The sequence below is a fragment of the Schistocerca americana genome, chromosome 2 (assembly GCF_021461395.2).
Source record: "Schistocerca americana isolate TAMUIC-IGC-003095 chromosome 2, iqSchAmer2.1, whole genome shotgun sequence".
Classification (NCBI taxonomy): Eukaryota; Metazoa; Arthropoda; class Insecta; order Orthoptera; family Acrididae; genus Schistocerca; species Schistocerca americana.
This window is the reverse complement of record NC_060120.1, coordinates 265,984,096-266,123,654: the sequence shown is the minus strand read 5'-3', so window position 1 is coordinate 266,123,654 and position 139,559 is coordinate 265,984,096. Positions and strand designations below refer to the sequence as shown.

The 139,559-nt window shown below is 42.1% G+C and overlaps 1 protein-coding gene across 1 annotated transcript; it reads right to left on the bottom strand.

The window, feature by feature from the left end:
• Positions 1–56,739: 56,739 nt before the first annotated feature.
• Positions 56,740–118,175, bottom strand: LOC124593950. Its single transcript, XM_047132298.1, has 8 exons — positions 118,070–118,175; positions 81,065–81,190; positions 80,234–80,372; positions 75,601–75,725; positions 71,707–71,829; positions 68,202–68,333; positions 63,601–63,654; positions 56,740–57,088 (listed from the first exon to the last, which is right to left on the bottom strand). The coding sequence occupies exons 1-8, from the start codon at positions 118,173–118,175 to the stop codon at positions 56,934–56,936; spliced, it is 960 nt and encodes a 319-aa protein (XP_046988254.1). The 3' UTR covers positions 56,740–56,933.
• Between the last annotated feature and the right edge of the window lie 21,384 nt (positions 118,176–139,559).

Sequence of the window (139,559 nt, the reverse complement as noted above, 5' to 3'; positions counted from 1 at the left end):
AGTGGCCACAAAGTAATATAAGTCGTATTTCTATCATTATCTCATCGAGGCAGTAGTAGATACCGGTGATATTCGCAAACCATCGATGTCGATTTCGTTTTATCGTCGACATCTAACGATCATTGGCTCATAATAATCTGTTCCAAAACATCCTCCTTTATAACATCAGTCTTATACGATGAATGTTTAGAACGGCATACATAGCAATATACAAATACATCTAATATATTATTTATTAATCAGTAAATACAGCAATATTAACTTACCATAACACACAACTATTAACCGGCCGACTGTAAAAATAACATTTTTGAGATAAGTTTCCTCTTCTATGCAGTGTTTCAATGATGTAGATCATGCACTGCTTATTCGAAATGAAAGCTGGGGATGCGGCTATACAGCCATATTCTTCAGTGTAATTTTTGTAGCTTTGCATAGTTTGTACAGATGATGTTATTCCATACTCCCAATAGATATTGCTTAAGATCTACAAAGCGATATTTCTTACGGTAATAACTGATTTGTGGTGGTAAGTCCACTATAGTTCAAGTTTGCAGTTTACTCTTCTGTTGTGATATTCTCCGTCAAATTTCATCTCTCTGTTTTACAGTAATGTTTTGGTATAAACGTGTCCACCCTCTGTGACAGTTGTTTCAACAGCAGCTAGCAAATCCTTCATAGTTTTGATTGTCTTCAAATATGCTTAAAGAATCTAGCAAATTCTTGAATCTAGGATGAAACAAATTTGATGTGGTCGATGCGTTTATAGATTCCGTGTTAGTGAGCATCTTTTTTAATTTCTGTTGCGATGTCACCATACAGGTTCTCTCTAATAGTCTCTATTCCTTACATCCAATTTATTTACATATTGCCGCGCGGAGCGGCCGCGCGGCTTGAGTTGCCATCTAACGGGATGCGCGGCCCCTCCCACCGGAGGCCCGAGTCCTCCCTCGGGCATGGGTGTGTGTGTGTGTGTGTGTGTTGTTCTTAGCATAAGTTAGCTTAAGTAGTGTGTAAATCTAGGGACCGATGGCCTCAGAAGTTTGGTCCCTTAGGAATTCACACACGTTTAACATTTTTTCTTTACATATTCAACAAACTAGTAAATGTACTTACTTTGTTTCTTGCATAGTACATTTTCACACGACTTTCACGAGTTGCATCTTCTATAGGTCACAGAATGTCACAACGAACTGCAAGATCGAGAATACAGGGGTTTGAAAAAACAGTACGGAAACACCGAGAGAAATGTATATTTGAAAACAGATGCCGACGACAGCCAAGACTGGAGTGTTGTTGATAATTCTTCCGGGCTATATGGCCGTGGTCCATGGAATACTTCCATTCCTAACGTTTCGTCCAATACTACGTTGGACATCTTCAGAGGTATGGCTGGTCCTGCTGAGTCCTCAGGAGAGTCGGCAGGACTCAGCAGGACCAGCCATACCTCTGAAGATGTCCAACGCAGTATTGGACGAAACGTTAGGAATAGGAGAATTCTATGGACCACGGCCATATAACCCGGAAGAATTATCAACAACAGTACCATCCGGTCGTGAAAGCCTTCATTGTATGATTCCAAGACTGGAGGTTGCGCTGTTGTATTTGACTGAGACCGGCACCTCTGAAGTGCACTTTGAAAGGGTCAGTCGCGGTCAGAAAAGTGTTCTGTGCAGTTGTGAGTCCATATTGTCCGCGTTAAGTGAATTAGAACATAGGAAATTGTTGTTGATCATATGGTGGGTGCGTACGTAACAAAGGGAGCCCAAGTGTATGGTGTTACAAGAGGCATTGTACCAAAAATTCATATCACTGGTACGTAAAGTGGAAAAGTATGGTCCACTAAGTCACAATGCTGACGAAAATATAGATTTAGTGACCGGACAGGGGTGTGACGGAAAACAAGGGAACGACAGGTCCAAAAGTCCCTGCAGAACTGAATGTCGCACTCGGGAACTATGTCAGCACCGAAGCAACGAAACAGGTGCTCTATAAGCAAGGAACTGCACGGCGAGCTGGAATTCCAAACAATTCATCAGTGATGTATGCGGCTATAACATAAAAAGATGGTGCAGAATCCATGAAACATGGATTATGGAGCAATGGACGAAACGCATTTGGTGGAATGAGTTTTGATTCACACTGTTTCCAACAACTGGCCAACTGTAAGTCCCAAGAGTGAAACATGGCGCAAATTGGGTGATGATTTGGACAGTGGTATCGTACTATTACGCGGGCGTCGTGGTTACGCTGCAAGGTCCCAGTACTTACAAGGATTATATACCATTTTGGCTGATCCGGTCCATACTATGGTACAATGTGTGTCCCCCGAAGGTGACGTTGTGTGCCAAGACGACAGGGCACCTGTTCACACAGCTCGCATTGTCGAGGACTGGTTTTGTGATCACAAAGATGAACTGTCGCATCTCCCCTGGTCACCACAGTCACCAGATAGTATTATGGAGCCTTTGTGATGTGCTTTGTAGAAAAGGAAGCGTGATCGCTATCCACCTCCATCGTCGATATCTGAACTTGGCACTATTTTGCAGGAAAAATGGCATAAGATTCCCTTGAAAACCGTATAGGACCTGTATTTATCCATTCCGAGGCGACTGAGAGCTGTTTCGATAGGTCATTAATGTGTTCTGTTTTTCTTGTCCCCATATTTTTGTCCAACCCCTTTGTCAGCGGGCAGTTAACTACACTACTGGCCATTAAAATTACTACACCACGAAGATGACGTGCTACAGACGCGAAATTTAACCGACAGAAAGAAAATGCTGTGATATGCAAATGATTAGCTTTTCAGAGCATTCACAGAAGGTTGGCGCCGGTGGCGACACCTACAACGGGTCACTAGCAGTCGAGATGACAGGCATCTTATCCGCATGGTTGTAACGGATCGTGCAGCCGCGTCTCGAACCCTGAGTCACCAGACGGGGACGTTTGAAAGACAACAACCATGTGCACGAACAGTTCTACGACGTTTGCAGCAGCAAGAACTATCAGCTCGGAGACCATCGCTGCGGTTACCCTTGACGCTGCATCACAGACAGGAGCGCCGCGATGGTGTACTCAACGACGAATGGCAAAACGTCATTTTTTCGGATGAATCCAGGTTCGGTTTGCAGCATCATTATGGATCTCATCCGAGTTTGGCGACATTGCGGTGAACGCACATTGGAATCGTGTATTCAGCTTCGCCATACTGGCGTATCACCCGTCGTCATGGTATGGGGTGCCATTGGTTACACTTCTCGGTCACCTCTTGTTCGCATTGACGGTACTTTGAACAGCGGACGTTACATTTCAGATGTGTTACGACCTGTGGCTCTACCCTCCATTCGATCCCTGCGAAACCCTACATTTCAGCAGGATAATGCACGACCGCATGTTGCATGTCCTATATGGGCGTTTATGGATACAGAAAATGTTCGACTGCTGCCCTGGCCAGCACATTCTTCAGATCTCTCACCAATTGAAAAAGTACTGTCAATGGTGGCCGAGCAACTGGCTTGTCACAATACGCCAGTCACTACTGTTGAACTGTGGCATCGTGTTGAAGCTGCATGCACAGCTGTACCTGTACACGCCATCCAAGCTCTGTTTTGACTCAATGCCCAGGCGTATTGAGGCCGTTATTACGGCCAGAGGTGGTTGTTCTGGGTACTGATTTCTGAGGATCTATGCACACAAATTGCGTGAAAATGTAATCACATGTCAGTTCTAGCATAATATATTTGTCCAGTGAATACCCGTTTATCATCTGCATTTCTTCTTGGTGTAGCAATTTTAATGGCCAGTAGTGTATATGAAGCATCACTGAATGGCCTGATAAAATCTTTCATTAACCTAGAACGTTAAATTTCGTCTGAGGGATAATACTTGAATTAGTCTAAGATCTTTTATCTTAGCTCATCACTTGCTATTACACTTTATTCAAGTCACAATTCATTCGTTTGCAGAAGTGTAATCAACCCAAGACAGTTTGTTAGTCTTTTCGGTAGAGTTTTCTGCTACCAAATTGAGCATGTAGGCAAAACACAATATATGACTTCTTCCAATACTGTTTGTACTCCTTTAACCACTCAATGGAAGCCGATATGATGCATGACCTGAAAAAGACTCATTTAAATGACAACAGCATTGTTGGTTCAAAATGGTTCAAATGGCTCTGAGCACTATGGGACTCAACTGCTGAGGTCATTAGTCCCCTAGAACTTAGAACTAGTTAAACCTAACTAACCTAAGGACATCACAAAATCCATGCCCGAGGCAGCATTCGAACCTGCGACCGTAGCGGTCACGCCGTTCCAGACTAAAGCGCCTAGAACCGCACGGCCACACCGGCCGGCAAGCATTGTTGGTTGCGGTTACAAGGAATCTGGTGTTTTTGGTAACACTCATGGTCTGTATCCTACCTTTAACATCGATGTTACTATCTTTCAAGGACTTGAGAATCGATATTGATACATCGATACAAATGTGGATCATCACCGCACATCCCTAGTCGGCAGTAGTACTGAACCAGCAAGAATCGAATGAAGTGTGCGAAGTAGAGCATTCAAGAAATATGATCCAGTTCTTTTGTGATCTCCCATGATTTCCAAGTATTCTCGTGATTTATTGAAAAGGTGCTACGTGGTGGATTTTTTAATAGTCATCAAGAATCTAGATTCGTGTAGAAAGTATAGTTTCCCTTAAGGAAGAAAATCTGAGCCAAGGTTCATACATTATCATCGTCATCCATTAGCAGGATTGCCTGTTATGTGACCTGCACTCCAGTGATTTCACAAACACTTCAACGTATAGACTAGAAAGCTTCCTAAATACAACATTCCTTGGGGTTTTCGTTAGTCGAAATTTCTGTTGAACCCTATTTTCACTTTATCTGCTTTCCTGGTAAGTTTATGGTGTGATGGTGTGATCTGACAATCCACGCTCCGATCCGTAGAAGGCCGCTTTTGTTTCTTCTGATAACGACGTCCTCCTGAGTAGTCACCGACCGGAGATCCGAATGGGTGACTATTTTACCTGCGGAACATTTTACCCAAGAGGGTAAAATACAGTAAAGCTGCATACCCTCAGGACAAATTACGGCTGAAGTTTCTCCTCGCTTTCAGCTGTTCGCAGTACCAGCACAACAAGGCCGTTTTGGTAAATGTTACAAGGCCAGCTCAGTTAATCATCCAGATTGCTGCCCCTGTAGTTACTGAAAAGGCTGCTGCCGCTCTTCAGGAACCACACGTTTGTCTGACCTCTCAACAGACTGAAAGTCGCTTGCCCGGTTTCGGCGGATAAGTACAATACTACAGTGCCTGTGTTGTTCACAAGTACGATGCAGTGTTCCTTCGGACTTGTATCCGTGTCCGAAAGAACATGTCATCGTTCTTCTTAACAACACAGGCACTGTAGTAACGTACAGAGATAATAATTAAAACTCTAACCATACCGATACCGGTCAAGCGAATTTAAATTAAAATGTCCCACCTGGACGGGAATAAAGATAACGAAGGTACTAGTACAGCTTTTAGACACATGGTTCACGACGTATGGAAGTTTGGGTCAGGCCGTGAGTCGTGCTTGGATAGCCAGATGGTAAGGCGACCGCTCGCTGTAAGCGGGAAATCCGGGTTCGAGTCCCGCTCCAGCACAAATTTTCATTGGTGTCATTCCATTATACAGCTGATGGTTGTCCGAACCACATTTAATGTATTTTATAACGGCTGTGTTCGCCGCAGTGCCTTTTTTTTGCACATATATCCATATCCAAACGAACAGTTCATGGTAATTCGTGTAAATAATACAGGCACTGCAATATCGTATCAAATTTGTGTCATATTTAGTGCTATTTGTTCTCTCATTGCTAGCTTTCAAAAAAATTATTTCGAGAAACATACCGAGGCTTCACTGTACAAAGCCTAAATACTTCCTGTGTGGACTTTGAGTGTTACTACGCAATGGAGCAAGTGGAACCTGTAAGCAACCTCGGATCATCACAGTTTGTAGTAGCTTTTGATCAAATTCGTGACAATGAAGATCCGATGTTGGGCGCTGCAGTTTCGTTGAAAGACAAAACGCTCTCGATGGTGTTTTACAAGCCTTTCGTTAAGTAAATGTTTGAATCAATACATCCGAATCTAGTGGTCTTGCCAAATTATATTCGGTTGCCAAGGACGCCTGATCTGAGAGTCGTTCTTGACTCGTAGTTGAGGTGGGGCAGTTTCTAACTCGACTCAGAGTGCTCAATGACCTTTTTGATTCAGGCAGAGTCAAGCATGAGATGCGCATATCTACATATACGTTAGTAATGACTTATCTTGTATAAATGTTTTGAATTTAAATTTACCGCTTCGTACCTGCTTGCATCACGAAAAGAGTTCCTCTTCTTAGTGCACGCCTCTGGAAATTCATAATCGGCGTTAATCGCACTGGCGACAACTTCAGAAGCAGGGAGAATGGTGTCCCAATTTTCGTGACGGCATTTTAAAATGGTTCAAGTGACCCTGAGCACTATAGGACTTGACACCTGAGGTCATCAGTCCCCTAGAACTTAGAACTACTTAAACCTAACTAACCTAAGGACATCAGACATATCCATGCCCGAGGCAGGATTCGAACCTGCGACCGTAGCGGTCGTGCGGTTCCAGACTGTAGCGCCTAGAACCGCTCGGCCACTCCGGCCGGCGCGGTATTTCAAGTTATATAATAAATTATCAGGGTGTCTTACCTGAATGTCAGTGGTAGTATTTCGAGCTTGTAGTAAGTTGATTCTGTAGCCAACTGATACCAACAACTTTAGACAGATTGATTTCATGATTAAGCACTTGAAATATCTCCCATAATCCAAAACAAACCCGTACCACGTGTTTCAGATAACAAATTTAGTTTCCTGTGGGTTTCTACAGCAATGGCAGTCTGCAATTCTGCAATTCTTCATACAGCGTAAACACGAGCACTCCGGCTGGTATCAAACATGGAATATAGAGAACTTCCAACACACCGTTTCAGAATATCCCATCTAGTGAACTGCAAGTGAACAGGTTGTAAAAATGAAACTTCCTAGCAGATTAAAACTGTGTGGTGGACCGAGACTCGAACTCGGGATTTTTGCCTTTCGAGGGCAGCTGCTGTAGCGATTGCGCTTGCAAGGTTCAGAGGAGAACTTCTGTGAAGTTAGAAAGGTAGGAAACTAGGTACTGGCGGAAGTAAAGCTATGAGGAGGGGTCGTGAGGCGTGCTTGGATAGACCAAACTGGAAAAAAAACAAAAAAAAACGATAGAGCGCTTGCTCGCGAAAGGCAAAGGCTTCGAGTTCGAATATCGGTCCAGCACAAATTTTTAATCTGCCGAGAAGTTTGATATCAGCCGACTCCGCTGCAGAGCGAAAATTTCATTCCGATTGTAAAAATTTTGGATTACTCCGGAAAACGTATCTGCGTCATGATAACTCTCAACTGCCTGTACACCACATAAGGCTGTGACAAGTATAAGGAGAAAATTTTGTACGACGATTCAGCCGAAGAAAATGTGCCTGAACTCCTCTGTAACACACTCTCTTACTCGTGGAATTAAATGTGAAATAGCAATTCCTGTTTAACTGTTAAACTACGAATTCCAATGCCGTTCATTTATTTCTTTTTTAACAAGTTTTAAGTAGGCTGTTTATGTTTTCTTATTGGTAACGCCACGTAGCGCTCTATATGAAAAATCACTGGCTGTGCTGTGTGCAGTCTGTGGCTAGTTTGCATTGTTGTCTGCCATTGTAGTGTTGGGCAGCGGCAGCTGGATGTGAACAGCGCGTAGCGTTGCGCAGTTGGAGGTGAGCCGCCAGCAGTGGTGGATGTGGGGAGAGAGATGGCGGAGTTTTGTAATTTGTCATGAACCGCTATATATATTATGACTATCAAGGTAAATACATTGTTTGTTCTCTATTAATATCTTTCATTTGCTAACTATCCCTATCAGTAGTTAGTGCCTTCCGTAGTTTGAATCTTTTATTTAGCTGGCAGTAGTGGTGCTCGCTGTATTGCAGTAGTTCGAGTAACCAAGATTTTTGTGAGGTAAGTGATTTGTGAAACGTATAGGTTAATGTTAGTCAGGGCCATTCTTTTGTAGGGATTTTTGAAAGTCAGATTGCGTTGCGCTAAAAATATTGTGTGTCAGGTTAAGCACAGTCCTGTACAATTTTTCAAAGGGGAAGTTTCATATGTCGACCCTTAGCCGAGAATACCTCACTGGAATCTTCTGATTTTTTTCTTGTAGTTTGTGTAATTAGTGTAGCTATTGTTTATTGCTAGCGCGGAATTGTAGAGAGAATCTCCTTTATAGTTGCAGCCTTTCACTGTTGTACAGTAAAACAGTTGTGGCATGCATGTAGATTTGCACCAAGTATTTCGTAGCTGCGCTTGCAATTAACTACATATTATTTTCAGTGCTATGTTAATGTGTTCTCTTATTTTTGCTCTTCAAATTGTGCTTTTCTGTGTTATCGTGTGAAATATTGTGACAATAATGGCGTGTGAAAAACGTAACACTAGGCTCCAAAGTAAACTGAGAAATAATAGTGACGACGAGCGTAGCTTGCCAGCACCACTGTGTAATGAATTAACAGACGTTCAAAGTAGTAATTTGGTAACTGTGCGTAGGGAAATGGAGCGGGCTGCAAACAATGGCGTAGACAGTGAAACAGGTAGTGAACAGGGAAGCATTACCGATCGATCGCTCGGCAACAGCTCGTCTCAGGAATCCGAAATGACAGGACACAATTTTGCAAATACTGTAGATTCAGGTTTTGCGTCCTCACCGTTTTTTCAAATGAGTCAAGACACATTTTCCGCTTGTCAAAATGTGAATGTTGCCGGTGCAAATTCACTGCCGAAAAGCACTGAGGAACATGTTTCAGACACCAGTGCATTGTTATTACAATTAATGCAACAAATGGGACAAAAGCTTGAAAAGTTAGACACAATGGAACAACACCAGAGACAAACACAGCAACAGTTAGACACAATGGAAGAACACCAGAGACAAACACAGCAACAGTTAGACACAGTGGAACAAAATCTCAAAAAGTTAGACACAGTGGAACAAAATCTCAAAAAGTTAGATACAGTGGAACAAAATCTTAAAAAGTTAGACACAATGGAACAAAATCTTCAAAAGTTAGACACCACACTTGAACAAACACGTGAAGATTTAACTACTGAGTTACATAACATTGAATCGAAATGTCAAAAAGTCTGCAATGACGTAAAAACACAAATTTGTGAGCATTTCCCACCTATTTTTTCGCGGCATGAAAATGCATTACAGAATCACGAAGCAGCCATAAAAGAACTGCAAACCATTGTTCATGAAAATCATGAGTGTTTGTGGGCTAAAATTGACTCAGTTGCATCTACCGATTCGGTTACGCAACTTGCAAAAACTCAGGAAAACTTGAAGGACACAGTAGATTCGATTTCAACACAAATGGACACTCTGAAACTTGGTTCAGAAAAACACACTGAGGAAATGAGTTCACTATCGGAGAAAGTAGCCGAACTTTCGGATCAGGTCACTAACTTATCTACAAAGGTAGATGATGATCTGAATGACACAAGACCTGTAGCCTTCACTGACACAGAAGAGTATGAACAAATTAGAAAATTCAAACAAAATCAAAATCAAATCAATACACAGTACAAAAGAGAAATCCGGGAAGTACAAGATCAGTTGACGCAGGTAATACAAGAATTACGTATTTCAGAGGACACTCGCGCTCCAACACAGGAAGAGGGATTTAGAAATACGGAAAATCCGCAAAATAATAACACAGGGCATTTCGGAAGTTATGAAAGAAATTGGCAATGTGCACCGAATTTTGAGATGGAACGGCCGACACGACCTAACAATGACCGATATGCGACTCGCCGACATGATGATTTTGACTATAAGCTGTTCATTACTACACGTAAATTCAAAACATTTAACAATTCTGGCAACGACATTCATCCACAAGGATGGCTCCATCAATTCTCTCATTGTTTTCCTCCCAACTGGTCGTTAGAACACACATTAGAATTTATGTGTGGCTAATTAGAGAATGAACCAGCTGTAAGAATGCGATCGGTCATTCACGATTGCCACAGTGAAGAAGAATTTTACCATGCCTTCCTCTCAGCATATTGGTCTCAAGCCACACAAGACCGAGTAAAACATGGCATCATAATGATGAAACATTTCGAACAATCTGAATTCTCCAGTCTTGTGAAATATTTTGAAGACATGTTGCACAAGAATCAGTACCTGTCAAACCCATACAGCCCCTCAGAACTCATCCGCATTTGCTTAATCAAATTACCTGAACATTTACGACATATTATTTTAGCAGGACGTTGCAAAGAAGACATTGAGGCTTTTCAGGGACTGTTACAAGAACTGGAAATTGACACTGACAATCGGGGAACACGGAAACAGGAGCACAACAATTACAGGTCACATCTGTCACAATTCCGTGATGAAAGAAATAATAACTGGACATGACAAGGCTATTCTCACAACACATATCGTGACCAAAACAGACACCACCCATATGACAACCGTTGGCAGAGTAGTAATAATTACAGGGAAAGATCACCTCTCCGCGGTAGTGACTATCACAGAGACAATCAGAGAAACAGACAATTTGGGAACCAAAATAATTATTATCAAGAGAGACAGAATAACGGTCCAGCGCGCAGTTACGATTCAGGGAGAAATTCTCCACCACGTGACCGACAAGAAAGAAACTATGGCATCTACCGACATGACGACAGACGATATGATCGTAATGACAGACCTGAATTGCATCAGAACTGGTGGGACTCAAAGAGGGCAGGGCCTTCTCTTCAGAGTGAATTTGTAGAAGTTAGGTCTCCTAATCCCAATAACGACACGCGCCAACAAAGAGACAGACAATGACTCGCACCGCAGGCAGCCGCGCGCGCCGGCTGGCTCAGAGAAAAATAACATAGACGCTAACCTTGAGAAAAAAAAATTCCAGTATTCTTTACCGATGTATACCATATGACAATTGCATTCAAGTTCAAACTCTGAGTACTATGAAGAGTAAAGGATTTCACCACACTTCACATATAAAACCGCTTATTGAGAGATAATCTGCTTTTTAACTTTGTCTTTGCCATATAACTTTTCACTTTACATTGCTAGTATGCTTTGTCAGACTTAGAATCTGTTAATATACAACAATGTTTGAAGTTAAATATCCAGTCAAGAACCAAGAGAACTTATTAAAACAGAAATTATGAATGCATTGTTGTTGAGAACAGACGACACAGTGTTATTGTGTGTGTACATTCTTGCTTGTTAGTTGCATGATTACGTAAGGCTCACATACTTAGAACATTTACCAGTACTGCTAATGAGATTTTAATGCAACATTTTGGTTTACTTGAAAATACATTCTGAATTAAAGTACTTTCTGTGAGATACCAGATGACACAGTGGTTAGTTTATGTGACAGCTACACGATTTTATCACGACGCTACTAATGAGTGACAATTTACAATGTTGCTTTTGCGGTGTTTCTGTTTTATATCTGCACAGTTTTTCTGAATTATTCTGGAAAGTAAAACATGTTTTAGTAATAACTTTTGTGCTATAGCTACAAGGAGACAGCCTTTTCCGTAGGACAACAATACGTTATAGCACAGTTCTTTCCTCATCACGGCAATAAGCGTAATAACTAAGATATCTATACGCAAAGCATTTCACTTTTGTTTGTCATGAGGTAAGTCCATTGACTTCTGCAGAACTTAGCTTTTGGAGGACAATAACTATGACACTTCCACAGAGATTATCTCACAACAAGACGCACAATTTAGCGCTACAGTACATGTATTTGTGTGATTAATTTTATACTTAAAACATTTATTTTTAGAGATATTTGAAGTATAATGATACAAAGGTTTTCCATAATAGTTTCATTCCATTGTTGTAATCTGTAACACCTGAGGGTATAATTACATTAATTCTCAGGGGGGTACATGCTTACTTTGTGTACCATGTGTGTGGCAAGCACAAGGAGCCCTAGCTAATATGGTATTTGCTTATACAACTTTACACATCGGTACCATATTTCTCTAACACATAAATTACACAGCTATCTGATTATTTAATAGAGAAACAAACATTTTTTTACTACATCAGTGACACATGTTTACGCAAATTCACAGTTGGGTAACTTCACATTTATGAAATTGTAGTTTGTCTGTACTTTGTGAACTCTTCATATTTTTTCAGAACCATTGTGATACTATGAGAGCTTTGAATGATATATTTGGTATGGGATCATGATTTTGAAGTGCGTTTGAGGCAGATGACACTTTTGACATGGGCAGTGAATTTTTTTAGGTTTTGAAATTATTGGAGGAAGCTATGACGATTTTCAGAGTTGACTGAGGTGTTATGATGTTATTATTACGATGACTATGTGTATTATGCTGTTGCGGTATGTTTATGATCAGTAAGCTGATGCTATATGAGTTATTCGATTATGCTACATATCTGTAATGACGAAATATTGAAGAAGTGTCGACGAATAAGGTAAAGAATAATGAGTAGTGGTTAGGGACTCTGGTTTGTGAAAAAGGTTGTTGGATACCAAGAATCGTACTTTAAGAGTTATGAAATGTGTGTATATGCATGAATGTATCACAATGCTGGCGAAAATTTTTTGGACGCTGTTATATTTATAGGATTTTGTTTCTACAGATTTGTAACCCAAATTCTTGACCTGTGAAATATTTTTATATGAGACTGTCATTGTAGCGGAAACTGGTGTCGTAAATATTTCGGTAAGAAAGTGACCACCTGCACCTAATGCATCATGGGCACCCAGCTGGGCGACAGTCACCTTGAAAAAAGCCATTAGCATGTGCCTTCCAGAGGCACAGGTGGAAAAAAAAAGGGAGGCCATTATCCTCGCTATTGACGTTCCTTTGTAGAAAGCATCGGAAAAACGACACGGTCGAACTTGATAACATATGATTACACTGTGGAGCTCTTAATTTATGATTTACTGAAATGCCTAATGAAATGACGAGAAATATTTTTATGTCTATACACCTGATTATGACTACTGTCTCTCTAGTTGAGAGATTTTTCTACTAACTTATGAAATGCCTAGTGACTACTGAATGATGTTCTTATGCTTTACTTTGTACATAGTTGCTTATTTCATTTGATATCTAGTTTCTAGCTGCACTGCAGCATTAGTTAAAATAAAATTTTATAGATGTACTAATATAAATATCTGTCTACAGATCGAGTAAATAATAATTTTTTTCAAAAAAATGAGGAAGCACAAAACGACATTTACCTTCACAGGAACTGCATTCATAATTTTCTTTTCAAGTACTTGGTAATTTCTTTTGTAGAATAAATTGTGATGCATCACTCTAGTATTAAGATGTGACATAGGTATTAGACATGGCCATTTTAGTCTACTATTTTTTCTGCTTGAGCTTTGTCATGTTTAGGTATAAGTTATTTCATTTTCTGTTGTTGGTTGCCAGGCATAGTACTACTGAATTTCAATTTGTGTTACTCTGCTAAGCCAGATTTATTTTTCAAAGGGGAAGTTTCAAGTTCATTATTCAAATAACGTATTCTACTTGTTCAGCATGATTTGAATGACGAGTTGCATAAACAGTAATTGTGCAATACTTCTCGTTTTCACTCTGTCCCGATAATGCACTGCTGACGTGATGTACACAAGTAGAGATAAAGTCATTCTGAGTATTACTTCACATGTGATGCACTTGTAAACGTTCTCCAGCTTCTTGTTAGCCTCTGATATAGATAATGTGTTTTTCAAGAACTGCATCATAGTGACTCAAGAACTCCAATATTTTGCGGATATTGTAATCTTATGTATGCCTCACGGTTTTTTTAACTAATTTGTGCCTGATTTTATTCTGAGAAGCTCAGTAATGTATGTACATACCGTAAATGTAAATGTGATTCAAAATGTACTTGAAGTGAAGTGCAACTGGTCAGCAAGAAACGCTTTAGCGCGCAATCCCCGCAACGATGGTAGTTGTGAATCTTCGAGTATGGATTCTAAAAAAAACGACAATTTACTTATTTAAAAAAAAAAGAGGACTGTTAATCTGTATCTTGCGGAAAGAGGACGTGTTGCTAGACCGTCGCTCAGAACGTACTGTTATATTTAATGAAGATTGGTGTTTTAGTGATAAAACTGAGTAACATATGTGTAAGAGTTGCCAAACATTTAGGTATACAAATTTTCTGGAAGTGAAGAATAGAAATATCTTGTTTTTGGAAAAGGAGGTAAACTTCCTTGTCGTCGCCGTCTATCAGTCGACAGAATTGTAACTGTACAAAGTTCACTAAAATACATGAAAAGAAATGCATTTTCTATAGTTTTCATTCAATAAGTTACAATCTCTCATAAGTTCTCGGTTACAGTAACTGGATTATGTTCTTGTACAATAGTATGGTGCTGAACTCCACTGACCAATTTTGATGTAGCAGGACGTATAGTTTGAAGGAAGTTTGTGTGCCAAGCAATCTCGTTTTCTCACGAAAAGCAGATTGCTGTTTGATCTTATTTACTTACAACAGCGGTCCCGTAGGTATGAAAAGCTACGAAACCTTGGGCTCAAAGCTATCCGCAATACGCCCAAGTAACTAACAGAGTCGTATTTTAAACCTTAAAGAACAATAACTTCCTCCAAATTATAATTCGTCACCAACTGGTGCAGAAGCTGATCAGACAAGGAGGCAGCAACCAAAATTCAGGTACCAGTTACGACTTAAAGTAAAAATCTCAATCAAAAATCAATCTCTCTCTCTCCAAACACATATATAAATATTCGTATTATTAAGATAAAAGTCATTTTATAAAATTTTCATTACTTGCATCTTCAGTTTCCTACGATAAACCTCCGAAGGCCAAGTTTCTTTGACGAAACAATAATGTCTTACAAATAACATGAGCGTGAGGAACTGAAATGGAAATCAAAATCTAAATTTGACTATGCTGTTGCTGCGGTAATGCTCTCTTATTTACTGCATGATACAAAATTTAATTTACAGTAGCAGTATGACATTTGCCGCCTGAGCCACATGGGGTATCCGAATCCTTGAGACTCTTGAGCCTCCTTCGAGGCTTGGGCCCCGGGAAATTTCGTACTCTTCCCCCACCATGCCCCTCCCTCCCCTCGCCACTCGTCGGGCCTGCATATAATTTGGCCTTAAGTTGAAAGGAGTATTGTGAAAACGAGGCGTAGGCAATGAAAATATCTGCTTAGTATTTAAAGGTTCAAAAATGGTTCAAATGGCTCTGAGCACTATGGGACTTCACATCTTTAGGTCATCAGTCCCCTAGAACGTAGAACTACTTAAACCTAACTAACCTAAGGACTGCACACACATCCATGCCCGAGGCAGGATTCGAACCTGCGACCGTAGCAGTCCCGCGGTTCCCGACTGCAGCGCCTAGAACCGCACCGCCAAGTATTTAAGGTACATTGTTGTCTGTTCAGCATAATGTTGCAAAAAAAAACTAAGGGTGAATTATCGAAGGCTGTTATCATTTTCTTCCTACACTTTGTGGTCATATTACACGGCGTGAGTATAGCTCACGTCGTGCCAAAATGTCCTAGATGCTCATCGGCTGGTAAGAACCGCTTTGCAGCGTCCGACGTTCACTTCAAATAGCTGACATCGTACTATGCCTTTAGACACTGATTGCTGGAAATGACAGCTAACTGTTGGAGTTCATTTTCCTCACCTTCACTTCTGAGTTGCTGATAAATGTACGATTGTTTCTAATGGTTCAGATACAGTCACTTTACAGAATAACGTAGCGGCATCGCAAAGCAGAAACTGTTTGCATAAAATTGCAAGTAGGTGTTAAAGGTTTTCGAAGTCAGTTGTCATCAACGAAATGACGATTTCACAATGAAGAAAGTAATTAAAAATGCACTTGTGTTCCGTGAAGGTACTCGGCCGCTGGCAAAATATTTCCACCCGGTCAAATCAGAAGTTTGTTATGGGATCAAAACAGGTTCTATGTGTCAAAGAGGACCTTATTTTGCATATCAGTTTCTTTGCGCACATTTGAGTTAACTGTGATATCTCATGGCAGGGAGCTGAAAATTGTTCTGGAAAAATTTGGATATCCTCTACCTGGGGTGTCAGTCTTTCGTTCTTGGATAAACCTCAGTTTCAGTTGTCATCAGGTATTTTGAACGGTTTTCTAGTTTGATTATCTAATTAAAATGCCTTCTACAAGTGATGCACTTGTATATGTAGTTTCATGAGTGAAAACGACAGAGGCCACCTGTTAGGTGAAGTTCCTTTAAACCTGTAATGAATACAAAATAAGAACGAGCGTTATATAGCTCTCGTTTACCCGTTAAAACTTTTCTCAGAGCCGCATAGAAAACTGAAAGCTCATTTACAACATTTATCTTGACAGAAAAATGCAAGAATAGACTATAGATTGCGCTCGTTTTGCATGTCTGGATTACACTGATGTATGATTTTTTTCTTCTTTTAATCAGCAGTGTCTTTTTAAAACGTGGTTAAGTTACACTATGTAGAGGAAACATACTAATTACATGCAGTTCCCGAGGCTGACCGTGTTCCTTAGTGACGTCACAGAACGCTTAAGGCCCAACCTTAATTTCCTAAGGACGTTGGTCTGCTGACAGATGCGCTTCTTTGTCTTGTCTATGTCTACGTACTTCTCCCGCTCCTCTTCCTTCCTTCGTGGAAAAATTGTCCTTTCACGTGCGTCATTCAAGTCGTCAACGAGTTCTGTGTTGCCCCAGAGTGTTCCTGCAACATATGACCTTTAGAATGAATTTAAAACTAATAGTTATTTTCAGAGATACAAGGTTAAGAGCATGACGCAGGGGCGAGGCATTGTCTGTCGGGACAGTCAGTGATGTTGCTTGTTACAGACATTAAGAGATGGACATACATACTCACGACTAATTGACATCTTCAGCTGAGAGACATTCGTAAAAACACATTTAAAATAGCTGCAGTCCATGAGTTCAGACTAATGTTTACTGGATGTTACTTCTGCCCTTAGGAAACAAGCTGGAACTGGCAATTTCTTCCCGAATGTTCTCAACTGAGAAACCCTTTGACCTGCTCCTAGCTCGTCAGTATTTGAACGAAACGAACACAGTTCCACAAAACGCCGCCCTCCTTTTTCCTGCATTCAATGAAATATCCCCGTCTGTACAAAGACAAGTTCTTTCCAGTAGATGATATCCAAGCTATCGACGTTGACACACAAATATGTAAATGCGCTTAGTCTTGACTTCCAGTGAGACAGTTCTGTTCTAGTGAAAAAAGAAGAAAGAAAGGAATTATCTGAATTGGTGCAAATCAGTAGTGTGAGATACATGTACAGAGAAATAAATGATTACAACTTTGGAAAGACTGGATGATTTATTCAAGAGGAACGGCTTCACGACAATTGAGCAAATGAATAACGCGTTGGACCACCTCTGCCCCTTGGCGTCGACTGATACAGTTATCGGGTATCCTCCTGAGAGATATCATGCCAAATTATGTGCAACTGGAACGTTAGATTGTCAAAATCCCGAGCTGGTTGGAAGCACCTGCCAATAATGCTCCAAAGGTTCTCATTCTATGAGAGATTTGGCAAACTTTCTTGCCAAGGTATGGTTCGGCAAGCTCGAAGACAAGCAATAGAAACTCTCACCATGTGTGGACAGGGATTTTCTTGCTGAAATGTAAGCCCAGGATGGCTTTCCATGAAGGGTAACAAAACAGGACATAGAATATCGTCGACGTATCTTCGTGCTATAAGGGTGCCTCGGACGAGGGGTCCTGCAATGAAAAGGAATGAGAACCCTGACCATCGGGGCTCATTTAGAAGCGGGATTCTTCAGTGAATACAATTGTACTCCGTCAATAAAGTTCCAGTTGGACAGAATTGGACACGATTCCCTCAGGAGAACATCCAACAACTCCATCAGTCGGTAAAAAGCCGAGTAACTGCTTGCGTAGGGGGCAGAGGTGAACCAACCAATTATTGTCTTACTCAATTTGTGAACCTCTTTCTCTTGAATAAATCATCCGGTTCTTCTGAAATTGCATCTTTTTTTTTTTTTTTTTGTCTGTGCATGTACGTCAGATCCAGCGATCTCTGTCCCATCCGGATACTTCCTACGTAATGCATCTTTCCTTTTTCTTTTTTTTTTGTTAGGTCTGCTGTCACCAATGTCAATTCTCTGGGATCTGGCTCAAAAGACATGGGGCTTTCGAAGGACTAATATTTCCTAGAACTCGCTCTCACCATTTTGTTAGGGAGTTAAAAAAAGAACATGTGTCTCATACAGAGCAATCCAGAAATGCACCAGTTCATGAATTATCCCTACAAACAATAATTCTATTATTATTCATTTAATACAGCAGATAAAGTGACATCAGATAGGGGAGCTTAAAGCTCATCTTCATCACCATCGGTACAATTCACTTCAACTTACAATGTGTGGAGGAGTGTGTGACCACTGTCACTTCTATCTTCCTCTCCAGGTGAGAATGTTAGCTAACTGTTCTTGGACCGCACGCTTTCGGAATTTTAAACATAAATCATCCTATGATGCACAGCGCTTCTCTTGTAGAACATGCCACTGCAGTACATTGACCATATCTGTAGCACTCTCGAGGTTAAAGAAACCCTCATGAAACACGATGCTCTGCTTTGTAACCACTGGATTCCTCTATGTTACCTACGTGATAAGAATCCCAAATTGACAAGCAATCATGAGATATCTGTCTGACGAGGGTTCCGTTAGCTGCCTCTTTCGCGAACGGACAACACTTCCTGAAGATTGATCCAGTGGATTTGAATTTGTCATCTATCTCTTATTCACGATTAGTTTTATCTTCTCGTTCCTCTTTAAGTCACTCCGTACTCATATTCGCTGGTATTTGACGTGCATGTTGTCCACAAATTAATGTGTCGTCAGGTACATGTCAAATGTAGGGAAATATGACCCAGACATAAATTTTTCAGCGTTGTGTGGGGCCTTGACAATTTTTACCAGAAATAAATGTAAGTGCTCATAATCAGGTAGCCTGAAGAAGATTCTCAGGAGCTTTTCCTTGGTCGTCCGGCGAATGACGGGGTTGGAAGGAGCCTCCAAGCATTTTCCATTGGGTTTCCTTGTTCTTCATTCGCAGCCTGATGGAATATTTGGCCGAAGACAGGAAATTTCACAGCGGCCAGTACTGCAAACACGCGTTGGGATTGGAAGATGAAAAAAAACGAAATTTGAGAAGCTTAAATAAAAAAAAATAAGTTGCAGAGACCGTCCTGCAAACATGAGTTGGGCTGGAAGACGATAAAAGGCGATATTTGAGAAAAGGAAATAAAAAGATTAAGTTGAAGAGACAATAACATCTGTTCTGAACGCTGTAGCATCGATCCATCTTATAAAGAGAATCACATTTTGTCAGTCAATCAGAGATATCTGGTCCATAGTTTCACAATTAAGTGTCTTCCTATATACTGACCATGCTTATGTCCAGTGAGTTAACACTCTCCAAAAGGACGGAAACTAACTTATTTTGTTAATTTTTACAATAATGGCGGCAGAATCAGTTTCGTCAGATAATATTTCGAGGTACACACACATAGCAATCAGAGACAAGTTGGTATGTCATTTCAGATTTCGAAATATCAACTACAGTGACAGTTATGGTCTGCCTGATGTCGGTTCAGGGACATTTGGCTTTCAGCAGCTCCAAAGAACATGGAATATACCAAACACAGCGATGCGCCGCCTTAGAAGGACAAACACAGTAAGCCCATCTGACACCATTGGGGGGGGGGGGGGGGGATTGGTGGTACCTACAGGGTGTAAATTTTAATGTGACAACCCAGAATAACTCGAAAAATAAGCTTCACACGATAAAACGTGTGGAATCCAAAACTGATTATTTTCGAGGAGGACATGTGCTGGTGACAAAATAGCCCGTGGGGGTGGGGCCGGAGGCAACTTTAAAATTTCAAATAGGAACCCCCATTTTTTATTGCAGAATCGGATTCTACGTAAAAAAACTACGTACATTTTGCTTTCAACATTTGTTTTGATTCTTGGTAGTTGGCGCTGTAATTCAAGAAAATCCATGTTCTCAAATTCAAATGGCTCCAAGCACTATGGGACTTAACATCTAAGGTCATCAGTCTCCTAGGCTTAGAACTACACTCCTGGAAATTGAAATAAGAACACCGTGAATTCATTGTCCCAGGAAGGGGACACTTTATTGACACATTCCTGGGGTCAGTTACATCACATGATCACACTGACAGAACCACAGGCACATAGACACAGGCAAGAGAGCATGCACAATGTCGGCACTAGTACAGTGTATATCCACCTTTCGCAGCAATGCAGGCTGCTATTCTCCCATGGAGACGATCGTAGAGATTCTGGATGTAGTCCTGTGGAACGGCTTGCCATGACATTTCCACCCGGCGCCTCAGTTGGACCAGCGTTCGTGCTGGACGTGCAGACCGCGTGAGACGACGCTTCATCCAGTCCCAAACATGCTCAATGGGGGACAGATCCGGAGATCTTGCTGGCCAGGGTAGTTGACTTACACCTTCTAGAGCACGTTGGGTGGCACGGGACACATGCGGACGTGCATTGTCCTGTTGGTACAGCAAGTTCCCTTGCCGGTCTAGGAATGGTAGAACGATGGGTTCGATGACGGTTTGGATGTATCGTGCACTATTCAGTGTCCCCTCGACGATCACCAGTGGTGTACGGCCAGTGTAGGAGATCGCTCCCCACACCATGATGCCGGGTGTTGGCTCTGTGTGCCTCGGTCGTATGCAGTCCTGATTGTGGCGCTCACCTGCACGGCGCCAAACACGCATACGACCATCATTGGCACCAAGGCAGAAGCGACTCTCATCGCTGAAGACGACACGTCTCCATTCGTCCCTCCATTCACGCCTGTCGCGACACCACTGGAGGCGGGCTGCACGACGTTGGGGCGTGAGCGGAGGACGGCCTAACGGTGTGCGGGACCGTAGCCCAGCTTCATGGAGACGGTTGCGAATGGTCCTCGCCGATACCCCAGGAGCAACAGTGTCCCTAATTTGCTGGGAAGTGGCGGTGCGGTCCCCTACGGCACTGCGTAGGATCCTACGGTCTTGGCGTGCATCCGTGCGTCGCTGCGGTCTGGTCCCAGGTCGACGGGCACGTGCACCTTCCGCCGACCACTGGCGATGGAGCTCCGTATGCCACGGCAAACTGGCTGACACTGACGGCGGCGGTGCACAAATGCTGCGCAGCTAGCGCCATTCGATGGCCAACACCGCGGTTCCTGGTGTGTCCGCTGTGCCGTGCGTGTGACCATTGCTTGTACAGCCCTCTCGCAGTGTCCGGAGCAAGTATGGTGGGTCTGACACACCGGTGTCAATGTGTTCTTTTTTCCATTTCCAGGAGTGTACTTAAACATAACTAACCTAAGGACATCACACACATCCATGCCCGAGGCAGGTTTCGAACCTGCGACGGTAGCAACAGTGAGGTTCCGGACTGAAGTGCCTAGAACCGCTCGGCCACAGCGGCTGGCTCCATGTTCTCATTTTATTGTAGAAAATGATTACGGATAAATAAAAAATATTAATTTTTTCCGCAGATTCGGATTGGCTCAACATTTGTAAAACTCTAATTCCTCTCTCTCAAATCCCACCCTGTGGGGAGAGAGGGAGAGTTTTAGTTTTAGCGAATCAATATTTAGGAAGTAAATAAGTATTTTTTACTTATCTGTAGCCATTTTCCATGCAAAAATGAGAATATGGATTTTCTTGAATTACAGCGCCAACTACCAAGAATCAAAACAAATGTTTGAGACAAAATGTACGTAGTTTTTCTATATAGAATCTGATTCTGCAATAAAAAATGGGGTATACTATTTGAAATTTTAAAGTTGCCTCCCACCCCACCCGCCAGGGGGCTGGGATGGCGGGCTAATAAATGCACCAGCAGATGTTCCCCTCTAAAATTATCAACTCTGGATCCTACACATTTTTTCGTGTGAAGCTTATTTCTCGAGTTATTCTGGTTTGTCAACTTATAATTTACAGTCTTCGATAAGTAAGTCAGAATGAGTTTTTTTCTTCGCTTTTTTATATCTTTCTCCTCAGTTTTGAACAGTAGAGACAACTGTTTGCGATCCAGCCCATTGTATAGGCCCATTCTTGTCATCCAAATCATAGCTTGCTGGGAGAGGAAAAGGGAGTGCTCGAAATGGGAATGTGTGGCTCGTAAATCTCCTGAAAACGTTAAAGTAGATTCGGGTAATGGATTTGTTTTCATTTCCAGAATGACATGAAGGCCTAGTGCATATTCGTGTATCTAATTAAATGCACGACTGTTCGAAGACCTATGTGGCGAGGTACTCTTAGTTGACCGCTGCTTTAGAGCCCTTTCTAAGAGTAGCTGAAAGTTAAGTGAATCGAGACTGATGCTCATGCCCCACCGGTGCCCACGCAAAATAACAAGTAAAGAGTTTACTCATAGATTTGCAACGTAACTAACTGAGCATGAAGAAATTTATTGTCATTTGGTAACTGGCTATGAGTGCACAACCTGAATATTTCCGCAATTTATCAGTGTTATCTGGAACTAGTTGAGCTTTGTCTCCACCGTTAGAATTTCATGAACATCACATTTTTCTGCATAATTCATAGTTTAACATGACACGAAGCATTTCGACAGAATAATGCCGTTGTAAGGTGCCTATCTACTGGTTATGCACAAAAGCAAGACAACAAGACTCAGGATAAATACAGTTATAAATACTTAAATTAAATAAGACATACACACTCTAAATTACGGCATAATATATTTTACTGCGAGAGATTTTGAAGAAAATAAACGAACTGCAAAACATTTATGCTTCAGCAATGAGCGTAATTAGGAGGGGAAACCCAAAATCAACCAAAATCAATTTTTATAGTTTATCGCAATTTTATGTAAACATAAGACAACGAGAACTTGAGACTAAACAGATTGAACAAGGGGAAACTGCGAAATGCGTGGGTGATATTTTTAAAATTTGATGCAAGGTATATACTACTCCATAAGAAACTAAATAACAATGTTAAGACGTGCACTGTTACCTTTCATTATAAATGATAGAATGCAGGATAATTAACTTAAGTGCAAAATACATATTGAACGAGTGGTAACAAGAGGACTCCAGAGAGCCAGTAGGGTAACAGAATGTAGAAAGATAGTGTGGGAGGGCGATTTCCTTTCAAGAAGCTTACATATCCCTAAGCCTAAGCCTTCAAGATAGTGGTGATCACGGCATACAGTCGGAGAAATTGCCGTGTAGAACAGAAACAAAAGTCGAGATTCTAGGATAACAATACCAAAGCTACATAACAAGAACATGCAACGTACCTGTTCTTGTTTTCCAAATAGTGCATCTGTTTAGGCCTATCAGAAAATATTTTTTTTAGATGTGAATAAAAATAAAGCAGGAGGAACTTGTTGCTTGGTATACAACGTGGAAAAACAAGAACACGTTCACAATACGGTAAAATGCTTTCAAAAATGGTTCAAATGGCTCTGAGCACTATGGGACTTAACATCTATGGTCATCAGTCCCCTAGAACTTAGAACTACTTAAACCTAAGTAACCTAAGGACATCACACAACACCCAGCCATAAAATGCTTTCAACTGCTCCAAAGTACATAGACTTTGACGAAACGCCAAAATTCCGATTCGCAAACAGCTGCGCACCTACACACCCATGTAAAACAGTTTTTTCGTATTGTGAGCATTCTCCTTACATTCCTGCCGACCTAGGTATTTTTCATACCAGATTCTTTTTGCTAATCTGAATGTTGTTTCCACTGTAATCTGTGTCGGATCTTCCAAGAAATGCTACTTGAGTGACGCCGGCAGTGACACTGACATTCAGCAGAGAGAAGAAGCTGGACGGAAGGCCGGTGTACCGCCTGGTGAGAAAGATCGCGGCCTTGCGCCGGCCAGGTGGCAGTAGCAGCTGCTGTTACGTCACAACAGGGCAGAGCGCTGCCGCCAGGCGAGTTAAGGCCGGTTCCCACTAGGGCTGCCGCGCGTCAAAACGGCGCGTCAGCGGCGTGGTTGCCATGGAAATGGCGTCAGCGGCAAGGCGCGGCGGGCTCTGCGTCGCGGTTTGACCATGTCGAACCGCTTCCGCTGCCGCGTGCCGCGCTCCAGGTGCGCGCCGCCAATCACAGAACGCGCTGAGCGTGACGTCAGGTACGGACTCCCGGGCCACACGAACTTTCGCCGAACCGCTGGCGCGGACGCGGCGGCACCTATGAAATACTTATCATCCGATTCCAAGGAAACTATTCGGTAGAAAAATTTGATTCTTGGGCATGTTACAGCCTGATATCTTCTCTCGATAAAGGACCGAATTTCTTTTCGTTATTCGTCGTGGTTACTTGCTGTATCGCATTTACGTAAACCTTTACACGAAATTTTAATGAGTGTGCAGAGGTAAAAACGCATTGCGTGGACTTTGCGTACAGTTCATTTTAGGTAATACATTATTGCGTATGAAATTTAGTCAACATATCGAAATTGTTTTTAAAGCTGAGAGCAGATCGATAGCTATCACCGTTCTCGAGATATTGTCTGATATGTCGGCGGACGGGCTATGCCGTGACCGCGCGCGGGTTGCTCGGCGACGCGACCGGTACTTCGTCCTGCTCGTTGTAAACCATGCGGTTGTATCAACCGCAAATTTCGTAAACGGTTCAAGAAATCGAAATGTTTTTTTTTTTTTTTTTTTTTTTTTTTTTTTTTTTTTTTTTTTGCAAACGATAACTTGTGAAAAGTCATGTATTTCGTCGCATGATAAATATCCTAAATCTGTTTATCTACCAAGATATGAAAGTAACTACAGTTTTTCAGAAGGGATAGATGAATTTTTTTAAATGGCATTAATAGCATGTCGAATGAGAAGTTAAACCGAAACTAATTTGCTGGTATGTCATAAGATGTAATTTACTAAATATGTAGAGCTATTGATTATTTCCTTTCTTTTTTCTTTATCCAGTGTACTTTACTGATTCAAGACGCGTTTCGCCTTTTACTTTAAGGCATCTTCGGTGGAATCTAGAATGACTCAGTTTTGTTTTGATCTGTGATACTTGGAGATTATAAAACAGTTCACATCTTTTTTTTACGTGAATGACTGATTACTTACAGTGAATTGAGTTTTTGGCGGACATATACGTTTCCCCTCACCTGCTCACATGCTGGAGGTTGAACTAAAACTTAGATTATGGAACATAAGCACATTTTCATGTTCGCTCTTTTTTCTTCTGTCACTAGCAGTAGACGTTTTACCGAAAACTCTGATTTAAAGTCGTAACTACAGTGTGTTCAGCTCATGTCCCTTCCTGTCTGGTTTGTTTATGTACATGTTGCCAACCTGCAGAATTATATGCTGAAAACTAATGTTTGTTTATTTTTGTTCTCCTTATATCTGTATGTGTGCGTGGCTAGCCAGTGATAGTTATAGAAAGTTGAAAGTGAATCCAGTAGTTGTCAGACAGTGGTTGAAAGATTTGGTGTTCAGCTGATTTCAGTTTTGGTTTAAATGTTTTAAGGAGTGCATGGAAGAGTAAATTCACTGCTTACATTAATAGATAAAATAGTAGAATAGTATTTCAACAGATGATTATTATCAGAATACTATCACCCAACCCCTTTGTCCTCACTCTTTGACGCCCCACAATACGCCCTGTCAACTAACCCTATTGTCGTCAAAGTTGTACCGTAATTTCCTCTTCCTCCTCTATTTCATTCCGTACCTCTTCTTTAGTCACACGATCCTCGTATCTAAAGTTCAGCATTCTTATGAATCACCAAGTTTTGAAAGCGTCCATTGTCTTTTTGACAGAAGTGTTCATCGTCCACGTTTCACTTACATACGAGGCTGCACTCCACACAAATACCTTTGTAAAATAGTATCCAACCATTAGCATTTATATTCGGTGTGAACAAATTTTCTTTTTCAGAACGCTTTTCTTGTTATTGACAGTCTTCAGTCAGGTTTGCGTCTGCACCAGGAAATGCCTTACAATTTAAAATCTGGTTTCGAAAACTGTTCCAAATATATATTATTCTTTCGTGATTCTTAAGCAAGGTGCTGGCGATGATTACATTATGCTCTGTGGGAAATTCTATCAGGTGGCTTCCACTTTCATCCCTTCCACCTAGTCTTTGTGTTCTTACTGTTTTCCTGTACCTGCTACCGTATTACATTTTAAATTTTTGTCTCGCTTAACTATCTGAATAATCTCTTTTGTCGCACATTGTTTCAATGTGTTAGGAGATAGTGAACAATCGTGAACGGTAGTCATGAAATCTGTTTATGGTGAAATGAGAAAACATGAATAATGAAATATGTGAAAGAGTACATTGTACAGAAAATGAAAAATTGGTATGTCTTCACCCAACGTCGTCTTTCCTTCATGTAGGTGTAAGATATAGCTAATCAGACGCACCGCGCGTTTCAGTGGGTCCTGCCCCGTACCTCAGTGGCTGTCCGTCATTGGCTACCGCTAGCGGCTGCCGCTTCCAGGTGGGAACGCCAATTCCGCGAGCCGCCGCGTCAAAGCGGAAAACGCTTGCCGCTGCCGCTGCCGCACGACGCGCTGCCGCGCTCTAGTGGGAACCGGCCTTTAACCCCAGTGCTGTGACGCACGGCTCACGTTGGTCAGTCAGTCGCAGCACTGCACGCACAGCTCTGCCATTTATATCTCGTCTCTGACGGCCAACGGCCTTCGGATGACGCAGACATAACGTTGGCAGAGGTCGCCATTTCTCCGAAACTGCACCTGCAGGCAGCCGAAGCACGCACTGACCTTATCAGACTACTGGACGTTGACCCAGAGGTCTGACTATAAGAAATGCCTCTTCATTGCCGCTTTGTTTTCTACGAGGGCAGTTCAATAAGTAATGCAACACATTTTTTTTTCTGAAACAGGGGTTGTTTTATTCAGCATTGAAATACACCAGGTTATTCCCCAATCTTTTAGCTACACAACACTATTTTTCAACGTAATCTCCATTCAATGCTACGGCCTTACGCCACCTTGAAATGAGGGCCTGCATGCCTGCACGGTACCATTCCACTGGTCGATGTCGCAGCCAACGTCGTACTGCATCAATAACTTCTTCATTAGCCGCGTAGTGCCTCCCACGGATTGCGTCCTTCATTGGGCCAAACATATGGAAATCCGACGGTGCGAGATCGGGGCTGTAGGGTGCATGAGGAAGAACAGTCCACTGAAGTTTTGTGAGCTCCTCTCGGGTGCGAAGACTTGTGTGAGGTCTTGCGTTGTCATGAAGAAGGAGAAGTTCGTTCAGATTTTTGTGCCTACGAACACGCTGAAGTCGTTTCTTCAATTTCTGAAGAGTAGCACAATACACTTCAGAGTTGATCGTTTGACCATGGGGAAGGACATCGAACAGAATAACCCCTTCAGCGTCCCAGAAGACTGTAACCATGACTTTACTGGCTGAGGGTATGGCTTTAAACTTTTTCTTGGTAGGGGAGTGGGTGTGGCGCCACTCCATTGATTGCCGTTTTGTTTCAGGTTCGAAGTGATGAACCCATGTTTCATCGCCTGTAACAATCTTTGACAAGAAATTGTCATTCTCAGCCACATGACGAGCAAGCAATTCCGCACAGATGGTTCTCCTTTGCTCTTTATGGTGTTCGGTTAGACAACGAGGGACCCAGCGGGAACAAACCTTTGAATATCCCAACTGGTGAACAATTGTGACAGCACTACCAACAGAGATGTCAAGTTGAGCACTGAGTTGTTTGATGGTGATCCGTCGATCATCTCGAACGAGTGTGTTCGCACGCTCCGCCATTGCAGGAGTCACAGCTGTGCACGGCCGGCCCGCACGCGGGAGATCAGACAGTCTTGCTTGACCTTGCGGCGATGATGACACACGCTTTGCCCAACGACTCACCATGCTTTTGTCCACTGCCAGATCACCGTAGACATTCTGCAAGCGCCTATGAATATCTGAGATGCCCTGGTTTTCCGCCAAAAGAAACTCGATCACTGCCCGTTGTTTGCAACGCACATCCGTTACAGACGACATTTTAACAGCTCCGTACAGCGCTGCCACCTGTCGGAAGTCAATGAAACTATACGAGACGAAGCGGGAATGTTTGAAAATATTCCACAAGAAATTTCCGGTTTTTTCAACCAAAATTGGCCGAGAAAAAAAATGTGTTGCATTACTTATTGAACTGCCCTCTTATATCTAACATTACTTCAACAAGAGACATTAATCATGTCCGCCTCCTCACTCAGCGTGTGAGACTGTCATGCAGTAGACACAGGTTCGATCGCACGCGGGTTCGGAGAAATTCTCGGATCGGAGACTGGATGTTGTGTTGTCCTCATCATCATTTCATTATCATCGACAAACAGGTCGTCCAAAAAAGCGTCACCTGAAAAGATTTATAACTCGATGGACACACTACCCCAGGTGGTGTCTTCCAGCCATCAATACTGTACGTTCGTTTCATTGCACTGCTGTGTGGGTTTGTGGTGAAGGAGGTCTTAGTGTTCAGGAATTTGACTGCAATCAGAGGCATCTTCGGTTCGTGTGACGGCCATGAGACGGAATTGGAAATTGGTAAATTCCTGGTAAGTTTCCCAGGGACCAAACTACTGAGGTCAACAGTCCCTAGGCTTATAGACTGCTTAATCTAACTTAAAGTAACTTGCGCTAGCGACAACACACACACCCATTCCGCAGGGATGACTCAAACCCCAGACGGGGGGAGTCACACGAACTGTGTAAGGCGCCTAAGACCGCATGGCTACCCCGCGTGGCTGAGGTTGAATGTAGCAGCGTATGAAGGCGAGGCATACAGGCTGCAGGCTGCAGACAGAAATGGATGTGAACAATACTATCTTCATCACTTAAACTCGAACAGCTGTATGTGCGTGCCTTGGTTGAGGACACAGCCGACCTGACATCGTCCTATCTCGTTGCTGCTTCAGAGCAACAGACGTACCTAGCAGCCTCTGATATATGCACACTGCTTGAAGGTGAGCCACTTACTCGGTGAACGCTGACACGGCAGGTGTTGCTTCTTCGGCGGGGGCTGGTGCATTTCGGACAGTCCACTGCTGTCGTGACATCTTCAGGTGATGCAGCACTTGACAGTGTGTCAAATCGCGAACCATTGGCTTGAGAACATCAGCAGATGGCTGGCGGACTACAGTTTCAAGGAGCCGAGGGGCATGGGGGGGGGGGGGTGAGATTGGGGAGGCTCTTTGGGAATTTGTGGTGAGGTCTTATGGGACCAAACTGCTAAGGACATCGGTCCCTAAGCTTACGCACTACTTAGTCTAACTGAAGACAACACACACATACCCATGTCCGAGGGAGGACTCAAACCTCCGATCGGGGGGAAGCCGCGTGAAACATGACATGATAGGAGGCTCTTTGTTCACGACTCAGAGCATGAGGTGGAGGCAGGATACTTACCTAATGGTCTTGTAGAGGTGGGGGGCAGATTATTGGCTACATCCTAAGTCCAGTGCCTCCAGAACAACATATCCTAGCTGTACCAGTAGAACGTTATTCGTGTCGCGGCCGCAACTGACACATGGTAGGCATCGTTACGTATCCTTGCCACACCGATAACATGGTACATGGTCTGCGGGCCTGCGGTTAATACAACTGTCTGCATATATGATGTACACCACTGTCACTTCCCTCCCTGTAGATGAACCCTCTGGCTAGCACAGAAGATTCCCAAAAGGTGGTCAGTGACTTTGGATGTTGCCTTGAAGAAGAGGATGGTGTGCTAGTGCCTGATTCTGCTGGGGTACTGAGTTGTCAGGTTGTTGCTGTGACAGAATCAGTGCATGTGCACAGCATGGACACTGGATGTGATATATGCCATTACATTTCCCTCTACCTAGGAAAAATCAGACCTACCAGATTCCTGCTTGTCACCTCGCTAAAATATAAGCGCTAATATATGGAAAACTGATTTTAAACTTCACATTCTCTATCTTGAATCCATGGTAAACACTCTTGAATAATCCTCACCTCACAATGTCGCTTTCTCCTTTACACGATCTCACTGCCTGACAGACATAGATTCTCCAGGTCCTGATCTGCACTAGTTTTCTTCAACACTCCCTGTTTGATCCGGTAAGCAACTGTTAACTGTTCATTGATAACGTTATTCTTATCAGAGTCGACAGCAAACCATCAGCGACAACAATGATTCAGGTATACATGCCGACGTCGCAAGCAGAAGATGAAGAAATAGAGAAAGTATATGAGAATGCTGAGAGGGTAAAACAGTACATAAAGTGAGATGAAAATCTAAAAGTCGTATGGGACTGGAACACATTTGTAGAGGAAGGAGGAGAAGAAATGGTTACAGGAGAATATGGGCTTGGCAGAAGGAACGAGAGAGGAGAAAGACTAATTGAGTTCTGTAATACATTTCAGCCAGTATTAGAGAATAAACTATTCAAGAACCACGAGAGTAGGAGGTATACTTGGAAAACGACGAGTGATACGGGAATATTTCAATTAGATTACATCATGGTGAGACAGAGATTTCGAAATCAGATACCGGATTGTAGTACATACTCAAAAGCAGATATAGACTCAGATCACAATGCAGTAGTGATGAAGAGTAGGCTGAAGTTTGACAGATCAGTCAGGAAAAATAATACACAAAGAAGTGGGATACAGAATTACTAAGGAATGAAGAGATACGCTTGAAGTTCTCTAATGCTATAAATACAGCAATGACAAATAGCTGAGTAGGCAGTACAGTTAAAGCGGAATGGATATCTCTAAAAAGGGCAATCACGTAAGTTGGAAAGAAAAACATAGGTACAAAGAAGGTAACTGCAAAGAAACTATGGGTAAGAGATGGATACTTCAACTGCTCGATGAAAGAAGGAAGTATAAAAATGTTCAGGGAAATTCAAGAATATAGAAATATTAGTCACTGAGGAATGACATGAGTAGGAAGTGCAGGGAAGCTAAGACGAAATGGCTACATCAAAAATGTGAAGAAATCGAAAAAGAAATGAACTGTAATATCTAGGCAGCAAAATAACCAATGACGGACAGAACATGGACGACATCAAAAACATACCAGTACTGGCAAAAAGGGCATTCCTGATCAAGAGAAGTCTACTAGCATCAAACATAGGCTGTAATTTGCGGAAAAGATTTCTGTACGCCTGAAGGACACCATTGTATGGTAGTGGAGCTTGGACTATGGGAAAACCGGAACAGAAGAGAATTGGAACAGTTTATATGTGGTGCTACAGACGAGTATTGAAAATTAGGTGGACTGATAAAGTAAGGACTGAGGAGGTTCTGCACAGAATCGGAGAGGAAAGGAATGTGTCTAGCACACTGACAAGAAGGGACAGGATGATAGGACATCTGTCAAGATACCAGGGAATGACTTCCATGGTACTGGAGAGAGCTGTGAAGGGTAAAAACCGTAGAGATAGACAGAGATCGCAATACATCCAGCAAGTAATTGAGGACGTTGGTTGCAAGTGCTTCTCTGAGCTGAAGAGGTTGGCGCAGGAGAGGAATTCGTGGCAGGCCCCATCAAACCACTCAAAAGACTGATGACTCCAAAATAAAAAAAAAGAAAAGAAAAGCAGCTGTGTCATTCAATCTCATAATAAGGTAATGGAGAACAAGAAGCCGGCCGGTGTGGCCTTGTGGTTTTAGGTGCTTCAGTCTGGAACCGCGTGACCGCTATGGTCGCAGGTTCGAATCCTGCCTCGGGCATGGATGTGTGTGATATCCTTAGGTTAGTTAGGTTCAAATAGTTGTAAGTTCTAGGGGACTGATGACCACAGATGTTAAGTCCCATAGAGCTCAGAGCCATTTGATCAAGAAGGAGTCTATCAGTGTGGCCTAGTTAGACTTTCCTACCCAACATTTCCAAATGAACGCTAGTGACTTTTCTCCTGGTGTTCACTGGGGTTATCGACACAAAGACTCTCCATTAACGCAACACATGCTATATTCTCAGTATGTATACATCACAGACCTCTAATAAGAAAAGGGAAAACACAAAAAAGAATTCTTAAGTATGTCGTTATGTAGCAGCTCGGTGTTGACTCACACGAACCATGCCATATAAGATACCGGCTGGTTGTTTCACTATATACTAACTCGTTTACCTTTATGAACACTACACTGTTGCCTTATCACTGCGACAGAACAAATCATAACAAATGAGGAAAACTGTCCACAAAAGAAAGGAGTAAATGGTATTCATGCTATGGTCACGTATTCAGGCGTACTGACGAGGAAATTAACCATTGTTCCGTGATTCAAAGAACACAATCAATTACATCTTCAAAGAATCATTAACACCATCTTTATCATCATGATCAATAACAAACATAATGCTAGTTTTGTAATTAAAACTGCCTTTTCTTGCTGCAACTTCATTTATTTTTCCCAGAGGTGTCTCGCCTTTTTCTTGCTCTAAGGCACCTTCAGTGAGATCTATAACGACACAGTTTTGTTATGTTTAGATCATCAAACAGTTCATGTCGCGTTTTTTATGGAAATAAGTAATTACTTACAGTTTGCTTTGGGCTGCGTTTCCGCTCATATGGTCTGGAGATCACACTACCCCTTTATTTCCAAAACACAACCACAATTTTGTATTCCGAACTTTTTCACACTGTTCACCATGTTTTCCCTCCTTTTTTGTGGTGTCCTATTATTCTTTTGCCGCTATATAATGATATTGTTCCAACACTGTGCTATTACCACCATAAGCCCTGTAACGTCATTATGTGTTTCCTCCTCTGTGGTTCGTTTACCTACATGTTGCCAACCCAACGAAGTATATGTCCAAAGTCAACTTCTGTTCATGATATTTACATCTGTACGCTTGTGTGTGAATGTTTGTGTTTGTGTATGAGAGAGAGAAAGAGAGAGAGAGAGAGAGAGAGAGAGAGAGAGAGAGAGAGTGAAATGAAGAGTGTCTATATGTTCGTTTTTAAATTTTTTAAAAGAACTGTGTCGGGGGAGGGCGGAAAGGGGGTGTGATTTTTTTGTTCTTTATTTTTGTGTGTGTTTGTGGGGGTGGGTGGGGACTGGTGGTTTGAGTTGTAAGGCATTGAATATGAATGTAATAGATTTTATATAGTGGTTTAAAGCTTTGGTTATAGCTGATTTAACTTTTGGTTTCAATGTTCTGTGGAGGAGTTCATTGATAAGTCAGTGAAAAAGGTGTTGGGTGGTAATATTTCTATGGACAGCTGATTTCTCAGGATGGGGCAGGATAAGGTTACGATTTTGGATGGGGCCGTAATCGGTTACTCTCGGTTGCACAACAAATACGTAAACTTTATTTAAAGAAATACAAATTTTAAAGCAATCATTTTAAAAAAAATACAATTGACGGTATGACGGCTGAAGGCCTTATCACAGAAAAAAATTTCCACAACTTTAGGGCCGAAGGCCACCAACAATATCCTCAAACAACAAACGGCTGAAGGCCTGAATTAGAAGTGAGAAGAACAATTCCAAATAGCACTTTTAAAATAAATAGCTTGCTTTTAAAACAAGTTTGCCTTAGAAAAACTTACAGTAATACGGCTGAAGATCTTATCACCAAAGAAGTGAAATTAGTGCTCGGCTGAAGGCCACACTAACAATAATCAGAAAATCACAAATATCCTTAATACAAACATCACAATCTAATGAATCAGGACAAGCGGTTCTCAGTAAGTGTTCCAAGGGTCGGCCTGGGAAGGTAACTCAAACATAAGGTGAGACAGGCAGCCGAGATCTGTACTCACGTAACAGAAAGGCAACTCAAACTAGGGGCAGCTTAAACGCCTACCGACCGACTAACCAATTAGCCTAACGTCCGATCACCGGTACAACGATGGAATATTTTGAGGCAATGGCGAAGAGACAGATAGCACTACGTCTTCAGAAAACACCCAAGGCCGAAGAAAACACTAGAACCAAGGTAGAACACCAAAAAAATATGTACTGTACAATACAAGAGGCTGTCGAACTACACGCCGTGTCGGACAGCATCAACGCGACGAGGAAAGGTTCACTGCCGGAAAAGTATGCTAACCTCCATGGCATGTAATGGGGGCGTTAGCGGCCACAAGGCAGAAAATATCGCTCGTTGCACTTCCTTGGTTCAAATGGTTCAAATGGCTCTGAGCACTATGGGACTTAACAGCTGAGGTCATCAGTCCCTTACAACTTAGAACTACGCAAACCTAACTAACCTAAGGACATCACACACATCCATGCCTGAGGGAGGATTCGAACCTGCGACCGTAGCGATTGCGCGGTTCCAGACTGAAGCTCCTTAAACCGCTTGGCTACTCCAGCCAGCCTGCACTTCACAAATAAGAACAATACTGAATTCAATTATGAATAACAAATAGAGAAAGACGGCTGCAATATTTCCACGCCTCGAAACACTTCACTCGTTGCCACCAGGCTCAGCAGCCCTGGTAGCAACAACCCGCCAACCAAAGGCGAGATCTCAGAGTAGTCGAGGTTGCATTAGCAGTTAACTCTTGACTCAACTTAAACGTCTACGGTACGGTGTGCAACGAAGTCGTCGCTCTCGCAGCCACCCCTCCTCGATCCGGCAGTGACAGCACGCCGCAAGTGGTCCCAGCTTGCCTTCGTGCTACATGGACCTGCTCGCTGAAGCGCCTCCAAACGACCTGATCGTTCGTCACTCCTCACCAAATCCAGTACGCAGACAGCATTAAAATAACTGCTCATTCGAAACCACAAGGTACACACGGACCCGGGAAAACAATTCCACCAACAACTCACAGTACCAAAACCAGTCGCCGGTCGAAGTGGCCGAGCGGTTCTAGGCGCTACAGTCTGGAACCGCGCGACCGCTACGGTGTGAGGTTGGAGTCCTGCCACGGGCATGGATGTGTGTGATGTCCTTAGGTTTGTTAGGTTTAAGTAGTTCTAAGTTCTAGGGCAGTGATGACCTCAGAAGTTAAGTCCCATAGTGCTCAGAGCCATTTCAACCATTTGAACTAAAACACAGACACAAACACAGAGAAGCCAGAAGTGGTCGGAAGACGAAATGCACGTCGTCCGCTGCGACAATCGATCGAACGACCAGCCAACGGTCGTCCCCACTCAAGTCAGGCAAGGGAAAGTTGCCAATATAAATCGTCTACTGGCAAGTAATTGCCATGAGGTCACTTCGACGGGCGGACACACACACACACACACACACACACAAGAGAAAGTTGAACTACTTCAATTTCACGCTCCATTCAACTAAAACTCGGTCCTTGACGTGGTCGTGCACTCTCGCGGCCACATCCTTCCCTCAGACAGTGTATGTTTTGTCGCCAGCGGTCGGACGAGCACTGGCTGTCCGGACCTCACTGCTCCTCCGTCCCAACTCCCACTAGCTCGACACACGACGACCCGGAAATACTAGAGGCCGCTCCAAAGATGGCACCACAGTACGCACTATCGATAAGCGCTGCTACTGCCACTCGTTCATAGACAAGGCGAGCAAACGTAGTGGCGCCAGTGAGCACACTAAAAAAACGAGACGCCACTATCGCTGTTACAAGATGCCGAGCTATGAACGGGTTCAACGCGACCCACACACGGCTCAACTATATTAATCCTCTTTGGGAGCGATATTCCATTATTTGTCTGTTAGTGTAAACAATGATTTGTTTGACAGGTGTACTAGATCATTCAACAGGGTTTTCCAGAGGATTAATGTAATAATATCACCCAATATAATAATAGTACACCCAACGCCATTTATCCCTCCACATAACATTGAAACCAAAAATCAGATCAGCTGTCACCAAAGCTTTCACCCATTCTCTAACAGCTGTTACATTCGTATTCAGTACTCTAAAACTCAAATCACCAACCCACCCTCCCATCCCCACAGACATACATTACAAAACAAGCTACAACCTCTCTCCCCATACACACACACACACACACACACACACACACACACACACAAACACTATTAAAAAAAAAGACGTATACATGCGCTTCAGGTCTCTCCGTCTCTCTCTGTCATACACACACACACACGCACACACACACACACACACGTACACCGATATAAGCATCATGCATAGAAGTTGGCAACATGCGAGTAAACTAACTACAGAGGAGAAAACACTTATTGAAGTTATAATATCTACATTGGTAAAAGCTATATGTAGTGACAAAAGGATAATAGTGCACCACAAAAAAGAAGGAGAAACGTGATGAACAGTGTGAAAAAGTTCGGAATACAAAATTGTACTAGTGTTTTGGTAATAAAAGGGTAATCCCACCTCCAGACAAGATGAGAGGAAACACAGATCACAGCAAACTGTAATTACTTATTTACATAAAAACCGCGACGTGAACGGTTTGACAATCTAAAAATAACAAAACTGTATAGTTATAGATATCACTGAAGATGCCTTAGAGCAAGAAAATGGGGAAACGCGTCTAGGAAAAATAAACTAAGTTGCAGCAAGAAAATGCGATTTTATTTACAAAACTGGTATTTCTGTGCTTGCTGCGGAGGATGGCCACGCAAACAAACTTCTTGCACGTATAAAACTTTATCATCTTTCTAAATCAGCATACTCATAATCTTAACTCACAATTACAATAAAATCCCCTTATGAGAAATCAACTTATCATAAGAAAGCATTAATAACTCATTCACAGTTATCTCTTACCCCAAGAGATTAGTCCAGTGATTCGACTTCATAACCTCTCACATATCATGAACGTACTTCTTGGGTCACAGTCGCTTTTCAGCCTGCCCCCCCCCCCCCCCTCCCCCTAGTTTGTTTCTATAGTATTTCCTAATAGCTGAGCAAGTGCAGATATCGCAGGCATGTCATCTGCTATTATGCTTTGTGTGTCTTAAGGGACCTGGAGCAGTTTAATCGTTAGACCCACTTATTCTTCTTGCATCCGCATGGTGCCCTAGTGCATTGATACTTTGAGCCAGTGTCACATGATGCAAATAGAGGAAATGCTAATAATCCGACTCTTTTGCCACGTTTATGTCATCTACCGCCACTGTTTACTTCTACCATACCTTACATCTAACTTTCATGAGAATGCTAACTAGTACTCACTACATGTTGCCCTGGGGCCATCCTACCATCAAATTACCTATTACCTAGTACAAACTTCAATTAATGTTCAAAGCATCAAATTATAAGATAGCTATGTTTCGTACAGTATTAGACATACTAAGTAACTTGTATTCACATTGCCACAGTACCTGTAGTAGAAGTCTGACCTAGAAGTTCCTTTAATACATTCCTTAAACACTTGCGTTACAGTAAATTGATAATGATATGAGCATATACAGATGGCGGTAGTATTGCATACACAACGTATACAAGAGCAGTGCATTGGTGGAGATGTCATTTGCACTCAGGTGGTTCATGTGAAAAGGTTTCCGACGTGATCATGGCGCACGACGAGAATTAATAGACACTGAACACGGAATGGTAGTTGGAGCTGGACGTATGGAACGTTCCACTTCGAAAATAATTTGAGAATTCAATATTCCGAGGTCCACAGTGTCAAGAGGGTGCCGAGAATACCGAATATCAGGCATTACCTCTCACCACAGACGACGCAGTGACCGACGGCCTTCACATATCGACCGAGAGGAGCGGCTTTTGTGTAGAGTTGTCAGTGCTTAAAGACAAGCTAACTTCGTAAGTAGCTGCAGAATTCAATTAGGACCGTACGGCGAAGGTATGAATTAGGACACTGCGGTGAAGTTTGGAGTTAATGGGCTATGGCAGTAGACGACCGGTGCGAGTGACTTTGCTAACAGCACATCGCCTGCAGCGCCTCTCTTGGGCTCATCACTATATCGGTTGGACCCTAGACGACTGGAAAACCGTGACATGGTTGGATGAGCCCCGATTTCAGTTGGTAAGAGCTGATGGTAGGGTTCGGGTGACCACACGGAGTCTTGGATCCAGGTTGTCACTGTGCGAACTGATGGTTTCTACATAATTGTGTGGGCTGTGTTTACATGGAATGGACTGGGTCCTGTGGTCCAACTGAACTGATCGTTGACTGGAAATGGCTACTTGGAGACCATTTTCAGCCATCCATGGGCATCATGTTCTCAAACAATAATGGAATTATTGGCCACAACTGTTTGCAATTGATTTGATGAACACTCTGGACAATTCGAGGGAATGATTTGGTGACCCAGATAGACCCACATGCATCCCATCTAACATTTGTGGGCATAACCGAGTGGTCTGTTCGTGCACAAAATGGTGCACCGGCAACACTTTCGCAATTATGGACGACTGTAGAGGTAGCATGGCTCAACATCTCTGCAAGTCCATGTCACGTTGTGCTGCTACACTACGCCCGCAGACGGAGGTTCGACACGATATTAATAGGTATCCTATGACTTTTGTCACCTCAGTGTGATTATTCCCAGTACTTAACCGACATCCTATTTCCAAGAAAAACTCGATATGTATTCTGGCCTGTTCCTAAGCTTTCTGCCGACCCATGGTTTCCCACACCTGAGCCAGTCACACTGTTAACTCTTTTTGGCTTAATGCCTTTCTCAGCACACTACAGGTTAGTTTCCTGGTACATTGCATTGGGTGCATCATAGTTGATCATGGTTGAGCAATCAGGCCTTTACCAAATAGTGCCATAGTACCTTCTCCCGATATAATGGGAAGATGATGGTGAGATGAGGGCTAACTCAAGAATACAAAGATTTCAACAGCGAAAATTGAAATCCAAGACGCTGCATCCATTCATTGAATTACGATTGAAGTCTCCACCTGTGTTACGCTGCTTCTGTGACCATGATAGAGTGCGCTATGCTATATGGGCGAGCCATTTGACCACCTAGAATCGGAAGCAGGTAAGGAAATTTTGCTGTACGGCTGGAAACTAAACAGTGAGCAGCGACCGACTGCTCCAGTAAAGTTACCTTTATGTCCCCGGCCACCCAAGTACAAAGGTAAACAGCATTTGGACAACAGTCAGTCACTAAGTAGAAAAACAGACAGTGCAGCAAAAATTGCAAGTTGTAAACCTGTTTGAAATGTGGCTTCTTACAAATCTTAGAATATAATAAATTGCAATTATATGACAAAGCAAATGTGAATACATCTGTGGTAGTAGAAAACGAAGTGCATTCACAGAAACAACAATATTTTCAGTAACTTCAAACCGGAAGGAGTTAATGTCTTACAGTGAAATAATATTTTGACGATAGGATTGACAACTTTTAAATGCTTTCGCTATTTGAACATACAATAACTCAGATGATAGCATTATACTATAGCTACGATCCCTCAAAGATACATATCTGCTTCTATTTCACTTCTTGATTTCTTACGTTTTTAAAAACTTTCTCATTATTCAAACATCTGACAGAACATCGTATCCTCCACAATAGCATAGCAACTGAATGCAGCAAGAATACGTCACATCTTGTCACACTTTATGGTAATTTCAGTTATTGGCACAATAAAAATTAAATATAATTACATCCGGTATCGACAAACTAACATAATTTGGAAGTGCTCAATTACATGCATTTTCTGACACCACTATTGAAAACAGTGTCAAACTCCCTTCTCTCAAACACATATAAATAACTGTTTACACATTAAATAAAATGGCTTAAACAAGAGTTAACAAGAATCTGTTGTCATGCACTTGTACGAGAATAGTAGCACACGAGTATTTCTGTATGAACAAATTATTATTTCAGACATGAGCTTTGCCCAGTGTTCAAACACTTTACAGTAATGCAGCTGGGTGATATCGTTGGCAACAGCCGATATTTGGACAGGAGCCACACACTGTCGTTTTCGAGGCAAAACTGCAGCAAGTATGCGCTGTGCAAGCGAATTTGAAACTTCGGTTTTCATAGAAACTCTGTAACGATGACATTAAACACATTGTAAACACTAGCGCCATCTCGGTGTTCTGAACTCCAGCACAGACGGGCCCGCTCCACGCCAGTGGTTCCTACCACCACCAGGGAATGCAGATCTGATGATGATGTCTGTAGTAGATGGAGATCGATCATCCGCAAATAAAAACTAACAACTTACACGCAATTACAACAGTGTTTACTAAGTAAATTATCACATTGTTAGGTCGCTGTTTCCTGGAAAAATTTTCCAGAAATATTTTAAACAAAAGTGTCGTCTAGATATCCGAAAACACGCGCAGTTTTCAAATACACCGACTCCAAGACATGTTCCTCGAAATCCTCCCACCAAGTAGGTAATAGTAGCTGACAACGGGCTTCCCATCGCAACACCATCTGTCTGCTCGTAGTACTGGACATTGAATAAAAAGTAAGTGGAAGTCAACACATATTCAAAAAGGTTCGTTAATTCAACACAAATCCTAACCTAAACCAATTGTATGGAATCAGACAGAGGAACATGAGCGAACAGAGAGACCATGTCAAAACGTACTAAATTATCAGTCTTTCGAACGAATTTTGATCGACTTAAGAAATTCGCCGAGTTCTTGACGTGGTCCTCATACCGACCTACTATAGCATTCAATAGAATAGTAAGGTGTTTTGCTAAACGACTTGTCGGAACACCAATATTACTCGTAATCGGACGAAGGAGAAACCCTTTCTTGTGGAACTTAGGGAGTCCATATAATCTAGGGGAAACAGCATGATATGAATTAAGTCTCTTGATAGTCTCTTCTGAAAATGATATTTTCTTCAGGAACTGTTAGTCCTTCTTTCAATAACAATTTTGTGACACGCTTAAACAGACAGTAAATACTGTAACTTTTGAACGTAATCCTACTTGTCCAAAACAACGATACCATTGCTCTTGTCCACAGGTAAAATGACAATATCAGGATCAAATCTGCGAACATCAAGCGGCCCTCTCTCCTTTTGCGACATTACTCTTGGGTGCACTTGCCTCAGTCAACAAACGACAGTCTCTTGTCGTTGCGATGGGAAACAGCCCGTAAAGGCGAAAGAATCAGCAACGACTAATGGCATGAGGATCCAGAAGGCAATGGAAACCACTGCATTAAAGGCACATAACGTGCATCCACAGGGCATGTGCCCCGTAACTGAAAAAGTGTCATGATGATCTATCCATTGACAAAGGATTCCGGAATAGTCTCCCATTCGAATCTCCGGAAGGGGACTGTCAATGGGGAAGTGACCATGAGAAAAAGATTGTAAAACGAAGGAAAGGATAACGTTTTACGACTCTGGGGGTGAACTGTCAGAAGCTTGAACGTGGTAGGGAAGCTAGAAACTCTAAAAATGGATATACAAAGGCTCGATCTACACTGAAGAGACAAAGAAAATGTTACATCTGCCTAATATCGTGTAGGGCCCCCGCGAGCACGCAGAAGTGCCGCAATACGACGTGGCACCGACTCGACTAATGTCTGAAATAGTGCTGGAGGGAACTGACACCATGAACCTTGCAGGGCTGTCCATAAATCCCTAAGAGTATGACGAGGTGGAGATCACTTCTGAACAGCACGTTGCGCGGCAATCCAGATATGCTCAATAATGTTCATGTCTTAGGCGTCTGGTGGCCAGCGGAAGTGTTTAAACTCAGAAGAGTGTTTCTGGGTCCACTCTGTAGCAATTCCGGACGTGTGGGGTACTGCTAGAATTGCCCAAGTCAGTCGGAATACGCAATAGACATGAATGGATGCAGATGATCAGACAGGAAGCTTACGTACGTGCCGCCTCTGAGAGTTGTATCTTGACGCATCAGGGATCCCACATCACTCCAGCTGCACACGCCCCACACCATAACACAGCTTCTACCAGCTTGGAAAGTTCCCTGCTGATATGCTGGGTCCATGGATTCATGAGATTGTCTTCATACCAGTACACGTCCATCCACTCTATACAATTTTGAAACGAGACTCGTACGATCAGGCAACATGTTTCTAGCCATCAACAGTCCAACATCGTTGTTGACGGGCCAAGGCGAGGCGTAAAACTTTGTGTCGTACAATCATCAAGGATACACGAGTGGGTCTTCGGCTCCGAAAACTCATATGGATGAGGTTTCGTTGAATAGTTTGCACGCTGGCACGTGTTGATGGCCCAGAATTGAAATCTGCAGCAATTTGCGAAAGGGTTGAACTTCTGTCACGTTGAACGATTCTCTTCAGTCGTCTTTGGTCCCGTTCTTCCAGGGTCTTTTTCAGCTCGCAGAGATGTAGGAGATTTTACGTTTTACCAGATTGCTGATATTCACGGTGCATTCGTAAAATCGAAGTACTGGAAAATCCCCAGTTCATCGCTATCTCGGAGATGCTGTGCCCCATCGCTCGCGCGCCGAGTGTAACACCACTTGCAAACTCAGTTAAATCGTGATAACCAGCCATCGTAGCAGCAGTCACCGATCTAACAACTGCGCCAGACACTTGTTATCTTATATTGGCGTTGCCGACCGCAGCAACGTATTCTGCCTGTTTACATATCTACGTACTTGAATAGGCATGCCTACACCAGTGTCTTTCACGCTTCAGTGTAGATGAAGTAGGGGTCAGTGAAGTGAAATAGAGAGAAGACAAAGATTTCTGGTCATATGAGTATACAGTAACATATATAGCAGCAGAAAATTGTACATCGGGAGTGGGATTCGTTGTGAATAACAAGGTAGAACAGAAAGTTTGTTGCTGTGAACAGTTCAGTGACACGGTTGTTCTTATCAGAATCGGCGCCAACTAACACCGACGACGATAGTTCAGGTGTAAATGCCGATGTCGCAAGCTGAAGATAAAGAGATAGAGATATTATATGAAGCTATTGAAAAGGTAATACAGCACGTAAAGGGAGATGAATATCTAACAGTCGTGGGGGACTGGAATGCAGTTGTAGGGGAAGGAGTAGATGAAAGGGTTATGGGAAAATAAGGTCTAGGAACAAGGAATGAGAGAGAGGAGAAAGACTAATTGAGTTCTGTAATATATTTCAGCTAGTAATAGCGAATAGTAGGTCCAAGAGTCAAAGAGGAGGAAGTATAGTTGGAAAAGGCCGAGTGATATGGTCGGATTTCAATTAGATTACACAATGGTCAGACAGAGATTCCGAAATCAGATGCTGGATTGTAAGACGTACCCAAGAGCAGATATACACTCAGATCACAATGCAGCAGTGACGAAGAGTAGGCTGAAGTTTAACAGATTAGTCAGGAAGAATCAATACGCAAAGAAGTGAAATGCAGAAGTATTAAGGAATGACGAGATACGCTTAAAGTTCTCTAAGAATGTAGACACAGCAATAAGGAATATCTCAGTAGGCAGTACAGTTGCAGCGGAATGGACACCTCTAAAAAGGACAAACACAGAAGATGGCAAAATACGTAGGTACAAAGAAAGTAACCGCGGGTAACAGTAGAAATACTTCAGTTTATTGATGAAAGAAGGAAGAACAAAAATCTTCAGGGAAATTCGGGAATACAGAAGTACAAGTCACTTCCGACTAGAATTCCATTGTTAAACGCAGAGGAGAGAGCGGATGGGTGGGGGGGAGTATATTGAAGGCCTCTATGAGGGGGAAGACTTTGCTCATGTAAAAGAAGAAGAAACAGGAGTCGATTTAGAAGAGATAGGGGATCCAGTTTTAGGATCAGAATTTAAGAGAGCTATGGAGGACCTAATATCAAATAAAGTAGAAGGGGTAGATAACATTCCATCAGAATTTCTAAAGTCGTTGGGGACAGTAGCAACAAAACGTCTATTCGCACTGGTGTGCGAATGTATGTGTGTAGGGACGTATCATCTGACTTTTGGATAAATATCATCCGCACATGAAAAACTGCTTCGACACTAAGATATATGTGTCCTCGTCCTTGACTTCGCCTGGCATCGTCCCATGTTATCCCTGCGTCTGAACAGCAGGTGTAGCGGACGGCTGGTAGCATACGGACATATCTGAAAGGTGGTCTGCATTCTCAGTGAATGCTGGGACGGTTGGTGGTGATGTGACGGTGGTGGTGGTCGGCTTACTTGATCCGTGTGTGCCACCAGCTGGTGTCAGCCAGTGACGTCTGCTAGCGACAAAGCTGATGAAAGGGTCACCCAGCATTAAACCCTGGACCACCGACTGAAAACTATCGTCAAACGGTTGGAGGACGTGAGCACTATGGAACCAGGTGGTTGCCATTTGTGCCTCTAATCATAAGGTAAACAGGTAGCTTGTGGGACTGTCTCGTACATATGGTGGAGTGGTATAGCGTGTTCCGGGTGTATCGTTTACTGAAACATCAGAAGAAAGTTGCAGATTTATTGGTACAGTCTGACACACAGCAGGTGTCATAACATAGCTCTGCTGTGCTGATGATCTACTCGGCTGCCCTGCCGATTTAAACGCAGCCCTTTGGAGCCGATGGCGAAGAAGATACTCCTCCCGCATTATCCTGTGGCGAAGAACTCTCTGGCTAGCACATAGGCTGCTCGAAAGGTGATCATTGTCCTAGACGCGGGTATTGCCGTGTGGAAGGTGATGGCGCAAAAGTGCCTGACTCTGGGTTGCTGTGATGGCAGCTTATTGAATGCGACAGTCAGTGCCTGGGCACGACGTGGACAGTGGGTTTCGTTTATGCAGTTACAACTCACGATACAGGTTCCATAGTGATGAGTGCCACTTCGCATTACATTCGAAACCAGTGGTATACAAACCCAGTGCTTTCTGGGGCCCTTGAACTACTTCCACCTTAGAAATACTACAATTCATCGGGAAAGTAAACGAAATGTAGGGAGATTTGCAGCTGGAGAAGGACAGCCACAGCAGAACATATCACATAGATAAACTAACTGAGAAGGACACAAAACGAAAAATATAGAAATATAACATAAAACAACAACGACATATACAAAGCAGCCACAGGGGTGAACTACTGTGAAGGACGTACAGTAAAGTAATGGAACTCTAAAATAAAATTTATGCCATTTCAGTGAAATGCGTTAGTCTGCGAATCGTGTGGACTTCCACCATAGCTTCCATCCTGCTGATTACATACTGCGATCAGTTGTAAGAGATTTCTTCTCTGACATACGTAGCAAGTATTATATATCGTGACCTACTTCATATTTCATGTGTATCTTCACATGCTTTAACATGTGACCCATGTGCCTGTCATATGAAAGTAATTGACTTCATTTGTTGCTACACGTTTCTTTATTAATTTTAAATCTACGTGATGTCTATAGACACTCGACATAAATTTTTGTACATCATGCTCCGTTTCCATTAAATTTATTTTCCTCTACTTCTCTTTGTATTTTCATTTTGCAAATATCCGTAGCTAGTGGACACATGCACTTTTAATAGCATTAAATGTCATATAGTGTTTTGAAAAAGCTCGTGATAAATGCAGAGTGGCTAAAGCTACTGGAAGATTCAACTTAAGTCACTGACAAAATGTCACAGTTCCAAAACTCCAAAACGCCTACATGTAAAATGATAATTGCCAACATTAGCAGAAGATATATCACAAGATGCATCATGTGGAATCAGAAAATGACAGTCATGCTCTGATGAAACAACTGATGGAAAATATTACACAACATGATTTTACTTGTTCATTTTATTCTGAGATGATGAGACAGTGTCCAGTAGGGTAAGCTTCAGAACATTGCTCGAATGCACACCCGAAGGTAGGTTATCTGGTGCTTAAGTAGCCATTTCCGTGGATAAATACTGACAGAACGTTACATGGCTGTTTTAGAATAAATTGTGCCAAGATTATTGTGAATGTCAACGTCTGGCAATGTGATTTTGACAGTACTGAGTTCGCTAAAATAACCAACGTCTGAAGTACTATATGCCCAAGTCAAATATATACCGGTTCTTCCTTTAAGCGACTCTTAAAGTTATAATTACGGTGGATCACCAGTGAACTTAGAAGTGTTATGCTATGGATATGAAGGCGATAAAAGGAGCCACAAACTGTTGAGCGTAAGGCAGATGCAGGCTTGAAAAAGCAGTCTATTAACACGCTGCCCTAAGGAACGTACAAATTTATTATTCCGTTTTAAAATGGATGTGAGCCTGAATCGTGTATAAACAAAACTATTCAATAAATAACGGCTGGTAGTTCTGTTTCTGCAAGTAAAGGAAGATCAGGGTTTACAATCACATCGACGGCGTGTGTGAAAAAAGAGAGCCCTTTTCAAATAACCATCCTGGAATTCGTGTTTTGTGAAACAAGGGACAATCTGGCGGGAAGGTTGGGGATTAGAACCGATGTCCTTCCCCCTGAAAGTCTACTGATTTTAAAAGGATTATTTTCGGTTTCCTTATTTGAGTAAAGGTTCGCCCATTATGTGCAAAATGTTGGAAACGTTACCTAACTTGGTTTACAAAATGTAACAGTTAATAACAGGGATTGTTGTGCTGCAGCACTACAGACGTAATTTAATTTACTGTAGCGGTCCTTGGTTGAAATGATCTGCTGCTACACATCGTGTAGCGGAAATAACTTATTTTAGGCTCACTCTGCCTGTCAATGCCACGTGAAAACGCGGCTACATCTTTAAAGTAATTTTAATTACTCGACGCAACACCTGTGCTGTGAAGCCAGTCCTTCGTGAACGGTCTGCAGGAACTCTCATTTGATGCAGGAGCACTCAGCAGATTAGTTTCGCTTTCCAGGTGTCCCCACCTGCGTCACGTGAGTTAGCAGCTTTAGAGGTCTCGGAAGTATATGAAATACGTAGAGTTCTGTTCCACTCATCGTATTAGAAGTTAATCGTATTCACAGTTTGGTTTAAAATGTGAATGTTGGATTAGGAAGTAATGATGAATACGGATGCAGCTTATTTGACATCGGGCTGATCAAAAGGATTAACTTTCAAAATGGAGGATGTTGGAAATCAAGAACACTTCGTTATCTCTTAGTTTCTGGACATGTATACATGAATAGTTTTAACATAAATGAATGCATTAATATTTTTAGTCCTACTCGTGCAAATACTTCTTCTCATTCTTGTTTCGGGGATTTCACAGGTGCCGTCGCATCCCGCATCCCTGTCACCAATTACCTTGGTCTCGCCATTCTTCTTCATTATCTTCCATTTCTCCTCTCTCCATCGCTTATTGGCTACCACTCAGCCACACTTTCGTGGTCCTCCAGTTCTTCTTCTTCCAGGAGATTGCAGTGAAAGTATTGTCTTGGTCCATCCGTCTTCTTCCAACCTTTTGGCATGTTCAAAACATCCTAACTGTCTTTCTTATATTTTGTCTATAATATTAGAACAAATCTGTGTCCTTTCTCTTATATCCTTATTTCTTACGTGGTCTTAAGTCGGGTAATTCTACAGGTTTTTCTCAAGCTGAAAGTCGCTTTTTTGTTCCTTTCTTCGACTTCCCAGCATAACTCCCATAGCTTGTTGTTGTTGGTTCCACGATGGATTTGTGTACAGGAATTGTAGTCTTTAAACTCATTTCTGAGGACCAAAGTACAGACTAGGTTATTCAGTATATTTGAATGAGCTCAGCCTTGAGCTAAACGTAATTTTGTTTTTTCTTTTACTTCGGACACATGTTTCACTCGTGCTACAGCATCATCAGTGACCTTTTATTTTCTTACTATTAAAGAAGAAAAATGCTCTTTACTATTTGTACACAAATAAATTTCAGTTTTTAAACCGGTGTTTATAAATTTGAAAAATAGAGAAAAGTTTGTGTGTATATCTTGATACCACAGCTGTGGTTCTCCTGCAATTTTTGTTTTTTATGTAGCTTGTTTTCTTTCATAGTTTGCCATTTGCAGCAATTTATATAGAACTAAATGTACAGAGATTATTTACTTCGAAATGCCACGAATGTATTTGTTCTGGTTAGGGCTGACATTAACTTAACTAACTCTGCGCTGAAATTTATGTGAGTGAATGTGTGTGTGTGCTTGTGTGTGTATGTGTGTGTGTGTGTGTGTGTGTGTGTATGTGTGTGTGTGTTTGGAGAGGTGGGTTTGGGGTGTTTATGGATTGGTGTTATCTGAGAACAGAGTTCCCTTGTAGAGAAATGTGTATTCATTTATTATTGCTTTTCCTTCAACGATGGCTTTTCGTATTTGATAATGTTTGTCAGTTATTAGTTTTTTGTGGGGGAGGGGGTCTGCTGCTGCATTTTAGAATTTAAAGTCAGTGTTGATGTCTGTTGGGCTGTGCTTCGTGTCCGTAAGGAGTTCAGCAAACGCAGAATGACAGCTGTTACTTCTTAATGGTCTTGTGTGTTTTTTGTATCTAGTACTAAAGTCTCTACTTGTCTGTCCTATGTAAATTAATTTGCAATCCAATCATGTCAACTGGTAAATATTAGATGTGTTGTGTTCTGCTGTGCTTGTACTGGTTCCCCTTAGTTACCTCTGTATTGAGGTGTCTGTCATGTAGGCTATTTTTATCCCTTGTTATCTTAGTGTTTTGCCTGTTTTGCTGAAGGTGGATCGCCTCCAAAAACAAATCTATTGACACAGCAAACACAGACAGAAGAGCTTCAACCTCAAGATGATTATGTTATTCAAAATAAAAATTCCAAGATACGAACAAGTTACGTTACTGTCTACAGGGGTACAGAATGCGGCTTCGGCCACTTCCTGATGGGTGCAAAGTTGAGTATCTTCCAAGGGCCAAAGTCACATTACGAAGGCAAATATTCCCACGAGAACAGTGGATACTACGAAATACAACTTGAAACAAGAATCTGCACAATTTCTCTGTAAATTACTGTTGTCCAACAAACTGAGGCACTTACAAAAAGAAACGGCGAAGCATACAAATCCAAAAACACAAACTTCATATTTTTTATTTTTTATACTGGCTGCCGGTTTTAAGTAAAAATTTGTGAGTGGAATAGAAGGAGTTGTCCAGGAGACGTGATCTGAAATTAGATTAGAATATCGCTTTGTTGCCTGTCAGACATTTTATGTTGTTTGTCAAATGATAAATTTTTTTTGTTATTGCGTATTGGAATCCTCACTGAACCTCTGACAGCTATAACAATGGGTTATGAAGATTATTTTTCCCTCTTGTATTGCTCCGTCGGACCAAATTAAGGAGCAAATCTCCAAGGTCATGGAACGTGTCAGTACATGAAATTAAAACATAAAGGTAATAACAGATAAAAATAAAATGTTTATGAACCTGAAAAAATCAGTCCATAAGTTTGAGTAAACTCAATCAACAATACAACAAGAATCAGCTTAATTTTTCAAGGAACTCCTCAACAGAATAGGAATGACCCATGAGGAAACTCTTCAGTTTCGATTTGAAAGCGAGTGGATAACTGCTAAGTTTTTGAAATCCTGTGGCAGCTCATTGAAAATGGACACAGTAGCATACTGCACACCTTTCTGCACGACAGTTGAGGAAGTCCGATCCAAAAGCAGGTTTGACTTCTGCCGAGTATTAACTGAGGGAAAGCTGCTAATTCTTGGCAATAAACCGATATTGTTAACAAGAAACGACAGTAAAGAACACATAAATATTGAGAGGCCAATGTCAAAATACCAAGACTAGTGAACAGGGATCGACAAGTGTTTCGCGAGCTTACAACACCTATTGCCCGAACCACCCGTTTCAGAGCCAAAGATATTCATTGATAATGGGAAGAGTTACCCCAAAATATACAATAGGACTTAAGCGAATAAAGTAAGTAAAGTAGACTATTTTTCATATCGAACGATCACTTACTTCAGATACCGTTAGAATGGTAAAAATGGCAGCATTAAGCCTTTGAACAAGATCCTGAACGTTGACTTTCTACAAGAGTTTACTATCTGAACATCTAGAAATTTGAACTGTTCATTTTCTACAAGACATGAACATATGTCATGAACTGCACTATTTGAAACAGAGCCAATATTGCACTCAACATCTTTTACTACCAAGCTAGCGTCATCAGAAAACAGAAATATTTTAGAGTTACCTGTAATACTAGAGGGCATATCATCTGTATAAATAAGGAACAGGAGTGGCACCAACACTGATCCCTGGGGCATCCCCCACTTGACTGTGCCCCACTCAGACCCACATCACAGCCATTCTCAAAACTATGAGTGGACACTTTTCTGTCTGTTGTTAAAGTAGCAGGTGAACCGTTGTGAGCTACTCCCTGTATTCTGTAATGGTCCACCTTCTAGAGTAATATTTTGTGATCAATCAAATGTCTCAGTTAAATCAAAAAATACGCCTAGCGTTCAAAAACTTTTGTTTAACCTATCCATTACCTCAGAGAGAAAAGAGAATATAGCATTTTCAGTTTTTAAACAACTTATAAATCCGAACTGTACATTTGATAGCAATTTATGTTATATAAAATGGGCAATTGTTCTTACATACACAGCTTTTCAATAATTTTAGAAAAAAAACCAAGGAATAGAAATCAGTCTAATATTGTCTGCATTATCCCTTTCTCCTCTTTTACAAAGTCTTTACTGCTGAGTACTTTAATCGTTCAGGAAACTCACCATTCCTAAAGGAAAAACTACAAATATGGCTAAGTGCAGGGCTAACATGTGCAGCACAGTAATATTCTGCTAGGCGCTCCATATTACCCATGAAAGCCCTTTGTCTGCAGTAGGTATAGAGATCACTGTTTTTCTCAAATTGTGATGGGTTATAAGTGAAAAATTTCATTAATGAATATGTATACTATGACAGCGCAGTTAAAAGTGCCAACCTCTTTGAAGAGGTGCCTGCATGATATCAGTGGATGAACACCACATCTTAATCTCACTGTTCGCTTTTGTGCAATCAGTACTTTCTTTCTGAGTGGTGAGTTAACCCAAACAGATTATTCTGTAAGATATTATCAAAAGATTCCGTGTTATTTGGCAGTTATTTTTTTCTAGCTTTTTTTATGGTACTCAGTCGTCCGAAGGATAGTTTGATGCCACTCTCCTGGCTTGTCTATCCTCTTCTAGGCCGTTCTTCTCTGACTGACTACCTCAACCTACATCCATCAGAACTTTCTTTGTGTAATCATACCCTGGATTCCCTCCACAAATTTTACCCTCCGGTACCAAAGAAACGATTACTGATGCTTCGCGATGTATTCCGTCAACCGGTCCCTTTTATTAGTGGAGTTGTGCCACGAATTTATTTTCTGCTCACGCCGATTCAATACCTCCTCATTATGTATCTGCTCATATAAATTTCACTATTCTTCTCTAGCACAACATTGCTGAAGCATCTATTCTCTTATTATCTGCATTACCTCTCGTCCAATTTGAACTTGCGAACACTCAAGAAAAATTAATTCAGAAAATGCTTCTTAACATTTAATTTTATATTAGATGTTAACAAATCCCACTTTCTCGTAAATACTCTTCATGCTGTAGCGACTCTGCATTTTATTCTGTACCATCTCTACTTCCACCATCATAACCTTATTTTATACCAAATAGCAAACTCATCCAGTACTGTTAGATTTCATTTCCTATTCTAAATCCATCATCATCGCGTCATTCAATTATACTACATTCCATTACCATTGTGATACTATTGTTAATGTCCATCTCATCTTTTCACAGAGGTATCCATACCGTTCAGCTGCTTTTCCAAGTACTTTGCTGTTTTTAATCGAATTACAATGTTGTCGGCAAATCTCACATATCACGTTTCTTCTCACTGCAATCAAAATTTTGTTTTCCTTTATTGCATACGCAAATGTGCAGCTTGAATGACATTGGGGGTAGGCTGCAATCCTGTCTGATTCCCTTCTCAAGCACTGCTTCCTTTTCATGTCCTTCATCTCTTAGAAATGCAGTCTGGTTTTGTATAAGTTGCAGATAACCTGTCGCTCCCTGTATGGTATCCCCTCTGCCGCCAGAATGTTAATGAATGTATTCGATTTTCAATTACCAAAACTTTCCAAAATCTGTAAAAGATATAAACACAGATTTGAATTTCATTTAACCTGGCTACTAACATAAGACATATGGTCCGTGTTGCCTTGCTTTGCACAATCGTAACGTTTTTCCGTAAGTTTAATAAAATGACAGGCACCAAAAGAGACTTTAGTCATCGGTAATTTTTTTCCTTCACTATTTACGACAGTGTGCCAAGGCTGCGATAGCTTTTCGATTTCGTGACTGTAGAAATCACTTGGTTTTTAGACAAAGAGCTCACCGAGCCATGTTCTGAGCTCATTTTCATCCGGAAAGAAAGCACCTAGCAGGCGCTTCGATAGAGAGCGGAAGAAGTGAAAATTTGAAGGTGCAAGATCAGGTAAATAAGGTTGATGTAGAACGACTTTCCAACCCAGTTCCTGTATAGTGTTTTTTCAGTCTAGCATAATGCGGGCGGGCTTTATCGCGGAGTAGTATCACTTCACGCAGTCAATGTTCTTGGACTGAGTCTTCAAGATATCACAGATGTTGATAATAAATGTCAGTAGTGATGGTTATTACTCCGGGACACAATTCGTAGTACACCACACCGTCGCTGTTCTGCCAGATGGTTAACATTTTCTTTTGTGGATGTGCACACGTCTTTGCACAGTGAGTTGCTGCTTTGTTTGGGGTCAGTCATTCCCTTCTTTTCCTTACGTTAGCTTAAAAACACCATTTATCGTCACCACTAACGATAGATGATAGAAATGGTCGGTGTTCTTAACGAAGCAATTCATGACGAGCAAGCAGAGATGCGCATGTCGCCAACCGCTGTTTTTTTGTGAAATTGGTGTGGAGCATGTGGTACACATACACCCGATTTTTTAGCTTTCCCAACTGCATGCAAATGTCGCACGATGGTGGAGTGATCACAGTTCATCACATTTGACACTTCTCGAGTACACTGATGTGGATCATTGTGGATTAATGCGCCTAAATGATCTTCATCAAACCGCAAAGGTCATCCTGAACACAGAGAGTCAGTAATGTCCAAACGGTCCTCCTTAAAACGAGAAAACTATTTTCGTGCCGTGCTCCGTGCAGTGGAACTATCCCCATACACGGCGCAAGTATTTCTGCCTGGCTCCGCTGCTATCACCTCTTTAGTGAACTGTAGCAGATGAATATGTCGGAAATGTTTCAATTTCTTCACTTGACACTCCATTTTCTACCGTCCACTGCTCCACTCACTATCTCGAATTGTCATATAAACATGTACTGCTGTAGCATGTGTTGGCTTCGTGTGTAGTTTGGGTATAATAATGCGGTCACTAAGTTTTGTTTTTATTTTAATTTTAGACTAGTTCCGAAGCACCAAACGGAGGAGCAAATCTCGATGGCCATGGAACGAGTGAGTACATTAAATTAACACCAGAAAAGTATCGTTAAAATAAAAATTACACGAAGCCTGAGTTTATAATAGCATAATCAACAATACAACAGAGGAATGAGCTTAATTTTTTTCCCATGAGCTCTTCGGCAGAATAGAAGGAGAGACTACTGATGAAATTCTTCGCCTCAGAGTCCAAAATGCGAGGATTACTGGTTTTTTGGAAGCAGGGAGTTGGGTCCAAAATAATTACACGCCTAGTCGTTTGACTGAGTGTAGAACGCCAGGTCACTTTTACTGCGCATGAAGTTACACAGTAGTAATGCAAAGTATAAAATGTACAAGTAGTACAAAGCAACGACTGCCAGTTACTTTAAGTACAACTAACAGGAAGAAGCTGCTAAAATCTGAATTACCGCCATGACAATTTACGGACCTACACTTGCTGCAACAAAATCTTATCTAAAAACAGTTTATTCCCAATAACTAAATAAAAAGATTCTAGCCCCTAACTTCCATAGTACAGTTTCTGATAATCAAAGACTTAACAGGATGTAAGTCTGTAGGCTTTCGTGGCCGTTGTCACTAAAGTTGTTAGGCCGCGTCATATTTCCCCTAAAATAAACCACATTTCGACCCCTCTGCTGCAGCCTAGAATGTATGTATTGTGTGTTTTCCTTTTATAGAAGCAAGAGTACATGGAGTTCTTCGGCACAGACCGTCCCCTCATATTCATATCACTTAGACAGTGGTTTCATTAGCCTGCTACAGGGCTATTTTACACACTAGAAACAATAACATTTCGTCAGCTTAATTAATAATATGCAAGCACCGGTAAAGAAGTCAGCAGCGTCAGGCTGGCACGGAAACTGTTAGAGAAACACCAGTCTATTAGTCTAGCGCCTTATGAGGATGGAATGTAGTGTTCATTTTAAAATATCACAGACACATTGTGTAAGAGTGTTCACTATTAACTTCAGCATATTGGCTCCGAACCACAAACAGTACACGGTAACTCACGAGGGGGAGACCGTGACAAACAGGCTTCTTCACTAAACTCTCAGCTGTGCGCTACCAGTACCACGCCAGTCCACTTTCAGAAGTTGCAGGATGCCGCACCGAGGAATCCAGTCCACTCTGTCATTTCGGTTCTGTCTGTCTAGTTTAATGGCTGTGCCTCGACACTCAGCGTCTGTTACTATTGTGGATATGCGGACTTGCTCACGGGTTGATATTACTCTGGATTTGCATTTGGAATTCAAGTGAAGTGCATTTTATTCTTTTGCTCTCTGCCATATAACCCAACAACTGCTTGGCAATCACCAGTAAGACGACCAAACAGCACAATTATTACATTCTTGTGGAAGCTTACTGCAAATGGAAGGCGTACAATACAGCACCGCTTTCTGCGTAAGAGAGACCAATGTCAGAATTTGCAGACTCTGAATGGGGATGGACAAGAGACTAATGAACTTACACCATATATTGCTCGAACTGCTCTTTTCTGACGCAAAAATACCGTTCGTGAATGGGAAGACACACCCTAGAATATAATGCCGTACGTCATAAGCAGATGAAAACAAGCAAAGTAAACTAGTTTTCGTATTGGACTATCACTTCTTGCAGATACTTTTCCTATACCAGAATTGCCGCATTCAGTTTTTGAACAAAGTCCCGACCGTCGGTTTTCCAAGACGGCGTACCAACCACCTGGGAACCCAAGAATTTGGGTTGTTCAGATTCACTAATCATGTTTCGATTCTGTGTAATTAAGAGTACTTAGTTTCCGTTGAGACAAGATAAGTCACGAACGTTTTTCAGGGCTAGTCTAACATCACTTTTATCCACGGACAAGGATTGCATTTCAAATTATCAGCAGGGTCATTTAAGTTGAAGTACAGTTCAGAACTCATTTCTTTTGCCATAACATTCTTACTCTTATAGTGTAGTATTACATGTTCGCTGTGCGCCATTTAATGTTAGGAATTTTTCTTGCTCAGCTTTGGTAGTAAATTTGCAGGGCATTTTAACAGCAACATTTTGAACGTCTATTCTTCCGAAGTTCAGTTTCTAGTTCTATGCAGGATTTTCAATCACTTTTAATAATGAAATTTGCCAAACAGCCGTGCAATTGAGATGTTATTTTATTTTGGCTACTAGTTTCGGCAATTCATCACGACATCTTCAGGCTCCAATGTACCTTCCAAAAATAATTGATACTGGCATACTGGGGCCATATGTTTCTGGACGTCGTGGATTCGTAGGCTAAGTGCTTCCTTCGAAGACTTGACTGCAACTCTGTTAGTTCCATGTATTCTTCTGTGACGTCACACGCTGTTCCTTCCACTGCATAACACAGAGTCTCACAAGATAACATCTTTAATAAACAATTTTATGTTACTTTTAAATTATTTTTGCTGAAAGATAATTCGAATGCAGTTACACAATTTCAGATGGATTTAGCGACGCTTTCTAACAGATAGCGTTACTGTGAGCATGCCACCTGCATTGATCAGTTATAAGAACAATCAAAAACAAAAATATACAATAGGAAATCTTTATTCAAAATGAAACAAATATAACAGTGACAAAAGGAAATATCAGAAGAATATTTCTAGTGTCGTCACATAGCACTGGATCTTGAAATTTTGTAAATAGATTTTCGAGGAATAATTGGTGTCCATGCCAATGAAAGTTTTTGAACATTTTCGTGATACTTACTCGTCAGTGAAATAAACCTGTGACTGCTCATGCTGCCCTTCTTTGTACCGCTTCAGTGTCTCTATTACCACGGGTTGCACTTGAGCAATATTCTAAGGTGATAGATGCAAGACATTTGTAAGTCGCCCGTGTATACGGACTGTAATCTCCTAGTCAGTGTACTGAAGCCTGCGACCTGCTTTACTACATTTCAGCAAATGTGGGGAATCCTCTTTATATCCGTACAAATTGTTACATACAGAAAATTAAGTACTAACTCCGGGTTGCACCCCTTCGCTTTCTTTCTTTTCACCACACATGTCCAAAATACCACCAGCTTAACACCCAACTCCATAAGCACCAGTCATGGTGGTTCAGGTTCTGACACTACACCTGATACGTGCTTTGGAGGAAGCAGATGCCCGTCGCCTCATTCAAGATTGCTGACAAGACATCAGTTTGGGCATCCCATGTCAGGACCACCATGAATAACCACAGCCAGCCATTATGCTATACGATGTCTACTACCGATTTACATATACAGTCAATATGAACAATCATTTAGAAGATGTGTTACAAGTTGTAGGTAATGTACTGCACCTATATAGCATTATACGTATAACTATACCAATGTAGCACTGAGGTTAATTTCCTTCAGATAGACCACTGGAATTAGTGCTTGGTCTGTGATTTATTACTTTCCTTTCATTTTCATGTTAATTACATTTCAATGATAAATTTTTTTCTTTGAAACGTGACATGTAAATCGTAATCTGATATATAAACGTCTGAAGACCTAAAATCATGTTCGTCTCATCCAAGATCTGGACTCTATGTGCAAGTTATGAATCGAGGTGTGCATCGCATTCAGATGTCTCCGTGCACACTATGAACGGAGGCACGTCACACCTGCATTTGACACAGCGTCTGCTGCCGACCGCAAGTTCGTCGCCGATGTTCAGTCTGTGCTCTCCGAAGGAGCACTGGTCGCCTGCAACTGTAAGAGAGAGCAATCATATATGTATTCTTGCCCGTCATTTGTAGATCTGTAGTTGCTGTTGCCACAAGCGCGCGCGCACACACACAAACACACAAAGATACAGCCACTAAGTTTGTCAGGGACACATAATACTTAATGCCAACACATAATGCTGGTAAATTAACACTACTGATGGCGGTGCGATTGATTTCATGTTATCCAGTGTCCGTAATAGTGAATTTAATGGTTACTGATCGCAAGGATGTTATATGAATCGGCGTTACCGAGTGCTTATATAAGTGTAGTAACTGCAAAACTGAAACTGACTTTTTTGCTGAATGCTGTAAAATTTAGACGTATGAGAAAATCCCAAGAGGAAACAATAAATAAAATCATGTAGTTCTGTTTCTACGACAACTTTTCTATAGTGACTGACATAAAGAATGTACGACGGACGATCAGTTTTCAACGTAACATGTCTATATCTACACCTACATGGATACCCTGCAACTCACGCTTAAGTGCCTGGCAGAGGGTTCATCAAACCACCTTCACAATAATTGTCTATTATTCCAACCTCGAACAGCGCGTAGAAGAACGAACACCTATATCTTTCCGCGTGAGCTCTGATTTCCCTTACTTTATTATGATGATCGGTTCTCCCTATGAAGGCCGGCGTCAATAGAATATGTTCGCGTTCGGAGGAGAAAGTTGGTAACTGAAATTTCGTCAGAAAATACCGCCGGAACGAAAAACGCCTTTGTTTTAGTGATGAACAACCCAAATCCTCTATCACGTCAGTGAAATTCTCTCCCCTATTTTACGATAATATAAAACGTGCTGCTTTTCTTTGAACTTTGTCGATGTACTCCGTTAAACCGATGTGGTAAGGCTCCCAGACCGCGCAGCAGTATTCCAGAAGAGGACGGACAAGCGTAGTGCAGGCAGTCTCTTTAGTAGATCTGTTACATTTCCTAAGTGTTCTCCTGATAAAACGTAGTCTTCGGTTTGCTTCACCACAACATTGGTATGTGTTCTTTCCAATTTCAGTTGATCATAATTTTGATTCCTATATATGTAGTTGAATTTACTGCCATAGAACTTGAATCATTTATCGTGTAACCTATGTTTAACGGATTCCTTTTAGCACTCACGTGGATGATGTCACTGATTTCTTTATTTAGGGTAAAAAAATGGTTCAAATGGCTCTGAGTAGTATGGTACTTAACATCTACCGAGCGAGGTGGCGCAGTGGTTAGCACACTGGACTCGCATTCGGGAGGACGACGGTTCAATCCCGTCTCCAGTCATCCTAATTTAGGTTTTCCGTAATTTCCCTAAATCGTTTGAGGCAAATGCCGGGATGGTTCCTTTGAAAGGGCACGGCTGATTTCCTTCCCAATCCTTCCCTAACCCGAGCTTGCGCTCCGTCTCTAATGACCTCGTTGTCGACGGGACGTTAAAAACTAACCACCACCACCACTTAACATCTGAGGTCATCAGTCCCCTAGACTTAGAACTACTTAAACCTAACTAACCTAAGGACATCACACGTATCCATGCCCGAGGCAGAATTCGGAACTGCGACCGTAGCAGCAGCGCGGTTCCGGACTGAAGCGTCTAGAACTGCTCGGCCACAACGGCCGGCTATTTAGGGTCAACTGCCAATTTTCGCACCATACAAATATCTTTTCTAAATCGTTTTGTAATTTGGTTTGATCGTCTCATGATTTTACTAGACGATAAACGGCAGCATCATCTGCAAACGAACTACGACGGCTGCTCATATTGTCTCCCAAATCGTTTATGTAGACGAGGGACAGCAGAGGGTCCGTAACCCTACCCTCGGGAACGTCAGGAATCACTTCTGTTTTACTCGATGAGGTTTCGTCAATTACTACGAACTGTGACCTCTAAAGGAACCAGTGTACCACCTCGAATTATTCTTCGTTTACATGAAATCCGTCTAACAAGAACAACGTTTCTAATTCTGTTTGGGTGCAAATTATGTAAGGAAAACTTGTGCAGTGGAGGAACGGCTTTTCTGGAGAGGAAAGTTTTTCTGAGTTTTCCAGATACACACGCTTGCTGCAAGTACCTCATGTACAACTAGGATCGATGTTTTGCTGTCTCCATAAGTACAGTGCCCAATCACATAAATGTGAGCACCTGCCAAAAGCCCTTTACACCGTGGACCGCTGATAGACGAGCATTAAGAGTCGGTGAGGTTCTGGAAGGTACCAACGGAGTTGCGGAGCCACGTCGATTCCAGGGCCGTGACTAGCTACGCTAGGTTCCTCGGTTGAGGATCGCTCCCTGTACAGCCCGATCGAGGTGGTCCCACAGATTCCCGATTGGGTTTAAGTCCGGGGAGTACGGTGGCCAGAGGAGTAGAGTAAACTCATCCTGATGCTCTTCGAGCCACGGACTTACACTGTGAGAGTCTCGACACGTTGCATTATCCTGCTGGCAGAAGTGGCCGTGCCATCGCGCAACTACCCCCAAAGATAGATACATACTCGTGGTGGTCCACTGTGCCTTTCAGAATAACGAAATCATCCAGACAGTTCCAATTATACCTTCCTCAGACCATAAAGGTCCCTCCTGGTTGCTGGATGTTTGCTTTCAGCTGTTTCAGGCTGTACATGCCGATGGAGCAAAAAATGTGGTTCATCTGAAAAGACCCCCTGTCGCCGCTCAGTGGACGTCCAGCTGTGGAACTGGCGTGCGAATTCGGGCCTTCGTCGCCCATTGACAGCAGTGAGCACGGGCGCGTGAACCGGGCGCCTGCTAGAATTGGACACAGGCAGCAACGTTGGCTGGCCGGTCGTTGACGAGACACTGCTCGCAGCCCCTTCGTTCAGCTGGACAGTCTGTTGTTCCATACTGGCACGTCTGTTCGCCCGTACACGTCTGCCCAGCCGTCGTTCATCTCCGTCAGCTAAGGTCCACAGTGCACCACAATTACCTCGGCGCTAGTCCTTGGTAGCGCCATATCGCCGTACACAGTACGCTTTAACCATGGCGGCACGCGATCAGTTTACAAATTAAGCCGTTCCGGAAATCCTTTCACCCCTGCCCCGAATCTAATGATCATGGTATTCTGGACGTAGATGAATCGCTCCATTCCCGCATTACGATAACGACTGCACCGTTTTCCGGCTTGCCCCCAGCACACTTTACGTATCCTCCACTGCTAGTACTACCAACTTCCACGTGTGAGCTTTTATTGCACGCTGACGTCGAAAATTGGTGGAGGTAACATTAATGTGACTGGACCCTGAATGTCGTTGACAGAGTAATTTTGTTTTATTTTCAGTGAGAGTTTCAATTACTTACTGTTTTTGGCAACATTAAGCAACATATAACAATCATTGAGAACAAACGGTAAGATCACACGAAGAAGGAAGATTGGATTTTAACGTCCCGCTGACGACAAGATTAGTGATACGGCAGAACCTTCGATTGGCGAAGGGTGAGGAGGGAAGTGGAATCATGGCGGCCTTTCCCTACAGATAGTCAGGTGATGATTATGATGATGATTTGAGTTGGGTGGCGCTCAACATCATGGTCATCAGCACCCTGACGAGAAGTCAGCATGCTAATCTCGTGTGTGGGAACGAAGGCTGTCCCCACATGCGGAGCACTTTATAATGTATTAAAGTCGGCCTCTCTTCCCCACCAATTTAGAGATGAGGCCTGACAGTTCACAAAATGTCGCCACTCTCGTAACACGGGAATCAGTGTCTGCAAGGATGGTGTCCATATCTCCATCGAGACTGAGGGCTGCCCTAATATCATTATATAGGATGCACGATCCCAAAATATGCTGAGCTGAAAGTGCGACGACACAAGCTTTACAGAGTGGTGTATCCTCCCACTGGAGGAGGAAGACATGTGTTAAAGGGCTATGCCCGATGCGCAGTCTGGTAAGCAGAACCTCTTTCCAGCGGCGAGGCTGACATGACGTCCGCTATGCCTGTGTAGTCGATCTGAGCGACCGCTGTTTGTTTTCTGTCAACCATTCAGTCTCCCACTCACGTATAACGCGTCTGTCAGTAAATGATACGATGGCGTGCAACGGGATAGGTCCCTCATGGACAGCGCCATCCCGACATGCTCCATTGACGGCTTTGTCGGCCATCTCGCTTCTCTGTGTCCCGGTGTGGCCAAGCACCCAGAAGAAGCTCATCTCCTTGCCACGGTGTTGGAGACGCTGTAAGGAGTCATGGGTGGGCTGAATCAGTGGGTCTACCAGATACATTTAGTGAAGTGCTTGCAGTGCACTAAGCGAGTCGGAAAAGACAAGAAACCTTGTACGGTGATGTCTGTGATCCCTCTCCAGTGCCGCCAGAATACCATATAATTACGCATCATAATTTGTAAATTGGTGCGGAAGACGCGCATGGAAAAGTATGTCAGGGAAAACAGCAGATAATTAGTTGAATTTCCGGGTTTTGTGTCCCATCTCTCGTTCCCTGGCATTAACACCATGTTCAAACTCACATACATTTTTATAACCTACCATTGTAGCAGCAGTAACCGATCTAACCACTCCGCCAGACACTTGTCTCTTGATCGCAGTGCCGTATTTTGCCTGTTTACATATCTCTGTATTTGGATACGCATGCCTATACCAGTTTCTTTGGCGCTTCAGTTTATAACATTCTTTGAGAACAAACTGTAAGATCAGGGGAAGCAGAAATATTGGATTTTAACGTCCAGTGATGACAAGATCATTAGTGACGTGGCACATGCTTCGATTGGGGAAAGGTGAGGAGGGAAACGGAACCATTGCGGCGTTTGCCTACAGATATTCAGAGAGATCGCATAACCCTACATCTGGATGGCTGGACGGGTATTTCAGCCTCTGTCCTGTAGAATACGAGTCCAGTGTCTTACTACTGCACTACCTCGCTCGGTAAACTGAGCTGAATACTGCAGCAGAAACTTTGAATAAAATAAAAAATAGTGGCATCAGGACTCGTCTTTGGAGAATGTATTTGGAGAGTGGTTTGTCTGATAAGAATAAAAGATCATAACCCGTCAGCAGAAGTAAATGACTGCCAAACGTAAATATTCAGAGCTATTTAAGCTAGAATTTTGACAATTAGAAAGCTGACTCACTCGTATATTATCCAACCATAAGAGATAATCAGGTCACATTCATATCTAAGTACGTACGCCAAGTGTCACCAGTGAACACTAAGCTGCGTGATCAGTAACGCGTCTGACCGAATTTTGTGGATTGGATGATAAGCAATGGATCCAGACGTTGTAACCGAGCGACATATGGCAGTTTAGATTAGATTAGATTAGTTCTTGTTCCATAGATCATGAATACGACACTTCGTAATGATGTGGAACGTGTCAGGTTAATAAAAGGTTTCTATACAAGATATTACATTACACAAAATATTACATGACACTTAATATTTTTAATTTTTTTGGTGGGGGTTGGGGAAATTACCCACTTACTATATCCAAAAATTCATCTAATGTGTAGAAGGAGTTACAATTAAGAAACTCTTTTAATTTCCCTTTAAATGCTATATGGCTATCTGTCAGACTTTTGATGCTGTTACATAAGTGACCAAAGACTTTTGTGGCAGCATAATTTACCCCCTTCTGAGCCAAAGTTAGATTTAACTTTGAGTAGTGAATATCATCCATTCTCCTAGTGCCGTAGCCATGTACATTGCTATTACTTTTGAATTCGTTCGGATTGTTAATAAAAATTTTTATAGGTGAATATATATATATTGTGAGGCTACAGTGAAGATCTCTAGCTCTTTAAATAAGTGTCTGCAGGATGATCTTGGATGAGCTCCAGCAATTATTCCGATTACGTAGTCAACCAGCTGGATTCGCTTTCTGGAGGACGTCAGTTCAGTTCTCTGCCCGGTTTCTCCGTTGTTCCCGTAAGTCGCATAACGCAAATTCGGGGAGGGTTGCAAAACGGCCAACTTCTTTTCCCAACCTTCCCTGATCCTATCCGCTATCCTCTCTCTCATGGAATAGACTTCGACATGACGTTAAGCCGAAACATCAGTATTCCCAGGCGTTGTACTCCTCAAAAGATGGCAGTAACCGTTATCCGATATTGTCTGGCGAAAGTGTTTCCAAACGGAGAGTATGTCACTAAAGAGGAAATTCAAAGTAAATTTTCAGTGTCCCCTGCAGTAAAATATTACCACATGCTCACTCATAATATCCACGGAGGCAATAGTGATCATTGTCTCCTCATCTAGATACAGACTACCCTTCGAGTGCTGCAGTTAGTGTAAATAAACTAAGAAAATTTCCGCTGAAGGATGATGGTTGGTGATACTTAGGACTAGCTTTAGAATCCAAATGGTGTAAAAGCTGACGGTAAGTCTCAAATTTGTAACGTTGGCTACTGAAGTTATCAGTTAATGATTATTAGTTGTAGCCACAATGACCGATGATACTTGGCTAAGACATAATGTGAAATATTATGAAAGCGTAATTCGAAGCATTACAGGAAATTCTGAATGAGAGATACTAACCTTCATTCTGTGTTGTAGACTCTGAATGTCTCACCACACTATCGTCCGCAGAAGCTGTAATGAAAAAAAAATCCAATAATAAGAATAAATAAATTATTTTCGACACACTTCTACTTTTCAACTGATTCATCTGTATATTCTTGGTGAAGTGCTGAGCAGTGTATATGCTTTTTTAAGAAAACATGTTTTTTCGTACGACATAGGTTTCGTGTTGTATGCCCATTTTCCAGAACACAACTCATTGCAAAAATTGGATGAATGGTTGACGTCATGGCTTTACATATACAATTTTAACTCACAAAAACAACTGAGCACATACAATACCATGGAAGGTACTTTAAATCAAAGTCATTTCTCCTCTTAAGGGAGTTACTACAAGCAATCTGATGGGCTGGCAGTGGGCTCGCCCATTTTCCATTACTCCCAGAAATGTTCACGAATAATTTCTTAATTCTAGTCCTCTGGTAAAACATGCAGTGTATTGGTACAGATATGTTGATGACAATCGTTTTTTGTGGAAAATTTCCACTAGGCAACCCCCGTAAGTTACTGGAAATTGTGAACATGTAGCGTACGTCAGTATGGAGTTAGGTGTTTCTACCAGTATCTTTCTAGTTGTCAACCTACAGATTAAAAATTCATAGGAAAGATTATTTTATGTACACATTCATCACAGCTTCATCTCTACACTCAATACATTACAGACATGTTCAGCTCCAGCACGTGGTACGTCATCTCTTTTCCGTCATCTCTTTTCCACCACATGGTCCCAAGAAGATTATGACCAGGACCTTAACACAGCAACAAGAATAGTTACAAATACTGAAGTTAAATTCAACATTACTGATAACATTATCGAGAAGAAGCTTGAGAAGCAAGCCACTTCTCAATTTTACCCAGAGTACACCACAGATAGATCGGAAATGGTTCAGTTTACCTTTTATAGTAAAAGAATTTCTCTGTGTTCTTCAGTGTCCTTTAGACCTAAGTGTGCAGGCTTTAGCGGCCGTTGCGATAGATGTTAAAGCAGTGTGCGTCCTGAGACTGCTTCATACTCCAGACTTCTTCACTTTTCAGCGTTCTGACATTTTCATTGGTATAGTCTGTATTCTTCGCAGTTCCTTTTGTGCACCTTGATGTGGACACAATCGAAAGACAGAGTCCATCCAGTTACGAAAGGCTATTTTTCAGCGCTTTTTCGAATAACTGGAGTTACTGGGTAAAAGACTTCCGGCTGCTCTTGATAGCCCTTCGTCACTGTTCAAATAATGAAAGCAGATACTGACAGAGAGAAAATTAAAAATATTATTGTTCTTGTTGTTGTGCCGCGTCGCTTGTCTGCTGGTGCTGTTTATCCTCCCCTCTCACCTTGCTGGGCGTTTGGTTCGACGAGAGCCACGAAGGCGAAAGCCTGTTGATGTCTTCTACACTGAGATAAAGGATGTCGTGGGATGCCCTCTAATGTCATGTCGTACCTCATTTTGCCCGGTGTAGTGCAGCATCACGAGGTGGTATGGACTCAACAAGATGATTTTATATTACACTTAAATAAAATGAAAGATGATAATGTTAATGTTGCTATCTTATAATGATAATGTTGATGGTACATGAAAATGGTAACGTACATGATGGAGGTGGAACGATGTGTATGATTATATGGGCTTTTGTAGAACTGCAGGTAGCGACTAAAGTTCATTGAAAGGATGGAGAAAAATGGGAAGGATTGGCGAGGTGGGGCATTGTGATTGTGGCTGAAAAAAGTGTAAATCTTAAGATGGATTTGATCGTTGCAGTACTAGCAAGAAATGATGAGTAGTGCGTGAAAGTGCGTGGAATATGTGATAAGGATACAGGGGCGCAGAACGGTACCTGTATTGGTGAGTAGTGGATACATCATTGCATACCAGGAATTGCTTTCACGATTAAAATATTGAGTCCGAAGATAGTCCTGGAAGAGAAGCTGAGGAAGGAGGATTAGTTAGTTTCGGATGCGAGTTGAAAAGGCAGGTGTGTAAGATGAGGCGAAGTGCATGTCCCTCCAAGATTTAAAGCGATTTGTAGAATTTAGGAGAGACAGATACCCAGACAATGCAGGAATATATTAGGGTGGCGCAGATACAGGTTTTAAGGTGAGGATAATGGTAGTTGGATGTAAATTCCATATAGGACCTGTAAGTAGTTTTAGATCCTTTTTTGATTTCGGGCTTTGTGTTGGAAAATAGGAATATTTTATGTTGGGGCAGATCCAGACTTTATAGTGGAAGTTAATGGTAATAGGATGTAGATTCCAGATAGGACGTGAGGAGCTGTTAGTATTTTTAACTGCTTTTATCGATTTCGGCTTTGTGTTGCATTGCAACGGGATGTACATTCCATGTTAGCTTTCTAGCACAAGTTAGTCCTACATATTTTACTGGTTACTCGAATGGTTGGGTTGGTTGTAGAAAGAGAGGTAGTATATGGATTTGCTCATAGCTTCCATGGATTGCAATAATCGATCAGAAGATTCAAGTGACGTTGGAGGGAGGCATTGGTGAGTTGGAGCATGTTGAGGGGCCTTGTCAGGGCATTACAGAATGTGGGTAGGGAAATGGTGTCTAGGAATGTCTAGGGGTGAGCGTGAGGTAAAAGATGAAGGCAGACGACAGAGCCTTGAGAGACGCCTGTAGTTGGTTGAAAAATGGGGCAGAGGGGTTGGTTGATGAACGAAGACTTTCCCAGTCCTACAGTCTGTCATTGCTCCATGTACATTCCGGACATGCACAAGGATCCTGCTGATGGACTATCCACACTATCCGGCGGGCAATGATGTCAGTGGTGGATTGGCACAACTCAGCTGTCCTCAGAGTTCCAGCCCGTATTGGGGTTACAGTTTACGGGCTGTCCACACTATCCAATGGGCAATGCCGTCAGTCGTGGATTGGCACAACTCTTGGACGTCAGCGTACCCCGCCACATTCGTGTAGAGTAACTCGTGGGATTGAAAAGTTTCCCACAGTTATCCAATAAACTGAAGAATAGTCATGGATTGTGCTAGCATGTTCTGTTCTTGGCCCCCTTGCTGGTTTTCAGCTTCAACTAATAAGTGAGACATTAATGTGCCAGGTATAATTTCCATTTTCTCTTCACACTGTCCTTAATTGGGCGAATTATTTACGCAAACTCCCTGGATGCGAGACTGTGTCGTTAAAAACCAAGGAATATAAATTTAAGTGAAGGCTACCAGTAGCGATTGACAGCAAAAAAGATAACGCCAGTGGTAGCAACGGAACTACAACCAAACCTAGTCAGAGCAGCAGAACTGTTGAGGTCTTTCAAGCTTCCGATTGGCTTTTGGGATGTTAAGGCCATGCACCACGAGTGTCAGTACAGTTGTTACCTACCCCAAGACTGCACTACCGTTTCTTCCAAACGTCTTGCGCTCACACTATCAAGATGGTCTTTTTTCCTAGTCTGCAGTCTTCTTAGTGTTTTGATGCGGCCTTCCACGAATTTCTCTCCGTGCCACCCATTTCATCTCAGAACAGCAATTGCAACTCCGTCTTCAATTATCTGCTGGAAGCATTCAATTCTCTTCTTCCTCTATAGTTTCTGCCCTCTACAACTCCCTCTTGTAAGGTGGATGTTATTCTCTTATGCCTTAACAGATGTCCTTTAATCCTGTCCCTTCGTCTATCCAGTGTTTTCCATATATTCCTTACCTCGTCGATTTTGCGGAGAATCTCCTGATTCTTTCTGTCAGTTCACCAATTTTTCAACATTCTTCTGCAGCATCACTTCGCAAAGCCTTCGGTTTTCTTCTGTTCCAGTTTTTCCCCAGTCCATGTTTCATTACCAGACAGGGCTGTGCTCCAAACACATATCGCCAGAAATTTCTTTCTCAGATTAAGGCCTATGTTCGGTATTATTAGACTTCTCTTGGCCAGATATGTCCTTCATGGGTGTTTGTCTGGTTTTTACGTCCTCCCTCCCCCATCCATCATAGGTTATTTTACTGCCCAGGTAGCAGACTCTGTGAACTTCGTCTACTTCTTGACCCAAATTTTGTTGTTATGTTTCTCTTTGTTCTCATTTCTGTTACTTCTCATCACTTTCTACTTTCCTCGATTTACTCTCAATCCACATTCTGTATTCATTAGACTTCTCACGCTGTTCGGCAGATACTGCAATTTGTCTTCACTTTCACTGAGGAAAACAGTATCATCAGCGGTTCTTATCATTCGTATACTTTCACCCTTAATTTCAATCCCATTCTGAACTTTCATTGCCGTCATAGCTTTCTTGATGGAGAATGGGGACGAAAGCCTTCATCCCTGTCTCATACCCTTTTGAATCCTAATTCGCTCTTTGTCTTACAGTGACTATTTTTAGTAAATGCGTTTCTATCTCAGCACCATTATCTTGGTTACAGTAAAATTTTCATATTAAAATAATTACGAAACATTTTCAGCGGTCACTCCCAGGTGGAGACATAATGCCACTTTGGTCACGGACACATATTAGAATGCGCTTCATGTAGACAGGTGTAGTAAGTGGCATTTGGAATGTATTGGTTAGTTTTTATTAGAGGTAATTACGATAACCTAAGTAGTAATACTTACGGCAGTAAAATCGGGAAGCACAACAGTTCTCGCCATCACGGAATACCGGCGCACATCCCCTTAGTTCAGAAGCCCTGTGATCCAGGGAGTACTCACACGTCTGTCTCCTACACCAGGGTCCATCCAAGGTTCCTGCAACAGTGGAGCGTTCGTAAAACTGTGGCAAATTTAATGACGCAGGAAAAAATATTTCAAACTGAAAGATTATTGTTTTCATCTTAGGAATCACACACCCAACCGGTTACAAATAACTGTTTGGTACATCGACCCAGGTTCAACACCTCTAATGTTGTCTTCATGAGGATGAAATTTTGAGAAACGGTAAAAATACATTGCCAGAAAAGATGGGCGGTCAGAATTAAGAGCAGATATGCTAAAGCTAAAAAATAAAATAAAACAATAATGCCAGTCAGATGTTGTTCTTAGCTAGGCATACGTGCTAAAGGCTGGAACCAGTTTTATTTATTTATTTATTTATTTTTGACTTTGAGCATATCTGTTCTTAATTCTGACCATTGCTTTCTCGCAATGTAATTTTACGATTTCTCAAAATTTCATTCTGAAGAAGACATCGTTAGAGGTGTCGAAACTTAGGTCAACGTACCAAACGTTATTTTCAACCGGTTCGCTGTGTGATTGCACTGTGAAACTACTATACGGTTGCTGAGAAACAGCCATGTTTAAAACTACATGAAAAATTTTTATTTGCAGTACAAGCAAGTTCATATTTATGTCACAACCTTCTGGGATGACTAACTTTCAGTTCACTTGAGACATTCTCAGCTGCTGCAGAGGGGACACTGTATTTTTTGTATTGGCTTAACTGCAGTGAATACTTTGTGTTCACAATAAGGGTATTCGAGGTTCCGTGATGTAGGAATTAGTCATCGATCCTCGAATTTAGCTCTATACTCATATTTTCTGCTGGATTAAGTGTACAAGAAACGTTCAATGGATCGGATAGCTGCTTCCAAGCACAGGAAACTATATCGTCATTCGCCACAACTGGTTAGGGGGGGGGGGCAGGATAGCAAAATATCGTGACCACTATCTGAAACTCGTCTCCATTAATTTGATTAATATAGCATCTTAATTAATTTTGACTGGAAAACTCTCTTTCAAATTCTGAAGGTGGCAGGTGTAAAATACAGGGAGCGAAAGACTATTTACAATTTGTACAGAAACAAGATGGCAGTTATAAGAGTCGTTGGACATGAAAGGAAAGCGGTGGTTGAGAATGGAGTGGCCAAGCGGTTCTAGGCGCTTCAGTCTGGAACCGCGCTGCTGCTACGGTCGCAGGTTCGAATCCTGCCTCGGGCATGGATGTGTATGATGTCCTTATGTTAGTTAGGTTTAAGTAGTTCTAAGTTCTAAGGGACTGATGATGGTCGAAGCAGGGAGGATATAAAAAATAGACTGGCAATGGCAATGAAAGAGTTTCTGAAGAAGAGAAATTTGTTAACATCTAGTATAGATGTGTCAGAAAGTCATTTCCGAAAGTATTTGTATGGAGTGTAGCCGTGTATGGAAGTGAAACAAGGACGATAAACAGTGTAGACAAGAAGAGAATAAAACCTTTCGAAATGTGGTTCTACAGAAGAATGCTGAAGATTAGATGGGTAGATCACATAACTAATGAGGAGGTACCGAATAGAATTGGGGGAAAGAGGAATTTGTTACTTAACTTGACTAGAAGAAGAGATCGGTTGGCCACACGTTGCGGGGCATCAAGGGATCACCAATGTAGTACTGGAGGGAAGCGTGGAGAGTAAAAACCGTAGAGGGAGATCAAGAGATGAATACACTAAGAAGATTCAGAAGGATGTAGATTGCTGCAGTTATTCGGAGATGAAAAGGCGTGCACAGGATAGAGTAGCATGGAGAGCTGCATCATACCTGTTTTTGGACTGAAGACAGCAGCAACAACAACAAAAACAGCATCTTAACTACTGTACACTGTCTCCGAAAATCGAGTTCAATTCTTGAGAATCCCTGTTAATGCTATCAATAAGTTGAGCAAGAGCGCTTCTAAATAAATACAAAAATCGATACACAATCGGGCTAGAGTATGTTCCAATAGACTCTTCAGCACGAACCGAGGTAGAAGGCCATAGCAGCAGTGGGATAATGAACTATCATTTGGGCGCCCAAGTTTATTGTAAGTTCCATAAATCACAGAAGACAAATGCCAAGATGTTTTCTTTCAAGAGAATACAGTCGATTTCATTCCCCATACACCATCAATGCGAGCTTGGACTCCATCACTAATGGTGTCAACGTTCGTGCAATGTTTACCACTAACTTCCGTTCTTTCAGCTCTGAAATTTTAATTCATAACATTCTTGAAAATTTAAGATTGCAACACAATAATTTTATTTAAAATTAACGTTAAAAGTACTAATTCTCCACGTATATGAACGAAACATCATATTTTAATCACATTGCTATGCAGTATACCATATTGTGTTTCATAGTGCTATATAATAGTTACAGTCAAATATTAAAAAAAAATAAACCGAAAAGAAGGCGATAGTCGTAATTTAATAAATGCTGCTTCTTTAACAATTAAACCCATACAATGACATATTTCGTACCTCTAGCTTACTGGCACTCAAAGCAAAGGAGAAAAGCCTGAAAACTTTGAGTGAGAGTAAACTTTACGATCACATTAACAAATGAACATATTTCATTATTTTCTAGAAATTGATTGTTTCAGTGCATAATATTTCTTTCATCGTAATAATATTTTGAGTGACGTGTCTTAAAAGATTCAAATTGTTGTATATATATATATATATATATATATATATATATATATATATATATATTGCTATCATCCCATTTTCTCGAAGAATTATTGTAAGGTCGTACCATATCAGATGGGAAAATCGGTTTTTAATTCTCATGAGGAGAAACACCGCATAAAAAGCATAATGAAATCGGTTTTCAATTTTTAGAAACCATTTAAAAGCTAAGATAGCACAAAATATTTTTTATTCAAGACAACCGGTTTCAACGGTCTTAGCTGTCCAACTTCAGAACATTTTTTGTAGTAAAACTTGTTCATTCTCCGCTGAACCTCAACGACTAGATTTCAAGTGGATAAAACTCAGTACATTATAACTATTTGTCATCACTAAAATATTTGTATAATGTAACAAGCATCTGTGAACAATACGTGTATGGACATACCCTTTTGGACAAGGTGCTACATGTTTTTAAATATTTTAGCGATGACAAAAGTTCATAATGTGCTGAGTTTTGAAACAGGAACTTACGGATACCCTCTATTCGCGTATGGAAATAATACTTCTTAATGAGGAGAGTGTGATTACCAGAGAATTGGAAAACAACTTTTTCTAGTATACCTTGAAACAGAATCAACATGTCACATCTACAGTACATAACGTCGTAGCATTTATTTGTTGGCTGGATGTGTTTAATCAATGTTTATATCGTCGATATGAATTCAGACGGTATGTCTGCAGGGGGGTGAGTCACTTACCGTCAAATCCTTTTTGGCAGATGCACAGCTTGCACTCTGAGGAAGTTCCATCTATTTTCTGATCTTCGAAGTATGTCTTCCCCTTGTATGAACACTCGGCCGGAGGAATTTCGGTATCATTCACTGCAAAAGATTTGTTATTTTAAGAAAATGATACAACAACGTTTCTCAGAGGAGTAAAACGCTGCTCAGTGTAGTCATATTTTTTGGCTGTGAGCACAGTATAACACCCTTCCTTTACGACACTCCTGTTCGTTTTTGTTATCCACTGCGACAGCAGTACGTCAAGCGGAGAGATAGTTAAACTGTTGAGTTCGTTATCTGGCGAATGCGTTCAGTATGGTTTTACAGTATTGTAAAATGGTCTCAACGATGGGAACTATTTATAGCAATAAATCACGTCATGACAAGAACAAGGCACCACAACAGTCTGGCTTCTGGATTGATATGGACTTCTAGACGCCACCAGGGGACAGTAAATATATGCAAAACCGACACAAGCATAAAAAATCGCCATTCACGCACCTAGGAAAGAGAGGTGAGGTGGCCTGCATGCCTAAACGACACAACTGTAACATACGGGTATCAGGCGAGAGACAAGACTAACCCGTGGTTTCGCAAGAGGGGCAGCAGCCTTTTCAGTAGCTGCAGGATGCAACACTCTCAATGTCCGACTGATCTGGCTCTGTAACATTATCCAGTACGGCCGTGCTATGTCGTACTGCGAACGGCGGATAGCAAGGGAATTACGTATGTTGTTTTTCCCGAAGGTATTCAGCTCTAACGTAACGCTTAATGACTGACTCGAATTAGAAAGAAAAGTGTATTTATGGTACAACTGGACGTGAAGAAGCTATAGGTTGACGGGACACATGCTGACCTGTCAAGGAAATGTTAATTTGGTAATGGACAGAAACGTGTGTGGGGGAGGAGAGATAAAAATTGCAGAAGGAGTCCAAATCATAAACATAGTAAGCACCTTAAAATGCATGTAGATTGCGGTAGTTATCCAGAGCGGATTGCACAGGACAGCGTGGAGAGTTGCATCATATCAGTATTCGGCTGAAGACCATAGTAGGAAGAAAAAAAAATCATCACGATAAGAGAGGTCATGGCTGGCACAGAAAAATTTAAGGGCTCGTTTTCCCCGCGCGCCGTTCAAGAGTGGATCTGTAGAGACAGCTTGAATGTGGTTCATTGAACCCTCCGCCAGACACTTACTTGTGAATAGCAGAGTAATCACGTAGATGTAGATGAATACTATGGAAAGAAGAACTGTAACTGGTTGACGAGTCAGGAAGCCTGATCTTCAGAAATCTATTTTCTTCAAAACATATAATTCTGTAGCATGTTTATTTTACGTATCAATACGAAATCTTCCATTACGCCGTTACTTAACTTCAGTGTCTTTACGTTCAATTTACTTCCTAGCAACATAACAACTATACTATCGATTACAAAGCTGTTTTTACGACAGTATCTATCGTAGTTTATGGTACGTTATTCTTGTCTAAAATAATTTTTAATATTAAAAAGGAAACGTTTCCTAATATTTTGCAAAATTATGTTTATTTGGTCACGAGCCCGCTTCCGCCTTCTGAGGACATGTGAATGCCGCAAACGCAGGTAAAACAACGTGCAGTACACAAAGTTATCATTTATACAAAAGATAAAAAATGATATGTAGTGTGTATACATTGGAAAACATTAAGTAAAGTTTTTTGTATGGAGAGTCATTTAATAAACTCATGAAAAGCAGAGTTGAATTTACAACATTTAAGCTGAGGCCGTGAGCCCGCTCGTGACCTTACGAATATAACTTTGTAGAGTATTAGGAAGTGTTACCTAGTTAATATTATTAGCATCTTCAGTCAAGCTCCGGCGGAAAATAGTGTTAATGTTAAAATAATTTTTTCTATGGTATGTTCTGTGTAATGGCTGTGCCGCAAACTTCTGCTCGCTTGCATACATAGAATTAAATTTCTTACCTTTCTCTTTCTCAGGTTGGACCCACTTCACGGATATTTGTTTAATGCGGTTCAGATTACGGCACATAGAGTTTCTTGTTCTTACAGACTAATTTCACTGTTCTCTCTGTGTTAACAGGCGGCCCTTTACTGCGACAAATTGAAAAAATGTCTGCGATACACTGCAAATTTGTTCCGCTCCATTCTCAACTGCTTCTTCCCTTTCGTGTATTTCGATTTGCAGCTACAGCCTTGTTTCTGTACGAGCTGTAGATTACCATTCGCTCTGTATATTTTATCCCTCCCACTTTCACGTTTTGCAGGAGTGTACTGAATTCAACACACTCAAAAGATTTCTGTCAGCCCTTAAATACTGTAACTTGTGTTTTCCTTTCTTTAACGACCTTTCTAGGATAATTAGTAGGGTAAGTATTTCTTTTGTTTAGGTATATTTCTCCAGAACACAAGCTGATTTTCCCCGAGGTCGGCTTACACGAGTTTCTTCCATTACTTTGTAAATAATTCGTGTCAGTATGTCCCAATCATGACTAATGAAACAAATTGTCCGGTAACATTCACACTTGTCAGCACCTTCTTTCTTTGCAATTATAATTATTAAATTCTTCTCGAACAGGCATGGTATTACACCTGTTTAACAAATTTTGCACACGGTGGGAAGTCTTCTGTCATGTCTGGCTCTTGCAACGACTTCAGTGATACTGAGCGGATTTCATCCACTCACGGGCTTTGTTACCAAAAAATGGTTCAAATGACTCTGAGCACTATGGGACTTAACATCTATGGTCATCAGTCCCCTAGAACTTAGAACTACTTAATCCTAACTAACCTAAGGACATCACACAACACGCTTTGTTACCATTTACTTCTTTCAGTGGCCTATTGAGTTCCCCTCACTTTTGTTTTGTAAGATTGTCTTAAAGTCCAATTGTCTTCCGTAGCTCCTCTACATATTGCTTCCACCTTTCAGCTTTTGCTTTTTTGCTTAGTACTGGGTTGCCACCTAAGCTCTTGACATACGGGAGCTTTCCTTTAATCCAAACGCCATTTTAATTTTGCTATTGGATTTACTTACCTTTTTCTCCTAGTTCTTCTACAGCCTTGCGTCTCTCCTCAAACCATTCCTGCTTACGCCTTTTTCCTTGTCACCCCTTTTGCATGCTTTATTTGGCGTATTTTCATATTTTCTCCTTTTGTCAGTGAACTCATCGTCTCTTGAGTTATTGAAGGACATGCGTTGGACCTTGACTTTTTGCGTAATTTATCCTCTACTGACTTCTTCATTTCTCAGAGTTACTCATTCGACTTATATCAAGTTATTTACCCCCGTTTCAGTCAAGCATACTCTAACGCTCCCTCTGGAACTCTAAACAACCTCTGCTGCTTTCAATCTATCCAGGTCTCATCTCCTTGATATCCAACATTTCTCCAATTTCTCTAGTTTTAATCTATATTTTATAACTAGTAAATTGTGTTCAGAGTCGACATCTGCCAATGGTTTTATTACCATTATATAATCAAGATGAATGTTTTTCACTGTCGTCCAGCACTTATACGACTTGGGAAACTTATTTTTCACACAGCAACTGCAATAGCAGAAACACAGTCGACGTCAACATGAAGAATGTCTGTTTACGCGTCAAACCCTATGCTTAGATACTGTGCTACAAGTACGTAAGATAGGATTTTCCTAAAACCCTTCCTAGGAGACAATAGAGGTGATGGTTGATAGCTCCAGGAACTTATCTGGATTGGTCTAGCATCATTTATGCATTTTTTGTCTATCCTACATTCTTATTCTAAATAAAACGTCTTACAAACAGCAATATATGTTGATTTGTAGGACATTTTATTTAATCCATAAAGAATTTACTGAGTGTAATGAATCTATTTAACTTTTGTTACTCACCACAGCGCACTCCAGTGGGGCAGCACCCATCTAGATTATCTGTCTGGTAGCACTCTGCCTCTCGACCTAGAGGAACGCCGAGTAATGCACAGTGATATCCATAACATTTCAAGGCTGATTCTCCCCTGTGGTGAAAATGAGATATTTTTTTACACAGTTTTGACTGATTCCTTTGCATGTAGTGTTTTTAAAGGAACAGGCTTGGTATTTATCCACGAATTTTATAGATACATTCTGTTCTTAGAGGCGAAAAGGACACAGAAACAAAACTAATGAAGCCCTAAGTCTTCTTAATGTACCTGTCTGATACAGGATATTTGAACATTTTGTCATTTCGTATCCCTTCCAAATGTAGAAGCTTATTTTTCGGTACAATAAAATATATTTTCTTCCCTTCTCAACTGCTAGCGAATACATTTGAACGATCGCATTATAGAACTTTTAAATATAAATATCTTTCTATAATTCTGTCGTTGTATTTGCGAATCAAATTATAGGTCATAACAGTACTACATATCCCTTTTGCTTTGCCAATTCTGCGGCTTTTACGAGGAACGGCCACTATTTGCTGCTAGCTGAGAAAGCGAGAAGATAACCATCAAGTAAAACTATCATTCCGAGATTCGCCACTAGGTGGGAATCACTGTATATTTTTCTAATCGAATGCAAGGAGTGTCAATTGAAACAGTTAAAGAATCTGTAACCGTAGGACAATAATACTGTATTAAACTCTAACAGACCAATACTGTTTTTGAATGCGATAGCTGTTGTTACTTGTAATAACTGAAAGTAATTCTGAATAAAGTAGAAGTTCTTAAATTGAATGTGTTATGAGGATCAGATAAGCGTCTGTTACTTACTTTGCGTTACAGCAAATAGCCGTTATTGCATGGTGACGAATTTACATTCACGGAGTATAGGCTACATTAGTACCAAAACTAATCGATTGAGTTTGTACGAGTATGAAGCAAAGCCTTATTTAATGATGTCAAGTTGACAAGACTCATGCACCGTTCATAATTGCAGGGAACAAAAATTACAGAAAATTTCCCTTTTAAAATTCTGAAAGGTTTTGGAAGTTAAGGCGTTTTGAGCATAATTCGCTGGGCTCATACAGCTTAAAGAACAGTCTCACAAAACCGTCAGAGATCAAAAACAGTTTACACTGATTAATGAAAGAAATACTGTATTTGGGAACTTTATTACAATATCGTCTTATGACATTTCTCGTTTGCGAACTTTCCTCCAACTTCGCACTTCACAACTTTCTTGAACACCACAATCTGTCAAGTATTCTGCCCTCAGTCTACCCCATCTCAAGCACTCCAATTTTCAGCACTGGAAAGTTACGGAAACCTCCCACCTCTAAGACTAATGTCTCCACCTAGTTTAATCATCATTTTGAAGAACCTCCATCTCATTAAGACTCCAGCACTTCCGCGTCATCATTTTTTTTCTTTTTCTTTCTAAGTCATCGGTGTTCTGACTGATTTGATATGGCACAACACTTGCAACATACTTTGCTCCATATATTCCGATCTCTGCTTTCCTCTGCAAATTGTACCTTATACAGATCGCTATAGTACTATGGAAGATATTCTATGATGTCTTAACAAATGTCCTGCCCTTCTGCCCCTTCTTCCTGGTAGGTTTCCCATATATTCCTTCCCCTCCCGAATCTCCGGAGATCCTCTTTATTCCCTACGTGATCATTCCACCTAATTTTCAACATTCTTCTGTAGCACCAAATCTCAAATGCTTCGATTATCTTCCTTCTTCTCACTGTCCTTGTTACATTACCATACAATGCTCTCGTCCAAACGCACACACGCCGAAATTTCTTCACAAAATTAAGTCCAATGTTTGATGGTAGTATCCTTCTCATGGCCAGAAATGCCCTTTTTTGCAGCCAAAGCCTGAATTTTATATCCTCCTTGTTCCGTCTGTCATGGGTTACCTTGCTAGCTAGCTAGGAGAATACCGAAACTTCATCTACTTACTGATGTTAAGTTCCCCCTTGTTCTCGATTCTGCTACTTATCATTACTTTCGGCTTTCTTCTGTTTACTCTCAATTCATATTCTTTACTCACTACCTGTACATTCCACTCAGAAGGTCCCGTAATTCATCTTCATTTCCACTGAGGGTAGCAATATCATCGGGTAATCTTATCATTGATATCCTTTGACACTGAACATTAATTCCATTCTTGAAACTTTCTTTAACTGTTTCAATTGACACTCCTTGCATTCGATTAGAAAAATATACAGTGATTCCCATTGCTTCTTCGAGGTAATAGACTGAACAGTAAGAGTGAAGGACCTCACTCCTTTCTTACACCCTTTTTAATCCGAGCACTCCGTTCTTGATCTTCCCGTTTTATTGTGAGCTCATATCTCTTGTACATATTATACACTGAAGAGCCAAGGAAACTGGTACACCTGCCTAACATTGTGCAGGGCCCCGCGATCGCGCATAAGTGCCGCAACACGACGTGACATGGATTCGACTAATGTCTGAAGTCTTCGTTGATCCATTATGGATCGTGGGACGACGGCTGGCATGAACTTTTTGATGCAATACGGCTGTTGGTAAATTATTGCATCAAGAATGTCTGGAGTAGTGCTGGAGAGAACTGACACCATGAACCCTGCAGGGCTGTCCATAAATCAGTGAAAGTATGGCGGAGGGGAGGGGGCGGTTGGATATCTCTTTTGAACGGCACGTTGCAAGGCATCCAGATCATGCTTAAAAATGTTCATATCTTGCAAGTTTGATGGCCAGCGGAAGTGTTTAAACTCAGAAGAGTGTTCCTGGAGCCAATCTGTAGCAATTCTGGACGTATAGGGTGTCGCATTGTCCTGCTAGAATCATCCATCAGAAAGCACAATTGACATGAACGGATGCAGGGTGATCAGACAGAATGCTTACGTACTCGTCACCTGTGAGAGTCGTATCTAAACGTATCAGGGATCCCATACCACTCCAACTGCACACACCCCAGCCGGCCGAAGTGGCCGTGCGGTTAAAGGCGCTGCAGTCTGGAACCGCAAGACCGCTACGGTCGCAGGTTCGAATCCTGCCTCGGGCATGGATGTTTGTGATGTCCTTAGGTTAGTTAGGTTTAACTAGTTCTAAGTTCTAGGGGACTAATGACCTCAGCAGTTGAGTCCCATAGTGCTCAGAGCCATTTGAACCATTTTGCACACACCCCACACCATCAAAGAGTCTCCACCAGTTTGTGTAGTTCCCTGCTGACATGCAGGGTCCATGGGTTCATGAGGTTGTCTCTATACCCGCACACGTCCATCCGCTCGATAGAATTTGAAATGAGACTCATCCGACCAGGCAACATGTTTCCAGTCATCAAATGTCCAATTCGGTGTTAACGTGCCCAGGCCAGACTAAATCTTTGTGTCGTGCAGTCATCAAGGGTACACGAGTGGGCCTTCGGCTCCGAATGCCCATATCGATGATGTTTTGTTGAATGATAAGCACGCTGACACTTGTTGATGGCCCAGCATTGATATCTGCAGCACTTTGTGGAAGGGTTGCACTTCTGTCACACTGAGCGATTCTCTTCAGTCACCGTTTGTCCCATTCTTGCAGGAGCTTTTTCTGGCCACAGCGACGTCGGAGATTTGTTTTTTTGCCGGACTGCTGACATTTACGTAACACTCGTGAAATGGTCGTACGGGAATATCCCCACTTGAATGCTACCTCGTAGATGCTCTGCCTCATTGACATTAGTCGGGTCCATGTCACTTCGCGTTGCGGCACTTCTGTGCTCTCGCGGGGGCCCTACGCGATATTAGGCTGGTATAGCACTTTCTTTGGCTCTTTAGTTTATGATGTAGTTGTGATGACAGCAAATGGTAGGGGTCGAAGTAACTGTGGATGGACGTAAAACTCCTGCAGGGCCTTGTTCTCACAGGAACAGTTCACCGACAACTAACAGAGGAAGATGTAGGACCAGGACCCACTGCTGGAAATTGCGCTGTGGCGAGCACATGTGCCACTTCTAATACCTGGTGTATACATTCACCCAATTATGTTTTTTTTTTCTGCAGAAGCTTGTATAAATGTGGTATACTTGTCAGTCTTTTAAGACTGAAATGTGATAATTACGCACTGCGTCAACAATGAGACAAATACTGAATATTTTCACACACATTACTAACTTTTGCAGATAACGTGTGATAGCACTGCTTGTTACACTCTATGTTTTTAATTCATCTCATATTTTAGAAACCTAATTTCAAACGTTTTCGGCTAATAAGTTGACTGTACATATCTGTTGGTTAACTTGGTTAGCTTGTTTCGCGATGCTGAAATTACTGTAAAACATATAGTTTTATTTACGTACAAATGACTACTGTGAGTATTCTTGAAAGAATTGTTACAAACGCCCGAACAGGAGTGAACTGACATGATTTGATACTATGAAATAATGCATTGACAATGGCTAGGCACTAGCCGAAATCTAGATTTCACAAAAAAGGACGACTGGTTACTGTGCTCTGTCATGTGTAAACCATAAGACAGTTGCTGGGTGCACCCACGCTCCTAATGGAAGGTAACCTAATGTAATTATAGGTTATACAGATTCAGAGCAGATGGGACACTTCACTTACCCATTCGTTCCGTCCGTATCGCTACTGCATTCGCAACTCGGTATGCACTTGAAGTCTAGTTCTTCCCCTGTTTCTAGGCCAGGTTCATAAGTTTTCCCTTTGTAATAGCACTTTGCCTTGTCCAACGACAGAAGTGTACCTAGAAAAATAATTTTTTAAAGTATTACATATGGCATACGACTACATGATCTTTCCTGAACACAATAACATTTTTTAAACAGAAACGTCTTCTGTCTTTGTGATTTGATTACGATTTGTTGTCACAAATATAATAAATAGAAACTAAAAATCACTGCACCGAATGGTGGTTCAGTTGTAGGAAGCCCACGTGGGGAACGTTTCGAGGAAATGCGCTGATTATTGGAAGCGGCAAGGAGGACAATTATTTATTTGAGCATATTGTGTGAACATACCGGTTGACGAGCACACCTACGATGTTTCAGCGTCCTACGATGTATATCAGTCGATACTCTAGTGTTCTGAAGACCGTCAATTTAATTATAACCAACCGTTGGCTTTGGCCGTCAAACGACAGTAATTTTTGCCGAATACCGAAGCGCAGCTCGGTGCACTTTTGCTGTCTGTCAGTGGAAAAGGTGGTATTACCCCAGCATTACGCTCAGATTGTAAGAGGTCAAAAATACATTTTCATTGGGGTTGTGGATGCGGAATGAAAGTGGTTGTTGTGGCACTGAAGGCACCCAGCTGTAGACTAGAAAACAATTTGTTCCCATTGTGAAAGGTATGGCATGTTTCTAGTTTATACTTTCTAGTTTATTCTCAAGGTACGCATTACAGATCGAAGTCATAACTTCCAGATAGGATACTTACTGCAGTCGAAGCGGCTGGGGCAGCATTCTCTGGAGCCGTCACTTGGAACGCAGCCCAGCTCCTCGTAGTACCGTATGGCTCTGAAGTTGGGGCAGTCCTCTACTCTACATCTTGTGGCCCTGGCATCTGTAACAAACAAATGTGTATATTAATTAGAACCAGTGGCTGCTTTCTCACAGAATTCCTAAGAGGCAGACAAAATGTAGGTAGGGTAACAGTAAACGAAACAGAGCTTAGCAATGTAAGACTGCTAGAAATTATTGCATGGTTGGTTGCTTGTTTGGGGGAAGAAACCAAGCAGCGAGATTATCGCTCTCGTAGGTTTAGGGAAGGATGGGGAAGGAAGCCGGCCTTGCCCTTTCAAAGGAACCATCCCAGCATTTGCCTGGAGCGATTTAGGGAAATCACGGAAAACCTAAATCAGGATGGCCGGACGTGGGATTGAACCGTCGTCCTTCCGAATGCGAGTCCAGTGTGCTAACCACTAATGATTGCTTGCATATTGCTCCTATAACTGTTCCTGAACCCTATTCATCATAACGACTTACCTTTAAATATTCTTCACATTGAAGACTTGTATCTTGATTCAATGAACAGTATGCTTTCAACTCCGACCACAGGTGTGATTCATTGCCTTCTGTATTACTATCTGCCTTTCAGTTAACATCATGAGAATCGCTGTACACATCGTCTTTGCAAGTAATTGACTTGGGCGATTGTTATTGTCCTTCCCCCCAAACCATTTGTCAGATGTGCAAAGATCATAATATATTAATACTGACATTGTCTCTCAGTTTTTTGTGGATAACTTCATCAGAGTAAACCAAAATATTGTGTTTCTTGTCTCATTTGCAGTCGTGGGACTCCGCGTTCATTATTTTGGAGGGAGCTTAATAGACGTGTATCAGATGCAGGGCACACTTCAACATTCTTATATAAATTGACAACCCCGAACCAATGCCCACCTGCACATGGATCAGGTACAAAAGTATACTTCAAGTGACTGAGTGCATTTTTGGATAAATGCAATAATTTAACATCTGTATACTTTTCAGAACTACACTAATCAGCCAGAACATTGTATTATTGCAACGGCAGTAGAGAGACAGAGTGCTTTAGAGGAATACAGTGCTGAGTGAACCCCCCATCCCCCACCCCAAAACTGGCCAGATGTGAACGGATAGAGCACATCCGGGATGCTACTGAACATGAGGTCAAGGCTTATTGCTCCCCTCTCCAAAAATTTCGGGAATTAGGAGAGAGGGAACAGGTGTAAAGACAACGTAGAAAGCCTCTATGAGGGGGAAGATTTGTCGATGTGCTAGAAGGAGAAACAGGCGTCGATTTAGAAGAGATAGGGGATCCAGTATTAGAATCAGATTTTAAGAGAGCTTTGGAGGACTTACGATCAAATAAGGTAGAAGGAATAGGTAACATTCCATCAGGAACTCTAAAATCATTCGGGGAAGTGGCGACAAGACGACTATTCACGTTGGTGTGTAGAATGTATGAGTCTGGCGTCATACCATCTGACTTTAGGAAAAAGTATCATTTACACAATTCCGAAGAGTGCGAGAGCTGACAAATGCGAGAATTATGGCACGATCAGCTTAACAGCGCATGCATCCAAGTTTCTGACAAGAATAATACACAGATGAATGAAAACGATAATTGAGAATGTGCTAGATGACGATCAGTTTGGCTTTACGAAAGCTAAAGGCACCAGAGAGGGAATTCTGACCGCGGCTGATGATAGAAGCAAGATGAAAGAAAAATCCAGACACGTTCATAGGATTTGTCGACCTGGATAAAGCGTTGGACAATGTAAAATAGTTCAAGATGTTCGAAATTCTGAGAAAAAGAAGGGTAAGCTATAGAGGGTGACCGATATTATACAATATTTACAAGAGCCAAGAGGTAATAATAATGTGGACGACCAAGAGTGAAGTGCTCGGATTAAAAAGGGTGTAAGACAGGGATTTAGTTCTTCGCCCCTACTGTTCAATATAGATATCGAAAAAGCAATGATGGAAGTAAAGAAAGGGTCAGGTGTGGGATTAACATTCAAGGCGAAAGGACATCAATGATACGATTCGCTTATGACATTGCTATCGTGAGTGAAAGTGAAGAAGAATTGCACGATCTGCTGAATGGAATGAACAGTCTAATGAGTGGAGAATATGGGTTTATAGTAAATTGAAGAAAAATGAAAGTAATGAGAAAAAGCAGAAATGAGAATGGCGAGAAACTTGTCATCAGGAATGATGGTCACGAAGTAGATGAAGTTAAGCAATAAATAACTACGGACGGAGCAGGAAGGACATCAAAAACAGAACAGTACTAGGAAGAAGGGCTTTCCTGGCAAAGAGAAGTCTACTAATATCAAACATAGACCTTAATTTGAGGAAGAAATTTCTGAGAATGTACATTTGGAGAACAGCACTGTATGGTAGTGAAACATTGACTGTGGGAAAACCGAAACGGAAGAGAATCGAAGCATTTAAGATGTGGTGCTACAGACGAATGCTGAAAATTTGGTGGACTGATACGGTAAAGAATGACGAGGTTTAGCACAGAATCGGAAACGAGAGAAATATGTGAAAAACACTGACAAGAAGGAGGGGCAGGATGAGAGGATATCTGTTAGGACATAGGGGTATGACTTCCACGGTACTGTAGGAAGTTGTAGAGGGCAAAAACTGTAGAGAAAGGCAGAGATTGGAATACATCCAGCAAATAATTGAGTAGGTAGTTTGCAAGTGCTACTCTGAGATGAAGAGCTTGGTACAGGAGAGGTATTCGTGGCGGGCCATATCAGACCAGGCAGAAGGCAGATGACTCAAAGAAAAAAGCGACTTGTGTTTGCTGATGTGGAGCCAACTGTCTCGTGCAGTCTGCCAAGGCCCCACCACTTCCATGCCACGACGCGTCGCCGCCGTTATCCGTGTCAAAGATGTCCTTACCTATTAGGTAGGTGGTAATAATGCTATCGCTGATCAGTTTATAATGCCAGAGAGTAATGTTTATTCAGTTTTCTTGAGTCTGGTTTATACCTGCTGCAGTAAAGCTACACGGAGCGTACACGAGTACACCATTATTGCTTTTGAGGTGAATAGTGAACTTAATTTTATCCTGATTACTTATGACTAACAAACTTAACGTCCAGTGTAACGCAACTAGACAGGGCCACCACTTTGATTGTACCATAATTTCTACTATTTAAATTGAAGTAGACCAACCAGCTGTGTCATCCAGTCTCAACGCAAGCTCTCAGTATACCTTAACTAGTTCCACATTCGTGAATGGACCACTTCGAAAGTATCTACGGAACACGATGGAAATGATCAAACAATTTGACAAACATCATTAGTTTTGTCCTTTATTTGGCTGGGTGCCACATTACTAGACGTGTTTGTCGTACACTGATGTAACTGGACGTGTTTGTGAGAAATTCTGATTGAAGGCCGATTTGACGAAATGAAGGACACTGTGTTTCATGTTCCGCCGCACATGTCTAGCGAGAAAGTGTTTGTATTACAATTCATCTCGCTGTATCTTTACTTTCCACAACTGTGGAAATTACGCAAGAGGATAGAAACGAAAGAGTACTGATAATTACCCAAATGGTAGATGTGCTTAGGGGTTCCCTGCCATATAATAGTATTGCACAACGTATAAAAGGGAACCGAATAAAAGTCTTCTAATCATCGGGTTCTGTGAGTAACATATTTATAGCCGTTTTTCATGGGTTTATTTATCTATCAACTTCTGCCATTGCCTAGACAAGTGTCTTGTCTTTATTTTCTTCTTTACACACAGCGCTGCAGGCAGTGCGACAAATGCTTTGTCTGTAATTGGTAGCCACTTCCACTACTATCAAAATACACCTGAAGAGTCAAACTGTTACAGCCGGCCGGAGTGGCCGAGCGGTTAAAGGCGCTACAGTCTGGAACCGCACGACCGCTACGGTCGCAGGTTCGAATCCTGCCTCGGGCGTGGATGTGTGTGATGTCCTTAGGTTAGTTAGGTTTAAGTAGTTCTAAGTTCTAGGGGACTTATGACCACAACAGTTGACTCCCATAGTGCTCAGAGCCATTTGAACCATTTTTTTTTTCAAACTGTTACACCTGCCCGATACCGCGTAAGGCCCCCACGATCACGTCGAAGTACCGCAACACGGCATGGCACGGAGTCGACTAATGTCTGAAGTAGTGCTGGAGGGAACTGACACCAGTCCTGCAGAGCTGTCCATAAACCCGTAAGAGTACAAGGGGCGTGTAGATCTCTTCTGAACAGCTCATTGCAAGGAACCCAAAGTGCTCATTAATGTTCATGCCTGGGGAGTTTGGTGGCCAGCTGGAGTGCTTAAAATGAGAATGTTCCTGGAGCCACTCAGTAGCAAATCTGGTCGAGTGGGTTGTCGCATTGTCCTGCTGGAATTATCCACGTCTGACGAATGCAGAATGGGCATGAATGGATGCAGGTGATCAGACAGGATGATTACGTACGTGTCACATGTCACAGTCGTACCTAGAGGTATCAGGGGTCCCAAATCACTCCAACTGCACACGCTCCACACCATTACAGAGCGTCTACCAGCTTTAACAGTACCCTGCTGAGCTGTAGGGTCCATGGATTCATGAGATTGTCTTCATAACCGTACGTGTCCTTTCGCTCGATACCATTTGAAACGATAATCGTCCGAAGAGGAAACATGTTTCCAGTCATCAACAGTCGAATGTCGGTGTTGACGGGCCCAGGTGAGGCGTAAAGCGTTGTGTCGTGCAGTCATCAGGGATACATGAGTGCGCCTTCGGCTCCGAAAATCCATATCGATGATGTTTCGTTGAATGGTTCGCACGCTCACACCTGTTGATGGCCCAGCATTGAAATCTGCAACAATATGCAACTTCTGTCATGTTGAACGATTCTCTTCAGTCGTCGTTGGTCCAGTTCTCGCGGCATCTTTTTCGGGCGGCAGTGACGTCGGAGATTTGATGTTATACTGGATTCCTGATATTCACGGTACACTCGTGAAATGGTCGTACGTGAAAATCCCCACATCGTCGCTAAGTCGGAGATGCTGTGTCCCATCGCTCGTGCGCCGCCTATAACACACGTTCAAACTCACTTAAATCTTGATGACCTACCATTGTAGCCGCAGTAACCGATCTAACAACTGGGCCAGACACTTGTTGTCTGACACAGGAGTTGCCGACCGCAGCGCCGCATTCTGCCTGTTTACATATATTTGTGTTTGTATACGTATGCCTGTACGAGTTTCTTTGTCGCTTCGTGAACTTAGTGACAAATACACACGGTGTGAAAAGTGGTCGAGTGGGTTGTCGCATTGTCCTGCTGCAATTATCCAAATCTGACGGAATGCAGAATGGGCATTAATGGATGCAGGTGATCAGACAGGGGTCCCAAATCACTCCAACTGCACACGCTCCACACCATTACAAGGTTTGTCGCTATGTCTGCGCTCTTGTTTGACAAACCTTGCATAGAAAGCAACAAATTTGACAAGTTGGATGGTTACCATATTCCTAAGAGTCTGTTGACTGCGCCCTGGCAAGTGCGGACAGCCAGAGCGAACGACATTCGCCAGATTACCTGTACCCCTGCGTCATCATGAGGTCGCTTCCGGATGCCGCTGTACCCTAATTCGCACCTGCCGTGCTGCGCGTCACACTACCGGATCTGACGCGCTACCCAGCCGCTCTCGCGGCGTCGATATTTTTTTTTTTTTTTTTTTTTTAACGTCAGAGCAGCCCCCACATCCCATCGGTACCAGGCAGCGGTCGGCTCTGCTCTCGTAGGCGTTTCCCTGGCGAGGCTGCGTGTGTGCGCATCACACGCCTCCGTTCCTTCCTTCTGAGAGAAACTGTCCTTACATGTTGGCAACGATCTCTATGTTGCCATGGGTGCTATTGGAACATCTATCGTTTGGAAGTAATTGGTAACTAATAGTTTAAGACGCATAGATGTGGAATCAAGATTGAATCAGCTCTTCTCTCAATTCAGGGCGTACCACAAGTGTCGGGCATCGTATGTTGGGCTAGTTAGTGAAGTAACAACCGGTTGTGAGCTCTGCAAGATCCATGTACTAATTTATATTTACGTGACAAACCCTAATCCTAGGGCTATATTTCATTTTTACAAATGGATCTATGCCGACATTTGTAAAAGCGGCGATGGTACATTAGTCCTTACTAATGTAAAATTGCCACCTTCTGAAGAAGACAAATTTATATTTGTCGAAACCTAGGTAAAGAATTCTTTGTCCATTGCAACTGGTCGGCTGTTTATAATTTTATTACGTGGAACCGCTGCTGTTGTGCACCTATGTGTAAAATATTGTTACACACGTTAAGTTAGTGCATACGCCCTTAATAGTCCTTTATATGATTGGTTGGGAGACGTATTCCTGGAAACAAGTTAACCATAACCCACATCCATCACTTCCGTCTATGTTTTCCGGGATTCTACTCTTGGCTGTAGGAAAAAAGCTGGCATTGCCCATTTCTCCCCAAATGTTTCCAATTAGAAAATCCTTTGACCCACTCCCGGCTCGCCAGCACTTGACTGAAACGAGCACAGGTCTACAAATGCCCACACTGCTTTCTTCACTATGAAATAAGACATACTTCTCTGTACAAAGACTGTAGGCAGCTTCTCTTCAGTAAATGACACGCAAGTCATCAACATTATATACTGACGCATACTAACAGCTACAGGAAGTTAGTCTAATTTAACAAAGTTTTGGTACAGGCAGTTTCAGTAAAAAATAAACACAATCGCAGCGCCCCCCTCCCCGTCCCCCCCCCCCCCCCCCCCCCCGCCGTCCCCCACCCAAGTCCTCCACGATCTGGAGATTTTCGTGCGCTGTAACCCAATAACGGAAATTAAAATCCACTGACAAATATTACCAGTTCGGTGCTCTCCCGCTCCCAAACCCAGTTCGCTGGTGTCTGGCTCATCAATTATGAGCTCTTCAGGTGATCAGGACTTCAGAGAGCCTGACTCTCACTATTTGGTTAGGAAAAAATAAAGAATTTCTACCTCTCAAAGGGCGACCCAGAATAGCACCACTGCTGCACCATTATACCATTTTCTGCTGCTTTTGATATTACCCTATACTCATCTGACGTTCCGAGCAGTGGAATGGTACCCTTTCCTCGGTTATTCAGTCTTTCTCTCGTGGTCACCTCCCCTTTGGCAGGTCCTTCCCAGAGATCCGAATAGAGGACTATTCGGGAATTTTTTGCCAATGGAGAGATCGTCATGACACTTTCTCAATTACAGGCCACATGTCCTGTGGGTATACATTATGTGTCTTTAATTGAGTTGTTTCTATTGCCTTCTGCATCCTCATGCCGTTGATCATTGCTGATTCTTCCGCCTTTAGAAGCAGTTTCCCAACCTAAACACAACAGAGTGCCCTGAACCTTTATCCGTTCCTCCGCCTCTTTCACGAGTCCGATGGCAGAATGAGTGTGACTTCTCATGCAGGAAGTCTTCGGCCGCCAATGCTGATTATTAATCAAAATTTAAGCGGTGGCGGCTTTCGAATCCGGGACAGAGGGCATGTTGATTCCTAGTCAAAGATCCTACACGTATACCATGGGTGCTCAGAGAGATATTAGGTACTAGAACTAGGTAGCAAAGTATTATAACACCAGAATGTTTGAAGATAAAGTAATTTAATGGCATTTTACTGTAAGCAGCCTTTAAGAGCAAAATTTGTAATGGGCAGGAAACTGCTGGAAAGAATAAGTACTTTTAAGTACCTGGGATATGAGGCCTCATATATTACATCCACTGATCAAAAATACAAACTGCAAAACTTTCAACAACAGGTACTCTCCTCACAAAAGGTAGCAGATAGACAATACTAAAATTGTATAATGTGGTGGCAGTACCAGTTCCAGTGTATCGGTCAGAGACGTGGGGACCCTAACCGCCTGTCAAAGGAGGAGGATGAAACAGCGGAGATGAGATTCCTAAGACCTTCAGCTGGCTACAAATTCGTAGATCGAATAAAGAAATAGTGAAACTAGGAATGAAATGGTAGTCAAAAGCATACATTCAAAGGATATCAGATGAACGAATATCTGAATTAATGTACAAACATACACATCAAGGGAAAAGAGATGTGTCCTAATAAGAGATGGAAAGATTAGCTATGGTCTACTTGAAACCAGGACAGGCAAAATTGCCTAAACCAAAAGGATGTGATTATGACAATGTGACGGAAATTCTGTGTGAATTTACGACAACTGGAAGCAGAAGTTAAGTAGCTCAAAAAAGAAACGGTTACAAGTTGACGAGGGTGGCATCTTATTCACTACACGACAAGAAGATTAATAATACTATAGAAAATTCAGTGAACGTTTTCATTATAGTGACAGAATACAGGGCAATAAACAGAAGTGAAACATGCCTATTGAACAAATGAACACACAAGAATTCCAAATGTCTGACTGGAATAAAACTCATGAGATGACCGAATGAAGGAAGACCGCCTGTGAGGACGATTTCCTTTGAAGAAGTCGCCAGTATGACAGCGTAAAGGCTAAAGATCATTGCGAGAATGATGGCACCTAGTCAGAGGAGCCGCAACACGAAAGAGTAACAAAAGCAAATATTCTAGGTTGATCATAGTAGTTAATTACACTGAGGTGTCAAAAGTAACTGGATATCGATATGCACACACTCAGATGGCGGTAGTATCGTGTACTCAAGATATAAAAGGGCAGTGCATTGGCGGAGATGTCATCTGTATTCAGGTGATTCGTATGAAAAGATTTCCGGCCTGATTACGGCCTCGCGATGGGACTAACAAATTCTGAACGTGAAATGGTAGTTGCAGTTAGAAGCAAGGGACTTTCCATTACGGAAATCATTGGGGAATTCAACATTCTGAGATCCACAGCGTCAAGAGTGTGCCGAGAATACCACATTTCATGCATTTCCTCTCATCACGGACAATCCAACGACCGATGGCCTTTACTTAACGACCGAGAGGAGCAGCGTTTCAGTAGAGTTGTTAGTCCTAACGGATGGCAACAATGTGTGTAGTAACGGCAGAAATCAACGTGGGACGTACGATGAACGTCCGTTAGGACAGTGCTGCGAAATTTGGCGTAATGGGCTATGGAAGCTGATGCGGCTTTGCTAAAACACGACATCGCTTGCAACGCCATTTCAGCCATATCGGCTGGACCCAAGATTACTGGAAAACCATGACCTGGTCAGATGAGTCCCGGTTCCAGTTGGTGAGATCTGATGGTAGGGGTCGACCACACGAAGCTATGGACCCCGGTTGTCAACAAAGCGCTGTGCAAGCTGGTGGCGGCTCCACAATGATGTGGACTGTGTTTACAGGGAATGGGCTGGGTCCTCTGGTCCAGCTGTACCGATCACTGACTGGAAATGGTTATATCGGGCGCCTAGAGACAATCTGCAGCCATTCATGGACGTCATATTCCCAAACAACAATGGAATGTCTTCTGGTAAACCTTGCGGGATGTAAGGTCGTGGTCCATGAAACTCTTCAGCTCCTGACGTTTCGTCCAGTGCTTCGCTGGACATCTTCAGAGGGGTGTTTCTCCTCCGGTGAGTCTTGCCGACTGACGGGTCGGACGTCTGAGAGCGACTTATGTATCGTAGAAAGTGGGCGTGACCAGAGTTACACGTGATATGCAGAGATAACCTTTGTCAGAGATAAAACTTAACTATCGATCGTAATCTTGTCACGGATAAAACTGTCTAGCAATTCTGTAGTGCTACTGTCCAAATATCACTAAGTTTCATGGTCTCTTCTTTCCGATTAAAATTATCCCTATGTTTATATATTTCAATTGCTTCTCTACAAAGGCGTGGGTAATAGTTCGTCGTCGTAGATAAAATTTTTGTTTCGGAAAACTTCACTTGATGATTTCCTGGCTGAAAAGCGTGTTCTGCTACAGCCGATTTATCTGTTTTTCCTAATCGGCAAAGACTTCTGTGTTCTTTTAACCGTGTATTTACGCTTCTTTTTGTTGTTCCAACACAAACTTTACCACATGTACACGGCATTTTATATACGCCACTGGCTGATAGGGGAGCGCGTTTATCTTTTACAGACCGAAGAACATGACAAATTTTCTTCGTTGGTCTAAAAACAGGTCTAATATCATGTTTACTTAAAATCTTTCCAATCTGATCCGTTACTTTCTTTATAAAAGGGAGAGAGACTGTATTCTTCCATCGTTTTTCGGACTTGTCCTTGAGCTTTTTGTTGTTTGGGTGCAGAATTCTGCTTACTTCTTTCTTTGAGTAGCCATTTCTCTCAAAAGCGTGCTTCAGATGTTTTAATTCGTCGTCTACATACTCCGGCGTGCAAATCCGTTTGGCTCTGTCAACGAGACTTGTAATCACACCTCTTTTTTGTTTTGGATGGTGGTTAGAGTTTTTATGTAAGTATCTGTCTGTGTGCGTTATTTTTCTAAAAATCTGTTGTTTCAAGCTTCCATCCGTCTGTCTCATAACTAAAACATCCAAAAACGGTATTTTGTTATCATTTTCTCTCTCCATGGTAAACTGGATTCTTGGATTTATATTATTAAGGTAATCAAAAAATTCGCCTAAGGCTTCTCTACCATGTGGCCAGACCACAAATGTATCGTCTACATACCGATACCAGCGAGATGGTTTCTTATCTGCTTTTTCCAAGGCTGACTGTTCGAATTTCTCCATGTAGAAATTAGATACTGCAGGACCCAATGGGTTACCCATTGCTACGCCATTAAGTTGTTCGTAAAACTCATTATTCCACTGGAAATGACTGGAAGTAAGACAGTGTCTGAAAAGAGCAGTCAGATCTTCTGGAAAAATATCCGTTATAAAATCCATAACTTCATTAACTGGAATCATGGTAAATAAAGATACTACATCGAAACTTACTAAAATATCTTCAGGAGTCAGAATTAAACCTTCAATTTTCTCTATAAAATGACGTGAGTCCTTTATATATGAGTCCGTTTTTCCTAAATATGGTTGTAAGCGAGTTGTTAGATATCTTGCTATTTCGTACGTAGGAGAATTGATAGCACTAACAATCGGTCTCAGAGGAAGGTCCTTCTTATGTACCTTGGGTAGCCCATAGAGTCTAGGACACATAGCTTCAGTCTTCAATAAAGCTCTTTTTTCTTCTTTTTGAATAGAAGTGGCCGATTTTATCAAATTATTTGTTTTTCGTAGTACGCTGGCTGTAGGATCTTTCTTAAGTTTTTTGTATTGCCCTGCCGTTAAAAGATTCAAAATTTTGCTTTGATAATCTTCTGTATTTAAAACGACCGTAGCATTCCCTTTATCAGCAGGAACAATCACTATGTCTTCATCTGCATTTAAATCTCTCAGAGCCTTTCTTTCGCCATTGGTTAAATTACTTTCCAGAGGTTTACTGCGGCATAATACTCTGGTGGTTTCGATCCGGATTGCATTTGCAGTTTCTTTGGGGAGAGTACGTATACCTGCTTCTACATTTGCAATAATATCCTCAACAGGAACTTTCGGAGGTGTTATAGAGTAGTTTCCTCCTTTTGCAAGAACTGAAATTTCGTCTTGAGATAAAACTCTGTCTGACTTATTAATAACAGTTTCAGACATCACTATATTATTTGTAGATTCTGCATAAGTTTGTAACTTTTCGAACTTCTTCTTATGCCTTCTAGTAGTCGTTTCCATCATGGTTTCCATAGATCGAAATGTAAGGCAATCTATTTTAATCCATAGGGCTCTCTGTATCTTACTAGCAAGGAATAAATGTAACTGCAGTAACTTACGGTCAACATTATCCATCTCTCGTCTTGTATAATGTATCCTCTCTCGAAGTAGTGCTGCTTCTGTATAATCAAATATCCGATGAACGCGGGCTGTCTGGAACATCCTCTTCAACTTTAGAAAATTCGGTATGGTAGACGAATCCCTACAACGCAACAAGAATGTTAAAGTACAAATTAAATGCGCTCTCTTCTTACGTAAAATTTCCAGGCGTCTAACTGATTTTGAGAATTGCTCCCCGTAGAGTCTTCTGATCATAGTATGAAGGCTTTCACGACCGGATGACATATCTTCTGGTAAACCTATGGGCTACCCAAGGTACATAAGAAGGACCTTCCTCTGAGACCGATTGTTAGTGCTATCAATTCTCCTACGTACGAAATAGCAAGATATCTAACAACTCGCTTACAACCATATTTAGGAAAAACGGACTCATATATAAAGGACTCACGTCATTTTATAGAGAAAATTGAAGGTTTAATTCTGACTCCTGAAGATATTTTAGTAAGTTTCGATGTAGTATCTTTATTTACCATGATTCCAGTTAATGAAGTTATGGATTTTATAACGGATATTTTTCCAGAAGATCTGACTGCTCTTTTCAGACACTGTCTTACTTCCAGTCATTTCCAGTGGAATAATGAGTTTTACGAACAACTTAATGGCGTAGCAATGGGTAACCCATTGGGTCCTGCAGTATCTAATTTCTACATGGAGAAATTCGAACAGTCAGCCTTGGAAAAAGCAGATAAGAAACCATCTCGCTGGTATCGGTATGTAGACGATACATTTGTGGTCTGGCCACATGGTAGAGAAGCCTTAGGCGAATTTTTTGATTACCTTAATAATATAAATCCAAGAATCCAGTTTACCATGGAGACAGAAAATGATAACAAAATACCGTTTTTGGATGTTTTAGTTATGAGACAGACGGATGGAAGCTTGAAACAACAGATTTTTAGAAAAATAACGCACACAGACAGATACTTACATAAAAACTCTAACCACCATCCAAAACAAAAAAGAGGTGTGATTACAAGTCTCGTTGACAGAGCCAAACGGATTTGCACGCCGGAGTATGTAGACGACGAATTAAAACATCTGAAGCACGCTTTTGAGAGAAATGGCTACTCAAAGAAAGAAGTAAGCAGAATTCTGCACCCAAACAACAAAAAGCTCAAGGACAAGTCCGAAAAACGATGGAAGAATACAGTCTCTCTCCCTTTTATAAAGAAAGTAACGGATCAGATTGGAAAGATTTTAAGTAAACATGATATTAGACCTGTTTTTAGACCAACGAAGAAAATTTGTCATGTTCTTCGGTCTGTAAAAGATAAACGCGCTCCCCTATCAGCCAGTGGCGTATATAAAATGCCGTGTACATGTGGTAAAGTTTATGTTGGAACAACAAAAAGAAGCGTAAATACACGGTTAAAAGAACACAGAAGTCTTTGCCGATTAGGAAAAACAGATAAATCGGCTGTAGCAGAACACGCTTTTCAGCCAGGAAATCATCAAGTGAAGTTTTCCGAAACAAAAATTTTATCTACGACGACGAACTATTACCCACGCCTTTGTAGAGAAGCAATTGAAATATATAAACATAGGGATAATTTTAATCGGAAAGAAGAGACCATGAAACTTAGTGATATTTGGACAGTAGCACTACAGAATTGCTAGACAGTTTTATCCGTGACAAGATTACGATCGATAGTTAAGTTTTATCTCTGACAAAGGTTATCTCTGCATATCACGTGTAACTCTGGTCACGCCCACTTTCTACGATACATAAGTCGCTCTCAGACGTCCGACCCGTCAGTCGGCAAGACTCACCGGAGGAGAAACACCCCTCTGAAGATGTCCAGCGAAGCACTGGACGAAACGTCAGGAGCTGAAGAGTTTCATGGACCACGACCTTACATCCCGCAAGGTTTACCAGAAGATATGTCATCCGGTCGTGAAAGCCTTCATACTATGAACAATGGAATGATTATGGAAGACGGAAGGCCGTCTCACCAGGCCAAAACTGCTCACGATTGATTAAAGAATATTATGGATAGTTCGAGCAAATGATATGGTCAGCCGGATCGTCCGCCTCAATCCCATCGAACATTTATGGGACATAATCGCTGGGTCAGTTCGCGCACAAATCCTGCACTGTCAACACTCCCGCAGTTATGGACGGCTATAGACGCAGTATGGCTCAGTATTTCTGCAGGGGACTCCAACGACTTGTTGAGTCCATGCCACATCGAGTTGGTGCGCTACGCCGAGCAAAATGAGATCCGACACGATAATAGGAGTTATCTTATGGCTTTTGTCCAAACTGTGCTAATATTAGAGATACGAAAAAAAATTGATTTCAGAGGTGAATAAGCAGAAAACAGGAAAAACGTGTTGCACAGGACTAGGTACATCGCCTAAAGCAAGAACGTGTATCCAGCAAAGTGGTTCTCCAATCTTTCTGAGTTAATCGATGTTGATTACACGTTTTTCAGCATGAGACATTTCATCGTCGATAACTGCCGTGCGCTAACACATCATGACGAACACTTCCCTCGTATTGTGAGCATTCTCCCTTCATTACTGTCAACCTATGGACTCGTATTTTCACGCCACTTTTTAGCACGAATCTGAACGTTGTTATCTACGTAATCAGTGTCGGAGCTTACAAGAAACCGCAGTAATTTGTGTCGGAACTTCCAAGAAACTGCAGTAATCGGTGTCGGACGTTCTAAGAAACGCCACGTGAGTGACGCCCACATTGGCACTGACACTCAGCGCGGCGAGGAAGGCGGAAGGAAGGTCGGAGTATCGCCGCAGTGAACAGGTGGCGGCACTATGACGACTCCGCTGGCGTTGCCTGCCGCAGGCGGAGCCGCAGCTGCCGCCGTTACGTCACAACAAGGCAGAGCGCTGCCGCCAGACGGGGGAATCCCCGTGCTCTGACGCACGGCTCACGTGGCTCAGTCAGACAGCCAGTCGCGGCACTGTATGCACAGCGTGGCTATTTCTGACCCGGCTCTGAAGGCCAATGGCCTCCTGATGACGCAGACATAACACGCGGAGATGTCGCCTGTTCTCCGAACCTGTGCATGTTAGCAGCCACAACACGCACCGACCTTGACGGACTAGTGAGCGCTGACCCTGGGGGCTCTCTGTAAAATACGCACTTCCTTACAGCCTTGAATTCTCCATCGAACATCATTTCAGCTCGAGATTTCAATCACAGATCTTCCCCTCCCTACACAGGTTCAATATTAGTGGCAGTTCACATCACTTTACATTCAGAAATACCGTGACAGAAGCGTTATATTTCTCATTTGTTGGGTAGATGAAATGAAGACACATTTTCGGTTGGACAAGATGGGCCTCATCAAAATGTACCAACAAGGCAACCACAAGGATAACCTACCCACTGAGAAGGCCATAAATGAAAAGAAGAGGACAACAACGAACACAGAACCATGACAAACATTAACTGTTGAGTACATACATGAAAAATTTACGAATTCTAAGGTAACATTTATTGAATTTCCTTGAAATATATTCTGTGCTCAATTCACAAAATATATAATCATCATTTATATGTTTCTCGTCCTTGTTTCTGTTGCGGGGGCGCGGTTCTTTCCGTCCCTTTACGACGGGCCTGCACCTACCTGTGAACATTGTCTCAGCAGATCACCAGTATGAAAGCCGAGGGAATCCTACTGTACTTAGACGTGAACGAGGCTGCAATTTAAGTCACTAATCTACGTTTCGGGAGAAAGTTTACACACAAATGAAAGGTTGGAATTTTTGTCCTCAATTAATATATTCTGAACTTAGGTGAACAAGTATCACTGCCAAGCCCGTGCTAGTCTTAACAGTCACTCACAATCCCTTTCACTCACGTTACCAAGTTTATGGTGTTGCATTTCCCGGAAACGTAATAGCTACAAAAATACTGATTGCTTTTGATTGAGAATGCTCGCCATATATTAAGTCTGTCGGTACCAAATGCAGTCACAGTTTTTTGCCACCGACCTGCTCAATACGCGACGCGGAATATACGTCTTTTCTCGTCACAAAATTCACTTAAAAATTCCGAAATTTCTACACACACATCGGAATATTTATTCCGTCACTTTCCAACACTTTTGATGCATAAACATTGCTAGATCCAGCAACTTATCGTTTCCATCGAAACTTCTACTACACACGTCCTATCTGTTTTACGGCTAGGCTTCGACTCTCTCTAGAATACTCTGTCTTCTCTACCAGCAGAGAAAGGCGCGCGAAGAATATTGCTTTACCATTGGTCAGTTTACTTAACAGCCAATAGCAAAACAACATTCTCCCGCGTCAGTTCGCGCTTTTAATCCATAACCAATCGCAAAATAGTAAACCTCACGACTGCACTTTTTACCGACGTAATTATCTAATATGCTGAAGTTTTGTTTATGCATAAAGTTAATTACTATTGTTATTTATACCTGAATTAACTTTCCCTTTACCATAAACTTACTTTACAGATCTATTCCACAAAAATTCCCTTTGTTCATATCCATACTTCTTCGAAGTGTTCCCACACTAAATCCTACTACATAACTCGTTAAACAATTATCTTCATATTAACCTTAAACTATACTCACGTCATTCATACTGCTAAAACACATTTATAACATTTTACGTACACAAAAAGACATAATAACACTTTATGAAAATACTAGAACAGTTTATGAAAAACATTCTATTACTTTAGTGCACTCGAGTGGTCACAATCGAAACTAAAATCACAGTCCCCTATCCAATACTGTCCTCTATCGGCTGATACATAAACTGCGTGTGCGTCCAGTCTCGCGTTACCATCTGTCACTATCCAGCTCTGAGACACATCTCGCACTTAACCGCCTCCAAGGCAGGATCGTTATACGACGTTACGCCTCACTGTGCTTGCTTGGAAAAATTACTGCGCCTTATACAAAATACTGTTTGTTTCATTTCTCTTTATCCAAACAGCTTTCAAAACTTTTTTGTGGTATCTTCTGCCGTATATATTATTAGTCACTGTCAATATTGTTATAAAATTTTCACATCTGAATTCTGGTTAAAGATTGGTTGATTTGGGGAGAGGGACCAAACAGGGAGGTCATCGGTCTCTGCTGAAAGTTATTTATATATGTGAAAGTGTGATATGTAGTCACCAAATTACTTGTGTTGGTTTACATATAGTTGATAACATACGTTACATAACAGAAACACGGAGTATTGCATGCTTGTGCTCTGGTAAATAAAGCGATTTTCGGTCTAAAGTGGCTGATACACAGGACAATAAAAATCGTTTTGCTGTTTGAAGAAGCTAGTTTTTTCCGAGATTTCTCTGTCCATCTTCAAGCGAATCTAGATCGGCAGTAGTGATCGTGACCTTGGAGTGATGTTAAGTTTTGATCTTTCAGAAGAACATGTAGGTCACAATTGACGTCAGTACTAAATGAGCGTCTCGTGCATACTGTTTCCTCAATAAAGTCTGACGTGAACGGAATGAAGACAATGTCTGCGACTAGGTGGCTATTTCTAGACGCAGATCGGCAGAATGAGCATGTGGCTCTGAACAAAATGGCTCTGAGCACTATGGGACTTAACATCTGTGGTCATCAGTCCCCTAGAACAGAGAACTACTTAAACCTAACTAACCTAAGGACATCACACACATCCATGCCGGAGGCAGGATTCAAACCTGCGACCGTAGCGGTCACGCGGTTCCAGACTGAAGCGCCTAGAACCGCACGGCCACACCGGCCGGCCATGTGGCTCTGACCCTCGACCAAGCGCTGTCGGCAAAAGATGACGGGGTAAAATGAAAGTCGGTTCGAATAATAATCGGAAAGAAACCTTTAGTACTGAAAAGACTGCCCGTGAATATCTTTAGAATGTCACGTTGTTTAGATATTTGAAGAAAACATTAAGAAACATATGGCTTGAATCGAACATGACAAATCAATGGTAATGAAAGCAAATATCTGAGATTTGTCCTGAGGCCCTGGGAAAGAGTAGTGCGTTTGTAAAGGAAATCGCGTATGACACCCTAGAGTGCTGCTTCAGTGTTTGTTGGGCAGACAAATCACAGTCAAAAAAAAAAACTATAACATTTAATGACCATAAGGATAGCGTTCTGCATGGTCCTTTCACCATGAATGTTCTTAACAAAGCACTTAACAAACGCAAAAATAGCCAAGTGGAGGCCTAGATGACATCCGTACTGAACAATTGAAAAGATTTGGCCCCATTAGCAAACAATGGTTCTTAGATTTACTAAATAACTACATAAAGAGCCGCAAAATTCCAAAAGTTTGGAGTAAGGCCAGAGTCATTGCAGTTTTGAAGCCTGGTGAGGATTCGAATGCTCTGAAGAGCTACGGACAAGATGGAATTTTGTTCATGATAAGAGTTCTGTATTTATACTTTTGTGTTGTGATATGCGACCTGTGTGCGTCTTGTAGTCCAAAACAATAATTTAATTTTTGTGTAACGATGGAACTTCCAAGAGATAACCATGCTATCACGTGTATGTTTAGGACAAAAGCTAATAAAGGAATCTATACAAGTCAGTAAATAACGTTAATTTTATTTATTTACTTTTTCCCTTGATGCATTGTCTTTTTCACCCATAAAATGGTGATTGGTCAGTTAATTTCTACAACCAACTTTTCTTAGTGTGGGCGATTCTTGGTTTGCAAGGGGGTACTTTAAACTCTCGCTAATCCGACCTTCAGTGGTAATCCGGCCCACATCCGAAATAGCGCACAATAATGAATTATCATGCACCATAATGTGGTTATTGAATTGCAATATTAAACAATGCCACTATATTTGATATTGTGGCATTCTTTGCAGTTCAGTGTCATCTTTTATAGATCTCTAGCAGGTCTTTGGATCTAATGATCTCTATGTTTTTAAAACAAATTTCAGACGCTCTCACTAATCCGGAACTTCCGCTTATCCGGGAACCATACCTGTAACGAAAGGCTGGATTATTAATAATCTAGTGCAAATATAAACGTAGGCTTCCGCGGCCATTATCATATTCTATAATTTTCTTTCGGGTTTGTTACCGCATTGTCAATGTATAGAACTAACGATGTTTCGGTCCCTCTTGCAAGTGACCTTATTCAGGTTGCTTTTGCTGATACCCTGTAGAAGGTCGCTTGCAACATGGACCGAAACGTCGGTAGTTTTATATATTGAAAGGAAATAGTCTAATATGTTTAATGCATTTCAAAGTTGACCTCGCGTATTACGAAAATATGTATCTTTCGGGATGCAAAATATTAAAGCTCTCACAAAACGAACAAAAAGTGGTAGAAAATGTGACGTCAGCGTCTGCATGTCACTATATAGTGCATGTCAAAGGGTACTTCGTATCAGTATAACACATTTCATTGTTATGTCATCTATCCGAAAATGGTTCAAATGGCTCTAAGCACTATGGGACTTAACATCTGAGGTCTTCAGTCCCCTAGACTCAGAACTACTTAAACGTAACTAACCAAAGGACAACACCACACATCCATGCCCGAGGCAGAATTCGAACCTGCGACCGTAGCAGCAGCGCGGTTCCGGACTGAAGCGCCTAGAACCTCTCGACCACAACGGCCGGTGGCCGGCCGCGGTGGTCTCGCGGTTAAGGCGCTCAGTCCGGAACCGCGCGACTGCTACGGTCGCAGGTTCAAATCCTGCCTCGGGCATGGATGTGTGTGATGTCCTTAGGTTAGTTAGGTTTAAGTAGTTCTCAGTTCTAGGGGACTGATGACCACAGATGTTAAGTCCCATAGTGCTCAGAGCCATTTTTGAACAACGGCCGGCCATCTACTCGAGCAAATGATATTAGACACATTGCCCAAAGGGATAGAAACAGTACTTATACCAGAACAAGCAACTATCCGACGAGGCAGAAGCTGACCTCTTGAGTAGTCCACCTAACGCGGTATATTGTTACAACCCCCCGAGCGCAGGGTCTGAATACGTCAGAACGACTGATAAGTATGGTTTGGGAGAAAGGAGTGATTGACATTGAAGCATGTAGAGAAACACTAGAAAGTGTGTCACTGACTTCGTCTCATCGAAGGTGCGCAGCGGGCCTTTTGCTGATCCCAGTGAGAGCGACACGCGGCGTGCGTGCGTGGAACAGCGCCAGTGCCCGTCCCGGAATCTGCTGCGTCGGCGTCCTGGCGCTCGGTCTCCTAGCCACGCCACTGCTAAGTGTCAGCCGCATTGCTGGCTGCGCCAGTGCCCCGCGACACAGCTGACTGCTCTCTCAAGCGCTACTCGCGGACCCCACGTGGAGTGCTGAAGGGAAGCAGAACTGAGCCTTAGCAGCTCCGGCTGTCCGCCCAGGGCAACTCGTTCAGTGACAGCAGACAGATCTGCAGTCGTGAGTTCGCGAGTTCGCGCCCCGGCCGCGCCCCTGTGGACGAAAGCTCGCAGTCCGCTGGCCGATGCCACCCAGAGAGCGGAGCCCAGCAGCCCTTCACGCCGGTGCACCTCGACGGTGTGGCCACAGCTATGGCGCGTCCGTGCAGTGGTTTCAGCGGGCCGGTTGGCCGCTGATGTCCGTCACCAGAGGTCGTCGTGGTTCGCCTGCAACTTAAACAATCGTCATTCTCTCCGGCTCTAGGTGCGGATGGAATGGTGGCACGGCTTCCTGATTTGAGTCTTTGGGCTTGGTTATTTATGCGTGTTTTCCCTATTCCTTAGAGATACTTCCTCTGGGGGAGGCAAGTGGGATGCTCTTTATTGATTACAACGTCAGCTTTCTTCAACAAGCTTCGGCCCCCGCACACATGTCACCAGGAGCTGTTGTAACTGCAACGTACGGGTTCTTCACAGCACATCAGTGCCCCGTGCTGCTCTGATTACTTCACACTTGTATTCAACGCTCGCCGAACCGTGCCTTCTCGCCTGCGAGCGGTGTTGTGAACGTGCCTCGCAGAATCGTTTGCAAAATATCAACATACCGTCGCCTGCCAACCAATGTTCCAATCGGTTCCTTAAAAACTACCTTCCATCCATAGCCGCGCTGTTTTGAAAAAGTAAAATAAAATCACAGGTAATAGTTTTCACCTGTCTAAAGGCAAAATATTACACCGCTGACCACCGTCTACTGATAAAAAAGCTCTATGAAATAACAAAGGATTTAAATCTCAGAATACCTATTACATAACCGAATTTTTTTGTCGAATTCTTAGTCCATAGAAGGTGATGGAAGAACCAGAAAAATAGTTTCCCACAAGGATGCGTCCTACTTACCATCCCCTTTAATATCCATACCCTGCCCTGAAGTAACATGGAGTTTTAACTATCCAGAGGACCACGCAAAAGCTGAACAAGAAAAAGTTTGGAACACGTTGAGAGGATGTTGCTGTCCCAAAGAGCTCAGTAAATACGACCAAGCAACCAGGCACAACGTCATCCATCAAAAAATTAAGCATGCCCCTTGCACTAACAAAAAAAAAAAAAAAAAAAAAAAAAAAAAAAAAAAAAAAAAAAAAGTACAAGCAAGGCGAAAATTGCAAGTGAGCTGCGAAAATACTGAATCAGAACGCAGCGCTAGAGCTAGATATTTAGGAGTCTCTCTTCATCGAACACTAACTTACACATCCCACTGCTAACAGTAAAAGAAAGGTACCAGTAAGAAATAACATCCTCCGTAAACTAGCTGCCACCATTTGTGGGGCGCAGACTCGTATTCTGAGAACATCAGCCCTGACCCTCTGTTAATTTGCAGTAGAATTTGCTTGTGCTGTCTGGTGCAGCTCTAGAAATGCCAGACTGGTTGACATTGCTCTAAAGGAGACTTGCAGAATCATCACAGAGTATCTGAGATCAGCTCTTCTCCAGAAGGTCTACTGTCTAGCAGGTGTCCCATTCTCAGACATGCCCCGTGAATGAACAGCCCGACTAGAAAAACGTAAAACAATAAACTTAGAGGACTATTCTCTGTACAGGTACTCACCAGCAACAGCCGGACCCTAATAAAGCCGAAGTTTCTTCCAGGTTGCAGAAAATATCATTGAACAATCTCCAGCATTCAGACAAATTTCCTGACTTATTCGAGACCGCAACATCTTAGAATGAATGTGCGATCTTACCCTCTGGCCATGAAGTAAGCTGGCCGACGTGGAAAACACTCAACAGGTTACGATATGGAGTCGGCAGCTACAACACCAACATAAAGGAGTGGGGATTTCTTTGACTCCAACCTGTGCGAATGCGGAGAAGAGCAACCATGGAGCATCAACTTATTTACCAGCAATGTCCAACGACGTTGCAAATCAAGCCTGTGGGCTGACTAAACATTGGTCACATGGCATTTAAAATGCGTGTAACTATATAGCTCTGTTTGTAGAAAGTTGGTAATGGTTATAGTACCAGACTGAAATTATCTATGTATTGTTTTGTTTATATGATGGATGTTTTTCGTAAACGATCAAATAAATAAACCAGGTAGTCATGAAAGCACACATCGGATGAATTGAGAGACGCCATTCTAGGACTGCAACAAGCTATTTATTTTCAGCGCAGCAGTGCAGAAGAGGAGTCCAGGGAAAAGAAGTGTGTATCTCTGGAGGAAAGGCTACGTCGTTTTAAAGAACCCTGGTAGGTGTAATTACAGAATTTGTATTTCAATAAGGTTGTACGGCTATTACCTTACGACCATCGTACATCTGTCCACGAGACCATGACTGTAAGACAACAGAGATTGCCGCGCGTACATTGGCATGTAGACAGCCATATTACCCTCGCGTAGTACTCGAACTGTATAGGAAATCCTCTTTGCCACGCTCTATACAGTGACATGCCCAGTGTATGTGTGGACGTAGATCCTTATTTCGAACAATAAGACAGTTTCTTACATGGACGACGGCCAAGCGCAAAGACGCCTACCTGGTCTGTCTCATCTCTATCGTATTCCATGGCTCTAGATTGGAAAAGTGATGGTTTCATCATCAGTAATCATTAGTGATTACATCTGTAGCAATGGGCTGGAACATTTTTGTTTCGACTATTATCCTAGAATCCAAGAAGCTTTGAAGTTGCATGTACGCACTGGTAATGAATTGTAACTGGGAGTCTAAGAACGGTATCGTAGACGTGACTTCGTGTGTTTCCATCGTTTCGATAAGCTCTCCATAGTATAACACGATTAGTAGAATATTTTGGTAGTCGATTTGTCCAGTAATGGTGGGGAACGGATTCTTTGGGATAGATGGATCTTTTGTATATATCCTCTTATCTAGACCTGACTCTGCGATTCTTTCCCTCTACACTCCTTGAAACTAAAGTTTTACTGCAACTACTCTTGTCGTTCTATATGCCGAACGACTCTATTCATTCGTTTAGTTTTGTTCTTTAGTAGATTTTTTTTCTCAGTGATTCGATGCAGGACGTCTTCAATCCTCACTCGAAATGTCTGGCTACTGAACAGTCTCGTGTAACACCACGTACAAATGACATGGAGTAACTTCATTTCCGTCTACCCCACAGTCCTTGTTTTGTTCAAAAATGTTCAAATGTGTGTGAAATCTTATGGGACTTAACTGCTAAGGTCATCAGTCCCTAAGCATACATTCGGAAGGACGACGGTTCAATCCCGCGTCAGGCCATCCTGATTTAGGTTTTCCGTGATTTTCCTATATCACTTCAGGCAAATGCCGGGATGGTTCCTTTGAAAGGGCACGGCCGATTTCCTTCCCCATCCTTCCCTAACCCGACCTTATGCTCCGTCTCTAATGACCTCGTTGTCGATGGGACGTTAAACACTAATCTCCTCCTCCTCCTCCCTAAGCATACGCACTACTTAACCTAAATTATCCTAAGGACAAACACACCCACCCATGCCCAAGGGAGGACTCGAACCTCCGCCGGGACCAGCCGCACAGATCGTGACTGCAGCGCCTTAGACCGCTCGGCCCTTGTTTTGCTCCAGGAACAGCTTTTCATGAATATTTTGTTCGTCTAAAGGAGATTACCAATTAATTGCTAAAAATATTTATGGTATACGTCTACAGCTGACACGTCTGTGCCGTACAGCAGGTCAACAGCTACCAAATTTATATCTGAAGCGGTTCTATTTGAAAATGGCAATAACGTCGTAAGGATGTACAAGTGAGAAGGCACTTAAAGAAGGTGATATTTACTGCACGCGACAGTCAATGAAAGCAGAATTGATTTAAATTATAGCTGATGTTGTTTGCAGAATGCCAATTATTTTGACATGAAATTACTGTTTACTGAACTGTATTAGCAAAAAGAGAGAAATACGCGAGTATATTAAACAATAGATAACTATGACTTTTACCCTAAAATTTAAATGTTCAAAAAAATTAAATAGTAAATGTAATTTGATTGCATTGTGTTTATAAAGGTTGATTTTGTTAAGATTTTGTTATAAAAATGTTCCTGTGACGAATGTTCGTGTGTTAAATAATGTTTCTATTGTATTATGTAATTCAGTGCTCACTAAAAAAACGACCCTTCAATTACATGGTATGACCGGTATCCCCATGCTGCGTACTGTAAAACAGAAGAATCAGTTGGACACACGATATAATCGAAATGATTCAACAGGAGCAATGTACACCAGTTCATTTCAGAGGAGATGAATCAGTCTGATGATATAATCCCCAGCAAATGCTAGTGTAAACTGGCGTGTACACTGAACAACGTATGTATACGGGGTGACAGGTATCTACACAACTAACATACGAGACCTATTCTGAAATCATGGAAGTTTGTGTGTATTTAAATGTTGACCACTTATAACCGAGTTATAAGAAAGCAAAGCAACCTATTGATTGCTTGGGAAGCCACAGGAATGATGTTCGATAATGCTGGACGTTTCTCGTATTACGAGAGCTAGAAACTTTGTCTAACTTGATCGTTTGGTGGTCGAGATGTAAGGTATGTGAAGGCATAATTTAACACTGATGTACTGACTTCCGACTCTTTGCACAGGGTACACTCAGCGACCTGTGTTATTGTGACTCTGTACTCCTTCACCATGAGAGTATTTTCAGGACTCCATTCCGAAACGCCTTTATTTTTATGGATGCCATCGCATCGGACAGCTCTGGTGAAGAAACTCTTGCAACGAGAGGATACTGGGCGAATGGACTGGCGTGCCTGCTCTCACCGACTTAAGTCCCATAGAGCACGTGTGGGATGCTTTGGATAGGCGTATTTCAGCACGTCCACACGGGCCAGCGACCATCCCGCATTTGTCAGTCGCCCTCATCTAGAAACAGACCACCCTACCCGAGAACCGGTCAGCAACTTAGTGGAGAGCATGGTAGCAGTTCGCAGTTCGTGATTTGCCGTCCGTTACGATCACACACGTTACTATGAACCGTGGTCCGCATTTTATCGTCCAAGAGACTATTATGAATCGCCGTGATTCACTACAAGCACTGCCTTCAAATAAATTTGACATTTCTGTTCGTCTCAGTTGGTATTTCTTTCTGTTACCTTCCGCCCTATAGCGCTGCAGCTAATTCTATTTCTGATCCAAGTTTCATCCAGCTATGTCACCTGGCAGTGACACTTCACATGAAAATTGCTTCCGTCCTCAAGTTTTGCCTGAGTCGAAGACATTTCACTTGGCAGCATTTTCTGTTTTTGATTTTATGCATGGATATAACTCCAACAAATAAATGTGATCTTATCACAGCCTGCGCAAATGTGCAACAAATAAGTGAAGTGTTCTCCTTCAAAAAGGTTGATTTGAGCACCATAATGTTTTGATAGGATTACTTACTAGTGGAGGCGGTATGCCCTTATCTTCTTCAGACCTCTGAATCGACTGCCCTAGGCATTTATTGGGGAGCTTCTACTTGACTATGGACTCTGATCTACATATCAACATGGAACTACCCGCATTAAAAATACATCGCCAGAAGCGGAAGAAGCAACAAGTAACACATAAGATTCTGCGGCAGTCTGAAGATAGGAGATGTGCACTTCGCATTACTACTATCATCATCATTTTTTTTTTAAATATGACGTTTACCAAGTAGTACACGAGCGACATACCAGGCTGACTTTTAAAGAAATATCTTGTTTGCTATAATAATATTTATTTATACCGTAGTCGTGAAGCCTCAATTACCACATCGAAGAAATGAAGTTACGTGATTAATTTTTTATTTCCTTGCATCTAAATATCTGTAGTGTGCATCGAAATCTCCAAGGCAAAGTACCGCCGATGCCGCTAGAGGTGCAAAAAGAAAATGTCTTATTTTACTAGATTAGATTACATTAGATTCAGTTGTCGTTGCATAGGCCTGAAAATGAGATGATTATCGTGGGTGTGGAGGATCAGAAAGTTTGACATAAAAAATGTAAATCATTTGAATAGAATTCTCACTACTCCCACCATCTGCCAGGAGACCACCGACCGTGGTGGCCGAGTGGTTCTAGGCGCTACAGTCTGGAACCGCGCGACCGCTACGGTCGCAGGTTCGAATCCTGCCTCGGGGATGGATGTGTGTGTCGTCCTTAGGTTAGTTAGGTTTAAGTAGTTCTAAGTTCTAGGGGACTGATGACCTCAGATGTTAAGTCCCATAGTGTTCAGAGGCATTTGAACCATTTTTTGTCAGGAGACTGTCTAATTATGTCAGTACGTTACAGTAACCTGGAACTGCTAATATTTACAGAATTAATACAGTGTCAGATTGAAACATAGTTATGAACTTTTAATAAATTTATCGTACTCAAAACATCTAATCTCGACTGTTGTGACCAAGTGCTGTCAAAACTGAAATCTGACATTTTCACTTAAGCTGGCTAGCAGACCCTGTTAAGATATTCATCTATAGAGTAGAAGGAATTGCCTATCAAAAAGTCTTTCAAGCTCTGTTTAAACTGTGCGTTATCTGAAACCAAGTTTTTAATGGTGGTCATTGGACTGTCTTTTAACAACATGTCGTACTTAAACGATTTTCGGTAGACTTTACATGAAGTTGATTCTTGTGGTAGGCACGTGTAAAATAATGAAACTTACCTGATCCAGAGACAATTATAGTCGATGGCAGGCCTCACTTCCCGGAAACAGTTGCTGCGCAAGATCCGTCCGGTTCAGAGTGACGTCAGGGGGGACCGCGAGTTAGCTAGCTGCACCGCCGGCCTTGACCGCCGGGTTCTCTCTCGCGGCTTTGCGGTATACAGGGTGGTCCATTGACAGTGACCGGGCCAAATATCTCAGGAAATAAGCATCAAACGACAAAACTACAAAGAACGAAATTCGTCTACCGTGAAGGGGAAAACCAGTTGGCGCTATGGTTGTACCGCTAGATGGCGCTGCCATAAGTCAAACGGCTATCAACTGCGTTTTTTAAAATAGGAGCCCCCATTTTTATTACATATTCGTGTAGTACGTAAGGAAATATGATTGTTTTAATTGGACCACTTTTTTCGCTTTGTGATAGGTGGCCCTGTAATAGTCAACTGCAGCACTTTCTAATAATTTCTTCGAACTCAAATCGAAAGCCGGTTATGTGAAGTCACTATTCCTTTGCTTGATGGAGGTACTAGAGAGAAGTCTATATGTCTCTCTCTGTCTTGCTCTCTCTAGAAGCTCAACTGGCAAAACGTTAGTCATGCTTCTTAAAAAATACACTAATCGAAATTATATGCTGCAGTCGATGTAAAACTGCTGCTAGGTATTCATGAGAACCACCAACGATGACATACAAGTTATGGCAGTGAAGTGATGTGTCTGTGTCACTCGGTCGACGTAGAGAGGTGACAGATTATTAGAAAGGAGCATCGTGTCTGGACGAGTCGCGCTGTTTGAGGCGCCATGTAACGGACTGCGTGGCCCTTACCGCCGGAGGTTCGAGTCCTCCCTCGCGCATGTGTGAGTGTGTGTGTGTTGTTCTTAGCATAAATTAAGATAGTTTAGGTAGTATGCAAGTCTAGGGCCCGATGACCTCAGCAGTTTGGTCCCTTAGGAATTCAGACATATTTGAACATCTGTCTGGACGTGGCCATTACCACACCGTGAACGAAGTTGACCGATTTCTCGGCATATGAGCGATAACTGCCGTGTCACTCATAGCTGCGTAACACAGCGCGGCGTAAGAGCAGTGGTCGTAAAATTATACTGTTACCGACGCGCCTGATCAATGATAATAGGTTTCCAATCTGATAGGAACTGCTGCTGTCAGTGAACTCAGTTCCAGCTCAACCGCTTTCCGAGAGAACATTTCGAAGGGAACTGAATGCAACTGACAGATGGAGTCGTGTACCACAGGAAAGGCCATAATGCTGCACGTCTTCAGTGGACCGAACAACACACCAGCTGGAGGTGTGTCATGTTGTCGGACGAATCGGTGCTTTGACTTCCCGCAAATGATGAAACGCGTCGAGCTCGCCAACGCACCAATGAGCTGTTGAACCCGCTGAGTGCGTTGGATGTAGTTTAAACCAGAGATGGTTCTGTGATATTTTGGTAGTGTTTCTTTTTACCATGAATTGGACTCATTAGTTCATGTTACGGTGAAATTGAAGCAGGATGTTTACTTCAACACTGTCGGCGACAAGACTATTGCCAACGTTGAGTATGCTGTGGACACTATCGTTTTTCATGTTGACAGTACTAGTATCCACAGGACTGCATGATGCATACATTCCTGACTTGATAAAAACTGAGGTGCCACATAACGGCTTGCAAAAACATCCGATATTAACAACTCAGAAATTTGTGGGTCTATTCAAACAGTAGCTGAAACCTAGCAATCAAGATACCCACACTCCGATAGCTCTACAGTATCTACTCGCGACTGGTTGTGTTCTGCTGGATGGGACATACCTGAAGAAACTTTTGGACACCTGCCCTCGTCAGATTAAGGCCGCTTTGAAGGATTGAGGTGGTGTTGCACGATACTAGCGTGATGTTTCCTGGAGTCACCAATTTTTTATTTCGTGTGAGTCATATACACTCCTGGAAATGGAAAAAAGAACACATTGACACCGGTGTGTCAGACCCACCATACTTACTCCGGACACTGCGAGAGGGCTGTACAAGCAATGATCACACGCACGGCACAGCGGACACACCAGGAACCGCGGTGTTGGCCGTCGAATGGCGCTAGCTGCGCAGCATTTGTGCACCGCCGCCGTCAGTGTCAGCCAGTTTGCCGTGGCATACGGAGCTCCATCGCAGTCTTTAATACTGGTAGCATGCAGCGACAGCGTGGACGTGAACCGTATGTGCAGTTGACGGACTTTGAGCGAGGGCTGTTGGAGTCATCTATTCAGAAATTCACTTTCATTCTTCTCTTACGCTGCTACAACTGCAGTGTGAACCCACTTGGTTCTGGTAATCAAACAGACGCTCACATGTGTTACACAATCATCTGGAGAAACAAATTAAAATATGGACACTACGTTATACCTCCGTAAAGAGTGTATACACTCCTGGAAATTGAAATAAGAACACCGTGAATTCATTGTCCCAGGAAGGGGAAACTTTATTGACACATTCCTGGGGTCAGATACATCACATGATCACACTGACAGAACCACAGGCACATAGACACAGGCAACAGAGCATGCACAATGTCGGCACTAGTACAGTGTATATCCACCTTTCGCAGCAATGCAGGCTGCTATTCTCCCATGGAGACGATCGTAGAGATGCTGGATGTAGTCCTGTGGAACGGCTTGCCATGCCATTTCCACCTGGCGCCTTAGTTGGACCAGCGTTCGTGCTGGACGTGCAGGCCGCGTGAGACGACGCTTCATCCAGTCCCAAACATGCTCAATGGGGGACAGATCCGGAGATCTTGCTGGCCAGGGTAGTTGACTTACACCTTCTAGAGCACGTTGGGTGGCACGGGATACATGCGGACGTGCATTGTCCTGTTGGAACAGCAAGTTCCCTTGCCGGTCTAGGAATGGTAGAACGATGTGTTCGATGACGGTTTGGATGTACCGTGCACTATTCAGTGTCCCCTCGACGATCACCAGTGGTGTACGGCCAGTGTAGAAGATCGCTCCCCGCACCATGATGCCGGGTGTTGGCCCTGTGTGCCTCGGTCGTATGCAGTCCTGATTGTGGCGCTCACCTGCATGGCGCCAAACACGCATACGACCATCATTGGCACCAAGGCAGAAGCGACTCTCATCGCTGAAGGCGACACGTCTCCATTCGTCCCTCCATTCACGCCTGTCGCGACACCACTGGAGGCGGGCTGCACGATGTTGGGGGCGTGAGCGGAAGACGGCCTAACGGTGTGCGGGACCGTAACCCAGCTTCATGGAGACGGTTGCGAATGGTCCTCGCCGATACCCCAGGAGCAACAGTGTCCCTAATTTGCTGGGAAGTGGCGGTGCGGTCCCCTACGGCACTGCGTAGGATCCTACGGTCTTGGCGTGCATCCGTGCATCGCTGCGGTCCGGTCCCAGGTCGACGGGCACGTGCACCTTCCGCCGACCACTGGCGACAACATCGATGTACTGTGGAGACCTCACGCCCCACGTGTTGAGCAATTCGGCGGTACGTCCACCCGGCCTCCCACATGCCCACTATACGCCCTCGCTCAAAGTCCGTCAACTGCACATACGGTTCACGTCCACGCTGTCGCGGCATGCTACCAGTGTTAAAGACTGCGATGGAGCTCCGTATGCCACGGCAAACTGGCTGACACTGACGGCGGCGGTGCACAAATGCTGCGCAGCTAGCGCCATTTGACGGCCAACACCGCGGTTCCTGGTGTGTCCGCTGTGCCGTGCGTGTGATCATTGCTTGTACAGCCCTCTCGCAGTGTCCGGAGTAAGTATGGTGGGTCTGACACACCGGTGTCAATGTGTTCTTTTTTCCATTTCCAGGAGTGTAATTACAGATCACTGTTTTCCTATTTAAGAACTACGTTCTTTAAAACGTTCATACTATGTGCCAGTCACGGCAGGCAGACTGTTAAATTTCGTGGTGACATCTTCAGCTGTACTTTATTTTGCACAATTCGCTACTAGTTTCAGTCAGTTACCATTATCAAAATGATGCCAGCTAAGTTTGATTATAAAGGACAGTTCAAGGTCTCACCATGAATTGTAACAGTTATTTAGCGGGTGAATACCCCAACCTGTAAACACACAGGGTGACTATTATCGAACTACATGAAATAAAATCGTCATAACTTTTCAACGGTTTGTGTTAGGACGTTCAAACTGCACGGTTGGGCGCGGGGCATGATGGGAATTAGTATGCGCATTCATCCTCAACGGGTGACTATGTGGTGTGCATTGTACAGTCACAGAATAATCTTTGCGATATTCCTCGATGGCACGGTGACTACCGAACGGTACGTTAAGATCTTGGAAGATGATTTAATCCCCATAATCCACTGATTTCGACAATATGCGGTTAATGCAAGACGGAGCTCGACCCTGTCGAAGCAGGAGAGTGTCTTATGTCCTGAAGGAGTACTTTGAGGACTGCATCCCGGCTCTGGGGTACTCAAAGGCCACTGGCATAGGCCTCGACTGTCCGCCTTATGCGGATCTGAACATATGCGATTCCATTTTGTGGCGCTGTATTAAGGACAAGGTCTGCAGAAATTAAAGACAAGGTGTACAGCAATAACCCTAAAACCATTGTCGAACTGAAAACAGAAATTCAGGATGTCATCGACAGCATCGATGTTCCAACTCTTCAGCGGGTCATGCAGAATTTCGCTATTCGTCTGTGCCACATCGTCGCCATTGATGGCAGGCATATCGAACATGTGATAACCTTGATCCGAATATCTGTAGTGACGTTTAGCTGTTGAATAAAGAGTGTGCACACCGTAGTTTGTAACTAATTTACGTTTTTTTCATACAGTTCGACAATTGTCACACTATATATAAATACGTCAGGCAGAAGGTGTATCAGCATTTGCAGCAGAGAAAGACAGAAATTTGGTGTAAAACTGCTACTTTCTCTGATAGTGGAAGACACAAAAGGGAAGCGGAAAATCAAGTATTATAAAACTATTGTTCTCTAAAAATCACAAGGAGAGAACTGTGATTTGAGTTGTCACTCGATGTGAGTAATAAAATGCAACGTAGTACTTCTAGTGGTAAATAACGATTTAATTACATTTTCCTGTCTTTCGATAACGGGAAAGATTGGAGGTCAAACGATAAATTATCTCAATATTAATTTGGGAATGGAATTGAAGTTCACGGGCGAGAAATAAAACTTTTAAGCTTTTCCGATCAGATTGAAATTTTTGACACAGGCAGCACAGGGCTTGGGTCAGTTGAACGGAGTGGACTGTGCCTTGAAAAGGAGTTATAAGATGACTTTCAACAAAAATAAGGCAATGGTCGCGGAATTTAGCCGAATTTAATCAGTGGTGCTGAGGGGACTAGATTAGGAAATGGGGCACTAAAGGTAAATAAACTGATTTTGTCACAACAGATAGCGACAGAAGTAACCAGCTTAACGTTATTTATGCAAAGACACATTCTGAGCGTTCACTCATCTTCATTTGAACAATGCAGATATGTAATCCTTACTGCATGTTGAATTCTGTGGCTTCCTTGAGCAAATTGTTTTCCTTTAGATATCACGTCTGGCACGGCATTGCGTACGTCACATTATACAAGAAATCGGGGTTTCTCCCCGATAAACTCACAACAGCGAGCGGGAGGAATGGCCGTCTAAACGCCTCTATGTGTGCTGCAATTAATGTGCTCTTGTGTTCTTAAAACTCTGTGACAGAATGCGTCTGTCTGCAAGCGTCCCCCAGTTCAGTTTCTTCAGCATCTCTGTGACACTCTTCCTCATGTAAAACAAACCTGTGACCATTCGTGCTGTCCTATCTACACGTTCAATGTCCACTGTTAGTCCTGTCTGGTACGGGTCCCACACACTTGAGAAATATTCTAGGATGGATCGCACGAGTGATTTCTAAGACATATCCTTTGTAGATTGATTCCACTTCTCTAGTATCCTACCAACAAGCCGAGGTCTGCTTCATGCTTTAGCCACTACTGAACCGATGTCATCATTACATTTCATATCCCCCAAAGTGTCACACCCAGGTATTTGACTTGATAGAGTCCAGATGTGACTCTTTAACACTGTGGTCATGGGATAGTATGTGTTTTCTTTTTTTTTCATTTTGTAAAGTGCACAAGTTTACATTTATGAACTTTCAAGACAAGGTGACATTATTTGTGCAACATTGAAATCTGTATAACCTTTTTCAGACAGTACTTCTTATAGGTAACTGCATCATCTGCGAAAAGTGTGACGTTACTATAAATACTGTATGCCTGTTCTTCATGTGGAACATACAATCATAATACTCGTAATTCTACCAATGTGTTTCATCTTGGTCTTCAATCTGCCATCGTCAAACTGTGAGTTACGTGTCCTTCTCTTTCTGCGCCTTTAAGTCCAGTCCATAGGCCCTTTACAAAGGACCCAAATGTGCAATTCAATGCGTTCGGACAGACGCTGCAGTCTTCTATTTTTTATTTTTTTCACATATACAGTTTACTTCCAGAGATGAAAATAAATGGTTTGAATCCAGACTCTTTAGAAACTAACAGTTACCCATTGTGCCAGCCAAACAACCATTATTTATATCCCGATAAACTAAAAAATTTGATGATACGTTAAATTTTTCAGAGTTTGTGTTCAGGGAAACATCGATACCCCTACCCGAGAGGTACACCTCGCCATTCACTGACGAATTTCTCCCGTTTTGTTTTCCTTTAATTTGACTCTGCCGTTCGTCATTTTACTTCTATACTTTTCGATTTATTTTTTTCTCACTTCATGAGCAAATAGTGCGTTAGGAAAAACGTAGTAAATGTTAAATCTTCGACAAACAACTCTCTTTACTATTCGAAAAGCAAGCTGTTTATGCGATATTTTTTCCTGTATCGGAGACGCGAGGTTCATCTGCGCAGTTGGTGACTGTGCAGGTTACCGTGTGCCCGAAGGAAAGGAATCTTTCTGTTACTCGACCTACACAGTTGATCCCTGCTGTGGTAGTGGAATTAAGTGCAGTAAGTGGGAACAACCAAACTAAACACTATTAAAGGTATCAGCTTTTCGTATTTCTACTGGTATTAATTTGCTTACAACCTACTATATTCGCGTAATTCCTCTTAAAACATTGTCCATAATGTTATTAATTAGCTGTTAAATATGCTAGATGAAATGATAGGTGCTTCCTTACTCTTGGTATCTGGACCGATCTCGTCAAGCATCTGATCTTCACTCTGATGAAGGTCATCAAAAACTGCTACAAATTGTGTTCATCAGAGGCTGGTTACAGGTACTACTTGCCCCATTCCGTAGTAACACTCAAGTCCACACAGTAAGTATTTAGTCGGTGTACAGTGAAGCCTCGGTATGTTTCTTGGAGCTAATTTTTTGAAAGCTAATAATGAGAGAACAAGTAGCACGAAACATGAAATAAATGTGATACGATATTGCATTGCCTGTGTTATTCAGACGAATTACCATGAAATGTTCCTTTGGACATGCACGTATGACCTAAGGAATGGGCACTGTGGCGAATATTGCCGTTATGAAATACAGTAAATGTATTTGCAACTGCGAATACGGACAACCATCAACTTTGTAATGGAGTGACAATGAAAATTCGTGCTGGACCCCGACTCAAACCCAGATTTTCCGCTTACCGCTAGCGCTCGCCTTACGAGATGACTATCCAAGCACGAATCGCTATCAGACACAAACTTCCTTACGTCATCAGCCAAGTGTCTATAAGCTGTACTTGTACATCAATTATGTATATTTCAGTGCAAGAGGGACGATTTAATGTTCGCTTCATCGTACTTGTGAATAACACAGGCACTGCAACATGGTGTTTATCCGCCGAAACCAGGCAAATGGCTTTGAATTAAAATATCTGTCCCCTCACGGGAATGCAGATAATGGATGTACGATTATAGACTGTAGACACATGATTGACGACATCATACAGCTGATGGTTGTCGACATTCGCAATTGCGGATACATTTCATGAAACAGATGTTGTCACATTTTGGAAAGTTCGTAAACGCTGCCGTCAGGATAAAACTTATAGTTTCGAAATAGTGTAGTTCGGAGCAATAAGCCTCAGTTCTGTTCTTCCCAGGATTTTACTTACAGCCAGTAACAAATCCGTGTCTTTTTGTAACACCGAAAATGCAGATAAAATGCCTTCTGCACCAGAGAAAATTTTCGCCGTTAATATCCGTTGATAACTTGTACTGTACTTCTGATTCCGGAGCTGTAACCTTATTACAAAACTATATTTCTGACTGTATACAGTTGATTGTAATTATAATGAAAATATTGTAAATTTCTAGGTAATAGCCTAGGGAACAAAAAAAATGGTTCAAATGGCTCTGAGCACTATGGGACTCAACTGCTGAGGTCATTAGTCCCCTAGAACTTAGAACTAGTTAAACCTAGCTAACCTAAGGACATCACAAACATCCATGCCCGAGGCAGGATTCGAACCTGCGACCGTAGCGGTCTTGCGGTTCCAGGCTGCAGCGCCTTTAACCGCACGGCCACTTCGGCCGGCCCTAGGGAACAACTTTATTTAAATGTACCGATAGTAACGACGAAATGGTTGTAGCTGTGCCGTTCATTATCTTTGCGTGTGGGGAGTCTCGGTCGTGCTGCGAGCACAGAGGAAGCAGAGCAGTTTGAGCCACGAAAGAGTGCGGAAGTGTTTGTTGGGCGCTCCCGCCGAAGCGGTGTGCAGCTATGCTCGCGCCAGTGTAGGCGCGCTTGATTTGTTAACCCGCCAGTATTGAACGCAAGGTAGGAGTCGAGAGGCGGAGGAAGCTGCAGTTCCAACTATTGCCTGTCCCATAATTATCCGGGCTTCTGGAGGCGACTCGGGGTTCTCATTGAACAGCAGCAGCTACAGCAACGGCAACTCAGCATTGTCGTCGGCTACATTCTTGGTCGTCCGCACAGCTACAACATCTTGAGACCGTTAAGTGAAAAGTTATAAACTGACGTAGGCATTAGCAGCAGCATTTATTTCACAAAGTATGACTAACCTGAATAATAACCTGCAATAGTAATAACATTTAGTGCACCTGTGTTGTCATTGTCCTCAGATATTATTACCAAGCAGGGTTCCTTTCCTTTCCATTCAATCACCGAGTGTCGTAAAATTATGAAAATTTATTAACTATTTACTGCCAGTTTTGTGTGCTTGCTAATGACACGTTACAGTCTAAATTTTCTGTCACAATAACTGTTCTTCTTGTTTTGAACAACAGAGGTTACTTGAAGTAAAGTAAAATTTCACCGGCAAAACTAATAACTAAAGATATAGCACAAATTAAGAATGCGCAATTTCATTTATTGTGTATTCAGCCTAGCGAATGACTTCTGGTGGCTTGGTATGTATTTTATTGCTGTTATTTTAAAATTAAAATCAGTTGCTCGTTTGCTTAAAGTAAATTCAGTTCAATCTTCCAACAACCAAAATAAATTGCTTGCCACTTTCTAAATTTTGCGTTACGTTACACTGAAGTTACTGAAAGTAATCTTTTTTACATAACAGACTTAGTTAAGCTAGTGATTCATATAACCAGTAATTTCATTTACCGTTATTTTCTACATTTCAGAATAAGTAACTGCAAACTCAGTGGTTTTTGAATCATCTATGTTCTCGTGAACTGTTGTGCTGTGAAAAACCGTGACAACCTTCTGCTGCCACGCCAGTGATTATTTGCTTAAATTTCGTTGCCATTACCTTGCTTAAGATTCTGGAGGTTCATTGCCCTAGTGGCCTGGCGACCGTTTAGTTATCCCCTTTTTAGCTAATCAGTGTTTTCTTTGCGTTATCAGTGATTTTTGTAGTAAATATTACGTGGTACCCCTTCTCCCCCCCCCCCCCCTCACCCCCTGTGCAATTCGTAAGCGATTGCACTATATTCCACCCATTTCAAAATTGTCATCAGTATTTAGCTTTAGTTTAGAATAGATTCTCCCTTCAGAAGAGTCCGTTGTACACTTCACTCCAACTAACCGGTGTTATTTTACTTCGGTAACGATAGCCTTACTCACTATAAAATTTCATTAGGCATATGCGATCACGGTCAGTTATGTCGCATTCCAGGAGGCCGATTAGGAAGGGGAAGGTTATATTCTCATACCGACAACTGCAACAGCTCTGACCCCGTGGAGTTGCCCGGGCCACACCGCTCCACCAGCTGCAACAGCCCTGTCCATTCGCAGTTGCCTGAGACTGCCACGGGGCATTACTGTATATGGTGTCTGTTAGTCTTGGTTACACTGCTGGCGACCCCTTTTCGCCCGACGAACCGGCTCGCGCGTACGATATGTCACTGGAGTAAGTGCACTCAGCTCCACAGTCCTCCAATAACTTGTTCCTACAGTACAGTGGACATCGAGTTTGTTGAGCTGCATTTGCGTTATGCCGTTGGGAGTATGTAAACTCTTTGACGTGGACCCACAACCAAAAGTTCACAGGGCATGGGATCGGGAGGTCGTTCTAGCCATAAGGCACGTCCGTTACGCCCAGTCTGATCTGTAAACGTACTTGGATCGATATCCTCGCCAGCAAGCAACATAGCAGCAGAGAGATCCTAGACCACTTCATTCTTCAACTTTCGGACTTGTCTGACCACGCTGGCAGTTCCTGTGCCACCAGAGAGCTGCGTTATATGATGCTTCATTGTTGCTGTAAACGCTCACAAACGTTGTTCGTCTTTAAACGGAGAAAACGATTTACTGCACGATGCTGTACAATATCAGTGGATGTACCACTTTACATTGTCTCCACTGTGCACACGGATTTCATTGTGAACCAAGAACGCACACTTACATCTACGAACAAATAAAAATTTATTTATGCAACCACATTTTTATGTATCGATCAGTGAAACTTCTCTTACTTTGACTTTTCCCAACAAATCGTTTGACGACATCTAGCTCTTTTATCTTTCGGAATGTGCCCAACCTGTCGTACGTGCGTCATTGTGGTGCCATACATTACAGGTATTAGCTGGGCCGGCCGTTGTGGCCGAGCGGTTCTAGGCGCTTCAGTCTGGAACCGCGCGACCACTACGGTCGCAGGTTCGAATCCCGCCTCGGGCATGGATGTGTCTGATATCTTCACGTTAGTTAGGTTTAGGTAGTTCTAAGTTCTAGGGGACTGATGACCTCAGATGTTAAGTCCCATTGTGCTAAGAGCAACTTTATTAGCTGAATAGTCAAGTATAAGATTTAACAAATACTTAAATGCTTTCTTCCGTAATTACGCATAGATTACATCACGAATTTTCAAATTCCAGTTAAGAATGCACTGTATCTTCCACAGGTACTTGTTTCAGTTATGCTGACGATGCATTGCAGGTCAATAAAGGTAAAACTGTGACTTCGATATGTATATAAATGTCACAAAAACTGTATTGAAAAGACGGATTTTGTAAACTATTACACTTATATCACTGTCTAGTTTTTGCTAAGAAAGACACTATGGCTCACATTGAGTAATTCATTTATAACGGCTACCTCATATTGCAAAACATGACTGTCCAAACATGCAAATAAATCTCTGCTAAGGTATAAATAATCGGCAAAATCTTCAGACAAAGTTGCTATTTAGAGATATATTGCCATGCACTATCTCATTACCTTAGTAGTATTTTATATAGAGTCGTACGTTTTTTTGCAGTGAATGACACCAAGAGCCCACGAGACGTCGCCGAGTGTACTTACAAAGGGAGGACACTCCTGGAGGCCCAGTTCATTGAAGGAACACAATCTGAGTGCGAAAGGTGTGTTTCCCAGGAGGGACATGACGGTAAGTTAACAAATAATCGTTTATAAACAGAGCACTTATAGAGTAAAGAAATCGGTTTCCCTTTTGTAACTTCAATAAACAGACATAAGAGAATAGAGGCGATGACCTACCACAAACTGCAAACTACTACACTCCATAATGCCAACACCATGTTACGAAGGCTTTTTCACCAAAGTCTACTCGTTTCATACAAAGAAAAGTATCACGTATACAATACAAGACACACATCTACACTGAAGAGCCAAAGAAACTTGTACAGGAATGCCTATTGAAGTACAGAGATACAGTATGTAAACTGCGGTCGGCAATGCCTACAGAAGACAACAAATGTCTGGCGCAGTCGTTAGATCGGTTACTGCTGCTACAATGGCAGGTTATCAAGATTTAAGTGAGTTTGAACGTAGTGTTATAGTCGGCACACGAGCAATGGGACATGGTGGCTCTGAGGTTGCGATCAAGTGCCGGCCGCGGTGGTCTCGCGGTTCTAGGCGCGCAGTCCGGAACTGTGCGACTGCTACGGTCGCAGGTTCGAATCCTGCCTCGGGCATGGCTGTGTGTGATGTCCTTAGGTTAGTTAGGTTTAAGTAGTTCTAAGTTCTAGGGGACTGATGACCACAGTTGTTAAGTCCCATAGCGCTCAGAGCCATTTGAACCATTTGCGATCAAGTGAGGATTTTCCAGAACGATCATTTCACGAGTGTACCGTGATTATCACGAACCCGGTAAAACATCAAATATCCGACATCGCGGCGGCCGGAAAAAGATCCTGCAAGAACGGGACCCTCTAGGACTAAAAAGAATCTTTCAGCGCGACAGAAATTAAATCCTTCCCCAAATTGCTACAGATTTCAGTGCAGGGCCATCAACAACTGTCAGCGTGTAAACCATTCAACGAAACATAATTTATATGGGCCTTCGGAGCCGAAGGCCCATTCGTGTATCCTTGATGACTGCACGACACAAAGCCTCAAGCCTCGCCTGGACTCGTCAACACCTGCATTGGGCCGTTGATGTCTGGGAACTTGTTTCCCGGTCGGACGAGTGTCGTTTCAAATTGTATCGAGTGGATGGACGCGTACGGGTGTTGATTCAACCTCATGAATCCATGGACCCTGCATGTCAGCAGAGAACTTTTCAAGCTGGTGGAGGCTCGTAATGGTATGAGGCGAGTGCAGTTGGCGTGGTATGGGACCCATGATACGTCCAGATACGACTCTGACAGATGACACGTAGGTAAGCATCCTGTCGGATCAACAGCATCCAGTCATGTACATTGTGCATTCCGAAGGACTTGGGCCGTTCCAGTAGAACAATGCGACACCCTACACGTTCAGAATTGCTACAGAGTGGCTCCAGGAACACTCTTCTGAGTTTAAACACTTCCGCTGGCCACCAGACTCCCCAGACATGAACATTATTGAACATATCTGGATTGTCTTGCAATGAGCAGTTCGGAAGAAATCTCCACCCCCTAGTATTCCTACGGATTTATGGACAGTCCTGCAGGATTCATGGTGTCAATTTCCTCCAGCACTACTTCAGACATTAGTCGACTCCATACTACGTCATGTTGCGGCACTTTTGCGTGCTCGCAGGTACCCTTCACGATATTAGTCAGGTATACCAGTTTCTTTGGCTTCACAGTGTGAGACTTCTTTTGTTATTTTTAAATAAATCACTCTTCTTACAGTGGCGGTGTGGACATAAACGCCAGATATGTGAACACTAATTAGACAGAAAGTAATAACTAACAATAATCAGCACTGTTGAACTCATTCCTTCATATCAATTGAAGAAAGATAGATGTACTTTTACAGCATTTGTAGATTTAAGAATAGCAGGAAATAGCAATACAATATTTATATATCTGACTTTAGGTACACAATACAAGAAGAGGAAACTTATCCACAATTTGTACGGAAACTGGACTGCAGTTGTAGGAGGTGAAGGACACAGAAGCAGTAATTGAGATGGGAGTGAGGGGTGTAGCCAATCTCCGATTTTATTCACTCCGAACTTAGAGTAAGCAGTAAAGAAAACGAAGGAGAAATAAGGGAAGGCAACTGAAGTTCAGTGACAACAAATAAAGATTCTGAGGTTTCCGATGTCATTGAAGTTCTCTCACATATGGCGAAGGAGTAGAAAGAGCAGTAGAATCAATTCGACACTGTGTTGTGGATACATGCTCTGCGTAGTGGGTAGGGAAAAGACAGCATTGTGCCACAGCAGGTAGTAGCCTAGTCGACTACTTACGAGGGAACAGTGTATTACTGTGAGCAGATCAAGCACTATTTCAGTGCCCAGTCACAGAACCATGTTCGTCGGTGGAATGCATATTTGCTTATGGTACCGAAGGCTTTCCTCAATCTGACACCAAAGTAACACAGTTAAGTCCAGAATGAGATTTTCACTTTGCAGCGGAGTGTGCGCTGATATGAAACTTCCTGGCAGATTAAAACTGTGTGCCCGACCGAGACTCGAACTCGGGACCTTTGCCTTTCGCGGGCAAGTGCTCTACCAACTGAGCTACCGAAGCACGACTCACGCCCGGTACCCACAGCTTTACTTCTGCCAGTACCTCGTCTCCTACCTTCTTTCAGGAGTGCTAGTTCTGCATGGTTCGCAGGAGAGCTTCTGTAAAGTTTGGAAGGTAGGAGACGAGGTACTGGCAGAAGTAAAGCTGTGGGTACCGGGCGTGAGTCGTGCTTCGGTAGCTCAGTTGGTAGAGCACTTGCCCGCGAAAGGCAAAGGTCCCGAGTTCGAGTCTCGGTCGGGCACACAGTTTTAATCTGCCAGGAAGTTTCAACACAGTTAAGTGTTACATAGACATTTCTAAAAGTAATTGTTTCTTAGGTTGCCTTATAAGACTTGAAGCGAAGACCGGAAGCACCAGTGTCAAGCGCTGGAGAGGAGGTTTGAAATCGGGTGCACCAGATGAATGTTGTAAATTATTTGATTGATCGGATAACCAGTGAAGAGGTACTGAATCCAAGCGGACAAAAAACAGGTTTATTTCAGAACGTGACTAAGAAAAAGAATCTGTTGATAGAACACATCATGTGGAGCCAGTGAACAGTAATGAGCTAATGAGGGGAGGGATCTTAAAAATTGTAAAGGGACTGAGATTAGAGAGCAGTATGAATGTTGAAGGATAGACAGCTTGTAGTAGTTATGTGGAGATCAAGAGATTTACGCAAGTTAGACTAACGTGGAGAGGTGAAGGAGACTTATCTTCAGACTAAAGGCTACACAAGCGACACACTGAAATTGGCCCACGAAATGCTCGCGACCTATCCGTGAACTTGACAAAAGAATTTAGTTTATGCATTTCGCTGCTGTTGTTAAATTCTAGCCAAACTGATGTTCCAGGGACCTTGAAAGAGCCTTGGTGTCGTAGGCACAGCTGTGACTATAGTTCTGGCGGACGGTTTCTCAGTTACAAGGTTGTGCGCCAATTTTCAATGAAGACGACAAGTGTTGTGCTAAGATCTTCCACTGCCGTAAGTAGTTCCAAATGAACTTCTGGCATTTTCCAGTTCTAAGCTTTTGTTATGTAAAAAAGAAAAACACGAGTGCTTTTGGTATAATAAAGGCCAATCTCAAGCGTCATCAAGTACAGTTTCAGTTTTGTGACCAATATCAAGAATTTAGTTCAGAAAATCTCTTCACTGATTAAACGGACTGTAATATGTTTTATTTTGTAGGTTATAGTACACAATTTATTTATATACTTTATTCTTTTCGCAGCGTCCACTGATCCTATTTCAGTGCAGCATTCTGCGACTTCAACGGCCAATGAAGGTCAGTCTCAAAAATATTTCCATTTAAGTATTTAGAAAAACAGAAATAACGGAAATTTGGTCTTTATCACTACAAAATCGAATATCTAGCTGTTCCGTCAATCAGACAATTTAATGGGGTTTATGTTGATGAGGATCCAAAGTCGAGACATCATATTGGAACTAGGAAGTTCAGATATTTTCCTTACCACCATTTATCGACACCCGAACAGAGCCTTTTTTACATTCAGTTAAAAATTTACATTAAAATACAAATTTATTCTTGATCGAAAGAGAGTACCTCTAAATGAAGAGTGGAAATCGAAAACCTTCTACGTGTAAATTTTTCCAAAAACACCGTTTATAGTGATAATGTTTTCTCGGTATGTCCCTAGACATGATTCAGGTGCCAAACCACGTGAAAAATCTTTCAAACATGTGTTACAAGACTGTACATGGTCTTTGCGCGAAGCTGTGCTTCTCTCTCCACATCCAAATTTTAAATGATATGAAATACGTCTTGTATCGACAGCAGTTCTACCAGCTACAAACCTAACTCTTTTCTTTACCTGTATTATCACAAATAAAACGTGGAGCCTCATATTAATGGTACTTGGAACAGCAACTTTGTTCCTGCTGTTTTGTTGAAAACTGACATATCTGAGATAGTGGCTGTATACAGAATACATACAGATTCTTGGAAAGAAGGAAACAGCCAGCCACTGTTAATAATGCTGTTTATTTACACAAACAGCGCTTTTACCACTTTCGAACCGACAAGTTCTTCTTCAGACGGTTGTTCACGTGTATATTGCATTTGTTGTTGTTTACATTAGCAGTTAGAAAAAAAACAGCCAACAAACAATGCAAACTACAAGAAATGTAATATAGAAATGAACAACCGTGGGAAGGTAAACCTATCGGTTAGAGCTGGTAATGTCGCTGTTTAAGTAACTGCATCTACATCTACACACATACTCCGGAAGCCACCATATATTGTGTGGTGGAGGGTACTCTGTACCACAGCTAATCATTTCCTTTCCTGTTACACTTGCAAGCAGTGCGGGGGAAAAGCTGCTGCATATGAGCCCAAATTCCTCGTATCTTATCTTCGTGGTCCTTACGCGAAATGTATGTAGGCGGCAGAACCCTTGTGCAGTCAGTTTCACTTTCTCGAAGCAAATACGTAATACTTGCATGTTTTTCGAACCTATCGGGAACAAATGTAGAAGCCTGCCTTTAATTAAACTTGGTGAGGATCCCAAACACTCGAGCAGTACTCAAGAATAGGTCGCACCAGAATCCTACATGCGGTCTTCTTTACAGATGAAACACACTTTCCAAAACTTCCCCCAATAACCGAAGTATCCCCTTCGCCTTCCATATCACAATACTGACCTCCTCATTCTGTTTCATATCGCTTTGCAAACTTATGCTCAGATGTTTAATCGACGGGACCGTGTCAATCAGCACACTACCAGTGCTGCAGCAGAGTATTAAAGGTTTGTTTTCCCTACTCATCCGCATTAACTTACATTTTTCCACATTTAAGACTAGTTGCCATTCATCACACCAACTGGAAATCTTGTATAAATCATCTTGTATCCTACTACAGTCACTCAGTTTCGACACCTTCCCATGCACCAAAGCAACATCAGCAAACAACACCAGTTTGCTGCCCACTCTGCCCGCCAGATCATTTATGTTTATAGAGAACAACAGCGGTCCTGTCACAATTCTCTGGGACACTCCTGACGAAATCCTTGTCTCTGATAATCACTCACCGTCGAGAACAAAACACTGGGTTCTATTACTTACTAGCTCTTTGAACCACTCACATAGCTGTGGACCCTACTCCGTATGCACGCACCTTCGTTAACAGTCTGCAGTGGGGTATCATGTCGAATGCTTTTCGGAAATTTAGAAATATGGAGTCTGCCTGTTGCTCTTCATCCATAGTTCGCAGTATATCATGTGAGAAAAGAGCAAGATGCGGTTCGCACGAATGACACTTGAGCTTTTCAGTCTCTAGGAAATTTATTGTTTTCGAGCTGAGAATGTGTTCAAGTGTTCTACACAAAACCGATGTTAAGGATATTGGTCTGCAATTTTGCGGCTCCGTTCTTTTACGCTTCTTATATGCAACAGCCACTTTTTTCAGTGGCTTGGGTCCTTGCGCTGAGCGACAGATTTGCTATAAAGTTAGGGGCCAATGCTATGAAGTACTCTTTGTAAAACAGGGTTGTGATTCCATCTCGACCTGTCGACTTATTTGTTTTCAACTCTTTCAATTACTGTGACGGTCATACGGAAGTCTGTTCTATGGTCAAACGACGCCATGTTTGTGCGATTCTCCTGTGTGAACGGTTTCTGAAACGCGAAATTTAAAACTATGCCTTTCATTTTGCTGTCTTTAACTGTCGCACCAGACAGGTCAACGAATGATTGCGTGGAAGCCTCAGAACCGCTTAGTGATTGTACGTGCGACCAGAATTTTCTCGGGTTCTCCGCCAGATTGGTTGCGAAGGTATGACGGTGACAGTTCTTGTATGCTTCGCGCACAGATCTTTTTAGAGCCGCACGAATCTCTACTGACCTTTGCCTGCATGATTACCAGTGTCTGGTTTCTGTCTCCTTCTTTGCAATAATCAACTAGTGAAAACTTCCTTATTGGCATCTAGATCCAGTCACGTACCTGGTATGGCACTTCAGAACGTTACCTATAGAGTAATAATTTTCTGATAACGGTCTCTTTAGTTTTTGCGATGATGTGGTGACCAGCGTAATTCTGTGGTATCAGGATACCTTCTCAGTTTATCGGAAACAATTTAGCTATGTACATATACACTGATTTTCATTCTCCTTAGAAACGTGAGATTTGGCACTTAGAATCTAGTAGTTTTCCAGTCATCAATTGTTGGTACCTATCTACATAAACACCTGCAACAGCAATATAGGAAATAGTAATAATGGTAAAAATGTTAGATGAGCTTTTATTATGTTAGATATGTTTTTTTTATCAGTCACGATTTTCTTTTATTTGTATTTTACATGAGGGTTTTTTATCTTAATAATCTGGACTATAAGTTGCTTATATCTGTTTACATCACTGAAACAGTGAATTTGTTCAAGCACTTTGACAGTATATTTGAGTAATAATATACCTGAATAATGATAAAAACACTGTTGTATATAGATGTAAGAAAATTGTAATCCCGATTATTAAGATAAATGACCACTCTACCAAATTATATCTATGGTATTATCAATGTTAACTACATCTAAAAACAACATTGTAGTTGTTTGTTTACGTAAGTTCGTTAGTTTCGATGTATACTCTACTCAGAAAATTGTGTGTGATGTTTAATATCTGTAAGATTCTGCAGAAACGGACCGCAAGAAACTGTAAATGCAAGCATTTTTACAAATTTCGACACTAACTATACATCAAGATCAAAAATCAATTAAAATTGGGTGCTTTTATTTCAGTAAACGTTACAGAATATTGGAGAATCTCACACATAAAAAACATTGCAAAAAAGCTCATAGAATGCAGGGAAAAAACGCACTTTAAAATGGGCACCACACGCGTCGTGTGAAATGTAAATAAAAGAAAATCATGAGTGGTAGCAGATCTGCTTGAGTTTTGAAGGTCTTACTCTTGAACAAATCATCCAACTTTTATGAAATTGTAATCATTTGTGTGTCTTTGCATGTACGCCCCATATATCGATTTCCATCACATTCTGATAGTTCCTTCGTGGTGCGTAGTTTATTTTCTCTTTTTTTCCTTCGTTTTCTTGAAGTGTATATCAATGTCTGTTTGGACACTTGCGAAGTTGAGAGGAACTCTGGGGACTTCCGTCTGTACAGATTATTTTGCATGTTGAATGAGTTCAAAATATAGATCATAAATATCGATAGCATTTTGCTACGAAGTACACGCTGTGAACAGATAATTATACGGAATCAACACCCTAGCAAGGGAAATAGAAAATATGTATGGTTACGCTAAGTGGTCTGAGCGATTGTCACAATTTCTGTCAAAAATAAGACAAGGGAACACAACATATCTCGTTTGTAGTAACCCTAGCGTCATTTTGACTTACTCCTCCCTTGCCTACTAATGAACGTTGGGTTATTATTTCCAGTTTCACTAAATGTACTGAGAAAGAAATCTAAGAATTTAGAGTAGCCCTTAACAGTCTAACAGGTTTGACCTCCTACTGAAATTTTTGCAAAGCTAATTTAAATAATAAAATCTAACTGTGTTTCAGATCACGTCTATTTTAGCAGATATTATGCTTTTAACTTCTTGCCATATTTTCAGCTTAATAGTTTTTGTGCAGGTATTTGTTTATAGGTACATATTTTCTTATCTATAATTCTTTAATTATGATAAACTTATATCTGTGAAACATTGCAGGTGAGTAGTGCTCGTTTGGAGATCACAGGCTGAAGAAAGGCGACTATTTTCTTTCTTATGGCAGTTACTGCATAAAGTGCACCTGTGATACACCACCGTTTATAACCTGTGAAAAGCTTCCTGAGAAAGACTGTCCAATAGACAAGAAATAAGATGACATTATGGAGAACATGTATTGGATATCTATCACATCCAAGAAGAAATATAGATTGTTAAAGAGCAAATATAACAAGAGCTTGTAATTAAAATTACAGAAAAAGTAAATTTTGGCATCTCTGCATTTAATTACATTTCCTATACTACACTACAAACTGACAGATTTACCTTCAGACAGTATGACTGTATAACAAAAAGCAGTCCGTATTGGATTAGTATTTGCTTTGGTGAATATTTTAGGAACGAAATATCTTCATTCAGACGTCTTTTTAAGATGTTTAGTATCTGCACAGTCATGACGATACCACTCAATAACGGTTTCGGCACAAAGTACTGCATGGTATGACGGTGGCTCCACAACAACCTGGGAAACAGAACACTGCAGGAGGAGATGAAAGCTCACCATCCGATTTAGTCTACAGGGAAGTAGAATGTCCGTAACAGCACAGCGATGTGTACAGGGATAAACACATGGACAACTGAGACTATGGATATGGCGCAAGGTGAATCCAGCGTTAGAACTGTCCCACCTGGCTTAATGTCACCCGATGGTACTCTAACGAACAACCTACTCTACTCCAGCACTTTCTACTTATTTGGATTTTGTTTAATACTTAACACAGTGCCATGGCTCGTGTAAAGTACAAAATTAAAGGAGTACATGTAACTCAGCGTCCACAACAAATCTAATTAAAATACTACAGTACCTTCCTCAGAACGCCACTTACATGTTAACTCGCCAAATTTTGCAAGCATTGAATAGTATTATTACTATTTTCTGCGACTTGTCTAAGGCATTTGACTGTGTGAAACGCTGTATTCTCCTAGAGAAATTGAAGTTATGTGGGATTGACGATTTAGCCAATCAATGGATAACGCCATACCTAATTATAAGAATGCAGAAAGCTGTAATTGGTAATTCAAATAATATAGTCTGGAGACGTAATTCTGACTGGGGAAAGAAAGTCACATATGGGGTTTCTCAAGATTTAATCGTAAATCCGCCATTGTTCCTCATACTTGTAAACGATCTTCTATCTAATATAAAACAAACAGAATTAGTTCTTTTTGCAGATGACACTAGTTTTGCGACCAGTCCAAGGTTACATGCGGAACTAGAAGAAATGATAAACAAAGTTCATTATTATTGGCTGATTTTTTGTGATCGGTCTCAGACTCAATTTTAAAAAGGTACAATGTATTTGGTTCTGCACATCTTGGTGTCCTACACTAATGATAAGCGTAGCTCCTGGTGAAGAAATAATAAGATGGAATCTTCAAAACTCTTAGGTTTCCATATTGATGAGAATTTAAATGGGAAGAAGTACATTTAGGAACTCCTAAAACAACTTAGTTTAGCCACATTTGTATTGAGACCATTGCAAATCTTGGGAAGAGACAAATCAGTAAGATAAATACTTTGCATATTTTCATTCAATAATATCACATGGAATAATGTTATGCAGTAACTCATCTTTATGATGGGAAATCTTCATTGCTCAAAAACGTGCTGTAAAAATAATATGTGGTGCTCACCCATGACCATTTTTAGATATGTTTCTAAGAAATTGGGCATTCTGATTTCTGGTTCGTAGAACATTTATCCCCTCATGAAACTTGTAAATAATCGACTTCCATTCAAAAGGAACAGTGAAGTACAGAGTTTCAATACCAGAAGAAAAAATTACATTCATTGCTCCAAATTAAGGCTGTCTTTAGCACAAAAAGAAGTGCACAATGCACAATCTAAAATCTTAGATCACTTACCAAGCGATATAAAAAGTCTGTCAGAAAGCAAAGTAAAAATTGAACACGAACTGAGAAAATTTCTCCTTCACAATTCCTTGAGTTCCCTTGCATAAGTTCTGTTATTGTAATGTGTACAAAGTGGTGGTTAGGATTTACTGAAATCTGTACATCTTTTTTTAATAACAAAAAACCTTAACAATGTTAATTTGAAATGTGAATGAAAAATTACTTGTTCTGCATCATTAACATTTGTCATACAAAATTATCCATGGAATATTTGGGCACTGTCTGTTCAGTAACCAATAATGCAGACAGCAATGCAGACGCAGCTGTTTCACTGTACATGAGGCCACAGATGATTTACACACGTTTCTGGTAACACAACACGCTACAAAATAATAATAAACAAAGAAACACATTCTCTTATACCGCTAATACTTGGATGTGTTAATTTCTAGCCGGCCGGAGTGGCCGAGCGGTTCTAGGCGCTGCAGACTGGAACCGCGCGACTGCTACGGTCGCAGGTTCGAATCCTGCCTCGGACGTGGATGTGTGTGATGTCCTTAGGTTAGTTAGGTTTAAGTAGTTCTAAGTTCTAGGGGACTGATGACCACAGTAGTTTAGTCCCATAGTGCTCAGAGCCATTTGAACCATTTGTTAATTTCTAAAAGGTATTTAACCACATTATTGAAAAGTAAATAGTTGAATGAAGGTAACTCTTCTGTTACGACAATAATTTGCACACCTCAGACTACTGTTAACTTACATTTAAAAGTTTCATGATATTGTAAGCAACGTACTTTGAATGGATTGCAGTTACTATGAAAATTCACTGAATTTAATAATGAACTACTGGCTTCCAACAGGCTGCCAAAGCTGAAACAGCATTGTTACATTAGACACAGAGATGAAACATATAGACTTAACTTATTCTTTCTTACATTTGTGATTCCTAGACTTACTCTAAGTTACTTTAATTTTTCTTCACTCAGTTATCAAGAATAGTTATGCCGCTATATATTATTAATCAACACTGAAAACTTATTGACACTTCATTATCAATTAATTTCAGTTATCTTTTTTTCAAACAAAGAAAATTGGCCATAATAGGGTTTTGTTACATTCCTTTTAGCTACTTAAACGACGACACTAGGCTATTCAATAACTGGAAATGAATGGCGCCTAAGTACGTGACAATGACTGAGGGCAAAGGTAAGATCAGGTAACTACATTTTTTTGGTACACCTTTTATTACGGGAATTAAGTTCACTTAGAATGTATCTGAGTAGTGCCTCAGAATTTTTCTAAAGTGAACGAAAATAAAACGACAGCCGCCGTCTTTGTTGTTGTCTACAATGTAATCACTGCTCCATCTAATATTGCGATCACTCCCTGATTCGCCGTGACCAGGTACGGGGCAGGATTTCGACCTTACTGAATACTCCTACATCTGGCCATACCCGTCACGCTCTTGATGTCCCGCTTGTAACAAGTGCGCCTCACATAGGCCCGACAGGCACTCCACTTGCTTGTGTCCACTCTTACGTCTCACCACCAGGCAAGTCACACTCGCGCCAGAGGCAGCGCTCCTACACAAGTCTTCTCTCTCTGCCAACGATACTGTAATGCTTTTCCTAAGTTTCCCTAGCGGCATTAACACAGAATAATTATAACACAGTGAAGAGTAATCTATACAAGTTGCAATACATATTTCATTTTCATTTAACACATAGTATCTAAAGGTTTGCAGAATAAAACAAACACGCCATAGTTATAAATAAACAAAATTGGCAAACTAAATTTAGGTAGCCCTAATGTATAATAGTACGACAAGTGGAGTCAAATCAACAAAAAATGTGGAAGATTTTCGGTGCCATAATTTAGTTACTTATATGTAAGGTACAACAGCTAGGAAATGCCACTTGAAACATATCAAAAACAAATAAACATACAGAGGACTCATTTTCTCTAATTTTCTGCCATAGAGCAACCAATCTTTAACGCTTGTAGCTACCGTAGTATAGCACCGACTTCTTTTAAATTTAACCGTGCACTTTTTCTTTGGCATTGGAAAGAACGCAAAGGCCTACAACGATACAATATGTGTGGAACTTGAAGAAACAATGACAAGATAACAGCACTTCAGACTATTGTCTCGCTGTTAGGAGAACAGCTCAAGTGTCTATCCCACTACATCAAATGTATGCAGACACGAAACACGGGTACGATTCACGTTTTAATATCATAGTTGTCGCGTCAAGTTATCAAAATGTTGACCCTGAGCAATGACACATACTGTAGAGCGACTGTGCGCAGAGAATGTAAGCAAGCACGAAACTTAAGTACATTTCGTGTGTTAATTATCATGGCCGTCACACTAGATGGTCGAAACACTGATCTTGAACACTGATACATGCTGTAAAACGATTAGGCAGAGACAATGTAAGCAAACTTGAAACTCAGGTATGGTTAGTGCGTTAATTATTATGAGTGTCACATCAAGTAATCAATCAGTGAGTGAGTGTAGTACAAAAGAGAAATCGATAATACTGCTATGATATAACATCCGCGTTGCAGTGTACAGAGGCTTTGGGGTTACTTATTTCCATATCGGTGTAATATGTTCGCAGATGATGCAGTTTCTATAGGAACACTGTAGCGTATTGTTATATGATATGTGGGGCATGTATGATTGGGACAAGGACTGGTAGGAGATGCAGTCATAAATGTATATAACTATTGCATATAAATAGACATAGAAATCCACGACTACAGAATTTCATTAGCTCCGGTAACAGTAACTACCGCAAAATACCTAAAAATGGCTGTTAATTCTCTTGAAAAGGGATTATTTAATTTAGTATGATAGCTTCATCTCACAGATTTTAATTTTTTTTTCTTCCCAGAATTTTTGGGTTCTTTGTGGAATATCTATAGGTGGGTAAGTGGAGATGGTACGCAGCGAGAGATCTGTGGAGTTTTCTTAGTAACTGTTAGATTGGTACAGGTTGTAGGAGTGGAATAAAAATTTTAAGATTTTAGCCCTGCCTCAAAAGTCAAAAGGGACTCTAAACCCTTATAAAAATCATTGCGACTATTTGCATGTTGGAAAGCGAACTGAGTACAGCGATGAATATTGTTGTCCAACTTTCGAGAGTGTACGTTCTGGGTATCATACTTCGTCCTCCCATATACTTGTCGAAAACTTAGAGTTAATACATAGATTTACCACCAGTAATTCGTTCCATGCGAATGGAGCAGGACAGGGTTCTGTGTTTCGACTGATAAACACATCCCGTATTAATGTACTGTAATAGATGGCCATACATTGTCGATCAGCGAGTGTAATAGCAATTTCTGCATGTAGTGCACCACTGATAGGGAAGCAAATTAGCCCATGAGCACTAGAGTATATGGCGAAAACAAGTGCTACTATGCAGTGATATAAACTGATAATGGAGGGCCATTGCAGGTACACAGGTAATACTTACAAATTACTTTCCGCTCGAATGGAACCGAGATGGAGGTTAAATGACTGTAGCATGACACACCACCACAAATCATAAGATGATTTACAGGCATTAAAGGTTTTCATTTGTTAAACGAACAAGTTCACGAAATGCTCAAGTGATAGGAGATATACACTTCAAGGTTGGGAAGACGTACTTTGCCTTTAGAAACTAATGTGACGTAATAGGCATACGCGTCACTGTTAATCCCTGATCTTTTTGATAGTACCAGCATAACTAGTCTCAAACGATGGACATCCCGCGCTAAAATAGCTTGATGGAATTACTCGGCTGACTGTTCAATAGCTTTCTGTGCTGTTCGCACTGGAACCATATGAAAACACTAGACATTACATCGACGCTCTCATCTTATTAATTTTATTCCGATAGGAAAAAAGAAACGAAGCAAGCAATAATCATTTAAGGTATTGATATATATGCAGTAGGTCTAAGCAAAGTAATGCGGTATCGAATTCTTGTGTCAAAAGTGAAGGTTAGCGTCTATGTGAGTTTTCAGTAGTAATAATAAGCCCTGTAAATGTTTACAAAAACATCCTAACTTCCGGCCTCCCTTTCTTCGTTAGCGTCTGTATTGCTCCTGTGTGCGAGGATATGTGCGATCCGTTCGCACTGTATGCTTACAACTTGCTGTATGATCTGCTGGATTTAAAACATAATACTGGTAAGTTCGTAATCTGAGTGTTCAATGGAAAGAACGTACTTGATTTTAGCGCAGTTTCTTGTCGTGATACTGGTGTATACATACCACAAGCATTCATAAATATGTATTTCCACCAACATAAACTTGTAAAAAGGCAACTTAAGTGAGGTACTTCAATTACAAGCAACATACCATGGTTTTTTCTGTCACTTTTTGAATTTCCCGCACTTAGATGCTAAGTTTTCTTCCTGCCTGGGGTGGCGGCTCATCTCTGATACTGCTGTAGCTTCATATGGTATATCAGGATAATTTTAGCGATGCCTCGTTTGTGATTTATAGTGTAATTGTTACGTATGGCTTTTTTAAGTGGAGTGGGTTAATACCTACATGTCTATTTACCTTTCTCTGCCTGGGAACGGTGGCTGTGCCTGGTCTCTGTTGCACCTAGTGTTACATCACGACTGGATAAAAAGACCACCTGTGTAATATCAGCAATGTCTTTTGTGTGTTCCGTAGTGCAACTGTAGTACGTTGATTTGTGTGTGTCGTAGTGAACTCCCAATCATAGGTCTATGTATAAAGGAGCAGTTGCTTAATACTGATACGACCCTTTTTTCTTCATTTACCTGGGGTGGTGGTAGCTAATCTCTACTGGTGGCACTTCAGTTTCCAATTTTATTCTCAGATGTATGAAAGTTGGACATGAGTGCAGTTGGGGATTATGAATCCTCAGACCCACACACGTTGGCAATTTACTGCACATAGATGTAAAAAACACTTCTACTTTGAGTTGACAAATTGGGGTATGAGTGTATTTTTTATGCACCTCCGTATTCCAATGGACAAGTGCCCAAATGAAACCTGCATCTACACAGTTTGATTATTATGTAGCATCAGTGTACTTAGTGTCTGACAGAAATCAATGCCACGCGAGATTTCCTGGCCGTCAGGATAATTCACCTTTGATTTTCCACGCCAGAAACACCTATGACGCATTAAAAACGTCACCCTAAAATTTTAGGAAACAAGTCCGATAGTTTACAAAATTTTAGTGATTACGGTACATTCGTTTGATTGTTAGCTGAAATAGAGGGCAAATCTTTCGGCAAATGAGCAGCAACCCTCTGGTTCGAAAAGAAATCATCGTCTAGTAAAATATGACGAATTGTGATCTGTATGTCACAGGCAACACACATTGGAGGGTCCTCCCGGTGAAGCAGGAAGCCATGCATCATAGGGCTGTGGCCTACGTGGAGGCGAGTAAGGAGCATCTCATTCCGTCTGCGTGGCTGGAAGGGCGAACACCATGGCCGCGTTGTGGACTTAACGAGGCACAGCTTACTACCTCCCTCTTCCAGTCATTCTTCTTCCCATCGATGCATGAGTATGTACGTCAACAGCGATGTGACAGCGTCCTGTGGGATGGCACATTGAACTATCTGCTGATCTTGACTCGCTTCCTTGGCTGCTACTTCTGCCCTTTCATTCCCTGCAATACCTATGTGCCCTGGCACCCAGTAGAAAGACACGTCCTTTCCCCAGTCTTCGTAGTTTGAGGAGGGCGTCAGGGAAACTTTGGATACAAGCGGTGCATAAAGTGGAACAGACAAGGAATTTCGCACTCAAAACACATCTCATCTGCTCCAGTACCTGCTATATAGCGTATAATTCCGCATCGAACACAGTAAAGTCTTCAGGCAGTCTGACCTTGAGAATATGATCAGGGAAAACAACAGAGCAACCAAAGGAGTCCCACTTTTACAGCCTTCTGTAAATAGAACTGAAGTGTTGTGGTGTTCAGCTAAAATAACATAAAATAATTTGTTAAAAATATGTGCAGGGGAGCAGCTTCTCCTGTACTGCAATACATCTAAAATTAATCGGGGCCTCTTGAGTAACCAGTATGGCAGGTGGTTAAAATCCTGGAGTTGGTGTTACACTGGCCCAACACCAAGTGATTCCAGCACACGCTGTACACGGATTCCAAACGGCCTTGTTGCTTGAGGAGGTTTGCAGACAAGACGCTCCAGAGGCGGACGAGCCACAGTATGCTATGCAGGTGAATTTGAATCAGCAAGGAACTTACATGCCTGAGAACCTTGAGGCGCTGTCGCCGGATGGTGGGTGTCTGATCCCCAACCCCTGCACAGAGACAGGTTACAGGGCTGATCCTGTAGTTGCCCCATATTCAAACTAAGCCCATCAAGGTAGAGAACGTCAGTAATCTACAGATAAGAAGGCCTCGTTGATCCACACACTGTGCACCCATAGTCTAGAAGCGATCACACCAAAGTCCTATAAAACTTTCCTCTTCCCAAGACGTTTGACTGAGGCACCTTAAGATGTTCAGTGCCTTGTGGGTGCCGGTTTTCAGGTCTCTCAGCAGTGGGAAATACAACAGTTTGGAATAAAAAATGAGGCCTTGAAACCTCGCTGACTCTTCAAGGGGTAGAATGATATCCCTCATATGGAAAACAGGTAAATTAAAAGTACGGTGAAAAAAATTAAAATGAACACACACACACACACACTTACCTGCCGGAAACTGAGCACCCATATTTATGGTTGAAATGGCTCTGAGCACTATGGGACTTAACTTCTGAGGTCATCAGTCCCCTAGAACTTAGAACTACTTAAACCTAACTAACCTAAGGTCATGCCGAGGCAGGATTCGAACCTGCGACCGTAGCGGTCGCGCGGTTCCAGACTGTAGCTCCTAGAACCGCTCGGCCACTCCGGCCGACCCCATATTTGTGGCTCACTTCTCTAATCTCTGCATTGTTGTCTCTGACGAATCGCAATAGGAGTACTGGAGAAGGAACAGAAAACTGCAAAATCGTCCACAAATAAGGAACATTGTCCAGGATCTATTACCGTAGATGTGGTACTGTTTATGGCTAAGGCAAAGAGTGTAACACTTAAAACGCTGCCATAAGGAATACCATTCTTCTGCTCAAAGCGATCCGACAGCTTGTCACCAACTCGGGACCGGAAAAAGCTCTTAGATGGTAAGGACCAGGAGAAGATATGAAGGTGCCGACGAAAGCCCCATTGGTGAATCTCTCCTAGAATACATTTGTCTCCAAGTAGTGCTGTACGCCTTACTGATGCACTATGCGATCAAAATTGTCTGGACACCTTGCTGATAATGACTTAGAAGGTCGTGGCGCCCTCCATCGGTAGCGCTGGAATTCAGTAAGGTGTTGGCCCACCCTTAGCCTTGATGACAGCTTCCATTCTCGCAGTCATACGTTCAATCAAGTGGTGGAAGGTTTCTTGGGTAATGGCAGCCCGTTATTCACGGAATGCTGCACTGAAGAGAGGTATCGATTTCGTTCGGTGAGGCCTGGAACGAAGTCGGCGTTCCAAAACATCCCAAAGGTGTTCTATAGGATTCAGGTCAGGACTCTGTGCGGGCCAGTGAATTACAGGGAATTTACTGTCGTGTAACCACTCCACCACAGGCCGTGCATTATGAACAGGTGCTCGATGATGTTGAAAGATGCAATCGCCATCCCGGAATTGCTCTTCATCAATGGGAAGCAAGAAGGTCCTTAAAATGTCAATGTAATCCTGTGCTCTGATAGTGCCACGCGAAACAACAAGGCGTGCAACCCCCCTCCATGAAAAACACGACCACACCATAACACCACCGCCTCCGAATTTTACTGTTAGCACTACAAATGATGGCAGATAATGTTCACCAGGCATTCGCCATACCCACAACCTGCCGTCGGATCGCTACATTGTGTACTGTAATTCGTCACTCCACACAATGTTTTTCCACTGTTCAATCGTCCAATGTTCACGCTCCTTACAACAAGCGAGGCGACGTTTGGCATTTACCGACGTGATTTGTGACTTATGAGCACCGGTCGACCATGAAATCCAAGTTCTGTCTCCTCCCGCCTAACTGTCACAGTACTTGCAGTGGATCCTGATGCAGTTTGGAATTCCTGTGTGATGGTCTGGATAGATGTCTGCCTATTACATATTACGAACCCCTTCGACTGTCGGCAGTCTCTGTCAGTCAACAGACGAGGTTGGCCTGTACGTTTTTGTGCTGCACGTCTCCCTTCACATTTCCACCTCACTATCACATCGGAAACAGTGGACCTAAGGATGTTTAGGAGTGTGGAAATCATACGTACAGACGTATGACACGAGTGACACCCAGTCACCTGAGCTCGTTCGAAGTCCGTGAGTTCCGCGGAGCGCCTCATTCTGTAATGTGTAATGACTAGGTAGGTCGCTGATATGAGGTACCTGGCAGTAGGTGGCAGCACAATGCACCTAATATGAAAAACGTATGTTTTTGAGGCTGGCCGAATACTTTTGATCACATCAAAGAATATACCGAGACAGTGATGTTTAAGTAGAAGATCTGCAGGTCGCCTCTAGGAAGGTCAGGTTGTCGATAGTACATCGAAATCTCCTGAATCCACGCTGAGAGCGACTAAGGAGTTGGCTGACATCTAACATCCAGACCAGGTGACAGTTAACCATTAGTCCCAGGGCTTTTCCTACACAAATAGGTAACGTGCATCTCCAGTAACTACTGGCTCACGTTCGGTCCTTTCCTGATTTTGCGAGACGCGTCAAACTTTATTCTCTAATGAATAGGGAAAGTGGCCTGTCTGCCACAGCAATTTATAACATTCGAGGAGGATTTCATTTGCCGCTGCTGTCAAATGGCAAAGCATGCTGTACCGAACTTCACCGTGACGAGGCACAGTTGCAGAAGCCTCAGACAGTGCAGAACCCATCTCTTACATGAAAGGGGAAGTTGTAAGACTCCAGCCGACCCCTGTCAACAGTCACGCTGAAGACAGTGTTGAATCCAGCTTCCACATGGAGAGATGTTAGTTCTAAGGCTCCAACTGGTACCTGTCTACAGTCAGTCCAAAGACAGTGCCGAATCCAGTTCCCACACGGTTAAAGGGCAGTTTTGAAACTCAAACCGGCCCCTATTTACGGTCACTTCATAGCAACGAAACACCAGATTCTGGCTGGCAGTAGCGGTACACGTTGCGGAATGCTGTACCGTCGTCTGGGTGATGTCCCACGGTTTTGTTAGGGGACACCCTTGTTTCAGGACTGCTGCTACGGATGAATGACTGCGTATCCCGGAAATCCTTCTAATGGCTTGCCATACTTTTGTAGAAGAAGTGGAACAGATGATAGAATGCTTGGCAAGACCTTGCATTGCCCTCGCTAACCACGCCATGAACTTTGGCTGTCGCAACTCTAAAGGCTGTGAGGTTGTCTGTTGTCGTACGGCATTTATATCGTCAAAGAGGCGCATGCCTGACCCAGACTGTTGAGCAACATTCATCCGTACACCAAGGTATAGATTGCCACTTAAGGTGATCTACGGACTTTGGGATGAATAAGTCAGAGGCATGGTGGATCATTCGCGTGATGTAGTCCAACATTTCCTGGATGCTGCCTCTTTGTTCAAACACAGCTGTCTGTCTGAAGCACATCCAGTTAGGTCTGCTGATCGTCCATACTGGAGGCCTCCTTTCCAGTAATAT

Excerpts from the sequence above, each read along its gene's own strand:
- LOC124593950 (XM_047132298.1), bottom strand. The coding sequence starts at position 118,175 with ATGCCCCGTGGCAGTCTCAGGCAACTGCGAATGGACAGGGCTGTTGCA. Across the intron at positions 71,830-75,600 it reads CCCCACTGGAGTGCGCTGTG|TGAATGATACCGAAATTCCT; the intron begins GTGAGTAACAAA and ends AATCTTTTGCAG. Across the intron at positions 63,655-68,201 it reads TGCTTCCCGATTTTACTGCC|CTTCTGCGGACGATAGTGTG; the intron begins GTAAGTATTACT and ends TTTTCATTACAG.